At 36.4% G+C, this 144,179-nt stretch overlaps 8 protein-coding genes across 20 annotated transcripts in view; 4 read left to right on the forward strand and 4 right to left on the reverse strand.

Annotated features, from left to right (window-relative positions):
* The window catches only part of LOC18446231 (protein COBRA), a 9,329-nt gene extending 4,865 nt beyond the window's left edge, over positions 1–4,464 (forward strand). The window contains exons 2-6 of the mRNA XM_006856353.4: positions 523–602; positions 991–1,444; positions 2,089–2,248; positions 2,735–2,994; positions 4,172–4,464. Of these exons, the coding sequence (XP_006856415.2) occupies positions 523–602; positions 991–1,444; positions 2,089–2,248; positions 2,735–2,994; positions 4,172–4,395 (1,178 nt within the window). The 3' untranslated portion in view covers positions 4,396–4,464. The remainder of the gene's footprint in view (positions 1–522; positions 603–990; positions 1,445–2,088; positions 2,249–2,734; positions 2,995–4,171) is intronic.
* Positions 4,465–13,321: 8,857 nt separating this feature from the next.
* On the forward strand, positions 13,322–19,420 carry LOC18446230 (COBRA-like protein 1). Its single transcript, XM_011629516.3, has 6 exons — positions 13,322–13,580; positions 15,370–15,449; positions 16,362–16,818; positions 17,351–17,510; positions 17,705–17,985; positions 18,702–19,420. The coding sequence occupies exons 1-6, from the start codon at positions 13,472–13,474 to the stop codon at positions 18,989–18,991; spliced, it is 1,377 nt and encodes a 458-aa protein (XP_011627818.2). The 5' UTR covers positions 13,322–13,471; the 3' UTR covers positions 18,992–19,420.
* Positions 19,421–20,127: 707 nt separating this feature from the next.
* On the reverse strand, positions 20,128–25,090 carry LOC18446229 (COBRA-like protein 4). Its single transcript, XM_011629514.3, has 6 exons — positions 24,631–25,090; positions 24,448–24,527; positions 23,388–23,844; positions 22,234–22,381; positions 21,427–21,704; positions 20,128–20,725 (listed from the first exon to the last, which is right to left on the reverse strand). Exons 1-6 carry the CDS (start codon positions 24,680–24,682, stop codon positions 20,430–20,432), a joined length of 1,311 nt encoding a protein of 436 aa, XP_011627816.1. The 5' UTR covers positions 24,683–25,090; the 3' UTR covers positions 20,128–20,429.
* Positions 25,091–30,811: 5,721 nt separating this feature from the next.
* LOC18446227 (Ssu72-like family protein) lies at positions 30,812–69,710 on the reverse strand. 10 transcript variants are annotated; one of them, XM_088848612.1, is made up of 7 exons: positions 69,594–69,710; positions 53,332–54,121; positions 53,052–53,113; positions 42,635–42,709; positions 32,975–33,127; positions 31,194–31,312; positions 30,812–31,095 (listed from the first exon to the last, which is right to left on the reverse strand). In XM_088848612.1, the coding sequence occupies exons 5-7, from the start codon at positions 33,093–33,095 to the stop codon at positions 30,994–30,996; spliced, it is 342 nt and encodes a 113-aa protein (XP_088704738.1). In that variant the 5' UTR covers positions 33,096–33,127; positions 42,635–42,709; positions 53,052–53,113; positions 53,332–54,121; positions 69,594–69,710; the 3' UTR covers positions 30,812–30,993. The 10 variants fall into 10 exon arrangements, with proteins under 10 accessions (XP_088704738.1, XP_088704736.1, XP_088704737.1 ...); XM_088848610.1 differs by having other exon boundaries at positions 53,052–53,127; XM_088848611.1 differs by lacking the exon at positions 53,052–53,113.
* A 5,966-nt stretch (positions 69,711–75,676) lies between these two features.
* LOC18446226 (6-phosphogluconate dehydrogenase, decarboxylating 1, chloroplastic) lies at positions 75,677–77,816 on the forward strand. Its single transcript, XM_006856348.4, has one exon. It carries the CDS (start codon positions 76,067–76,069, stop codon positions 77,543–77,545), a length of 1,479 nt encoding a protein of 492 aa, XP_006856410.1. The 5' UTR covers positions 75,677–76,066; the 3' UTR covers positions 77,546–77,816.
* A 21,567-nt stretch (positions 77,817–99,383) lies between these two features.
* ATE1 (ATPase E1) lies at positions 99,384–112,620 on the reverse strand. Of its 4 annotated transcripts, none has more exons than XM_088848617.1 (4): positions 112,428–112,620; positions 110,843–111,106; positions 101,180–101,624; positions 99,384–99,847 (listed from the first exon to the last, which is right to left on the reverse strand). In XM_088848617.1, exons 2-4 carry the CDS (start codon positions 110,946–110,948, stop codon positions 99,838–99,840), a joined length of 561 nt encoding a protein of 186 aa, XP_088704743.1. In that variant the 5' UTR covers positions 110,949–111,106; positions 112,428–112,620; the 3' UTR covers positions 99,384–99,837. The 4 variants fall into 4 exon arrangements, with proteins under 4 accessions (XP_088704743.1, XP_088704742.1, XP_088704744.1 ...); XM_088848616.1 differs by having other exon boundaries at positions 112,424–112,620; XM_088848618.1 differs by lacking the exon at positions 101,180–101,624.
* Positions 112,621–127,472: 14,852 nt separating this feature from the next.
* Positions 127,473–128,885, forward strand: LOC18446223 (B12D protein). The gene is made up of 3 exons (XM_088848619.1): positions 127,473–127,609; positions 128,327–128,415; positions 128,579–128,885. Exons 1-3 carry the CDS (start codon positions 127,586–127,588, stop codon positions 128,727–128,729), a joined length of 264 nt encoding a protein of 87 aa, XP_088704745.1. The 5' UTR covers positions 127,473–127,585; the 3' UTR covers positions 128,730–128,885.
* Positions 128,886–129,085: 200 nt separating this feature from the next.
* On the reverse strand, positions 129,086–141,822 carry LOC18446222 (cytochrome b5). Its single transcript, XM_006856344.4, has 3 exons — positions 141,690–141,822; positions 139,554–139,620; positions 129,086–129,510 (listed from the first exon to the last, which is right to left on the reverse strand). The coding sequence occupies exons 1-3, from the start codon at positions 141,774–141,776 to the stop codon at positions 129,260–129,262; spliced, it is 405 nt and encodes a 134-aa protein (XP_006856406.3). The 5' UTR covers positions 141,777–141,822; the 3' UTR covers positions 129,086–129,259.
* Between the last annotated feature and the right edge of the window lie 2,357 nt (positions 141,823–144,179).

Genomic DNA, 144,179 nt, shown 5'->3' on the forward strand with positions numbered 1-144,179 from the left:
GACCCAAAGTCGCGTCTACCCGTCAGGTCTCTGGTCTGTTCGGATCCAAAATTTGGACCCATACCCGGACCCAAAGTCGGGTCTACCCGTCAGGTCTCTGGTTTGGTCGGGTCCATGGCCACCCCTACAACACATTCAACACTCTATGTTTGGGATTATTCATCTATTATTATAATTTCTTGAAAACATTGGGAAATTCTGTTTCAGGCCTTTTGGCCTATTTTTTTTTTTTGGTGACATGGGGACAAGAATTATGATTTGTCAGTGAATATCATCAAGTTGTCACTTCAATAAAAGGAGAATCTCAATTGGGTTTTCTTTTTTTTTCTACATAGAAGAAAATATTACAAAAATTTATTTCCAGCTCTTTTGCTCTGTCCCACTGGAACTTTAGAGAAGGAATTATACTGAAAATAGAATAGATGTTCCATGTACTGTTTTCTTTTTTGTTGTTCTTTTATGCATTTCTTGTTTGTTTCATCAACAATTTATTCATTATTTTCTGTTTGTTTGATTTTTCAGAAGCCTATGACGCACTTGACCCAAATGGAAATATCACCATCAAATGGGATGTTATGTCTTGGACCCCAGATGGCTATGTTGTAAGTAATATTATGACAAGGGAATTAACAGTATACTTCTGAAGTTCTTATGAAATCAATAAAATGCATATGGTACTCATCTGAGGATTTTTTATTTATTTCTTATGAGTGAAGCTTGTAGCTATTCAGAAACTCTGTTTGAAGTGAATCATCATATATCACTAGTTTATAAGATCTTGGTATTGCTATTCAACTCATTTGCAACTTGTATGAGAGAGAGAGAGTATGCCGATTTTCTTCCTCTCCCTGTCTGTAGTGGTATCAATATGTGCATTGGACCATCATGGAGTCCAAAGAACTATGTTTCTATTGCCACAACTCTTCTTCAATTTCAAATTTCATCGAAGAGTAAAACTTGGGTTTTGTTAAAACCATAAATATTGCGCAGGCGGTTGTTTCGATCTACAATCTTCAACAATTTCGCCACATTGGAGCACCAGGGTGGACTCTAGGATGGACATGGTCTGAAAAGGAGGTCATATGGAGCATGGTTGGAGCTCAAACCACTAAACAAGGAGACTGTTCTAGATTCAAGGGGAACATTCCTCATAGTTGTGAGAAAGGTCCAGAAGTTGTTGATTTGCTACCTGGTACTCCTTTTAACCAGCAAATTGCAAATTGTTGCAAAGGGGGTGTGCTCAGTTCAATGGTTGACCCTGAAAATACACTTAGTGCCTTTCAGTTAAGTGTTGGAGCAGCTGGGACTAGCAAAAGAACCGTTCTTTTGCCCAAAAACTTCACACTTATAGCACCAGGGCCAGGATATACTTGCGGACCTGCTAAAGCAGTGACACCCACCAGGTTCATAACACCAGATGGAAGAAGAGTTACACAAGCTTTGAGTGAGTCAAGATTCGGATTCTAGTCTCTATTTTGCAGTAAAAATGCGATCTATATTGTCATGGTAACAATTCAGTTGTGAGGGGTCGCCCCTGTCCCACCAAGAGGTTGAACAGCAAGGGAATGTGGGTCACATGAGCCACTCTTCCTCCATGGTCGTTAAACCTATTGATGAGATGGTGATAAAGCTTCCATGACTACACGATTACCAGTGTGATATCGGTCATAGCATTCTTTCCCTTTGTTATTTGGGATAAGTATATTTTTCTATCTAGTTAAGTACAATCCAATGCACCATAGAGAAACCTATGCCACTGATTCCATGAACAGTTAATGGCATGATGGAAGCTAATGGAAAGATAGAGGGATCCACCATCAGGCTTAAGTTCCGTTCTGGTGGCTGCCACTCTCTCTCCATCACTCTACAATTCATTGGATGGTAGTGAGCCTAATCGCATATAACTATCCTGAGTCAGTTGGATTATAGTATACTTTCCCTTTTACAGAGTACATGGAAAAGAGTTCGCGATCAGAAAAAAGTGGAAGAGATATAATCCATAGACTGTGTTACAGCTTCATTCATTTGATTGAGTTTTGTAAATAAGTTTCATATAATTTGATAACCATTTCTTTTGGTTTCTTGCAGTGACATGGAATGTTACATGTACATATTCTCAGTTCCTGGCTCATAAGACACCTACATGTTGTGTATCACTTTCATCTTTCTACAATCACACAGTCACCCCTTGCCCGACCTGCTCTTGTAACTGTGGAAAGTACTCAACTCAACCTGGAAGATGTATAAAGTAAGAAACTTCATTCATATTTAAAGAATTACGTCATTTAATTTGAGAAGTAAGGAAGAAGGATGAAATCTAGGACTCTGGCTCAACTTTGGCTAAATATGGATTTAAAACTAGAAAAAAGGAGGCCTGAATTTTTTGAAGTTATGCGTTATAAGATAATATAATATATACCTAATAATATTTAATTTTTGAAATCCACATTCATGTCTTTCTGTCTGAACTTCGCTCCAAGTTTTGCAAGTACTAATCTGTGTATTAGACTCTCTCACTCTTTTTGCTATGTCAACTATTTAAATGAATAATTGAAAAAGTGGGTCTTCATTTTTTTTTATTAGATTATAGAGGTGTATGGTTTTCAACTGAATAATTAAAGAGAGGTCTTTATTTTCTTCTTTTCTACTGGATTTATTGGCCCATGGTCTTCCCTTGAAATCTTGAACAATTAAGATCTGGGTTCCTTTTCTTTTTATGTATGGATTTTTACAGGGGGGGTTCATCGCATTCGACTCCTAAGGAGAACCAGTCACCTATGGTTCAGTGTACAAATCATATGTGTCCAGTCCAAGTTCATTGGCATCTGAAGCTCGATTTCAAAGATTATTGGTCTGTGATGATCACTATAACCAATTTCAATTACCATGTGAATTATACTGAATGGAACCTGGTTATTCAGAACCCCAATTTCAACAATCTCATACGGACTTTCAACTCCAATTACAAGTCCTTCACACCTTATGGAGGGATAAGTGAGTATCATTGCATTACTTCTATGCTATTTGGTTGTTGCTTGAAGTGATTATATATCAACACATACCCAGATTTCTTGTATAATAAACCGAGAATCTCACACTTTTTGTTTTTTTTTCTTCTCAATAGTGACTAAATAATGACTCATATTTGAAGTGATTATATATCAACACGCACCCCGTTATCTTGTCGAATAAACTGAGAATATCACCTTTGTTTTTCCCTTCAATAGTGTCTGAATAATGACTCATATTCCCTCTGATTCTTATCAACACATACCCTGTTTTCTTGTATAATAAACTGAGAATCTCACGTTTTTTTTTTCTCCTTCTCGATAGTGACTAAATAATGACTCATATTTGAAGTGATTATATATCAACACACACCCTGTTTCTTGTATAATAAACCGAGAATACCACTTTTTTTTTCTCCGTCTCAGTTGTGTCTAAATAATGACTCATATTCCCTCTGATTCTCCTATATTTTTAAACTGCTGTTCGTTGCTTGAAATTAGTTTTAAGATTTACTGCATTGATAGTTGTCATTCTTTTTTTTTTTTTAGGTAATTAATAGTTTTTATCAATCTTTCAAAGAATATCTGGTCTTTCTGACCTGGTATTTTCCTTCTAAGCTGCATCTTATTTATATTGTCAAGGGTTTCTTGTCATAGTTCCAATTTTTTCTCGTCTTCTGTGTTGACTTTGAACATTGTTGTATTCCAATTTTCTACAATGATATTGACTTGCTCCATTCATCTTTATTGCATTTTTATTTTTTTCAATCAACTGAGATCATCATCATCGATATCCTCTTTCTTATAAGAACTTACTGCCTTGCTCTCGTGGATCAACAACACCGTTAACTGTCACCATTTGGAAAAGGAACAAAAAAAAAAAAAAAACAGAATCTACTTGTGCTCATTGTTTTATTGTAGAATATTATTCACTTCTTTTTAACTTCCATTACTTCATATCATCATCATCATCATCATCATCATCATCATCATCATCATCATCATCATCATCATCATCATCATCATCATCATCATATTTGTGTCTGTATATGGCATATGGTATTACAATTTATAAATTTAATTCATCATGAAAATCACATAATCACGATTATCATCGTCATTATTACTCACTCAACAAATTGAGACTTTTATGTGTGTTGCAGATGACACTGCTGTACTATGGGGAGTTAAAAAACATAATGACATCCTATTGCAGGCGGGGCGCAAAGGATTCATACAATCTAAGCTTATATTTAAAAAGAACACTGGAAATTTCACCCCCGAGAAAGGCTGGGCATTCCCTCGTCGTGTGTATTTCAATGGAGATATTTGTGTCTTGCCCCGACCTGATGCGTATCCATGGCTTCCCCCATCATCTCATCCATAACATGTATGTAGTGTTTGTTGGGTTCAGCCATACTATTCAATAAATTTGAGTTTTTTTCCCTTCTGAATATTATTGGGCTTTGTAATTGTACTACTGCTGTTTTCATTGGCACATTCTTTTTTTTGGGCCAAGCAACAAAAGGACCAACAACATAATAGATTATAGAAAATTTTCAAAAAAAAAAAAAGAAGAAAAAGAATACATATTATATAGTAAAGGCCTTTTGGCATGAGTGCATTATGCAAGAATTGATTTTTGGGGTACACTCAGGGTCTGTTGGGTCTGGAAGTGGGGTTTTGATTTTAGGGTTTTTAAAGCCTTAGGGTTCGAGTGCTAGGCTTGACAAGGCTTCGCCTAAGTTTCCTAAAAGAGGTCCCCTAAACTCAAAGCTGGGGGTCCCTATTTATAGGCAAGGGACCTGGGCAATGTTTTAAAAAAGTGGCGGCAAAATCTGGACCGTTGATCATTTGTGAAATAATCTAACTCGCTTCTGCATAAGGTTTATTCTCTTACAAACTAGGTCAATTCGCAAAGCTCCACCTACGCTCTTAGGCCTTTCGGAGTGTTAGCTATTAAGATGGGAGCTTTGGGACATTTAAGAGGGGTAAATTGCTCTTAAAGTGGGATTAAATAAAATAAAAGTGGGTCAAAAACTGATTTAGGTGGGGTTGAAGTCTTGTTTTAGTTATTTGACTTAGGTTTAGGGTTCCTAATATTGCTTTAAACCTATTTTGGAAGGATTTAGGGTGAATCTAGGTTAATTTTGGTGGGTTAGATCTTAATATAGTAGGTTTAAGGGAGTTCAAAGCCTATTAAGGAAGGTCTAACAGGGTCTAGGTCTTGTTCAGGAAGGTTTTAAGGGTCAACTTGTGAACGTAAGAGTTCAACTAGTTTAGTTGTCTTAAATGAAGTGTTCTTTAATGCGTCATGGTGCTTGGAGAGAGGGTATGGTGCATAGGAGTGGGGTGTTCCATGGTGTACTGAGGTAGTAAAGTCCCTAGTGTAGTTTTGGGTTGGAAAATGGGTCTTTTTGTTTGGCAGATTTTATGGTTTTAGTGTAGAACACTCCTAAAGGTAGTCCGAGTCAGTTTATTATAATTTCCAGGATTTTGGTTCAATGGAATTCCTTCATTTCAGCCAGGAAAATATGTCTACAGTGCAGATGAAGTGCTACTCTCCATGGGTGGAGTGAAAGGTTTCACTACATGTTTTTGGGTAGGGCTGGAACTTGGCCCATGGGCTGGAACTTCAAACATCTGACAATTGAAGTTCCAGTCGGCAAATATGCCCAAAAAGTCGATACCTTAAAGGCACATATTGTCTAATGGACTATGGAGAAACTATAATCCATTGAGTCATAACTGAGGGAGATGAAAAGAGAGTGCGGCCTATTGTGCCATATATCAGTGGAGCCCACTGTCTTTCTACATCACCATATGCGGTTTTCATTGCAAGGGCGTGAACCTATTCGACTATGGTTTTCTATAGCACATGGATTGTTCTACAGTAGAATCCATTCCTTTATATCAGTTTGGACATATATATTAAGAGTAGTACTAAGTTTGCCTTAATTTAGAGCCTAAGTAAGTGGAGCACTAGCTTGGCAAACCTCAAAAAATAAATAATAGAACCCAACTTATCCTAAAAAAGTTAGTGGGTGTGGTTTCTATAAGGTTGCCACAATCCAATTAAGGCACACCTTCATATTTTATCATGACATATAATTTTGTTATAAAACATTCTTAAGATTATCTTAAAATCTATTTTCATATCTAATTAGAAAAATTTAAAACTCCAAAAATGGTTAAAATCAAGTAGATATCTATAAACATATGAAAATCTTGAAAATATACGGTTTAGATAATGTGTTGCAAGATGCACTATTTTTTAGGACTCGAAAACTTTTTTTTTTCATATTCATACATCTTAATGTCGAGATGATCAATTAGAAGGTTTTCCAACATTAAAACAGCCTTTTCGATGGATTTTTTAGGTGCATCTGTAATTCTACATTTTAATGTTGCAACCTTATACAAACTTTTTCCAAGATTACCCACAAACGTATCCTAAAAACTTCCCCAATAGGCCTAAATAGATAAAACAGAAGGACCATCTTTTTGTCCTTATTAAGGATGCCAATGGGCTAGCTAGGGCCATCAAGGCCCAAAACTACCATGAGCATGCCTGAAACTGTTCATGAAAAAATCATGGCCCAGCCCGGTCTGAAAATACTCTATTGAGCTGGGGCCTAGGCTAGCCCATTAAGAAGCCTCCTCCCCTACAACATCAAACTTATATGCTTCCCCTTATCCAACCCTCCATTCTAAATTGAGGGCTAAGATTGCCCCAATTACAATGTCACGTCTCTACGCTATTTTTTTTTTTCATTTTTTTTGTATATAAAATATTTTGACATCAAATTTTGGGCATCCAATCCTATATTCAAATAGCACTTGAAAAAAAGATATAAAAAATATTATCACTAAAATAAAATGATCAAAATACTCCTGAAAGTTTCAAAGGTATTTTGGTGATTATATTTTATTGAAAAATTATTTTTATTATTTTTTATAGGTGCACCCCAATGAGAAGATGGTACTTACCAAATTTCATATTCATACAATTTGTATCAAAGAATTTAAAATAAAATACTTTTAGGCATCAGATCTAGAATCAAATGGTGAGTGGCTCACTTGATCAAAATTAGACTGGTAGATGGTCGGGGAAGCATAGATCTTCTATGTTGTAGAGGCAATATAGAAACCTTTCTTTTTTGTTTTTTTGTCACTCTTCAAACTTTTTTTTTATTTGTAGTAAGCCAAAGAGAAAAGCATATGCTAAAATAATTTAGAGAGAGAAAGAGATATTAGGTTTTCGAAGAGAGAGAGAGAAGGGGTTTTAGAGAGATATTCAATTTTTAGAGAGAGAGAGATTGGGTTTCAAAAAAGAGAGAATGAATTTTTAGAGAGAGAAAGAAATTGGGTTTGTATGTAGAGAAAGAAGGAGATATTGGATTTCTAGAGAGAGAGCATGAGTTTTTAAAGAGTAAAAGAGATCGAGTTTCAAGAGAGTGAGAGTGTAGTTTTAGAAAGAGAGATAAATTGGATTTTTAGAGAGAGAGAAGCAAATATTGGTTTTATCGAGAGAGTGCATGAGTTTTTGAGAGAGAGAGATTGGGTTTTTAGATAGAAAATGGGTTTTTAAGAGAAAGAGAGATTGGTTTTTTTTTAGAGAGGGGAAAAGTTTATATAGAGCCGAGGCTCTAAACAATCAAATTAGAGCCTATACTAGAAGAGGTTGTTTTGATGCCCAAATATCCTCAAATTGATTATCTCGACATCAAGATGCATGAACATGAAAAAAAAAAATGGATTTCAAGTTTTGGAAATAAGGTATTTTGAACGTATTTTTGGACCATTCATTTTCAAGATTTTCAAGTTTTCATAAATATGTTGATCTACACTCAGTTTTAGGCTTTAAACTTTATAAATAAAGATAGAAATATATTTTAAGCTATCACAAAGATTTCGGGTATTGAAAGCACATTTCTCAACACTATTTGAAGGTAGGCTTTAAGTTGATTGTTTAGAGCCTAGGCTCTATACAAACCGCACCCTTCATAGAGAGAATGAGATATTGGGTTTAGGGATTGGGTATTTAGAGAAAGAAAGAGAGATTGGTTTTTAGAGAGGAGTTATTGGATTTCTAGAGATAGAAAGATAGGCTAGGTTTTTAGAGATAGAAAGATATATTGGGTTTTTAGAGAGAGAGAGATAATAGGTTTTTAGAAAAAAAAATAGTGTTTCTAGAGAGAGAGAATGATGTTTTAGAGAGAGAAAAAGAGATTGGGTTTATAAAGAGAGAGTAGATTTTTAGAAAGATTAAGAGAGATTGGGTCTTTAAAGAGACAATGGGTTTTTAGAGAGAGCAAGAGAGATCGAGTTTCTAGAGAGGGAGAATGGGTTTTTTGGAGAGACAAAGAGGTTGGGTTTCTAGAGAGAGATGATGTGTTTTTAGATATAAAAAAAGAGATTGAGTTTTTAAAGAGAAAGAGATATTGGATTTCTAAAAAGAGAAATATGAGTTTTTAGATAAAGAGCATGAGTTTTTAAAGAGAGAAAAAGATATTAGATTTTTAGAGAGAATTGGTTTTTAAAGAAAAAAAATGAGATCAGGTTTCTAGAGAGAGAGAGACAAATTGAGTTTCTAGTGAGAAAGAGATTGAGGTTCTAGATAGATAAAGAGATTGAGTTTCTAGAGAGAGAATAGTTTTTTAGAGAGATAAATGGATTATTTTTTTAGATAGAGAATGGGTTTTTAGAGAGAGAAAGAGAGATTGGGTTTTTAGAGAGTGAAAATGAGTTTTTAAATAAAAAAGAGGGATTGGGTTGCTATAGAGAGAAAACGAGTTTTAAATTTTCCAAAAAATATTTTAGCATCGATCTATTTTAATTTTTTATGGCTTACTACAAGAAAAATTTGAAGAGTGAAGATTTATAATAAATAAAAATAAAACTAAAAATAAAAGGCATTGTAAATGAGTCAGGCAATGCTTTTATTTGTGCCGGGTCACTATATTTTCAGGCTTACTGGGCACGCCTCGCTTGGGCAAATTTTTTGGCGTTTTGTGATGGCCCGGCAAGGGGCAGCCCGATCAGATAAATAGTGTTGTCATCAATGACCCAGCCTGGCTCGAAGCCCAAAATATGCCTGATAGGGGCCAGAATTCCGGCCTGGCCCGGTCCATTGGCAGCCCTAGACTCACTACCGGTATAAGTGTGGATATTGTTCTTATTTTCTTGATTGCCAGGAAAAACAATTAAAGATGAGAGTCATCTAAACAAGACCTTAAAGCGTCAAATGATCATCCTAAGATCATTCCTCCCTAAACCCTAACTCTCAAGTCACCAGATGAATAACTCGGACCTCTCAAGCCAATTAACACCTGGCACGTGGTGATTTTATGCCAGCTGGTGATACACCAATAATCATGTGACACGTGGCAGCCTGAGGGGATGAATTATTAGGAGTTTTACAAGTATTCGAAAGTGAGCTGTTATTAGAGTGGATAAACAAAAATTAAGGGATTAGGTGGGACTTTAACATCAAACCAATGAGACATTTCATTAGCATCTCAATTGCTGCAAAATCATATGGTTATGGTAAACCAAAAGGAAGGGATATAAAATAGGGGAGGTTTTGCAAAGGGCCCACCTTATACTATACAAGTAACTCGTTTCTCTAAAATTTAAAATTCTAGAAAGGTTTAAATCCAATAGATATATAAATATTTAAAAAATAAACAATTTATATAACTTCTTTCAAGATGCATTGTTTTTAAGATTTTAATTTTTTTTTCTTTATATACAAATATTTCGAGATCAAGATAGTCAATCGAAAGGTTTTCCAACTTTAGTACTCCTTTCTTCTTAATTTTAGGTACAACCTATTTCTTTTATAAGGCCGTTGCAACCCTATATAAACTCTTTTTTATAGAATATTGTCTCATTGTTTTATGGAGAGAGAATCAAATGGATGTCATTTGGACACCACTACCTGTCAATACATACAAATTGAATTTTGATGGAAAGTCTTTTGAAAACCCAAACACCCAAACACAACTGGTTTTGATAGATTGATAAGGGACTATACAAGGCATGCTATTTGCTTATATTCTGGCCCTTGTGGTGGTTTTATGATGAAAGCTGCTATAATTTCTCATAAGATATGAGATATTCTTAAAACTATAAAAATTAAAATATGCTATTGCTATTGGGAGGCTAATGCTGAAAGACTTTGTCTATATCTTGTATTTTTTTTTTTTTAATGAAATGTTTTTGGTAATATTAAAAGAAAAAAAGAGAGAATAATTATGTGCTGGTTCATCGAGAGAGCGTACTAATTCAATAATACTGTATTCTGGACTTGTTATTGGTTAGGACGGCGCACATGTAGACCCCCGTATACACATTGCCAGGGAAGAGAGAGAAGGGGATTAGGTTTTTTTAGAGAGAGAAAATACGTGTTTTGTCCACCGACACAGGAGATGCAAGGCATGAAAACAAAGCCACAATCAAAACGCAATAGGTGTCGGCAGCATTTTTATATTTATATTGTCATTACTTGATATGCTCTTTATTTGCTTCTATTATTGTCCTGTTCTTCTACGTAAATGACAACATGCTCCTGCTGGCCGACGCTCCGAAATATTAAGAAAGTGGTCTTAAAATAAAAAAAAATTTACTTAACACGCTGCAATTTAAAATGTAGAATTACATACGTACTTAAAAAATCCAACGATGTTGTTTTAATATCGAAAAATCTTTTAATCGATCATCGGGGGTATTTTGATCATTTTATTTTTTTACAGATAATTTAATTAGGTGTGTCTTGATGAGAAGAACACACATTTAAAATTTCAAGTGATTTGGATATGAAGAAACAAAACTAAAATTTAAATACCACTGGATATCCATGATCATCAGATCGGCCAAGATTCAATATGGGCCGTTGGGCTCATATGTTTATATGAGCTAGTGGGCCAATCTTATCTTTTCCCATATATATATATATATATATATATATATATATATATATATATATATATATATATATATATATATATATATATATAAAGGATTTTGAGTCCTAAAAATAGTGCATCTTGCAACACATTATCTACATCGTCTATTTTCAAGATTTATATATATATATAGATGTACTTGATTTTGACCAAATTAGATATGAAAATAGATTTTGAGATAACCCTAAGAGTTTTTTACACCAAAATTACATGTTACGATAAAATTTGAAGGTGGGCCTGAATCGGATTGTTTAAGGTCGCAACCTTATAGAAACCGTACCCATTAAAATATGGAAGACACAGTTGCATGAAGGGCATTATTGTCAATTTTATAGATAATTATGTTAGTTCTTCCAACTAGTGTTTTAAAGCCCGGAGATTTTTGTCAGGACCTAATATGATTCTAAGAGATTATGGGTGGTTCCCTCTTAAAAACCCTAATATTTTTTTTAAAAGTTTATATTATAATTTTTTAAGTTCTTTTTAAATCATCACTTTATAAACTTTGTTTTAATAATTAATTTATTTTATATATTTTAAAATTGTTTTTGTATAACCAGGACCGATCCAGACCTGATTCAAATCGTCAATCCAGCAACGTGATAAATATATGTAGGTGCATAATCCACCCCACCAATGTAGGTTTTGGAACATTGCTTAAAATAAATTACAATATTTTAGACATTGTAGAGTAACAATATTTTTTGGTTTAAGAAGAGTGATGATATTAAACTTTCCTTTAACCCATCCTATACCCGAGTAAAAAGGCATGGTTGTGATAAGTAGGCAGCCAACATAAAATTTTGTCAAAACTCATCATGAATCCTGATAGAATTAGGATTCATGTAATCCAACCCAATTAATTGAAAAAATGCTAAAATGATGATGATGATAGAGTAACAATGTTTTTAATGGAAAAGAATTAGGTAAATGGTCTAAAACATGATTGATTATTTTCAAATGAAATTATGACCTACAGTGAGATTCCATTTCAGCTTTAGATTTATGAACTTGGATCTCTATATCTGGCCATCCATGAAGTATCGAATGAATAGTTGAAAACGGCCAAAAAAGCGTATGTATATACAAAAATTTAATTGACTCCAATTAGTTGAAAAAATGCTTTGATAATAATGAATATTAAACAATTTTATCAACTTTTTTTCGATTGTGTTTTTTTTATTCAGAACAATAATCATGGTATTCAAGATGTTAAAAATGTGAAATTTTGGACTCAAAATCTAACTCTAACATAAATTTTGAAAAGGATAGAATCACACCAACAGGAGCTCATTGAATGACCCTAGACCATACCCATATTTTATTTCCAAACAATCTTTGATAAACGTATGGGATTGTGGTGCACTAGCTTACGTTCTTTTTCAAACATCTATCTTAGAGATGAAATTTTTATTTAAAATTTTGTAATTAAAAAATTTTTACCACCACAATTATGAATTTCAAAAATATAAATGTTGAGCTTTTAGAGCAGACTATATTAAACTCTACTTTGAATCGTAAACCACTGTTAATTATAGTTTTTTTCTTTGTTGATCATCAAAATTACATTATCGTTTGAGGTGCGACAAATCTAAAGCGGAAATGTTATTTAAAGCATGTTTTAGGTCCTAAATTTATCTCTAAAATAGGATTTTGAAAAGTGTAGGCATCGAACAAAAACTCATTTTTAAACATTTGTCTATGCTAATTTTATTTTTTATAATTTCCCATAGTCCAAGATCTAGTGACATTTTTGTCATATGATAAAATCAGAAGCCCATCTTCAGTGAGCAACCTACTAAATTGACTTTTAATCAAAAGCAAGAGAGAGGAGAGAGAGAGAGATGAGAGAGAAAAAGAGGGAGGAGAATTTAGTGCAAGTGAGAGGAGAGAGAGAGATTTACTGGAGACTAGAGAGAGAGAGAGGGGGAAACCACCCAGAAGTTTTAGAGAGAGAAAACAAAAAGACAGGTAGAGAGAGAAGATTTATAACCAGTGCGAGAATCTAATGGAAAGTTAGAAGCTAATTTTATTTTTTATAATTTCCCATAGTCCAAGATCTAGTGACATTTTTGTCATTTGATAAAATCAGAAGCCCATCTTTAGTGAGCAACCTACTAAATTGACTTTTAATCACAACCAAGAGAGAGGAGAGAGAGAGAGAGAGAGAGAGGAGAGAGAAAAAGAGGGAGGAGACTTTAGTGCAAGTGAGAGGAGAGAGAGCGATTTACTGGAGTCTAGAGAGAGAGAGGGGGAAACCAGTCAGGAGTTTTAGAGAGAGAAAACAAAAAGACAGGTAGAGAGAGAAGATTTATAACCAGTGCGAGAATCTAATGGAAAGTTAGAAGGCAGTAAGAGGGAGTGGTTGAGTCTTTTACACTTAGATCTGCAAGAGCAAGTAGCTTCATGTGGAGAAGCAGGCTTTGGGGAAAGCCACTCTCTTCCGATCTGAGGAAGACTTTCTTTCTCTAAAAACTCTCTCTCTACACTGAAATGGTGTTCTCTCACTCTTTTTTCACCAGCAGATCTACAATGGGCTACTCAAGCTCCGTCACTGCAGTGTTTGCAGTGCTACTTTTTGGCACCAGTTTCACTTCAACAGGTCAGTGTCCTTCATGTTGCAAATTGTCTCTTTTTTTTTTCCTTTCATGTGCACTTGTTTGGATTCAAGCTTTAGATCTATCTCTTTTCGGATGGATTTAGGATGTTGGTTTCGTTAGATGATGGAATAGAGAGAGAATTTGTATGCTTGAAAGATTTGGCTTTTGAAATTTCACTAGAAGGAGAAGAATTAATGGGGTTATCACCATTCGGGCTCATATGAAGATTGGAGATTTGTTTTTGACAATTGCGATAATGTTTCTTTAGGATTTGAGTTTTTGAAGGTTCGGCATTTTGGGATTTCTTCTCTCATTATTTGTCAAATAAAAAATAAAAATTCTTCTCTCTCTACCTCTATACTTTTATATTTGTTGGGCGGTCTCAAAAATGTGAAAGGGGTAGATAAATAACATGGAATTCTTATGTTTTACTATTTTAAAGATCTGGCATTTGCATTTTCATCAGAAAGAAGAAATCTTGCAGTGTATTATGGGTAATTTTCCATATGGATTACAGGAACTGCTGAAAGGGCTTGATTTTTAATGCTTTTTTTTTTGGTTTTTCCTATTGATATTTCCGGAAATTTAGCAGAATGCCTTTCAAAAATGTAAATTTGGAATGTGATCTTCAGGGGGTTTTGAATTTTGATAGAAATTTAGTTAGGCTCTGTTTGTATGAGAGAAATTCAGCATTTGGGTCTCTAAATTGTGGGTTTTATTTGAATGGGCCAGACCATGTTTTCCTCTTTCAGATCAGGCATTTAGGATAAAGGTTTCAGATAAATTGGTGAAAGAATTTCAGTTTTTTATTTTCTATTTCTTTTTTCTATTTCGTTTTTAAATTTTTGAAATTTTACAATGTGGATTTCGCAAATGGTTCAAAGGGACACTAATACTATCGTCTCAGAATTTGAGTATGTGGGTTTGGAACTTGGAAGAGGGAGGGTTTTTTGTGCTTGTGTGGTTTAGGATTTGGATTTCTTTTACAGTTACCGAATCATTTGGTGAGTTCAGTAGGAGAGATCATATTGTTGCCTCTCGGGTCTGAGATGTAGGGATGAGAAAAAGAGAGAGGAGAGGGGGTGTTGTTGGGGGGGGGTTTAGTAAAAACTTTGTATTTGTGTTGTAGACTTCGTGTTAACATCTGTTTATTCCTTTTCGCTTTGTTTAACTTTGCCTTTGAGATTTAGCAGTTTGGTTTCTAGATATTTCGAAATGCAATAAAAAATTTGGTATCATGTTTTCACGGATTGTTGCCTTCTTTGGAATAATTTTCTCAGAGGGTTAACTTGTCTCCAAAATATTGTATCAGTTGATCATGCACGAATAGAGAATTACATAATTTGTAATCATAGACAGAATGATTGTTCCATGTTTGTATTTTTCCATTTCAAACATTTAGAAGATTAGAAACTATATTTTAATCTTCTGATAAATAATGACACTCTATTTAGCAGAAAAATTTGATCGTTTCTATCCGGGAAATGGAAGTTGCCATTTAAAAATAATTTGTAAACGGGGCCAGTCATACCCCACCACCCCCTTCCTCCTGCCTCTCTCTTCGCGTTTTGTACGTTTGATATGAGATTCCTCGATAAAACTTGCTTAATCGTACACTTGGTTTATTAGAATTTCAGTAAATGAAATGAATGATGATTGGGGTTTTTTGAAGTGAAAGATTTTTGACCTAATTTTTTTCCTCCCTCCAGCCCTTTGTTCATTCTTCTATTGTATTATTTTAGTTATTCCTTACATATTCGTTTTTCAAATTTCTCATCTTTTATGTTGCAGATGCCTATGATGCACTGGATCCTAATGGGAATATCACAATCAAGTGGGATGTCATACAATGGGCCCCAGATGGCTATGTTGTAAGTGTGTTATTTCAAAGGCAAAATTGCTAACTTGTATTTTTCTTTTTTATTTTGTAATTTTTAATATTTAATCCTTGTTTCATAAGACTCAAAATATAAAAATAAAAAGGGAAAATTTGCTATAATCATATGGACTATAAGCACCAAGCACCATTAGCAATATGGTTCATCACCTTCTAAGAAAATGATTGATGATGATGGACAAAGTGGGACCCTTTGGGTCATCTCCTTTACAAGTGAGCCCTCACTCTTTTCCCATGGAATGTGAACCTTCCCATTGATGAAAGTACACTGAAAGTTTGTTATATGTTCTAAATATGCTGAAAAAACAGAAATTTGTTTCTGATACATCATTAAAATTTGAATACTGTCTGCTCTGTAACCGATTAATTGGGAAAAGGCTATGATGATGATGATGGTCTGCTCTGTAATTTCTGGTTAAATTATGAAAAGAAGACAAGCCTTTGATCACTGTCAACAGGAACAATTTAATACAAATAATCTCTGTGACCAGTCAAAAAAGTTTTATTCATCTTTGTGATCTGGTTCTTCTTTGGATATGTAATTCATTTCATAACATGGTGGCAAATCTTTTCAATTTCCTGGTGAGACAAATTCTAGGGAGCTTTAGGAATTCTGATTTCTGGATGAAAACACTGTAGAAAATGTTAGAAAATGGCAGATATATTTTTATAACCTATGTTTTCCCAACTGTATGACTTTTATTTTCCTTACAAACTTATATTTACCTTTTTATCATAAAAAGGAAAATTCTAGAGAAAAGAGAAAATGCTCAAGAACCTCTCAATACGAAGAAAAACCCACTTTCCAAAAGCCTTGCTCTAGTTTTGCATATTTTCAGTGGATTATATATATGGGTTTCTGCTCATTCTCTGGAAAATTAAACAGGCAGTCGTCACAATGTACAATTTCCAACAATATCGCCATATTCAAGCACCAGGATGGACTCTAGGATGGACATGGGCGAAGAGTGAGGTTATATGGTCCATGGTTGGAGCTCAAGCCACTGAACAAGGAGATTGCTCTAAATTCAAGGGCAACATTCCTCATTGCTGTAAAAAGGACCCCACAGTTGTTGATTTATTGCCTGGTACTCCATATAACCAGCAAATTGCTAATTGTTGTAAAGGTGGGGTTATTAATTCATGGGTTCAAGACCCTGCTGGTGCACTGAGTTCCTTTCAAATAAGTGTTGGAAAATCTGGTAGCACCAACAGAACTGTCAGAGTGCCGAAGAACTTCACTCTCAAAGCTCCAGGCCCTGGTTATACATGTGGACCTGCTAAAGTAGTGAAATCGAGTCGGTTTTTAACGGGTGATGGAAGAAGAACGACCCAAGCTTTGAGTGAGTTATATTTTCAATTTGACTTTTATTAAGAGTTTAGATTTGAATATTGGCTTTCATTTTGGGTGTAGGTTGGTTTGGTTTGTAGAGAGCGGTTCAAACGGAATACATATTGGGTGTCTCAGTAATAAACCAGAGTGTCGTTTGGCTTGAATCTTTACTTTTTTTATTTGGTTGTATCTTGCTTCTTTTCCCTTTTTTTGCCTGAAGATATTAGGTGGGTAAGGCTTATAGTTGGTCTCCTTTTGCTACTTCTTATAAATATGCAGTTAGCACATTTCACTTCGGATTTTCCATGTTGGCATTTTTTTTTTCTAGAAAAATGGGATTAAGTCTCTAATTTTGAATGTTATGTTTCTTCTAATGGGGTGGTCATATTTAATTGAACATTGCCAGGTTTCTTTTTCCTGAAGATATTGGTTGGATAGAGTTTAGATATTGATTTATTTTTGTTCTATTGATTTCTTTTTGTTCTTTTCATATGCTTTTTGGATTTTAATTCTTGATTCTGAATGCTTTTTACTCATTGCAGTGACATGGAATGTGACCTGTACATATTCTCAATTTTTGTCTCAGAAGACCCCCACCTGCTGTGTTTCTCTATCAGCTTTCTACAATGAGACAATTGTCCCATGTCCCACTTGCACCTGTGGCTGCCAAAATAATATAACTCAACCAGGAAGTTGTGTAGAGTGAGTATTTTTAACAATTGCTCTTTCTTTCAAGTTTTTTTTAATGAAGTGACAACCATGGATTCTTAAGGGGTGAACTTGAATGATGGTTCTCTTTGTTTCTCTCTCCAGTGTTTTAATAAAATAAAAATCACTTTCAGAAAATGGGCTCTTTCCTTTTCACTTGTTAATAATACTGTGGCCTCTTTTTACAGGGGGGATTCGCCTTATCTACAACAAGCCATTACAAACACAGGAAAGAACAACTACGCACCTTTAGTTCAGTGCACAAATCATATGTGCCCGGTTCGGATTCATTGGCATGTGAAGCTAAATTATAAAGAATACTGGCGTGTGAAGATCACTATAACAAATTTCAATTATCGAATGAATTATACTCAATGGAATTTGGTTGTTCAGCACCCTAACTTCGACAATCTCACACAGATCTTCAGTTTCAATTACAAGTCCTTGACACCTTATGGACCAGCGATAAGTAAGCTGAAATCATTAAATGGGATCAAATCCTCTGTCGTTTATTGGTATTATTAGGGATAATCCACATATCTATATCTCTTTTCCTTTTTCTATTTCCTTTTGAAATTTTGAAGTACTTTTATTTAGTACCTAGTTTACTATGGTATCTCTTTTAGGTTTTTTTTTATTTGATGGAATAAGATTCAGATGGGATACTCTTATTCTGATGTCAAAACTACTTGTGAATATTCTGAAGAGTAGATTGTTGGATCATGTATTAAAGCTATTTGACTATTCTTATTATCTAATGGTTGAAAGATTTGGAAAATCAGATTTTACAAGCCCATACCTGACATCCTTCAAGGTTGCAATTTTCCTAAATTCTTGTAAGCGGTCATTAGGTCAAAATCAATGGCTTTTTTTTACATCAAGGACTATTACTCTTTCTTCTCCCTGTTCTACTGATATAGTTCCATGTACCATACATTTTCCTTTTTATGATTTCTTTTCTAGTGATGAATCCTTATTTGGTTTCTTTTATCATTGTTGCTATCATGGTGCTCTTTGTGTTTGTATTTGTGTATGTATCTGTTTGTATGTGTATATAAAATTCTAGCAGAGTTACATCTCTCTTTCTCTCTCTCTCTCTCTCTCTCTCTCTCTATATATATATATATATATATATATATCTCTTTCTGCAAAGTTTCTGATCTATTTTCTAATCTGTGTTGCTAGATGACACTGCCATGCTCTGGGGGGTCAAATTCTACAATGATTTGCTTATGGAAGCGGGCCCCTTTGGCAACGTGCAATCCGAGCTTCTTTTCAAGAAGGACGCATCGTTCACCTTTAAGCAAGGCTGGGGGTTACCCCGACGTGTATATTTCAATGGAGATAACTGTGTCATGCCCCCCCCTGATTCATATCCATGGCTCCCCAACTCTTCTCCTCATCTGAAAATGACAAAATTACCCCTTGCCATGTTTTGTCTAACGACCATTGCACTCTTGCTGTCTTTGTTCTGATAACAATGGGAGAAACTAATGCTTTTTGGTAAATTATGAGGGTTTCTCAAATGGGATATTGATGGAATTTCCAGCAGATAATTGGATACCAATAGTGGCCTCGGGGACCCGGATGAAGGAATGGATTAGTGGCTCATTTATCTCTTGGTTGAAACTTATTTGTTCTCTATGAAGGAAAAAGTGGAAAAACATAAGGATCAGTTATTCTTGGTTCTTTAATTAGGTTGAAGTGTAAGATCTGGTTATACGTGTTTTGTACCTTGTGTGGGGGTTCCTATGCTCTGGTGTTATTTGATAGTTCTTCGATGTCCATATTGTGTTTTATTTGGATAAACAATGGACACATGCTCCTGTTCCACGAATGTATTGACTCTTGGAACATTTATTTGTTTAACAAAGGCATTGGAGATTGCAGTTTATATATGCAAACATGGAATTGTGTACTGTTACTATTTTAAGTAAAATATTCTATGCTAGCACCTTGGGCTTACCTACAATGTGCTAAAACCTCACGAGCAATCCAATGTCAATAGTGAAGGTCTGATGGGACTTTGAGTGGAGGGGCAACACATTTGACTGTCCATTGGCAACACTGGGCCATCCGATGACAACAGTGGATGGTCGGTCTGATGGACTTTTAAGTGGACTATCATCATGCTCTGGTGTCCATTATTGACACTGGGCAGCTGATGAGGTGCTAGCCAACTGTAGGAAGCATCAGTCCTAGATATACAGACCTGTTATTCTGTTCATTGACGGTGTTTTGCTTCTTTCATTTCTTTTTAGAACTGATAGTTATAAAAGAAAAATAATTTGAACCTGGTTCACCTTTGACAGCATCCAATGTATTGGAGAGAATGCTATTGATGTGTACATTATTTGTCTTGAAAAACATTTTGTGCGCTTTCTTCACTTGGTACTTTTGAAACCGGCACTGCTTTTCTAGTTGAATTATAGTTAAGGATGTGTGTTCACCCACATGTGAGCATGTGTGTGTGTGAGAGAGCCTTATACACACCTCTTTTTTTTTTTTTTTTTTTTTTTTTTTGAGTCTTATGCACTAGCTTTTTTTTTATTTTTTATTTTTCTTTTTTTTTGGTGAAACTCAGTCTTATACACATGCTATAATCACAATATTGTGGAACCAACTTGCATTCACTTGAATTATATTTTTGAGAGAACAACACTCTTACTGTTAAGCTAGGGCTTAAATGAATGTTTGTGTGGACAATTTGGAGTAAGCATTTTACCACCCCACGATTGCAGATTCAAGACATTTGTAATATGATGTTTTAGAAAAACTAGCACTCCACTAGTTGAGATCTAGCCTAGAATCTCTGTCTCTCTCGCTCGCTCTCAAAAGTTTGTACATGAATTCAGTCCCGAACAGTTGTGACAATCCCAAATTCTATACCCCACCAAAGCTACAAATAAATAATCAAAACAGGTATCCAAAAATCAGTGATAAGCAAATCATGGAAGAAAGAGATCTCCAAAAGTTCATAACCTTCGTCAGGTAGCCAGAATTTGGAAGGAAGGGATATGTATCAGGTGGCGGCAGCATACACTCATCGCCATTGAAGTAAATCTTTCGTGGGAACGCCCAACCTTGTTTGAAAGTGAAGGTTTGTGCATCCTTTTGCAACAGAATCTCTGATTGCACATTCCCAAATGGCCCCGCTTCCATGAGTAGATCATTGTAGAATTTCATCCCATAGAACATTCCAGTATCATCTGCAAAACTTTTCTATTAGATATTCTTTCACTTGAATGTGTCTGTGTTCATATGAATAGAAGCTAAACAACTATCTTAGAGTTAGCCTCCATAAAAATATTAGAAGGTCAACCGCCCTTAACATGGATGTGCTTTTTAATTTGGGAAATTTTGGTTCTCAGAAAGGAGACTTGAAGTTAATGAAAAGGGACCTGGAAATTTGTTAGGTGAAGTCATGTCAAAGTTTCTCAAAACAAGGCATTGCTTGTATGGTATCACCGAATAATGTTCCTTGTCACTTTGTAGGTCTTTCTATTTTACCCATGCAATGATGTGCTAGTATGGTTAGATATATGCTTTATGTGATCTTTTGAAAAGACATATCTATTAGAAGGTGAGGTTAATTTTGGTCTTTTTTATCTCAAGTTATATCGTATTTTGCTAATGTTAAATTTTGATAACATGATCTTAAACCATGACCATGGGCTATGGTATGATGTACATGCCTTGCAATGGTCTCCATGGTGATGACTATGATCACATCTGATTGCAACCATAATCAGAAATGAACATCGTAGTCACCATGATTCACGATCATCATATCCATGCTTATATGGTCATGGTCATGCTAAACTGGCAACAACCATGAAGTGGTGTGGTGGTCATGGTGGCCAGTTGGATATGCGAATCAGATGATAATAATATGGGCTTGTGCTCATACTTATCGATCCATAGGGGAGGAGCGGCTTGTAATCGAAACTGAAGACTTGGGTGACATTGTTGAGGTTTGGGTGCTGAACTACAAGGGTCCACTGTGTGTAGTTCAACCTGTAATTGAAGTTGGTGATAGCTATTTTCACTCGCCAGTACTCCTTGTAGTTCACCTTAACATGCCAGTGCACACGTATGGGGCACATATGTTTTGTACACTGCAACAATGGTGCATTGTCCTTTCTCGGTGTGTTTACTCCTGGCTTTAGTAGCAACTTTGAGTCACTCCTGACAATTTTGCATGAAAACTAAGTTAGGTTGTGTCTAGATCTTGGTATCAAGGAAAAACAAATATTGATGTATTGTGAACCGATATGTCAGATTCTAGAACCCTAGAACATACCCCAATATGCATATACTTATGCTTATTTGCACGTATGTATGTTATGTCAAACTCAGATGGAAATTCAGTATTCACCATATCCAATATGAGAACATTTATGTGCATGTATATACGTATATTTCACCAAACATGGGTTCTCAAGGAAACATTAACCAATATATTAATGTCAGAGCATCTATGTATGTCTGTTGAACCCAAATTTTGGATCTTATAGGGTCAGCGAAATGAACATTCATTCATTTATGTACAATTTGTCTATCTACATATGGATGCATGTCAAAACCGACCATAGATTTCCAAGGTTAACCCAATGTTTATGTATATATGTGGCTACATGCATACATGCATATTGGTTTCCATAGTTCAATACTACCAATAGAGAAGTCCTTTTACATGTGTGTTTAGAAGACTTACTGGATGCAAGTATTATTGTTCTGGCAGCCACAAGCACAATTGGGGCAAGGGATGATGGTCTCGTTGTAGAAGGAAGAGAATGATACACAGCAACTGGGGCTTTTCCTCGCTAAGAACTGCGAGTATGTGCACGTCACATTCCATGTCACTACGGTTGAAGAAGAAAAGCAAAACATCAATCTGAGTTCATGGACTTAACGTTGAACAGCCCCTAAGCTGGTGCATGGTGCTCTCTAGTTCAACCTTAAGATTTAGGTCCAAATCATACAGTTCACAATTGAGAAGGTAAAACATAATAAAGAAAAAGAAGAAGAAGAAGAAGAAGAGACGACCATTTAAGGGAATGATTGATAGGGGTGCTCTGTTCATTTCTTTCTTGAGAAAACTCTTACAGCCAAGGCAGTTCCAGTATTTTGGTTTTTGGCCCCTGGCCAGTTTCTTAATGAACATAGGGTATTGTAAACCTCTGATCATGGGAGAGTTTACCGTGATCCTTGTGACTACTACGGAAAATCCAGTCATGAAGGTCGTCAATTTTCAACCAATGGTTGGATATTGATAGAGACAGAGGGGTTCCCCTGCTGAAGTCATGTCGTGCTCATGCCAGCACCATTTTTTATCCATCACCAACCAACCAACCAACCACTGTTTCACCATTACCTCATGACTACGGATATGCCATAATCCTCAGGATTATACCTTGTCTAATATGTTAAGGGAAAAAAGAAGTCTTGGAATAAAAACATATGGGACAGATTTAGCCCAAGAACCACGTGGTTCGTTCCGATCTCAAAACTTCTTAGATCATCTTTCATAGTGTTATGGTCATTTTTTTCTTCTATGGGTCGTTCAGTGGCAGTAATCGAACTTGAGATATCATGTTGCAATTGTCAACACCTTAAACATAAAAGCACTAAGCCTGAATCAATGGTAAAATTCGAACTTGGGACATCATGCTACAATTATCAACGCCTTAACTAATGAAGCCCTGAGCCTGAATCCCAATGTTCATGCTTTCATGAAAAACAATCGATATTTGGAGTTTTATCATCTTTAGTTCCAAAGAGCTAGAATGAGACAATGTCCATCATTTTGTTCATGCATATAACAGATTTGTCATTTTAAGACACAGAGAGACAGAGACAGAGACTCACTCAAAGCCTGCGTCTTGCGCCGGCCATCAGTTGTAAGGAACGTTGTTGCTGGTACTGTCTTAGCTGGGCCACATGTGTAGCCAGGCCCTGGTGTAAGGAGAGTGAAATTCTTGGGGAGTGTCACTGTCTTGTTCGAGGTCCCCGCCAAGCCCACGCTCACTTGAAAGGCAGATATTGAAGCCAACGGGTCCTGACCCCACGCAGCCACGACCCCTCCCTTACAACAATTTGTGTATTGTTGATTGTAGGGAACTCCGGGTAACAAGTCAACGACTGAAGGGGTCTTTTTGCAGCAATGGGGTATGCTGCCTTTGAATTTCGAGCAGTCTCCTTGTTCGGTGGTTTGGGCACCCACCATGGACCATATGACCTCTTTCTTGGCCCAGGTCCACCCCAAGGTCCACCCTGGGCTCATGATATGCCGGTACATCTGGAAGTTGTGCATATTCACCACCGCCTGTAATCGAGAATAGTAGAGTGAGAGGACAATGATGTGTGGCGCTTTGGTCATTTGACCAAGGACGATGTTTACATTTCAACTATTTAACATTTTGCTCTCTTTCAACTATTTCAGCTCATGATTGTGTGCCTTTTGGTGAACTTTTTACAATTAAATCAAAAGAAACTAATAAAATGCTGAATAACTGATGCTTTGGTGTAATTTGATAAATTTTCTCTACTTTTATGAAATTAAGGAGACAGCAGTTTTTTATCCTTCCAGCTCTTATCAAGTAGCCTCAACCGCATTTTTACAGATGCAGGGGTACAAATAAGCTGCAATAGTATTCCCACACAAGTGGAGGAAGAAGATACTACAATTTCTATTTAGTAGTCCAACAAACAGCCTCTAAGGGAGTAGAAGCTACCTGATACTAGTACAAGGTTCACATGTTATCTATGCTACTCTGCTTAAACAAATTATTAAGAACTAGTGTTATTGTAAGGAAACCTGAGGAAATAAGCATCTCTCTCTCACGCCCGCGGGCACACACACACACAAATTTTTGTAGAGTTAGAGAGGGATAGTAACATTGAAAGAACAAGGATGGGTTCTACATACCACATAACCGTCCGGTGTCCACGATATCACGTCCCATTTGATCGTAATATTACCATTAGGATCCAACGGATCATATGCAACTAATTCAATTACAAAACCAAAAACCGGATTAAAACCCCAACAACGAAAATGCAAAAAATTAGTATAAGCAAATACCCAATTTTGGAGCAGCAGATTCCTTACCAGCACAAGAAAAAAAGGCGGCCATAAGAATTGCACTGACTGTAATTTTCATCTTTCGACGTATGTGTCTTCGAAAATCACCAAAAATTGTGAATTTCTTTTTATGTTTTTATACTTTTTCTTTAAGGTTTACAAACAAAGGAATGGCCAAAAAAGATGGTAAAAATTACTTTCACGGAAGGAGGAGAAGAAGAAGATGACGATGATCGGCATTCTGACATAGGCTTGTGCCAGAGAGTGGTGAGTGAGGAGGAGGAGAGGGACTTAAGGGGTAGAGAGAGAATCTGAAATAAATATATTGAAATTGAGATTTGCTTTTTTTTTCTATTTCCTTTGATATGGTGTACCAACTGGTTGGTGCTTATTGTTGAAGCCATTTTCAATCAATTGTCACACCTCTCTCTCTCTCTCTCTCTCTCTCTCTCTGTATATTACCATGCGTTGAAGCAAAGCATATGGTGGCAGAAGAAATCGCGGCAAATTTGCATTTATGGGTGAGATATACGCTCCAACGGTCGTCAGATCATTGATAGAGACGTTGGGTTAGTTGGATTTTGAAATGAAAAAACTTTATATAAGGTGTCAACCTTATAATGTACAAGTATGGTGCACCCAACAATCGACTGGATAAGGTTTTTTTTATGCTGTAAAACTCTTAAATCGATCATCTCAACCTCGATTCATAGATATAAAAAAGGGAAGAAAATGATTTTTAGCCCTTCACCTTCTAACATATTATCTGAACCGTCTATTTTCAAAATTTTCAATTGTTCATAGATCTGCTTGATCGTCGCCATTTCTAGAACTTTAAATTTCATAATTCGAGGCAGCAACAAATTTCCATATTATAGCAAGACTTTGCAGCACCGGGATTTTAGTTTCAGCTTAGTTTTGAGGTACACCCTACTTTAATAGTATACGAGGTCTATGACCGTTAAAAATATTTCTCTTTGAGGTTGTTTGTGACGTTATAAAGGTTACATCCCCAAAATTAGGGGTCCAAAAAATATTCTAACCTTGGGTTTTTACCCGTGGGAGTATATGTGCAATAAACTCCAGCAAGAGCAGAAAATCTTTTGGCTTGTATTCTCTCTCTTTTGTCATTTCTATGCATTTTAAACGTTTCCAGGGCAGTTTTTTATAGCAAATATTACGGAGTCAAAGTCAAATACCCCTTCTCGAAGGTGGTTTTTATTTCGAAAAAATGCCACATACACCACTGGTGTATGACATGTGGTGCATTAAGATGCCATTCACCGTACCTTTTCTGATAGTTGTCGGTGATCTCTATCAACAAGAGCTATGATGGATGTGTGCCGTCCAAATGATGCTTTTAATGGAAAAATTTAAGTTATAAAATAATTTATTTTTTGGTACAAGAAGATCACAATCATTTTAATCTATTATACGAGAAATCCAATAGATAAAAGTGTCACAACATTAAAAAAATTTAACTTAAATTTCATACTCAAATAATGACACATCCTCTATTCCCCGATTTCAAATCTAACAGTAATGATGGTGATCAATATACATTTCCTAAAAATAATATGATGGAATGGGTTTGCTCTAGGGGCATTAGGGGACCCAATTGGGCTAGTTGGATAGTGTCCCCTATCATCCACACCATTTAGTTTTAAGAAACAACGCAGTTTGTAGGGCTAGCAACGGGCCCTAGCTCTAGCCTGGCCCAGTCCCATTCAGTTTGGCCAAGGCCCGGCCCGGGCCATCCCAGCCCAGCCCTAAGTTGTACTAGACTATTTCTCAAGGATTAATAACGTTCTTTCTAAAAAGAAAATGTTTGGGCAGCTCTCCTATTCATGGGGAAGGTCATTTCTTCTTCCCCAGTCACTTATGTGACCCATGCTCTCAGTCATATGATCTGAGTACCCTTGCCTTTAGTGTTATAATTTGATCTGAAGTTCAAAGTGTTGTGTTTTTAATTTTTATTTCTATAAATTATATAATAGTGAAATTTTGGGCCATGCATTCATCTAACTGAGCTAAACATGAATAAATATTAAGAATATTTCGGGTGATAGAAAATCATCCAAAGACCTTGAAACTTGTTGGGGCTTTTTGGTTATTTATTTTTTTAAGAAATATTTTACGTTTTATTTTTGCTAGATGTGCCCAATAAAAAGAAGGGATGTCCCAAATTTCAATAAGATATATTTTGTGAAAAAATTGAAAACCAAACAGTATTTTGACGTTGAACAATTAAGAAGTGGGGTTTTATATATGGAAAAAGAACCCCATGTGAGAAAAGTTTATGTATAGGTATATATATAGAAAATGATCAGTAATTTCACTTACTCTCATCACCGTTCAAAGTTCATCGTACCGTTATAATTGTCCGGTAGTATTTTATTTTTCATTTTTTAATTTTTTTCTACAAATTGGAATAATCAGAAATTTGGAACGTGTCTTCATAAAAAATAGAAGAATCTTAGAAAAGTATAAAAAAAATATTTACTTGAAAAATTGATCAAAATAACCCCAAAACTTTTTAGGGGGGAATTTTAATCATTTTTTATGAATAATTTTTTTTATATTTTTATTAGATGTACCTCAGTAAGATGTACATACCCTCTAAATTTCAGGTCATTTTGATTTATAGAAAAAAAAATGAAAAATAAAATACTACTAGACAATCGTGACGGCGTGATGAAACTTGGACGGTGATGAGGGTAGGCGAAATTACTATTCATTTTCGCCTATGGGCTTTAAGAAGACTTTTCCATATATATATATATATATATATATATATATATATAAATGATCATGTGAGCCAGTGAGTTCACAAGTAAAAATGAGCCAGATCGACCAAGATTCAATCTGGGCCGTTGGGCTCATTTTTCTTGTGAGCCCACTGGCTCACATGATCATTTTTCATATATATATATAGCAATGATCCAATGCAACGATTGTATCATAGTATAATGCAATGACACTTTCAGAAAACCATGTTTGTAGTAATTGTATGACCTCAAATTTTGTACACTCTCTTTATCTCAATAATCAATCCCCAAGAAAAAAAAGTTCAATTTGAACTCTAGATATAGTCGAAATGAGTCCCCTCCATAAACGGATTTAGACCATTCATTTTGTGAATTTCAAGATCTTAGCCTCTATAAACTTAAAATCATTTATTTCTTTTTTAACATTGTTTATCTAATGGTAATAAAGACATCCAAAAAAATTGAAAATGAAAAAAATCCTTCAAAAGGCTTAGTTCTAAGCATCTTACCAAAATGAACGGCCTATGTTACTTGGGCTAAGAAAATACTTTCTAGGTTGTGTTTTCAATTTTTTCTTTTTTTTGTGATTGTTCATTAGATTGAAAAAAGTGTATATGTTAAAATTTGGATCAAACAAATGGCCAGAAGATGGTTTTTTAATGTTATTGCATCATATTACTATACAACGATGGCATGAATCATTGCTTATATATATATATATATATATATATATATATATATATATATATATATATATATATGTATGACCTTGAAAACCTACTCATAATCCGTCCAAACGCGTTGCTGCCTCTCGCAATCGTCTTATTGTGTTGTCCAAAATAGTTAGGCAATAGATCTATAAATTTCGTTTGTTGTATACCAAAATTTGTAATCTTTCATGGACATACCCTAAAAGAAAAGATTTTTTTAACAAAATTTTTCATCTCAACTTGCTCTTCGTTGGTCATTTGATGCTTTCACTCTCTCTCACTCATTATCATATTAGTCTGGAGCAGTTTTGTATGTAGCGAAGATGACAATTAGAATAGCCAACAACAACATGTTGGGGTTTAAGTTCCATTTCAAGCTTGGACCTGGTCAAATAATCAATTTCATTATTTATTACAAAATTTTTCCCTTAGAAAATGATAGTTTTCCTCTCTCTTGCACAAATATACAAATATATATATCAAAGGTAAATGGTCACATTCTATAATTTTTAATATATATAAAATGAAAACGAGAGAGAAAGGGAGACCGTGTAATGGAATTGTTGACCTTGTAATATGCAAGTAGTATTTCCCTTAACAGTGAACAGTGTTCATAAGATCGACTCGGATAGAATAACTCACCCGATTGCAATGCCTTTTTTTTTTTTTTAAAGAAATACAAAATAAATACAATAACCTGCTTGACTTTTTAACATAAGATGTTAAATGTCGTGCCGATTCATCATCTGCCTTTGTATGTTTCGTTTTAACAATTCATACGTTCGACTGCCACAAGTGTTGTTTTTTGTTTTTTTGTTTTTTTTTTCTTTCATTCAGCTCTCATTTCTTAACCCTAACAAAAAAAAAAAAAAAAAAGAAAAGAGAAGGAAAAAAGAAAGAGGTCTACAAGAGTAGGGAAGTGTTACTTGGGGGAATCGCACCCCAGCCACGTCGAAAAGCATGCATATACACTATCCAAAAGGCCATTCAAGCATCTATAATGTATCGTTACCATAATGATATGTATTTACTATTTACAAATTGGTACGACCTATTTAGATAAAACTCACTTCGCCCATAGGACGAGTCCGAGCGGAGTCTCGAACTCTAAATACACTGATAATAGAATAGTGACTAAAAAATTGTGTAGTTTAAAAAGCAAAACTAGTATTTCTCTGCATAATGGAGTAGTGACTGAAAAATTGTGTAGTTTGAAAAATAAACGTCTTACATGGTTTATTCTTTGAATATTTTGAGACCTTTCTAATAGATTGGGGATATAGAAACTTTGTAAAATTGCTAAATAAAGATAATATTGGAAAGAAAAATACAAATAAGTGTTAAATTAAAGTCAAGAAACAACATCAAATATTCGAATAAAAATGGGAAGCTTGTTGCTTAATATAAAAAATAAATGAAGTAAACATATTAAAAAAAGAAGAAGCTAGCATTGAATTTGTGGGAGTCACGTCTCCCAAGGAATGTAAACATGAACATGCATCTTCTAGGTTTCTTACTAGATACTATCCAAACAATTAGACCCCTATATCTCAAGAATAGCTGATTCCAGGAGAAGCGAATTCCAAGAGAGACCTATCTCTGGGACAGGCATCTCGAGGTACCCAACCAGTCCCTTAGAAAAGATGATGGTCTTGGTTCCAAAACCCCAAAATCCAAAATAAGGGAAACGGAAAGATAAGTGCTAAAAGATTGTTAGTGAAAAAAAACATAATTTTTTTTATGGGATTGCATACTATGAAACCATTTATCTTCATAAAAAGATGTAAGAATTACTGCTATCAATTAGATGTCAAATTGGATGGCTTGAAGTGTTTCGAGAAATGTTTTTTTGAAGTCCAATCAATAATATGCTCACAACAATCCAATTTAAAATATGAATGACAAAAGCCATCGTGACCACCTTGTCTTAAAAGTAAGTTGTCCCTTTATACACTTTTATTTATTTATTTCATTAAACAACGGAAATTAAATTTCAAATTTCAAGTGAAGCAAATAAAAATACTAGTTCACAAACTCGTGTTGAGTGCCATAAAAAGAACCTCCAAAGCACCTGATCGTGCTCCTGTTTCTATGGAGCAACATAAGCTCCAAATGGAATCACCACCCATGCAAACGACAGGCCCAAATCCGTATTTGGAGAGGACCAGACTTCGAAGGTTTTCTGCCCCCTCCAAATCACAGTTGCAAGAGTATTTTGAGAGGAAATCTGTGGCTGAAGCACCCTTCCAACAAGATATGAGTAGGGCCACATCTAACGGCCACAAAACAATTTTGTTTTTATTTTTTATTTTTATTCAAAATTATGCTTACCTAAAATTTGGGTTTTTTTATATGTTGTACCAACGTGAAATAATAAATAAAATATTTTGAATAAAACTCAACCGTAACGCCTCTAATGTTTGAAGGGCATGATTTATTTCGTGTGCCATAAAAATGTAGCTACGATAAATATAATTTCTAAATAAAATTAAAATAAAAAATAGAATTATTTTCTCATTGGATGCCACTAAATTCAATCTGAACTGTTGAAGGCTAAATGTGCTCCCTTCAAGCGTCCGCATCATAAGGAAACTTGAAGCATTTTTTAATCCGTATAGTGTACATTTTCTAATGCTCCTGCAGGAGCAGCAATGTTTTTTTTTATCCTTTTAAAAAAAAGCTTTGAGAATATTTTCCTTTCCTAGTAATCAATCATGGTCTATGTGGAAGTTTTATCTTCTTTTCAAAACAATGCCATAGAACTTAAATAATTATAATGATAACATCAGCCTTCTTGAGGCTGTACCAAAATAACATCACACAAAATTTTACATAGAAATTAGTAAAGAACAATATACCCAGTAAATATAGGTGAGTTAGCAGTGTAACTTCCTTGTGCTTAGGTGCAGATCTCAGTAGAAGGAAATACTGTACAAGAGCTTCCTCCTGTGCTGCCTCTCAAAGGCTGGTACAATTTCATCGATTGTATCATCCCAAGACTCCGCTGCTTCAAGCTATAACAATAACACATCAGCACCGATATCAAATCAAAGTAGACATAGATTGCCTTTTCCACTCGTAAAGGAGCAACAAGAACTTGATCACTTCTCACCTCCTTACATAAATCCAAAGCAAGCCTGGCTCCCACAGCTGCTTCTTCATGGTTGTCTTTTACATCCAAATTGATCACCAAAACGGTCTTCATCAGTGCATGTTCCCGGTTATGAAGGTCTGTGTAACAATGCAGTCAGAATAGAAGGGGTTATGTTCTACCACTTAAATGCTCGAAATATCCATTGCTCTTCAAGAATCATTCTTGCCTCTGGAAAATATTTTATAATGTTTTAAAGTAATTCCCATGTCATATGATAAAAAGATGGTACAATTCAACAGAAATCGATTTCAAACAGATGACTTAATTCATCAATAGTTGATTTCTTCCTATTGCCTGAACCAATACAAAAAAAAGATATATTATTAAAAAAAACAATACAAAAGACACGATATCTAAGGGGACTACAGCCAAAAGTGAACTGAACTATCAAAAGACATCTAAAAGTTAGAAAGTCAATTAGCTACTCAAAAACCAATTTGTTATTCAGTAAGCAGTATATTTATTTTTGGGCAAATAGTAACCAGTATATGATTATTCCTAAGAATATGTGGAGTCTAGAAGAATGTCCTGTAGGGTAGCTATAACATCGATGAGTCAATATTAATTAATTGGGATTTTGGTCAATTGATGAAACCGATTGTTGCCCTATGACACTAGCACATTGACTCAAGTTTTGATGTCTGCCTAGGACAGGATGCCTTTCATATGGCTCACTAAATATGGCATTTCAGGCACAATGCATTCACACATTGCTGAAGTGTCAGCATATGCACTGGTGCATACTTTTTTTTAAGTGAAGTTGACTGTATATTCTCGGAAAAAAAAACTCTTGCATACATATATATTTGTAAATTTAGAAAAACTGGAATATTACTTGACGCACACATACAATCACTCAATTTTGTAATAATCCACCCAAAATTTTAGATGCTAAAACCAATTTCCAAGTTCGCATTTCCAACCATGTTCCAGATAGCACAATCAAAACAGTGACTGGATAACTAAAATTTGAGCAGCAGAATGTGCTCCCAGATCCCAATGAATAAATAAGAAAACAACTAGAATTAGAGATTTTTTTTTTTTTTTGGTGTATTAGTGGCCATCTACCTTTTGGTGAGAATGGAGTCCGAGACTTCATTCATGAGACTAGATAGTAATACCACTAAGGCCCCAGCCCATTCTCAAACTCATTTGAGATGAATTATTTAACATTCTGCCCATGTCTTTTGATTTCATTTCAAAATTACCATAAAAAAGCACATCATCATGCGTTGGAATCGTTGCAAATGGGTAGAATGTAAAATAATTCATATCTGGTGGTTATATTGATTAATTTTCCTTAAATTTAAAAATAAATAAGCATGTTCAATGTATGGGCATCCAGACACATTCAGAACTATGGACAACTGTGTTAATGCCCACAACATAAAGTCTGTCTGACAAAAAATCGTGACATTCTTGATGGATAGAAGTATCGGCAGTGTACAAGATACTCGGTGTCAGAAATGCCAAAATGTGTCAGATGCTTGCACTTGTTACATGGATTCATGTGAATCATATGAACACGTGAGTAAAGGAGCAATTAGAAATCTTGCTAATATTCAACGGATACAGCAAAAAAGAGCATGTCCAACTCAGAATCCTAGTATTGCCATGGCTAATAACATATGTAAACATCAAAAAATGACCTCATGGGGAATAATTAACCACAAAAAAAAAAATCTATGAGAACTATGTAAAATATAAAATCTTAGAAAAGCCTAGAGCAAAATAAAAACCTTCAACAACCATATCAAAAACCCTTTCTTCAAACGAAAATACCACATCAAAAGACCCATCAGCAGCATTTTCTTGCCAACGTTGAGGTGCCAGTTTGACACTTGAATTCCTTTTTAGCATTGGTAGAAGACCATTCCGCTTGTATCTTACAACTAGTTTAGAAAGTACATAGCTTTAAGAATAGAAAGAAAATGAGAATTACAGTATTCTATTATTCATGAGCAATATAAAGGGAGCTGAAACATAAAGAGAAAAGCCATGACATCCAAAATATATGGAATGCACAAAAGCATGCATACATGCACAAGAAAAACACAACAACAATTAAATCAATCAATTGTTTCAGCCTCTCAACCGCTGCAGGGTTGAACAGAATTATGACGCAGAAAAATAGGAAGAGTGAATCACAAAAGGGAATAATTACCACAATGGTGGTAGTAAAATTAAAGGCAAATCACACACAATTGGACCTGGTTCAAGATATTCATGGCCAAAAAGACTCACAGGGACGAGAAGATGAGAGATGAGCCCCTGCATGCGAGGGGTTGGAGAAGAGATCAGAGAGGTGAAGGAACTTCTATGGTCACCCATCTATTGTGAGAAGAAGAAAAGAGATAATGCTCTACAAGGTCTACAAGAGCAGATATTCCAAGCTTGATCTGACTTGGACATACTCCTATGCACAGCATTTAGGGTTCTTAATTATGAGGTGTAGTGTTATTAATACATGCACAATATATCATGTATTTTATTAATGTTTTCATGGGGTAAAATAAGGCCATTTGAACAACTACTCACGACCTATTTATTTGTCACAATAATTAAATAAAAGTGAATTAAATCTATTTATGACAGAGTTTTCCCAGTTCTGACGTGGGAGCATAGTTATGAGTATATCTAGGACTTTGGACTTCCAGTTACATTTACAAAGAATGGTTAATGATCTGCATTGACATAAAGACTTATTGGTAACTTATTCTTGTATTTATAGTTTATGTTCATGGTAAAGCAAAAATCTGCTATTTCTGGATTTATTTGCACAATTATCTAACTCTCAATTAATTAGGGTTAGAAACAATATAAATATAATATTTGCTGCAGCCCTCACTCTTGAAGGAGTAAGGCATCACATCACTCTTCTTTTGGCTTTCACTTCATCCATTTCTACCTACACCACAACTTGTTCTTCTCTCTCAAATATTCAAGGTGATAATTAACACGGTGTTAGAACAAGGTTCAACCACTAACGTGACCCATTGCTCAAAGGCATCAAAACAGCTAATTTATTTATTTTCTTTGTCATCATTGTTTAGATCCATTGCGTTATTGTCAATATTGACAAGAAAGCTAAATCTGTACCCTTTAAATTTTTAGATCTCCTTAAACCCAAAATCTATTCTTCTCTGAATATCTCTTTACCCTAAATCCTTTACCTTAAATCTCTTCTATTCCATTGGCATCAAATCCTAGGCATAAAACCCTAGATCTCTCTTAATCCTAAATCTCTTCTCCACTCTAAATTATGTATTTTGACATGAACATGTGTACAATAAATCTTTGTTATTGTTCACATTTGAATGGTACATCTCTTTTCTTATGAAAAACAAAAAACTACTTCCATTACTTCTGCTCGTTCGATCCCATGGAATCTTCAAGTCTCCCCAATATTCAACTCCCAAAAGTTACCATCGAACTTTTTCCTTCCAATTTCATTGGATGGAAACGAGTTATGATTCGTCGCATCAGAAGCTTATGATTGTTGGGTACATCGATGGATTGTGCAAGGGACCACCACAGCTAATCACCAAAGAGGAAGTAAGTACCGAAGGACAGAGAGAAAAGTTGTAAGCCTTAATCATGAATATGATGATTGGTTTTTCAAGGATCAAGGATTAGTGTGACGGATTAATTCTACCTCGTCAAAAGAATATACTGGCAGAAGCGCTCGATATAGATCCTGCGGAAAAATTATGGAAGGCCTTACAAAAATCATACACCCAACAGCCTCAGATAGGTCTAATGCACTTGAGACAAACTTTTGAGTTGCAAAAAAGTAAGATAAACCTATATATGAATAAAAATGGCCAAAATGAAAGGATTAGGTGACCAACTTACCATGATTCAGCATTCTGTCAATGATACTGACAAAGTGCATATTGCCTTGAAGGGTCTTAGAGACCAATATGAGACTTTTGGTACTAGTGTTAACTCTAGACCACCATATTCCACGTTTGTAAAATCAGGTCCCCTATTTCTTAAGCATGAAACTGTGTTCAATAATAAAGGGACAACATAACAACGAATGAAATTCAAAACTCTGGTTGTCTTGTTGTGTTAGTAAGGATGCCAATATGCAACATCACAGATTGGGTCATTGTAGTATGAAGTCTTTAAAGAGCATGTATACTATACTCCCGGTTGAGCATAGTTTGCATTTACTCCCTCGAATGGAAGACCTACTTGGGTGTAGTTTTTCAATTTGAAATTTTGGGAAACACCTTAGAATCACTAGATGATTATTCTCAAAAGAAAAAAATTAGCAATTTGAGTTTTCTAAATCTCAACCTCTAAAAAATTGAACAGCCTCTATTCAATCTTGAGACATTATTTTTTCAAGTGTGTAGAGGGTGTAATTAGGAAATTTATTTTTATTGAGATTAATCTATTGGACTGGAGAGGTTATATCCCCAAAATTTGGGGTCCTAAAATTAATCCTAGGTAGGATATTACCCGTGGGACAAAATGGACAATATACACCTTAGGGAGTATAATATCTTTTGAGGTCTTTAAATATGTTGTGTAAACCAGGACTTTTTTCATGTAATATTGGTCGTCCTAGTGAGTTTATTTGTCAAGTTGTCAATTGGGAAAACATATCAAATTTCCATATGTTTCTATTAATAAAAAAGCTTCTTCTTCATGAGATAGTGCATTTTGATGTATGGGCTCTAGCGTCAACTGCATCTCCTTCCAATTCCCAATATTATGTGATATTTGTTAATGAGTTCTCAAGCTCTAAATGGATTTTCTTTCATACCAAAATATCTCATGTGTTTGAGATGTTTGAAATTGTATGTTAAAACATACTTCTATAAGAAAATTTTATACTTTTGTAGTGATGGAGGGGAGAGTGCTCGTCTCAAAACTTTTAAAATTACGTGAGGACAATAGGATAGAGCAACAAGTTTCTTGTCCTTATACTTCACAACAAATGTGGAGAAAGGAAATATAGACATATAAATGAGATTGGATTATCTCTTATATTTTCTAGTGGAATTCCAAAGTTTTTGTGGACTGAAGCTTTCCATATAGTTATCTTCTTGATAATAGACTTCCAACTGATGTATTGGATCGAAAATCTCCATGCCATACATTACTTGGAAGAAATCCTGACTACTCTATCTTGAGGAGTTATGGATGTTGGTGTATGTCCACATTGAAGATAGCCTTCGGAAAAAACTTGATCCTAAAGCCAAAACATGTATTTTTGTGGGACTCTCAGATGATCATAAAGGCTAGAGATGTTATTGTCCCCAAACAAAAAGAATTTTTATTTCTACGCACAACATATTTATAGACTTGAAACAATTTGCTCCTCCAAAGACTGATAAGCAAGATGGAAGTGTATGTCCAGAAAACATGAGAATGACAGTGAACCATTCTTCATGTTAACCATGGGTTTCCTTCATAGCCTTAGGGGCAATTTTGAAATAAAGATAATTATTTTATTAATCACCAAAATACCCATTTTTTACTTGGCCCATATTCGTTCCACTTTTCCAAAGGCTCCTCTACCTTTTCCCTTTTTCTAACTGTTGAAGCAAGGGGGCCATATACACTGAGGAAGGGTTTGAGAAGAGTGGAATGATGCACTTTTCATTCTCTCTCAACATCTTTGTTCCCCCTCACTAAGCATTTAGAGGTGCCTTGAGCCCAAGGGTGCATCTATAGCCTTTCAAGGGATACCCTAATCATCTATTATGAAGTCATCTTGCTCCATCACCTCTCTATTGCGTTTCTCTCTCTACAAAGCTATTAATATCTTCTTGATCCAGACTTTCAACAAGGTTAGGGTTGCTTGTAATGCTCTAAAATATGGATATACTTGTTCTCTACAAGTCCTAATTTGAGCACTCTGGTGAGTTGATTCCATAGTTTATATTTGCTCATCTTGTTATGATTCTTGACTAAAATAGAGTATGAAATTGATGATAACAAATTGAGGATTCAAGTTGATTTGAGGAACTCTTATTGTAGATACATGCTTATGGTTATTATGTGATTGAAGACATATGCATGTGAAATATTTGACTATATATTAAAGTGAGGTTTAAAATATGACTTTGATCTTAATCTAATTGTATATTAATCCATATTAGTAGCCCACTTTAATATATAGTCAAACACTTCACATGCATATATTTTCAATCACATAATAACTATAAGCAGTTATCTATAATAAGAATTGCTCAAATAATCAACTTGAATACTCTATTTTAGTCAATGAGTAAATATAAAGCATGAAACAAACTCACTAAAGTGCTCAAGTTAAGGCTTGTAGAGAATAAGTATACCCACATTTTAGAGCATCACAAACAACCCTAACCTTGTTGAAAATCTAGATCAAGAAGATATTAGTAGCTTTGTAAGGAGAGAAAAGCAATAGAGAGGTGATGGAGCAAGATGGCTTTATAATAGATGATTAGGGTATCCCTTAAAAGGCTATAGATGCACCCTTGGGCTCAAGGCACCTCTAAATACTTAGTGAGAGAGAGGGAACAAGGATGTTGGGAGAGAATGAGAAGTACATCACTCCACTCTCCCCAAACCCTTCCTCAATGTATATGGCCCCCTTGCCTCAATGGTTAGAAAAAGGAAATGAGTAGAGGAGACTTTGAAAATGTGGAACAAATATGGGCACCTAAAATAATGGGTATTTTGGTGATTAATAAAAATAAATACAACACTTATTTTTATTTCAAAACCATCCCTGAGGGCATGGAGAAAACCCATGGTTAACATTCCCCATTGTTTTCGATACAGTTTTGGCTTAATAAAACATCCATCCATTGAAGCAAGAAAGTCCATCATGATCACTTGAGCGGTACATCCTCAAGCGATCGATCTATCCACATATACAATCCACTCACTCAAAGGCATCAACCACACACTTTCGCAATCTCATCATAGTCGTTAGGTAGTGCGTGATCATCTACCATGAACTTCATGCATATGCTTCTAGATCTACATAATCTCTCCACCAGGTATCAAGAAACAAGTAGTAGTGGATATCTTCTACTGTTATGCTATACATGCACCCATCACATGTGGTGCCATTTCATCGATGCAGTGAGTCACCACAAAATCTCACAAAAAGATGCATCTCACTAAGAGATTCTCAACTGCCCGGATAACCACTAACACATCACTTCCCTCTGACTACGGATAGTGGCAAAACGTGTGCAAATGCACACTAGCTAGCAATGGTTCGTGGCTACATCCCTCCGAGGGATTTTCATCACATAATGAACCATTAAAGGTCAAATGACCTAACCTTTCTACCCTTGGAGGCTCAAACATCTGCCACAAAGGTAGATAATATCACAAAAGCCATAATCAGCACAGTGCCACAGAGGCTACTCATGAAATCTCATAGTCATAAAGACTTATCAACTGGCCCACAAATGTTTTAACATGCCACTCAGGTATCAATTATGACGATCTATCAATTCGTCTAAGTCCCATGGCAGCCACTCCTTGCAAATGGGTCAATGTTAATACCCTTGGTTAATGGATCAGTGACCATCAATTGTGTAGGAAGATAGCTAACTTCTACCTTCTTATTTGCCACAACTTCTCTTACGAAGTGATAGTTCTTCTTAACATGCTTTGATTTGCCATGATACATTGGGTATTTTGAGATGGCTATTGTCGCTTGATTATCACATTATATCATTATAGCTGGCTAGTGGCATTTCACTAAGAAATTGCCTTAAGAATATTGCCTCTCTTGAAGCATGATACAATGCTATATACTCTGCTTCCATAGTAGAGTGTGAGATACATTTTTGCTTCTTGCTACCCCAAGGGACACATGTCCCACCAAAAGTAAACAACGAATTAGATGTTGATCTATATTCATCAGCATCTCCTCCTAAATTAGCATCACTATATCCCTCAAGGATTAGATCCTTAGTACCATAACATAAGTCATAATCATGTGTCCCTTTTAAATATCAAAATATTCTCTTAACTAGTTTCCAATGCTCAATACCAGGATTGATCATATATGTACTAACAACCCCCCCACTGCATCAGCTATACGAGTCTAACACTATTCATTAAATAATTAAGTGACCCTACAACCTGTGCATAAGGACAATCCTGCATGATTTCCTTCTCTTTATTAGTCATAAGACACATTTCCTTTGCCAATTTACAATTTTTGTCAATTGGGGTAGCCAAAGGTTTAGAATTCTCCATTCTAAATTTTTTTAGTACTTTAAGAGTATATTGCTCTTGGTCAAGATATATCGATCTTTTATTTCTATTTCTAGAAACTTTAATTCCTAGAATATAGTCAACATGTCCCTTATCTTTCATCTCAAATTTAGAGGACAACCACATCTTACATTCCTCTATGGCTTTTCCATCATTTCCTATTATCATTATATCATCTACATACAGGGCCAAAATTAAATGAATACCGCCACTGTCTTTGGTGTATACACAATAATCTGCAATAATATTATTAAATCTATATTCTCCAAGTGTATGTGAGAATATCAAATACCATTGTCTTGAGGATACTTTATTTTCTTGACCTTCACATTCAAAACCTTTAAGTTGAGACATGTAAATTTCTTCTTCTAATTCTGAATTTAAAAAGATAGTTTTAACATCCATTTGATGAATCTCAAAATCATAATGATTAGTTATGACTAACATTATTCTAATGGAAGATTTCCTAACTACAAGTGAAAAAGTCTCTTTGTAGTCAATGCCTTCTTTTTTACTAAATCCCTTAGCCACCAATCTTGCTTTATATCTATTAACACTTCCATCAGAATTAAGTTTCTTTGAATATATTCATTTACAACCAATTGCCTTTCTATTTGTAGGTAATTCTACTAATACCCATGTTTTATTATTTATCAAAGACTCATATTTAGTCCTCATAGCTTCCATCCAACTCATTGCTTCAGGTGAACAAATAACCTCCTTAAAATTACATGGTGCTTCATTAACTTCATTATAGTATACATAATCATCTAAATAACTAGGTCCCTTAATCTCCCTAGTACTTCTTCTTGGCTTAAATAATTTAGTGCCATCAATTTGAGAAGAACTTCCTACATTAATTATGTTAGGGTTTGAGGTTCTTCTTCCCCACTTTGTTCTAAAATTCTAGTTTCTTTTACCTTTGATGTTTCAACATCTTCAAAGAAGTAAGCATCTCTACAATTTCTTCAGATTCTTCATTGTAAAATCTATATCCCTTTAAGTCACTGGAGTATCTCACAAAAATGCATTTTATAGTCTTGGGTCCAAGGTTATACCTCTTCTCACGGGGAATATGAACATGTGCCATAGAGCCCTATACCGTGATATGGTCCAGATTGGGTTCCTACCAAACCATCGCTCATAGGGTATTACATTAGTTAATTTGGAAGGCACTCTATTTAATATATATGTTGCCGCCATGATAGCTTCTCCCCAAAATTGATATTCTACATGGGCTTCTTGAATCATACAATTAACCATATCAATTAAAGTTCTATTCTTTCTCTCGGCCATTCCATTTTGTTGAAGGATGTAAGGCAAAGAGGTTTGCCTAACTATTCCATTGTTATTACAAAAATCACTAAATTCATCAGTTCTATATACTCCTCTGTCACTTCTAAAAATCTTGATTTTTCTAGTTAATTGGTTTTCAACTTCTAATTTAATACCTTCTAAATTTGTCTAGTGCTTCATCTTTATGAGAAATTAAGTAAGTTAAGAGTATCTTGAATAATCATTTATAAAAGCAATGAAATACTCACTTCCACCTATACTTTTGGGTTTTAATTTTCCACATATATCGGTATGAACAATTTCAAGTTTTTTAGCTCTTTTACCTTTAGAAAAAGGTTTTCCATGCATTTTTTCTTTTAAGCAAGTTTCACACTTGAAATTTTCTTTTTCTAGATAAGGGATAATATTTTCTTTCATTAATCTACTTAATTTCTCATAACCAATATGACCAAGCCTTCTATGCCAAATATTAAAACACTCATCATAAGCAAACGGCCTTTTCATTCCATTATCAAGATCAAGTTTGCACATATTGCCAACCATTGTGGCATTTACAACAAAAACATCATTTTCTTGATAATCATCTTTCCATCCCTTACATATTTACCCCCACCCCTATCTAGAGAGAGAAACTAAATTCTCTCATATCTAGAGCACACAAAACATCATTAAGAGTCAAATTGCCACCGGATGGGAGTGGAAGCTTAATTTTCCCTTATCCAAGAATGTTAATGCTAGACGAGTTGCCCACAAAAAGCTTCTCAGCGCCATCACCCTTTTCTTTGAACTCCACCATATTGTTCTTGGTGTTAGTGATGTGCCTAGTAGCTCTGGAGTCCAGCCACCATTTATTGCGGGAGCTCACCATCAATAACTCTTCTACTACAAAGGAGAAGTCCTTGGAGCCACTACTTTGTCCAACATTCTTCTTCTTGGGTTCCCTACAAAATTTAGCAATATGACCAAACTTGCTATAATTAGAGCACTTCTTGAACTTGTAGGAATTTTTAGGATGGAAAGGCTTCTTAGCATTCTTATTAGGAACTCTGTTATCATTTTTCTTAGACATTGCTAGGTAGGCTTGGTTTTTAGCTCTTTCATCCTTCTCTTTAACTCTATCATTCTCTTCTATCCTCAAATATCATTTAAGGTCATCTAAGGTATGGATTGTACCATTATGATGCAAGTTCTTTTTCCAAGTTTTCCAAGAATTTGGAAGGCTTTCAATATTTTTCATGATTTGTTGGTGCTCACTTATGGGTTCACCATAACCGGCAAGTTGATTAGCCATAATGTTCATATCATCAAAATACTCTAGCACCAATTGATCATCTTTCATCTTACACATATCTTTCATAAAGCTCACATTTACCAACATAATTATCATTAGTAAGCCTCTTCTCGATAGCAGCCCATAAGTCCTTAGCATTAGCATACTTTTCAAATACTTTGTGCAACCTAACACTCAATTTAGGATAGCACCTCTAAATGAAAAATCATCATTTTTTCACTTCAAATATTTTTTAGTCTCTAAGAGTGGAGTCATCACCGAGTTCACTAGGTTTCTCTTCATTAATCATATACAACAATTTCATATGTTAGGATCAATTAAAGTGGGCCACTAATATGGATTAAGATGCAGTCAGATTTAGATCACGATCACATTTTAAACCTCACTTTAGTAGATGGTCAAACACTTCACATGCATATATCTTCAAGCACATAATAACCATAAGCATGTATCTACAATAACAGTTACTCAAATCAACTCGAATCATCAATCTGTTATCATCAATTTCATACTCTATTTTATTCAAGAATCATAGCAAGATGAGCAAATACAAAACATGGAACTAACTCACCAAAGTACTCAAGTTAGGGCTTGTAGAGAAGAAGTATATCCACCTTTTAGAGCATCACAAGCAACCCTAAACTTGCTGGAAATCAAGATCAAGAAAATATTAGTAGCTTTGTAGAGAGAAAAAAGCAATTGAGAGGTGGAGTAAGATGGCTTCACAATAGATGATTAGGGTGTTCCTTGCAAGGCCCAAGATGCACCATTGGGCTCAAGGCACCTCTAAATGCTTAGTGTGAGAGAGAGGGAACAAGGATGTAGAGAGAGAATGAGAAGTGCATCATACTACTGTCCCCAAACCCTTCCTCAATGTATATAGCCCATTTGCTTCAACGTTTAGAAAAAGGGAAAGAGTTGAGGAGCCTTTGGAAATGTCGAAGAAATTATCGATCCTACTTCATAAGTCAAACATCAGATGGAGAAATTTGTTGAAGATGATATTGAGAATAGTGGAGATGATGAAGAGATTGTTCCTTGAAATCCAGGAGAAGACTTTATGCCGTCCTTCGAGGATGACCAGCAAACATGCGAAAGTAGGGGATCAATACAAAATGGTCTATGTCATAGCGTACAAAAGAAAAGCTAAGATGCGGCAGCAAACGAGCACATCAGAAAGATCAGCAAATGAACACATAGACCAGACCAGCCAATAGAGCATCGGAATCAAACTATGTTAAGCACTCCAATTGAAGCATGATGTTGAGGCCACTTCGTTGAGGAGGTCGACTCGCATTAAACATCCCACTGAAAAATGGCTACACTATGAGGTTTCACTCATGAACATCAAGTATTATTGAGTGAGATCCTTAAGATCAGAGAGCCATCAACATAGTTAGAGGCAACAAAGGATACGAGGTGGATTGAAGCTATGGACGCAGATTAAGGCCATGCAGTCAGTAGCACATGGGAGATTGTTAAAAGACTATATGATAAAAATGTCGTAGGTTGCAAATGGGCATATAAGAAATATATATCAGATGGAAGTATAGAGAGATTCAAGCAAAGTTAGTACCAAAATGATTAAATCAACAACACACTCAATTATGAAGAAACCTTCAGTCCATTGGTTAAGATTATGACCAGTGTAATCAGGATTGGGCGAGCCACCAAACCAATGAGGCGTTTGGTCCAATCAAAATTGGCCCAACCACTGATCGAACAAGTTGGATCAGAATTTAAGGGGCAAAAAGAAAGCAAAATTGAAATAATAGTTTAAAAATATAAACTATAGTACAAAATTTGTCAAACTTCATTGAACTAGTTGAAATAGTTCAACCGACTGGTTCGACTGGCCAAATCTGGTCATACATTGGTTTTGACCAATTTTCAAAAAATCCTAGTTTTTACTTTAAACCAGACCATAGTTGTTGGAAACACCTGGGAACCCGAATCGATTTAGGAACCGGAATCACGACCGATAAAAAGATTCTTGTCATAGGAATCGTTGTCCGTAAAATAGTTGTCCGTACAATAGGAATCGTTAGGAACGAGATTCCTAGTTTTTGAGAATCGTGTTTCGACCGAAATAGATCTAAGTTTCATCCACATATGGAATCGAGATTCCAGCATCCTTGGAGTCAAGATTCCCATCCCCTTGAATTGACACTTAAAAAGTCAAGATTCATTAATATGCAGAATCGAGTTTCCAACATCTATGGAATCGAGTTTTTGGCATATGTGGAACATAGATATGTTGTTGTTTCGAATCGTGATTCTAACATATTTGGAATCAAGTTTCTAAAGTATATGGACCAGAGATCCATGCCAGTTTGAGATCAAGATTTACAATAATATGAATTATGGAATGCGTTTGAAGACCCCTACTAGGAATCGAGATTTCATTTTTTATGGAGAAGGACGCCACAAGCACATCTTGAGCCTTATCAACTTTAGAATCTATATTGGATGCCTCTTATTAGAAGGTTTCCCAAATTTTAAAGTGACTCGTATTGACTGTTGAACTTATGATCATTATATGCAAACGAGAAGTATTTCTAAATTGTGATTTTGACTTCATTATTATAAAGACAAAATAGAATTATGTCTACACCATAGTTTTACTTTTAATTGTATGTGTTGTATTTACCAATTACATTTTAAATTTAAAGTAAAGGTCGTCTAGGGTAGCACAAATAAAATAATGAAACCATGCAACCACTAGAAGCATTCGAAGGAAGATTTCTACTCGAATTGATGTGGAATCAAGATTTAATCCTTGCTGGAATCCAGATTCGATATATTTGGGAACGTCTACCCAAAATTAATGGGTGCAAGTTACTAAAGATGTGTTGAATCGAGATTCCAAAATTAAGGAATCGAGTTTCCTTGGTTCTAATAAATGGTTTCTAAAGATGTGTTGAATTGAGATTCTGAAATTAAGGAATCGAGTTTCCTTGGTTCCGAAAAATGATTTCTAAAGATGTGTTGAATCGAGATTTTAAAATTAAGGAATCGAGTTTCCTTGGTTCTGAAAAATGGTTTCCTAGGAGATTCCTTAACGGAAACGCGAAATCGGGTTTCGGAACCCGAAACGCGAGGTCGGTTGAGAGATTCCGATAACTACAGACCAAACAGGCCAAGTCACCAGTCAGTTGTCCGACCAATGGAAGCACCGATTCGGTCAACGCATTATTATATCATTAGGCTTGGCTTATGATTGGCCATTCTACCAGCTAGATGTAAAGAATGCATTTCTTCATGGGGGAGTTAAGAGAGGAGGTTTATATGGAGCAACCACCAGGATTAATGAAGCAGATTCAGCGAGTAAGTATGCAAATTGAATCACTCAATTTATGGATTAAAGCAACCATCAAGAATGTGGTTTCACAGTTTTCATAATGCATTAAAGGAGCGAGGATTTATGAGAGCAGCAATTGACCACTCCCCGTTCATCCACAGAAGTGACACAAGTATTATAGTTGTTCTTTAGTATGTTGATGATATTATAATTTCATGTAGTTCATATCTGTTCATTGTTGATATGAAAAGATTTGATAATAATAAATTCCAAATAAAAGATTTGGGATGGCATTTTCTAGGGGATGGAGGTAGATTGAGATTCCAATGAAATTAAGCTATCTCAACAAAAGTATGCCTTAGATTTGTTATAAAAAAAATAAAAATAATATGGTGAATTGTAAGCCTCCAGGAACATGTATTGCCATGAAAAGACTGAGCAACGATGAAGGGAAATGTTAAGAGAACTAGAGAAGTACCGGAGTATTGCAAGGCCTCTATATCTTATACTAACATGACGAGATATATCATATGCAGTGAATCAGGTATGTCAATTTATGCATATGCCCATTCCATCTCATATAGAAGCCTTAAAGAGAATAATCAAATACATTAAAGAAACAGTGAGCCATGACATAGCATACCATAAAAATGATGTGAAGAATATGCAAATCGAATTAGTAATGGAATATTCTGATGCTGATTGGATTGTTGACCCAGATTCAAGGCCGGTATTTATTCATTCCACGAAATAGAAGGATGTTTGTGAATGGAGATAATAAGAATTATGATTTGTTTGTTCTTGAAAATATTTCTGCTTTGAGATGGAATAGAGAATTGAGAATTCTAAGTCGTCTTAAATTTTGTGTGTTTATCTTGCAAAAAACTTGATATCATAGAGCAGTAAGAAATATAAGACTATAGCCAAATCAAGAATGAAGTTGAATATCGGGCATTAAGAAGTATTATCTCAGAGATGTTATGGATCTAAGGTTTGATGACCACATTGAGAATGAAAATTCAAAGATCCACAATGTTTCGTGATAACAAGGGTGCCTTAGCTTTGGCAGAAAATTCAGAATTTCATGATAGATCTAAACATATTTTGATTGATTATCATTTGGTATAGGAAAGGATTGAAGCTAAAGAAATCAAAGCGAGGGGTTCTTAGGCGCAGAAGATCAAATAGTAGATATATTTACAAAAGGTTATTATAAAAAGAACAACATCAATATTTGAAGGACAAGTTGCACATGTTAAAAGATATAGAACTTAAGGGGGAGTGTTAGTCATAATTAGTCAAAAGTATATTGGTAATATCTATACTTTTGTAGCTTATTCCTGTATTTATAGTTTATATTCATTGTAAAGGACAAATATATAATTTCTGGATTTTTTTTGTACCATTATCTAACTCTCAATTAATCAGGATGTTCATTAAATTACAAACAATAGCTAATACTGTGTTGTGATAACTAAAGCTATCAATCATCATCACCATTATCATCATCTAAGCCTTATCCCAACTATTTGGGGTCGGTTAAATGAATCTTGTTCCTCCATCCAGGTTCAGGACTCATAGTATTATGTAGCAAAGTTTTATGCTAGCTGCCTACCTAACGCAACCCACCTCCTTTACCAGGGCTTGGAATAGGTTAAGAGAGAGTTGAAGGTCCTTACCTTTATAAGACCATGAATCATACACCTCCTTTATCCATGACTGCCTGTACAGTGCAGTCCATAAATCAACTCACAACTTTAAGGATCTCATGCTTTAGCCTAAAACATCCATTTTCGATTTAGCAACTTTTGATTCTAGCATCTCATGAAATTGCAAAGAGCAAATTATATAATTTAATTGTATTAGTTGTTTTTCTATAGACTATACCCTGGAAAGTTTAATTCCACCAAGTCAAACATTCAAGATTGTTAAGCGTACTAGAATGGGTGACCTCCTAGGAAGTCCTTGTGTCGCACCCCTAAAGGTTTGGGGCCATAGATATTGCCAATGGGTAGCTCTCCCTGACAATGGGTCATCAGGGGGCATTTGGGTTATCTGGGACCGTCTTTATTCACCTTAATCCAATCCCACATATGTTCCTTCTCAACTTCAGTTGTTCTTTCCAAGAACTCTGATGTTGTTCAGTGGAAGTTTTCGGCAATCTGTGGTCCCATACTGATAGCCTCAGAGAGCAACTGCGGGAGGAACTCGAAGTTGGGGCCTCCCTAACCCCTCCCATCCATTGTTTGGGGGTGACTTCAATGTAACCAGGTTCTCTTTTGAAAAGAAATTCAAAGGCAAGAGAAACTGCAGCCATGATGAGGTTCTCGGATTTTATTTCTCGCAACCAACTAATTGAGCAAGGAGCCCAATACACTTGGTCAAATCATGGGTCCAACCCAACCTTATCCAAGCTTGATCGCTTTTTGCTCAACCTTGAATGGGATGCATTATTTTAGTCTCCTTCGGTTTGACTCTTCCCAAGCCCACCTCTGACCACAGCTCAATTATTCTTGACAACCAGCCGGCCATTAGAGGTCCCAAACCTTTCAGATTCGAGCTGGGCTTGAGGAAGCCAAATTCATGCAGCTCATCCCAGCTTGGTGGAACTCATTCTCCCCTCTAGTCTCGTGTAGAGCTCGGGTACAGCAGGCTTTCAACTCTAGAGAAAGCTCCAACTACTCGGAGCCTCTATAAAAGCATGGAGGAATAACTCTCTAAGCAGTTTTAGGTCATGGAAAGCTTTTTCCCTAGAGGCCCTACAACATTGGGACCAACTCGAGCAATCCAGGACCCTTTCGGAAGCCGAGAGACTCAAGAGGTCGAACCTAAAATTGGAATATTTCTCTATCCTCAAGGAGGAGAAAATTTACTGGTATCAAACGTCACGCATCAAATGTCTCAAATTCAGCGACCTCAATGCTGCCTTCTTCCACAAGATAGCCAACTGCAGATGAAGAGATAACACAATTTACCGCATCAAGGTGGAAGAAACCATCTTAAAGAATCCAATTGAGGTTCAAAAGGCTATCACCAACTATTTTCATAATCTATTCTCTGCCCCTCTCGGGCCTAAACCCTCTTTGGGTAACCTCTCATTCCTTTCTCTCCCCCTTGAGAAGGCTAGGACAACCTTTTTTCTGAAGAGGAAATCCTCAAGGCCATCCATGATGTTGGCCAAGAAAAGCCCCACGCCCTGATGGATTCTCGATCACCATTTTCAGCACATTTTGGAATGTCCTTCGCCAAGACACCATTGCATTCTTCCATGAGTTCCATGCTAGGGGCATTGTTCACAAAGCTCTCAATGCTACCTTCATTACCCTTATCCCCAAGATAGAAGGGCCCGAGAAACTCAAGGATTTTCGACCAATAAGCCTCCTAAACAACTCTTTATAAGATTTTGGCCAAAGTATTGTGATCTCGCTTAAGAGAAGTCCACAACCTAGTTATTTCCCCTCAACACGGTGCTTTCGTGAAAGACCGCCAGATTTTCGATGGTGGCCTAGTAGCCCACGAGTGCTTCCATTCTAAGCACCTTGCCAAGTCCCTGGGTCTCATTGTGAAACTCTTCTCCATATGGGTTTTGGACTCAAATGTAGGATGTGGATTAGATCCATCTCGAGTCCCCATTTTTCAGTGTTAGTCAATGGCTCACCCAGGGGTTTCTTCCCCTCTTCAAGGGGACTGAGCTAGGGTGACCCTCTCTCCCCCTTTATTTTCACAATCATCGCGAAAGTTTTCAGTTAATCTATCTCTCAGCTCCCTAGTATCGGCGGCATCCTCCATGGCTTTAAGTGCGAGCCCGATGGTCCTTCCATCTTGCACCTGCAATACGCCGACGACACATTGGTGTTTTGCAGCATCTCTCACCATGAAACCACCGTCCTCACTGGTTCCTTAAGATCTTTGAGTGGGCCACTGCTCACAAGATCAACTTGGGAAAGTCGAAAATGATTGGGATAGCTCTTGATCACCCATCACTCAAGCCTTGGCCGAAATTTGGGGATGTGCAACCGAGACACTTCATATATAGGGCTCCCCCTTTGCATTGGTAGACTGAAGCCTAGTGCCTGGGCACATATCATCGATAAATTCGAGCGTAGGCTCACGTTGTGGAAAGTTCGCTTCCTCTCTTTGGCTGGTAGAATGATCGTCATTAAAGCAACCCTTTCATGCATTCCAATTTTTCAAATGTCTCTTTTTAGAATGCCAGCAGCAATCCTCAATCAAGTTAACTTCCTCATGAAGAAGTTCCTTTAGGAAGGTGATAGTGACAAACACAAGTTTTATCTGTTATCAAGGGAAACAATGTGCTCTCCTCTTGGTATCCACAACCTTAAGCTTGCTGACACTACCCTTCTGGGCAAATGGTGGTGGCGCTGTGCCACTCAATCCAACCACTCTGCCACCCTCTTCTTAGTTGCCTCCACCTAGGACCTACAGCAGGGCTCTAGCGATATGGTCCACTATACAAATCATTCTCATGATCTTCATTCTCAATACTCTTATGCTTGCGCACGAAGGGCTGCGAACTAAATTTTGGTGCAACTGGTGGTTAGGACCCTCTCCGTTATCGAACCTCTTCCCTTCCCTCCTTCAGCTTACTCTCAATAAGCAGGAGCTAGTGGCTGATGTATTCCAAACTCTTGGACAAAGGCGAGAGTGGATTCCTATCTTAAGAAGGCGCCTGACTCTACAAAGCATCCTCAAGATCTTCAATCTCCATACTCGTGTGCTTGCGAGCGAAGAAGTGCGAACTAAATTTTGGTGCGACCGGTGGTTAGGACCCTCTCCACTATCAAACCTCTTCCCTTCCCTCTTTCGGCTTACTCTCAACAAGCAGGAGCTAGTGGCTGATGTATTCCAAACTCTCGGACAAAGGCGAGAGTGGATTCGTATCTTAAGAAGGCCGCCCTTGGAGTCTGAAAAGCAAGAATTTCTCGACCTTTCAGCTATCCTAGACTCGACTTTCTTGCCTAGTCAGGGTCGCGATATGCTCATTTGGTGCCCCTTCCCCTCAGGGATCTTCTCGGTATCGTCTTTCCATCTCATGCTCCCTCATCCTCCCACAGTTCCTTTAAATCCCTCATTCGTTTCAGCCATGGCTTGGTTTGCCCTTGTGCCTCCCAAAATTCAGTTTTCCAACTGGTTGGCCCTTCATCAAAGAGCACTCACGGTCGACCAACTCCTGAGAAGAGGGATCCCGATGCCTACTCATTGTACGATGTGCTTCGAGGATGAGGAAACTAACGCCCACTTGTTTATTCATTGCCCCCTAGCCGCTTCTCTTTGGGGCCTTCTCCTCAATCTCTTCCATTGGCAGTGGGTGACGGCCTAATCTATCCCTCTCATGTTCTCCTCTCTTCACCCCTATCCCTGGTCGAAGTCTAGCACGCTCCAAAGGAAAGCCTCCATCTTTGCACTACTTTGGACAGTCTGGATAGAGCGCAGTAACTGGATATTCCACGGCCAATTCATGTCCACCGACATTCTCTTCGACAAAATCAAATCCCTCGTCTCCTTTTCGGCAGCCAATCACAAATACTTCAAAGAGATACAGTTGTCAGTCTTCCAATGCAATTGGCAGCCCCTCTTCCACCTCTCGCAGCATTAGGTCTCTCAATCCTCTTTCTGGACCCCTCCTAGCCCGAGGACTATCACGTTCAACTTTGACAACCCTGGACCATCTGGCAATGGTGGTCTCTTTCGAAACAATGAGGGCCAGATCTTGGGTTCCTTCTCCAAACCAATCCACCATAGCGATGATGCGCAAGCAGTGGAAACTCTCGCCCTCCTAGAAGGAATTCGTCTATTTACCCACAGTTGGTCCCTTCCTTTGAAGCTGAAGGAGACTTACACAATGTCATTTGGTGGGCCTCCTCTGCTGCTGCCTACCCATGGACCCTCGCTCATATTTTTGAAGAAATTGCCCATCTTTGCTCAGGTATCTCAGTTTCTTGGAATCACGTGTGGCGCGAGAGCAATTCTCTTGCGGATTCGTTGGCCAAAGAGGGAGCCTCGATCCCTTGATCCGAGTAGTTTTGGAAAGTCTTAAGCTCCCCTTTGGATGGGAGCAGTCTGTTCCAGTTTTATCTTACTCCTTTTCTCTTGATTGTACAATGGCCCTTTTTCAGGGACCAAACTTTGTAACAAACAATTTTTAGTAATACAATTGTTAACATTCTCAGAAAAAAAATTCAAGATTGTAAATATGATAAACTATCAACCAAACAAAACTTCAAATCCTTGATGGTATCTTTCACCCCCTTCCTAGACAAATGGATGGTAGGTTCGTCATTAGCAACCACCAACACCTATCTGACCCCTTCTTACTTCATCTCTTTTGCCACCATGCGCAAACAACCAGGGTTTTCAAAGAGGGGGCCTCAAGCACCAGTGCTTCATATTGATTTGAATTGCAAAATTCATATCTTTCCTTCAAAATTGCCATGAAAACCCGGTACCCCCATAGTTCATAAGAGAACCGGCACCCTCACAATCCAGGTGCAGAGCTCATTCATTGGTGTCTACTCTCCGTTTAGAAGTGGCCACCACCGTAACAACCGGCAATAAAACACCACTCGCCTATGTGGACATTATAACACCAGAAGCTACAACTCTATTCCGGCGCAGATTTTACCCAAGATAAGTTTTTTTATGTACTTTAATAGGAAGTTTAAAAAAGGTCAAAATAAAAAAAAAAGTTGAGTTTTGCCTTGCTGGTTTAAGAAATTAGGGTATTATAGACCTATTTTTTTCAAATGTTGCTTCAGTATTAGGTTACAATTTTGCATTATTTTGAAGGGCTTTTACAATTTGTAAAATCCCCTCCAAAGTTAAACAAAAGCTGCAAAAAATAAAATAAAAGGAAAAAGCATAATAATTTTGCACCTTTTTTTATTACATTTTTTGTTATAAATTTGTCGGGTTTTTACATTTACAATTTGTAGAGGCCCTTAAACTGGAAAATCGAAAATTCCCCTAAAAAAAAGAAAGATATTTCTTTGGTGCTCTTTTTTTGGCATTTTATGTTTTGAAATTGCAAGGACTTTTACATTTTTGTAAATGCCTTAAAACGTTGAACTGGAAAATTAAAAAAAACAAAAAAGAAATATATTTGGGCACTTGTTAATTTCTTGCATTATTTTTTGCTTGCTTATTTTTCTGAATTTCTATAATTTTTTAAATTTATCTTGTTTATCCATATTTTTTATTTTTTAAAAGTTCGAGCAACGGTATGATTAGTGAACTGGTGTGGTCCAACCGATCTGACCAGACTGTTGCCCTCATTGGTTCGATCATCAGCCTGGTCATGACCACATTGTTTGGCTTCTTTTTGCATAGAGATTAAGGTGAAAAGATCAATTGGTGCAATCCAAGATACAACAACATTGTTCAGATGGTGGTGTCTAGGAAATGGAATAAAAGCACTGGAGAAAATGAGGCCAAGCACATCATAAGATATCAAGCAAATGTATAGAATGGGTAAGAAAGGTATTCCTCTCAATAACAACTAACCATTTCAACTCAAATTTGGTATTTTGATAAAAAATATGAGTGGCTAAAAGCGCAAATGGGAATTTGAAAGGTGTTACAACCCTGGACCCAGTGTGAGCTTAAAGCTACCGTCAAAAGAATAGAGGTGACGGTGAAAAGGGAAAGTGTCATGGAGAAGATTAAGCACCTCTTGGGTTTTGATGATTTGGTTAGTGAAGTGTATTCCAAGGACCCTGGCGACAATGACTCCTGCACAAATGGAACTAGGGAGAAGAAGTTGGATCAACTGGTCACTCCCAAAGATCAAACTGCAGCTGCATTCAGTGTCTATTTTGCACTTTATGCTCACAAAAGGCACCCGCATTGAACAGATGAGAATGCATAGTGAGCTAATATATCCCCAGTTACTCAGGATTAGTTAATTGCGGGAGATTTTAAATAAATGCCAAGTAAACTAGAGTCCTTACCAGTTGGCCGCAGAGAATTCCCTGGGATACCATAAACAGCCACCAATTAGCAGATGCTGGTTATTGAGATGACCTCAGGCAGAACAAGCTTTAAATCAGACAATGGTGGCCATAAACCAGCAATAGATATGCAAGTTCTGAAATCATGACACTGAACACCTAGCCTTTTTAGCATCCACATTGTTCTGTTACTTGTGATGATAAACTATTAGAGAGATCCATGTCCAAGGAACTCATTTTGTACATTCTCTAAATTTAAAGAGACCAAAATGTGTAAAGCTTTTCAAGTTTATAATGAAATGCACACTAAAGCTACAATAACCAAACAGAAACTAGAAATAGAGCATGAAGAAATAGGGGGCTGAGTTGATAATTTCCAGCATGTCATTTGCTGTTCATACTGATTCATGTGATGATTTGTGGGATTCTATTCTAGAGATTGTTGTCGACTAAAACAATCATATTTTTTAAATTACATGACAAAAAGAAATGTATAAAATATGCGTCGTGTGCAATATCATCTAAAGCTGGCATTATTCAACCAGAATGAAAAGGATACAGCTCAGGATCTTTGCGCCTCAAATCATCAAACATTTGCTTATAAGGAGTTCCAAACTCATACACATTGGGTTCTCTTAGCGAGGGGCCAGGAAGCTTCACATGGGCTCCTGTGCCATATGAGGATACATCAAAACCTTCTCTTCTGAGAAGTGCATGAGCTTCCATACTACGGTTCTGGTTTGAAGCACACACCATAGCATGCCGCAGTTTCATTTTGCTTTGCCTCAACCTGAGACAATATAAAGGCTGCTACACGTCAACACATAAATAAGAGCAACATAAAAAATAGAAACAACATATCCTTGTGAGATTTATAGAACACAACAAATCAAAGATATCTACAATGTTCCTAACCAACCCACATGTTATAGAATGTTCCCTTTTAAAACATTTTGATAACATCATCAACAAAAGAATGCAACAAACAAGAGTGTCCAAAGACTCTTTTGTCCAAGGCAAAGTTCTAACACTCTAAATCCCTAACAGAATGAGAATAGCACAATCCCACCACAAATTAAATGGCAACTCCCTCAAACATTAGGCTGCCATTCTATTAGGAAATTAAAGTTCCCTCTATTAGACACTAAAACGAGCTTTAGTTTGATTGTTTAGAGCCTCGGCTCTATACAAACCGCACCCTTACATAAATAAGAAACAAAATTGATTTGCTTAATATCAAAAATTCACTCAATGCACAGGCAGCCTTCAAGAGCAAACATATGCCAATAATTAACTATCAAAAGATATAGTATATCTACTTGTGAAAATGGCTTCTTCAACACAAATTTATAGGATATTAAAAGAGGACATGAGATTACGAAATACAAATAAAACAATATGAATAGCATTTGGAGCCCACACCATTTTCATTCCTAAATCTATGTTGGCTCACTTACCCATAAACAAAGAAACAATACGAACAAACTCATTCTTCATAAACTAAATGCAACAGAAGCATGTCAACCCATAGTATTGTTGTAACATACCACTGACTTATAACATGACCAAATGACATGATCTGAATAAGTCTAGCCATACTATCGGATACACTCGAAGCTTCTAAGCTCTCATGGATCAAATGAACATAAGTCAAGCAACAACCATATGCTGGGTGAACTCCAGGCAAACAAAGGGGTTTCAAGTTGATTTGAAGAAAGCTTTCTAGCAATTTCAGCCATTCAAACAATGGGCTTTCAAGTTGATTTGAAGCAAGCTTTCTAGCAATTTCAGCCATTCAAACCCAACTTCAAACAAAATATTGATCCAATATCATAAAAGAAATCAAATAACAGTATGGATTCATCGAAGCAGTGATGAACATAAAAACACACAATACAATAACATTCTCTAAACTTTTTTGGAGAGGGAAGTTGTTCAAAGTGAGAGAGACATCCTCATTTAGTGAGCAAGAAGAGAGGCCGATTCTTTACCTCTTAACATTTTCACTCACTTTTTTTTTTTTTTGACAACCTTACAAGGAGAAAAACAATTTTTAAGCTCTCAACTTCAAATTAGCAACCCTATCATAGTCTTTCTAAAATCCAATATTCTTCTCTTCAATCATCTATGTAAAAGGTACTGATTTCTATCTAACCCTCCCCTACAACAACGGTTCTCTTCAATTGTCAAAGTAAACAAGTAGTTGAATTTCTCTCTCTACTGCAACAAAATCACACATCAATCTGCAATTAACTAAGTCCTAGAGAAAGAAAAGCATATCACTGCCACACAAGATCTATTGATACGCAAGGTCTTTCTCACTGTAACCAACTCTTCAATCAATCTAAAAAACCCATAAAATCAAAATCAATCGGATCCCAATTCTTTCTCTCTATGAAAAGTTCAAACAACGGGCCTCTCTCTACAATTTCTCTTCTTTCAGACTTTGCCCTTGCTTAGCTTATCCTCTCATTATCTCTCGTTGCAAATGAAGAAGGTTTGAGAGAACTGGAGATAAGGAAGATGTTGGAGTAGGTGCGAGTAGATACAAAATAGAAGATGGAAGAAAAAGCACAGAGGAGAGAGAAAGGGAAATAAAATTTTCATCCAATCCTTGAAAGGCCCTTTATTCACATCTCTCAAATCATTAGGCCCAACATTGTAGTAAACAACTGGGCCATTTTGTACAATTTCTCATAAGGATTGACAATCCATTTGCAAGCCTCATAAAAGCTACCTCATCTTCTGCAAGTGAGGATCCATTTGCAAACTTTCATCTTCTTCAACAAGATAACCTCAGAACAAAGTTCAAGGACAAAGTAAAGTAGCCTTCAAGAAAAAGCGAGTGTTACGTTGCATTGGTTGATGAGAGTGAACTTTCACTCTTGATGGGCATGGATGATGAATTAGGGGGCTCGTTGCCTTCTGGCCCGGATGCGAAAAAAAGGAAGCTTTCTTACTTTTATGACTCGAAAATTGGTAAATACTAAAAAATGAAAAGCATGAGAAGACGTGGAAAACTACCCTGCAGAGCGCCAAAGATTAGCATTCCAAGATCTGCATCATCATCCTGAGAGATCAAGATACAGTCACCAAGCATTCAAGCCACACCCACTAGAGTATTCAAGACCCTCTCAACGGCACCAGACTGCTCAGGATCACTCTAAGAGTTCAAGATACACCTACCCAGCATTTAAGCCTCACTTACCAGAGCACTCAAGAGCTTCTTACCCAAACCAGTTTCCTAGCCGGAACTTACCAGATTACTCTTCAGAGTACTCTAGACCCTCCTAAACACAAATAACCTAGCCACTCCAACAACTTCCACCAACTTCTGAAAGCCCAACCCCTTGACTATAGATCTATCCAATACTCTAAGCCACCTGCTCCCCCTAGTTATCTAAAGAACCTTGACACTTCTCCGTTGGACCCCAGGCATAGAAACCGTCAATCTTATTTTGCCCCATCCATAACCGGTGTTCTAGCGAAACATGCCTCAGCAAAAGGTCAGTACAAGCCCCTACCCCCTCTCTCTAAGCCTCATTCCATTCCAATACAGGGTCCTCCTCTATTTTCACAGAAGCCACTGCCATTCCCTAACCCCCTTCTCCTCCCACTCCCGATACTTCGTAAGCCTTGTCAAAATGAATACCAACCCCTTTTTGCAACCTAGCACTACCCACCTTCACACCCATCTCTAGCTGGCCTTGCTATATCTTATTCCCCAACTGCTCCTAACAAGAGTTACGCTCAAGTGGCTGCCAGCCTGCCACCAAACATACTACACCAATCCAGTAACTGGACTCTTCCCAACCCCCTTTGGGCTTGCATTCCGACCATCACGTTACATTCCTTAACTCTGCTGCCCATATTTGGTTCCCTCCTTCAGCAAAGATTGCCGAGCGAGTTGCATGCTTAGAGAATTCCTTGGTAGGACATTTCCAACCCCAGCAAAATGATATCCCAAGTATCACTCTTTGGCTGCAAAACACTTTCAAAAACCCCCATGTAGTATGCAGGAGCCTACACTGACAAATATCTCATGTCTTTTCCTGATAAATTTTTACCTTCTTCCATACCCAATAACCTTAGATTCAAAGGAGCATTATTGTCCTTACAGAAGTGGAACCAATTCTTGGACACCCAACAGAATAGAAAATTTTGAGTTACCTTTCAAGGTATTCCATTACATCTATGGACAAATCAAATCTTTAAATCTGTAGGTGATTGTTGTGGCCAATTCCTCTTGGTCCACTGGAAGTCTTTTGGTTCTCTCCCTCTTGGTAAGATAGTACTCCTTATCTCTTCAGTTTTGGCTGAACTCATTCCAACCTCTATACATCTCCATTGTAACGGACTCTCCTGCCAAATCTCTATCTCGATTCAAGATCCTGACTGCCATGTTCGCACCAGTCCAGACCTTGGTGGATGGACTAAGGTGCACTAAAAAAACCGTGCTCCGCAGCATACTCCAGGACCTTCGTCCTCTGGTCCCCAGGATCATGGTCCACAACAATCCACTGCCGTCCATCTTTCAGACCAGCCTTCTCAAGATCTTCAAAAATCTCGTGCCAAGGGAAAAAGCCCTGTCGCAAACCCACCCCATCCTAGTCAGCATCCTACTAACCTACCCTCCTCATCCAATCCTCGCCCACCACACCCTGATGATTACTTCGATATCTGCTACCCTGAGACAGAGCCTTTAAATGCAGGGAGCCTTCCACTGTCACCTGGCACACAATGCATACTCCAAAAGTCACCTACTGACACCTGCCTGCCAACTCATTAAGTGATGGTTGCTTCCCAAGGTCATCTGTCATCCATTCTCCAAATCAAGCGCCGCCTCACTTTGTCTTTCCTCCACATTAATGGTGATCCTCTCTCAAGAAAAGAAGCCTTATTTCCGATACACGGCAACCGTCTCCAGGTGCCACCTCTAAGGTTCCAATTAATGCTGGTCAACCAACCTCTCCACCTTTTTCTTTCATGCACTTAGACCCATGCCCTGTACAGCCCTCTCAACCACACTCTTTTCAGTCTCCATTAAATGAGGTGGCAAACCCCTTTAGCCAGATGGGGCCTCTCCCCCCCTCTCAACCTCTGGTTCAGACACCTGCCACTTCCCATGCCGCTCTAGCTGAAAACTTACCCATTCAAACCCCCAACCTATTACCCCTTCACCCATACTACTCATCCTCCCCCTTAGACACCTCAACTCCTCATCCTTCCTTTGAATCCCCGCCAAATTCAAATGGCGACATCCAATATTCACCTTCTATTCCTCTTACTCTAGTACCTTACTCACTTTTCCCCGCAGCCCCTTTCTCTTTTACCTCCAACCTCAAGCCTTCCGGCTCTACCTACAGAAAACCACACCCCGCTTTCTCCCTTTAAACCTCACGACCAACCCTCCAACTCCAACATGCCTCGTCGACGTAAGCAAAAGCCTGCTTATCCAGGTTAATGTAAGCAAACCTCACAAAGACCACCAAGTACCATGCCCACGTTTCTGCCTCTGGATCATAATCATATACAACCATTTCAAATGCTTCCCACTCCAAGACCGTCTTACGCATATTGTCAAGGCTTCCCAACCCCTTTGCCTGGATCCTCTCTCACCCCTCCTATCTTTGTTTCCTCTGAGCAGTCCTCAGAGAAGCCCACATCCTCAAACCCTTTGTCTTCCACTCATCCTGACCCTCCGGGTACCAGTCTCCAATTCTCAGACTTGAATGAGCTTATGCCCATACCACTTGAAATGAGATTTCCGTTGAACGCTGCCCAAGAATCAAGAGGTTGTCTGCCTCCATGCATCCCTCTAAATTATTTCTTCAATTTGCCCTTAACGATATTACATACCTAGAATATTTGTTAACTGATATGTACGTAATTTGCCCTTAAATTTACAATAAATTTTTATTTTTATACACCATATTCTATTGGAAATACCAATTCCGCTAGAAATCTAATTCCAGGATACAGTTTTCCACTTGATGAAAGATCCATGGAACGGAAGGGGACCTTAAGAAACTGCCTGCGCATGGGTGGGGTCTTCTAGAGTTTTTACTGAGAGCTTGCTTTCTATTTTCACCCGTCAAAAACCCTGCGCTCTTCTTTCACTTCTCCGTAATCTCCATCTTCTTGGAGTATCCCTTCCCTCCGTTCTCTCTCTCACAGTCTGCGTGCAAGAGAGGAACCTATGCATGCAAGAGAGCAAGAGCAACCGAGCTAGAGGAACCTATGCGTGCAAGAGAGCAAGAGCAACCGAGCTAGAGGAACCTGTGCGTCCAAGAGAGCAAGAGCAACAAGTGAGTTATATGCAGATTTTCCATGTTTTTTCTTACTAATTTACGTTTTCGAATCCTCTCAAGGTTGTTTTAGGTATTTCCTTTTTACTCTCTCTTGTAAGTCTGCTGCAAAAAAATTTGGGGCTTTCCCAATATTTCTCTGTTATAAATCTCCTGGATTCTATCCTGTTTTTTGGTTTCTTGCTCCATTTCTTTTCATACTACAAGTGAACAAGATAATCTGATTTATTTCATTGATTCATAATATTTGATACCCCAAATGCATGTAAAAAATCAGCAACCTTGATTCATATATTTTTGTATTGGTGATTCTAGTTTACTGATTCTAGAGAGCTACATTAGTTCTTTCTTTTGTGGCTTGAAATGGGAGTCACGAAATTTCAGCAGTATGGAACTTTCATCTCTTGCTATTTTCCCTCCATAAAGATTTTATTCTATTTTCCCGCTATTGGGGGTCGGATTTCCTATGTTTATTTCGTGATTTTAGGTGTTCTGTCCATAACAAAGCTGAGAATGTTCCTGTATAATCTGATTTACTTCCTTGATTCATAATGAAATGGATGAATTTTTTTTTTCAGAAATGTTAACTTTATATAAAAGGTAAATATTACAAAATGTATACAAAAAATGGCATCCCACAGGTTGGGTGCTCCATAAATATCAAAAAAGGCAGCCCACAGGTTGGGTGCTCCAAAAGCAACCAAAAAAGCGAGAGCTAATCTAGAAGAAAAAGTGGGAGGGGAGGTAGAGGGAGGATAGAGAGGTACAAATGAGATCGAGAGGAAGAGAGAAAAGAATAACATGCTAATATCATTAAGATTCTAGGAGGAAACGATCCAGAAATCCTTTGCTGTCTTCATCCTGAGCTCATCAACAACTGAAATCATCTTGTGACTCCTTTGCTCCGTATACAACCAAAAAAGCGTGAGCTGACTAGAAGAAAAAGTGAAAGTGGAGGTAGAGGGAGAATAGAGAGATACAAATGAGATCGAGAGGTAAGAGAGAAATGAGAAATAACATGCTAATATCATAAAGATTCTAAAAAGAAGAGATCCAGAAATCCTTTGCTATCTTCAACCTGAGCGCATCAACATCTGAAATCTTCTTGTGACTCCTTTACTTCACACTACAGAGTGTGAGGTGTACCATGCTGGTGTAGCCTTTATACCGCATTGCAGAAATATGTGGTGTACCATGCGGGGTAACAGTTGGGGCTGCTGAATCTTAAAGTCAGGGTCTTTGAGTTTGTAACTTTATCCACTGAATTTGTCTTGGAGTGCTGTTGAGACCCAAAGAGTAGAAATGCCTTGCTTTTGAGAAGAGAGATCGAAGGAGAGCGCGATTTTCGTGGAATCAAAAAGTGGTGCTTCTTCGAAACGGTACCAAAGGTGGCTTCTTCTAAATAAAATCAGCTGTGGCAGCTACAGGGTTTTGTCCATCATGGGGTCTGGCTACATGGCTTTGTCTGGCTATAAAGACAGGGTGCAGAGTGGGGTCTGAAAAGGCCTAAAAGAGAGGCCTAAGAGAGGTGGTAATGCATTATGGGAAGAGAGATAAGTATGGGTTGAGGAGGCTTATAGAGGGGTGCAGAAGAGAGCATAAAAGAAGCTCCTATTTGCCCAAAAATGGATACTTTCTTTTCTTTTTTCTTTTTTTTTCCAGGGGCTATGCTATAGATGAATCAGATGTTTAGGGGAAAATTGGGATAGCAAATAATGGGAACGAGAAAGGAATATTCTAGATTTTGAGGGGGGGAGGTGAGGTGGTAGAGGTAGAAGGTCGAGAAGAACATTCCAAACAATGAACTGAAACTTTGCTTAGATGGCTGACAGGGATCTAGGAATGAAGTAGAGGGAACAGGGATCCAGAAGTGGAGTAGATGGATGAAAAAAAAAGAGATTTTTTTTTTTTTTTGGTAAATGGAGAGACAAAAGAGAGTTTTTGGCCTATCTTTGGCAATATGAAAGTAAACAAACATTCCTTTTTCTTATTTTTTTCCTTTTTTTTCCTCTTTTTTTTTCCTCTTTTTTTTTCCCTTTTTTTTCTTTTCCTTTTTTTTTTTTTTTTGAGGGGAAGTAAGAGGGGGAGAGAAAGACTTAGACTGGGGAGGTAGACAGAGAGAGAGGGTAGGGTGGAACTATTGACAAGCAATTTGTTGGGCTCCCACGCCTAAAGATGCTCCCTGTTTTGCCAGTCAATCAGCCTAAGAGTTGGCTGCTCTGTGAATATGAATGTAGGTGATATGAGGGAGAAGGCTGCACAGGAAATGAATATGATCAGAAGTAGAAGCTAGCCTCCAGGTGGGCTGTTGTTGACGAGTGGCCCATAAAAGGGTGTTAGTGGAGTCAACTTCTACAAGGATGCCTTGAGAGTTAATTCCCATCTGGGCGACCCTCTTTAATCCTTCAAGGGAGGCCATAGCCTCTGCAAAAGTGGAGTCCTGTTTCCCAATGTAATCTGAGAAACTGAATATAACAGTTGTGCTATTTGCAAGCGAGCCACCTATGCCCGAGGGTCCTGGGTTTCCTAATGAAGACCCATCGGTGTTCAACTTTAGGAATCCCAAAGGTGGGGGGGTCCAAAGAGGTCTAGGTTGGTCTGATTGGGTTGATAGGTTTAGGAGGCATGCCCAGTTATTAAGAAACTGTTGTATAGGTATTGTAGAGTAAATGGGGATGTTTTTGGCCCAAAGAAAAATGAGAGCAGAAGAGGAGTCGAATATGGATTCTATGTTTTTCAGGGTTCCTCTGAAAGTTCGAGAATTCCTTTCTAGCCAAAGACTCTAGATTAAGGCAGATACAGAGAGGTGCCAAAGCTTTTTCCCATTTTTTAAGAAAAGGGGGAGAGAAAGGACTCAAAAAGACTTTTCAGGTCATGAGGTGTGAGCCACTTCAGACAAAACAGTTGGAGGAGGGATGACCAGAGGGTGAGAGAGACTTTGCAATGGATAAAGAGGTGTGGAAGGGATTCTTCTTCCTCAAGACACATGATGCACTGGTTAGGGAGAGAGACACCTCTCCTCTGGAGTTGATCTAGGGTAAGAGTCTCTTCTTGAAGAAGGACCCAAATGAAGGCCTGGACTTTGTGGGGAATAGGGAGAGACCTAGTAAAATTGAAAAGTGGCTTAAGGTTCTAGTTAGGGAGAAGAGAGGAGTTAAAGGAGACGTAGAAAGTTCCCGAAGAGGCCACAGACCAAATTAAAGAATCCTGTCGGGGGTAGAGAAGATGCGTTCCAAGGATTTGGAGCATACGTAGCAAGAGAGCAGATTCCTGATCCGTGAGGTTTCTTCTAAAGATTGGTGTCCAAACCAGATTGGAGCCATTGAATTCTACATAGTCTGCTATGAATGCTTTAGGGTCCCTTGCTACTAGGAAGAGAGCAGGGAAAGCCACTGAAAGAGGAGAGTTTCCAACCAGCAAAGAATGCGAGAGCCATATCCTAACCTATATCGAGTGCGCTGTAAGAAGGCATTTCTGATTGTGGATATGCATTTCCACACTCCCGAAGATCTATGAGGTGGGGCTCTAGGGATCCATTCCCCATTGGTAGGACCATATTTCTCTTGTATGACCTGTTTCCAAAGAAGTGGGTGGGGAGACGAAAATCTCCACCACCATTTACCAAGAAGGGCAAGATTCATGGTTCTAAGATTTTTAATTCCAAGACCCCAAAATTTTTTTGGGGAGCACACAATGTCCCAAGCCACTATATGTATTTTCTTTGATCCCTCCTCTCTAGACCAAAGAAAATCCCTCATTAATTTCTCTAAATGCTGGATGACTGAGATAGGTATCTGAAAAAGGGACATGTAATACACTGGGATGCTGGCCAAGGTGGCACGAATGAGAGTAATTCTGCGCCCTAAAGATAGAAACCTTCCCTTCCAGGAGAACTTCCATGTGAATCTTTGAATGAGGTCATCCCACAGTTCCTTTCTAGGTTTTCCTAGACACAAAGGTAGACCTAGGTACGAGGAAGGGAGAGTTTCCGTCGCATATCCCAAGCGTTGTGCTAGGCTTCTCAATTCGGTATCTCCTATATGGACTCCTAACATTTTTGTCTTCTTGAGGTTGACCTTCATCCCTGTGAGGAGTTCAAAGGTACGCAGAAAAGGCCATAGGCAGTCAACTTGGGTTGGGTCAGCTTCACAGAAAAGAAGAGTATCATCTGTGTAGAGCAGATGGGTAACAATTGGGTCTGATGGAGAAGTACTGAAACCCGAGAGAAGACCTGTATTATAGAGTATGTAGATTGTTTGGGAAAAGAGTTCCCCAATGAGTGTAAAGAGAAAGGGTGAGAAGGAATCCCCCTGCCTAAGTCCTCTCTGGGCCTGAAAGAATCCATTTGGGGATCCATTAATGAGTATGGAAAAAGATGGGTTGGAGATGCATGCCTGAATCATGTTTCTCCTAAGTGAACTGAAACCCAAACGGGCCTAGATCAAATCATGTAGATCTCAATCGACCCTATCATAGGCTTTTTCCCAATCTAGTTTGATGATGAGACCTTTCTGACTAGACAAGGACATGGAATGTGTTGCTTCATTGGCCGTCAGGGCACCATTTAGAATTTGTCTATTTGCAACAAAATCAGATTGGGTTGGGGAGATGATTGTGGTGAGGGCCGCTTGCAGACGGGAGGCAAGTACCTTTGCCAAGATTTTGTAGGATGAATTGAGGAGGCAGATAGGGCGGAAATCTGACATTTTATGAGCTCCTTCTACTTTGGGGACCAAGGCTATGAAGGTGCAATTGAGAGCTGAGTTAAAGTCTGCTTCTACGAAAGAATTCTTCGAAGAGAGCATGGATGTTTGGGGCTGTGGTCTCCCATTAGGTTTGGAACAAAGCTAAAGGGAAGCCGTCTGGGCCAGGGGCCTTATCCTTGGGAAGATCGAATGCAGCTTTCCTGATTCTTCTAAAGTGAAAGGGCGTTCAAGTGAAGTAGCCATCGCGGGGGAGATGGTTTGGAATGCTATATCGCCTAGAATTGGACAAGGGTGGACTGGTTTAGAAAACAAATTTTTTAAAAATCTAATAAGAAGACAACTTATGTGAGAGGGTTGGGTAAAGGAGAGAGCCCCTACTGAAATTTGAGTGATAGCATTTCCCCTGCGTCTTGAGCTGGCAGTTTTATGGAAGAAACCTGTATTCCTATCCTCTTCTATAAGCGACTTATCCTAGACCTTTGATACTAATAAGTTTCTTCCTGCTCAAGGGTCTAAGAAAGGGTGACCTTTGCTTGGATCCTTTGTTCCCTTTCCTGAGGGGTAACAGTTCGGGATTACTCAAGGAGATCTAAATCTTAGATTAAGGAATTTAGGTTTCTAATTGGGACTCTAAAGTTGGAAGGAAGCTGACGACTCCATTGTTTTCGAGCGGCTTTGAGAATTTGGAGCTTTCTGGACAATCTAATACCTTGCCCACCTAGAGATAATAGTAGATGTCCAGATAGAACGGAAGAGGGGGAAAAAGGATGGATCAACCATCCAAAAAACTTCGAACCTAAAAGGTTTATTAAAACATTGTGTGGGGGTCGTATCTAAAATAATGGGCTTGTGATCAGAGGTGGTCTTAGGAAGGGCTTTAGAGCAAGTACCTGGGAAGGAATCTTCCCAAAGGTGGTTCACCAGGAAGCGATCAATCTTAGTTATAATTGGATTTTCTGCATAGTTAGACCATGTGAAAGAATCCCCTGATAAAGGGATATCAATGAGCGGGATGCTCTCAATGAAATCCGAAAAGCCACTCATGGATGCATTGAGAGGACCACCCGTCGACTTTTCTGAAGGCCACCTAACTGTGTTGAAATCTCCTCCCAACAACCAGGGTAGGGTAGGGGAAGGGCCTGGGATGAGAGCTCCTGCCAAAATGAAGGTCTAAGAGAGGGTTGTTGGGGCCATATACAAAAATAGACACAAAGGTAAAACCATCCGAGATTCGACTGAAAGAAAGAGAGACTGAGTGATCCTTGATTTGTGGCAATGAACCCTGAAGAATGGTTTGGTTCCAGATTACCCAGATTCCCCCCGAGGCTTCCTGAGATTCTTTAGCTACCCAGAGCAAGGGAGATGTCCCCATATTTCTCTTATTAAAGGGAGGTCAAGGGAAGGGAGTTTAGTCTCAAACAAAGCTACAATGGTGGGGAAGTGGGAGTAAACTAGCGATCGGACAACACATCTCTTGGCGTGGCTGTCGAGCCCTCTGATATTCCAGCAGAGGATCCTCATCTAGGGGAGTTGGGGTGGAGAGAGTGTCTCCTTGCGGATCTCCTCTTAGTAGGGCTGACCAGAAGGATGGCGGATAAGGAAATCAGTCGCGTTGATGTCATAGGGGTGTCATAGTTCACCTCTGAATGAAGCTTGACCAGCATGTGTGAACCTCTTAAATTTTTTGGTGAAGAATTTAACTGGCATGTGGCTGCTTGTCCCCTAAGATGGTCCGACAACTGAGCTACATCTCCTGGGAAAGCCAGTCCAAAATTTTAAATTTTCAGTTATTCAAAAGCCGAAATTGGCCCCGGTTGTTGAACAACCGAAAACACTTTGAATTCGGTTGTTCAACAACCGAAAAAGTGTAAAGTCGTATGTTTTTAAAATTTACGTTTTGACATGAAAAAAACGAACACGGTGGTAATAATGGAAACTATTCGGTAGAGCCATAATAATGGAAACTAAAATTTGCATGCGATAGAAACCTGGAATATCGTTTTCTTGAAAATATAAATTTTAGATATTTTCCCTCTCTGAAAATTTTAGGTACTCTCTCCCTAAAATTTGATATAGTTTTTCGCTCAAATTTTGGGATACTCTCTCTCAAACTTAAAATCCGATATAGTTTTTCTTTATAAAAATTTTGAGATAGTTTCCCTCTAAAAAATTTTTGGTAGTTTCTCTCTAAAATATAATTTAGTTTCTCTATCTAAAATTTTAAAGTATTTTCTACATCTAAACCTTTAAATTTGAGATAGTTTTTTAAAAAAATTTGAGATAGTTTCTCTCTTTTAAGAAATTTTAGGTACTTTCTCACTCTAAAATTTGATATAGTTGCTCTCTCTAAAATTTTAAGATTTTTTTCTCTCTAAAACTTAAATTTGGAAATAGTTTCTCTCTAAAATTTTCGGGTGGTTTCTTTCTTCAAAGTTTTAATATACTTTCTCTCTCTAAAACTTAAAATTTGAGATAGTTTATCTATAGAAAATATTGAAATAGTTTCTCTCTCTAAAAATTTCAAGTACTTTTTCTATCTAAAATTTGATATAGTTTCTCGTTCTAAAGTTTTAAGATATTTTCTCTCTCTAAAGCTTAAAATTGGAGATAGTTTCTCTATCTAAAAATTTTTAGGTAATTTCTCTATCTAAAATTTGATATAGTTTCTATCTCTAAAATTTTAATAAATTCTATTTTAAAACTTAAAATTTGAGATAGTTTCTCTCTTTAAAAATTTTGAGATATTAATCTCTTAAAAAATTTAAGTAGTTCTTCTCGCTAAATTTTAATGTAATTTCTCTCTTTCAAATTTTAAGATATTTTCTCTCTCTAAAACTCACAAATTTATATAGTTCTTCTCTCTAAAAGTTTTAAGATATTTCTCTCTAAAAATATTTTAAGTAATCCCTCTCTCTAAAATTTAGGGCCTGTTTGATAACTAGAAGTAAGTTCATGAACTGTAAATTGGAAGTTCTTAAGTTCATGAACTTAAGAAGTTCCTAGTTTCTGTGTTTGATAACCTCTCTGGAAAGTTAAGAAGTTTCTGGTTTCTGGTTTCTTTGTTTAATCACCTCTTGGGAAGTTAAGAAGTCCCTGGTTTCTGTGTTTGATAACCTCCTGGGAAGTTAAAGAAGAACTGAGTATCTGTATTGGATTAGAGGAAAGACTAATTTTCATCCCATTGGCAAGAGTTACATTTTTCATATGCCCGCCACTAACACCACATGATAAAAATGCATTTTGGTTTCCAAACCGGCCTATAGTCCTTACCAAAAGAAACATCATGGGGGCAGATATCATCTTGAAGTTTTCCAAAAGCAGTGGCAGTCATGTAATTTTTATAAAGTGTATATCATCTTGAAGTTTCCTAAATCAGTGGCAGTCATGTAAATTATATAAAATAGGTTTTATTTTCTGTTTCTTTTTTTGCAAAGAACAGATGCACATAGTTTCCATCTATAGACTTCCACAGGAATAACAAGTCATAACCTGTAATAACTTGAGCACTACTTAAATTAGTCTAGATCTTCATGAACCTACCTAAGTGTGACTCGATAGTGGCAAAATGACAATTTGAAATTTCAAAGGGTTCAAGACACAGTGGTCACGCATTAACATTCGGATTCAAGTAACTTATGCAGAAAAATAATAAAAATTCAATCAATTGCAAAATACTTGTTATCACAAAGAATCATATTTGGTTCTGAAAGGTCAAATTTTGCCGGATCACAACCACTATTATAAAACCCTCAGTCCGGATTCAAATGTAGCAACATCACACATTCTTGTATTTGGAACTCAAATATCAACACTTGAATAAGATTCCATAACATTCAATGATTTACAACTATCCAATTACTCAATTCATAATTCTTCCAACTTACTAAATCAGCAGCGAAGGTGACAACCAAAAATTGAAGAATTTTCATCCAAATGAGACCATCTGTTAGTAGATATTGATTCACTAGTCTTCTAGGCTACTAAAAGTGTTACTAGTCCAAATAACTGTAAATTGGTATCGTGGATGATGGATGCTAAGGTTGAGCAAAAAAGCTTACAAATTTTGCAGAGCCTTTTGTTCCTTGGTCCAAAATTGGAATGAAATTTACAATAGTAGATCAACATTTTTATTTTTTGCTTCTAGACGAGTTTTTAACATAGTGTCGAAACAATCAACAGTCTTTAGTCATATTACAATTCAAGTATTTATCCAATCTTGAAACCAAAATCACAGGCTAAATATTATGTTAATTTTATGTGTAAGACAGTCTAAAGAATTAGCCAACCCCAAATACTTGGGAAAAGGCTCTCACGATGATGTTGAGTACAGTCTCACGAGTAACGACTAAAAAGAGTTCAAGATGAAATTTCAGAATTTTTTTCCATAGTTCTGGCAAGTCTAGAATTCAATATGTTACATAAATTATGACTGAAATTGAATCAAATTCCTTTTGAGATAAACAAAACACTCAATTTCAGTATGAGAAATTATAATGCAATAATGAAGAATCAGTGTAAAACCACTAGAATCATGGATTAAACATGAGTACATGAAACTAAGAACTAATATCACAACAAGGAGAGCTATTCCACCACAAATAGAGAAAAAAAAAAAAAGCAGAGATATAGCATAAGCTGAGAAACAAGCCTAAATTTCGCGTAATGACTCGAACAAACCCATATAAAACCCTAGAGATTTCCAATGTTTAAGCTCAGATAAAAGCTTGAAAATCAATTACTTGATCAGAGAGAATCTCAGAAAGCCCTAGAAATGGTTAGGGAGAAGCCCTAGAAATGGTTAGGGAGAAGCCCTAGAAATAGTTTTGGTTTTCATGTTAAGGTTTAGGAGATCCAAGCGCAATCCAAGTTTTCGAGAGACGAAATTTACAGGAGTAGGCTCTTTGGTACCGGTTAAAATTATGATTTTGTAAAAAAACCCACTCCATTTTAGCCTCTTTTTTTTTTTTTTTTTGTTAAAAAGGAAAGGAGAAGGGAGCTGTAAAAATAGTTCTCAACTTCTCATTCTCACAAATTCAAAAGAAATAGGTATGTGTGTGTGATCAGAGCTCAATGAAGTTTTTGATGCACTTTCGTACTCTGATCAGAGCTCTGAGATTCAAACAAAAAAACGAAAATCAGAGTTCCTAGATCTGAACATAAAAATCAGAGCTCAAAGATCAAGCAACCCTAAACTCGAAGAAGAGATAAAGAGAAAAAGATTACGAAAATCTCAGAGTCAATAGCATACCTCAGTGGCTAAACTCGTAGAACAGAGGGACGTGGTGCAAAGAGGATGCTCGACGATGGGCGCTCGCGAAGGGGTACTGCGGCTGGGTTATCGAAGTAGGACTTCCTTGTTTGAGTTCCGACCCAAAGGTCGGAACTGTTTTTAAACGGGAGATGGGAAGATGGAAACTTCTTACATGAAGTTCTTTTATTTTATCAAACAAGGAAGTCTGTACTGATAACTTCTCTCTCTAAAATTCTAATATACATTATCCCTCTAAAAACTTAAATATTTGAGAGAGTATGACGCTAAAATTTGATATAGTTTCTCTCATTAAAATTTGATATAGTTTTTTTCTCTAAAATTTTGATATTGATATATGAAAAAATAGGTCGTTTTTTTGAAATGTCAATTCCACATTTTGAAAATGAGATTTCCAAAATTTAGACTTCAAATAACCATTTAAGAATCCTACAAAAATCTCAATTCTAATGGAAATGTCAACTTTAAGCGAACAAAACACGATTGCTCAGGCCTTTGTCAAGAAAAGTGACTTCCAAAAATTTAAATCTAACGGCCCTAAAGGAAACCTTTTCCAAAGGGGTGACATGTATACCAAGGGCGAAAGTTGGGCACTTTCACCCTACACACTGTTAACAAATGCCACCTTATGGTTGGTAATCTACTTCAGTTTGACTTTTAAAAAAGGGTGCAATTTGTACGAAGGCGAGGCTCCTAACAATTATAGTAAAGCACACCTTTAAATACTATCAAGATATGTGGTTTTAATACTTGAAATCTTTGTGATAGCCTTAAAATATATTTTCATCTTTAATTATGAAATTTAAAGCTTGAAAACTTTGATATAGTTTTACTCTCTAAATAGTATCAAGAAATATGGTTTCAATACTTGAACTCTTTGTGATAACCTTAAAATATATTTTCATCTTTAATTATGAAATTCAAAGCTTGAAAAATTTCTGACTCTAAAATTTGATATAGTTTCCTTCTCTAAAATTTTAATATTGGTTCCGAAAAAAATAGGTGTTTTCATGAAATGTTAATTCCACCTATTTTACTGAAAAGAGATTTCCAAAATTTAGGCATAAAATAATCATTCAGAAATCCTACGAAAATCTTAAAATAGTCATTCTAATGAAAATGTCAACTTTAAGTGAACCAAACACGATTGCCCAGGCCTTTTCCCAGAAAAGTGACTCCTAGAAATTTAAATCTAAAAAAACCAAACCGGCCTAAGGGAAACCTTTTTTAAAGGGGTGAAATGTATACCAAGCCTATACACCGTTAACAAATGCCATCTTATGGTTGGTAATCTACTTCGGTTTGGCTTGTAAAAAAGGGTGCAGTTTGCATAAAGGTGAGGCTCGTGACAGTCATAGTAAGGCACACTTTTAAATAATATCGAGAAATATGATTTCAATACTCGAATTCTTTGTGATAGCCTTAAAATATATTTTCATCTTTAATTATGAAATTTAAAGTTTGAAAAATACTATAGATCTAGCAGATCTATGAAAACTTGAAAATCTTGAAAACTGACGATTCAAAAATACAGTACAAGATGCACTATTTCCAAAACTTGAAATTCTTTTTTTTCCCATATCTATGTATCTTGATGTTGAGATGATCAATTTGAAGATATTTGGACATCAAAACAACCTCTTTAGTGAAAATTTTTAGTGGGCAGCCTTACTCTATATAAACTTTGTCCTTAAAAAAAGACATAGGGCATAGGACACAAACTATGGCATGAGGGCCCCTTAGGGCTAGCACCAATTTGATGCGACATAGTATCAGTCTAATTCGGCCCTACTCAACTTTCTTTCTTTTGATTCATTTAGTTTTGGACCCGGTTTCTATGTGGGCAGGCCCGCATATGTAGAAATGCGGGCCTATTAATAAATCTATTTTTGAGATGGATGTTTTGACTTAATTTTTAAAGACATAATATCTAACATAGAGATCATGAATATGAAAAAATAAGTAATTTTTAAAGAGCAATGATCCAATGCAACGGTTGTATCATAGTATAATGCAAAACCATGTTTGTGGTATTTGTATGACCTCAAATTTTTCACGCACTCTCTCTTCGTCTCAATAATCATTCCCCCAAAAAGCAAAAGTTCAATTTGAACCCTAGATATAGTCAAAATGAGTCCCCTGCAAAAACTAATCTAGACCATTCATTTTGTGAATTTCAAGATCTTAGCCTTTAGATACTCAAAATCATTTTTTTTTCTTTTTTAACAGTTCATCTAATGATAATGAAGCCATCCAAAAAAATTGGAAATGAAAAAATCATTCTAAGGTTTAGATCTAAGCATCTCACCAAAATGAACGGATATGTTAATTGGACTAAAAAAATATTTTCTAGGTTGTGTTTTCAATTTTTTCTTTTTTGTGATTATTCATTAGAATGAAAAAGAGTGTATATTTCAAATTTTGGATCAAACAAATGCCCATAAGATGGTTTTTTAAGGTTATTGCATCATATTACTATACAACGGTTGCATAAAATCATACCTTAATTTCAAAAACTAGAAATAATAATTCTAATAAGAAAATATTTGGATTGCTAGTTTCTATTGTTTTTAGATGAAACATCATCTTTAAGATAGATGATTTACGCTATTTGAACCGCACATATTAAACATATATTTGTTATTTTTTGGGTGAGGTTTGTATAAGGTTGCCTCTTTATACCGCACAAGTAAGGCGCACCTACGGAGAGATGTTTTTTTGGCGTCAAAAACCTTTGATAGCTTCAAAATCTTTTTTTATCGTCAGTTATAAATTTTAAAACTTGAAAAATGGTACAGATCGAGTAGATCAATAAACACTTGAAAATTTTGAAAATAAACGGTCCAGATAACTTGTTATAAGATGCATTATATTTTGGACTTGAAATTTTTATTAATTTTTCATATCCATTTATGTCAAGGTCAAGATGATAAATTGGAGGGCTTTCTTATGCCAAAACACTCTCCACTACAGGATTTTTGATGTGTACCTTACTTCAACAGTATAAGGTTAAAACCAATGGTTTAAAAACTGGATCGGTGACCCAGATCGGGCTTTTCAAAAACCGATCCGGATCGGCGAATCGGCGATCCGGATCGGCGAATCGGCGATCCGGATCGGCGAATCGGCGATCCCGATCGGAATCGGGTGAATCGGTCAGAATAAAGCTTCAAAAAAATCCGAAAAAATTATTAAAATTCATTATAAATATTGTTTTTTAGGAATTCAATAAAAAATGAGGGTACTCCATTAAGAATTTTCATGTTTTTGAATGAATATGCGAATATTGATATGTTCTTCCCTGCATGAACCGCCATTCAACATTTAATTTACATCACACAAAAGGATAAACATAGAATTATCATGGAATAAGTATATCAACATACATGGACTACAATAAAGCATAAAATTAGTAACATACGATTTAAATTTAGATGTAAAAAGTTTAAATTAACCTGATAGTTCAAAAAGAAAAATAATCACCATATGTAATCATAATATGTTGCGGTAGTTCATGTAGTCATATTCGTTGTTATTTGTTATTGCAAAAGGACAATAATATTTTCGTACATATCAATTACAAACATTTAAAATAATACAAAATGCAAGCTCCAAACATGGCTACAACTCAATTATCAAGAACATACATTTTTTGCATTAAAAAATTAATAATAAAAACAATTCTTCAAAGAGCCGGCTAACATCAGTCATTCCAACTAAAAAATCCATGAACAACAGATAAAAAAAATACAGTTTTGTATTGAAAATATAATAACATGTATTTTTTTGCATAAATAATCCATAAACATACAATTTTTTCAACAAAAACTTTAACAATAAAAATTTAAAATATGGTTTAATACCTCATGATAATTAAAACCTTGTCACGATTTTCACATCTTTTCGGAAAATCATCATTTTTCAAAAAATTCGATCATGGAAAAAAAAAAAAAAAATTTACAGCAAACTCAAACAATAAAAATTAAAAATTGGGTTTAAATGTTTAATACATCATGATAATCAAAACTTTATCACGATTTTCACATCTTTTCAAAAAATCATCATTTTTCAAAAAATTCGATCATGGATAAAAAGAAGAAAAAAAAAAAAGTACAGCAAATTTTCAAAAAATTCGATCATAGATTAAAAAAAAAAATTAACAAATTTTCAAAAAGTTCGATCATGGATTAAAAAAAAAAAATCATAAATTTTCTAAAAATTCGATCTTGGATTACAAAAAATTCGATCATGGATTACAAAAAATTTGCTCATGGATTACATAAAATTCGATCATGGATTACATAAAATTCGATCATGGATTACAAAAAAAAAAAAAAACATAAAAAAACAAAAAATTCGATCGTGGATTACAAGAACAGAAAAAAACAATTCGATCATGGATTACAAAAAATTCAATCATGGGTTACAAAAAAAAAAAAAACACAAAAAATTCGATCATGGATTACAAGTAAAAAAAACAAACATTTCGATCATGGATTACAAAAAAGTCGATCATGGATTACAGAAAATTCTATCATGGATTACAAAAAATTCGATCATGGATTATATAAAATTCGATCATGGATTACAAAAAAGTCGATCATGGATTACAGAAAATTCTATCATGGATTACAAAAAATTCGTTCATGGATTACATAAAATTCGATCATGCATTACAAAAAAAAAAAACAAAAAATTCGATCGTGGATTACAAAAAAAGAAAAAAACAATTACATCATGGATAACAAAAAATTCAATCATTGATTACAAAAAACTCTATCATGGGTTACATAAAAAACAAAAAACAAAAAATTCGATCATGGATTACAAAAAAAAACAAACATTTCGATCATGGATTACAAAACATTCGATCATGGATTACAAAAAATTCTATCATGGGTTACAAAAATAAAAAATAAAAAATAAAATTCGATCATGGATTACAAGAAAAAAAAACAAACATTTTGATCATGGATTACAAAAAATTCGATCATATATTACAAAAAATTCTATCATGGGCTACACAAAAAAAAAAAAAAAAAAAAAAAAAAAAAAATTGTTCTTCACAGAGTCGTTTTACATAAGCGATTTTAACTCAAAAATTCACCTCCAAGTGAATAAATTACATCCAATTGACTATATTTTCTGATAAACAACAATATAAGGAATCAAAAACCTAAAATTTTAACACATTATTTCAAATATATCATGAAAACAAAATCAAAAGGCGGAAAAAAAAAAAAAAAAAGCAGAATTTGGTTCCGCAGGCATCTCACTGTTCATATCAAATTTCTTGCTGTAATTGATCAGATTACGTAAAATTGAAAATTTTAAATCATACTAGACACAATAAAGATTAAAAACCCTAATTATTGAACTCATTTTATTCAAAATATGCCGTGAAATAAATCAAATGGCAGAAAAAAAAAAAAACCCAAAGTTCTTACCTGTTTTTGTGAACCGAAGCCTTCAATCTCCAAAAAACTATGTTTTTCTCAACGATTATCACAAATTAGTAACAAAAGCTTTTGATTCACAGCTTTAAGATCAATATGCCTACAAATTTTGAAAGATTCATGCCCTATTTGGCATGAAATTTCAGAAATGGCGGAAACCCTAAACCCCGAATTTTTCTTGATCCAAAAACAACCAATTTTTCCACCATTTAATCCTTGAAAAATCTGAATAAAGCTGTTTACAGCCTGCAAAACAGATCACATGCCGAAAAAAACAAAAAAAATGATCAAAAAATGACAAATTTGAAAGAATCCGTGAAGAACAGTGTGCAACTCGTGTTCTTCACGGACTCGCCGATTCCGTACAGTGAATCGGCGAGTCACTGTGCGGAATCGTCCGGTTCTCTCTAGAACCGGACGATTCCCGGTTTTTTAACCGATCCGGTACCTTTTTCGTGAATTTCGAGTCGAACCGGGCGAGTCCGGTTCGACTCGGCGATTTTTTAAACGCTGGTTAAAACCTTATATAAACATTTTTCTTGATTATTACCGGGCCCAGCGAGAAGCCTGCGTTAAATTAGTGTGGCGAATCTGAGGTCTGAAGCCAATGGACAAGTCGGACCTCCTGGAGACAATAAAAATAAAAATAAAAATAGAAATTGAAATAGAGGTGCATTTGTAATTTCAATTTTGGAAATACAAAATCTATGCTCCGTAGAGGCATCGTACCAACCTACGTTTTGCCATGCCCTTTCGCTCCCTCCCTCCCTCCCTCCCTCTCACTAAAAATGGCCGTTTCTCTCTCTGCAACTTAAAAACCTCTTCCCCCTCCCTCCCAACTTTCTCTCTCTAAGTTTACCTCTCCTCTCTCCTTCAATCTCGTTTCTCTCTCATCTCATCTCTCTTGCTCCCCCCTTCCTTGGAGGCTCGTCTCTCACTCTCTACAATCAAAATCTCCAGAAATCTGAACCCCCACAATCCCCATTGGAATAGGTAATGGAGGTCGCCACGCTCTCGCGCATCGGCCTTGCAGGCCTTGCGGTCATGGGCCAGAACCTCGCCCTCAACATCGCCGAGAAGGGATTCCCCATCTCCGTCTACAACCGAACCACTTCAAAGGTCGACGACACCGTCCATCGCGCCGATGCCGAGGGGGGCCTCCCCCTCTTAGGCCACCGCTCCCCACAGGACTTCATCCTCTCCATCCAGCGGCCCCGCTCTGTTGTCATCCTCGTCAAGGCCGGGAGACCTGTCGACCAGACCATCGCGACCCTCTCGGCCTTCATGGAGCCTGGGGACTGTTTGATTGATGGGGGAAACGAATGGTATGAGAACACTGAGCGGCGCATTGAGGAGGCGTCTGCCCGTGGCCTCTTGTATCTCGGCATGGGCGTGTCGGGCGGCGAGGAGGGTGCTCGCAACGGCCCCTCGCTGATGCCTGGCGGATCGTTTGATGCGTATCAGAATATCAGAGATATTCTCGAGAAGGTGGCGGCCCAGGTGTCTGATGGTCCTTGTGTTACTTATATAGGACCCGGGGGTTCAGGCAATTTCGTGAAGATGGTGCACAATGGCATTGAGTATGGTGATATGCAGTTAATCTCTGAGGCCTATGATGTTTTGAAGCATGTTGGTGGGTTGAGTAACCAGGAATTGGTTGAGATTTTTGAAGGGTGGAATAGGGGGGAGCTTGAGAGTTTCTTGATTGAGATCACCTCTGATATATTTAGGGTCAAGGATGAGTTTGGAGAGGGGGAACTGGTTGATAAGATCTTGGATAAAACTGGGATGAAGGGGACTGGGAAATGGACGGTTCAGCAAGCGGCCGAGCTCTCTGTGGCGGCACCCACAATCGCAGCTTCGCTTGATTGCAGGTATCTCAGTGGGTTAAAAGAAGAGAGAGAGGCGGCATCAAAGGCTTTTTCGGAGTTTGGGCTGAGTGAGGTTTTGGCGAGGCCGGCAGTCGATAAGAAGAAGCTCATTGAAGATGTGAGGCAGGCTTTGTACGCCTCGAAAATTTGCAGTTACGCTCAAGGGATGAACTTGCTTCGAGCAAAGAGCGTCGAGAAAGGGTGGGGGTTGAACCTTGGCGAATTGGCAAGGATATGGAAGGGTGGGTGCATTATAAGGGCTGTGTTTTTGGATAGGATCAAGAAGGCATATGAGAGGAATCGCGAGCTCCCAAATCTTATGGTGGACCCGGAATTCGCTAGAGAGATGGTGCAAAGGCAAGCAGCCTGGAGGAGAGTGGTGGGTTTGGCAATTGAGGCCGGAATCAGTACACCTGGTATGAATGCGAGCTTGGCTTATTTCGATAGTTATAGGCGAGCGAGGCTCCCAGCAAATCTTGTGCAGGCACAGAGGGACTTGTTTGGGGCTCACACTTATGAGAGGATCGATAGGCCAGGCTCGTACCATACTGAGTGGACCAAGCTCGCCAGGCAGAACAAGGCAGGTGTCAGTGCTCTTAACTGAAGTAGTTGGTAAGAGAGAAAAATTAATTTTTTGTCTGTCATCTGCTTCATCATGCCTTAGTCTTGAATGTGGCTGCAATTCCGTCTTTCTTTTTTCTTTTTAATGTTATGGGACTCTGCATGGGTGTTTGAATCTCGATTTTGCCTGGAGGGTTCGGAACAATGTGCTTGATTTGGTGGTTTGAATAATGAGCATAGTATATGGTTTCTGGGTTTCTTCTGGAGCTGTAGTTTATGTATTTTAATGAATTGCTCTAGAATTTTAGAGGAGATAAGAAGGATGTTTTTGCTGTTTTTTTTCCTACATCTGTGAATCGTGTTGCTATTCAATTGAAATCATGAGCTGTCTATAGATATTTGTGAAACTTCCCTTGCCAAGCCTTATGATACGGTACATCTAACCCGTAGTTTCTTAGATGGAAGCTATGCCGATTTGATAATCTACTTGATACCATTCAACAAGGATTGTGCCGACCATTAGGTATTTATGCTAAAACATGCCCCACGCCAAGGTTATACCCTCAAGGCTTCAACCAAGATGACGATGGATTGTACTTATTAACGGTTATAACGAACAAAATGGAACAATGCCGCAGCAGCATGGTGTGATTGATTTTGAACCTAAACCATGCACACTGTGATATGTCGACTATGTCACAATGCTATAGAATGAGCAAGGAGACGATGCAGCTAACACAAACACTTAAGTGAATGCACAATATTCTAAATACAGTTAGAGACTATTATCAAACACATAGTTGTTGGAGGCGGGAGCGGGATTGGTTTGGGATTCGCCGAAGCTTCTTGGTGTTAGGATCGGCATCCGTACAATGAACAAGACAAGGAACGAGTTCCTTAGGTTTTTGGGAGTGAGATCCAATGCCAGTGGGTTTGATGTTTTGACCAGCAGGAATCTAAGCTCCACTATACAAAAAAAATGAGGTTGTAAGTAGAGCTAGTACGAGTCCCTTGGTTAAGGAATCGAGGTTTAAGTATGTTATATAACGGGGTTCCTCCTATTCTAATATCGAGATTCTTAAAGTATATGAATCAAGTTCCTCAACTGATTGGTCCCGAGGTCCCCAAGTGCCATTTACAAGGGATCCCTTATCAAGTGCCCCTGCCCTTAACAATGAATTTATTTATTTTTGTGTGAATAACAATGGATTAATTATGTAGCTCTATAAGTCGGTCTTTCTTATGACCACTACATCTTCGGGCCATGACACAAGTTTGGCATGCACTATTCCTAGTTCCCTGACAACCCAAAATCCTACCACTCTAACCGTCATCTTCTTCTAATGTAGTCTCCTTTGCCTCCATTGTTTCTCAAACGCTGGCTCTCCAAAGGGGCAAGAGGACAAGATGAACTACTCTCTCTCTCTCTCAGAGGGGCAAGAGGACAAGATGAACTATTCTCTCTCTCTCTCTCTCTCACTGATGTAAAATAAGCTTTCTAAAGCTTGAAATGAATGCATATATTCTCATCTCACAGCTATAATCAGATTTAAGACTCTAAAACAATAAGACATCATAAATATAAAATTTTAAATGAAATATATATTCTTACAACTAAGGGGATGGCTTACACAATAATATTTAATAAAACCATGGGTCACTTTAGACTGTGCCTAGTTCAAATTAAGAATCTAAAATAATGGAGCTTCGTGATATGCGAAAAAGGGACTGGATTTTAACATCATGGAACTTATGATTCCTAAATAATAAGAACTTCGGACAATGTCAATATCCAACTTGGTATCATCCGTTAATGAAAGTAGAATCCACATACATGGAACTCAAGATTTTAATTTATCAAAACCTTGGACCATGGTTGATGAGAGCGAGGATCTATTTCAAAATAGAACAAGATTCCACTGATGGGTGAAACATGGTCTCCTTTTTTTGGGAGCGAGATCCCAAAATCGAAAAAAGGGGTCTCCCTACAAAATCCCTTGCACAAACCGTGGGATCGCGGTTTTGGAGTGGGATCGTCACGCTACCCACAAGGTTCCCTTAACTATGCTTAAACAAAGTCTAGAGATGCTCCTATCAAAAGAAAATGCAGCAGCAAACAAACTGAACTCTCAAGCACATGAACATACACGATCTTGACAAATGTGAGCGTATGGTCATCCAACGCAAGCTTTATCATGTGCATGAAGTTTCACATTATGTAATCATCATAAGAGGACCATTAGCTCACTGTTATGACTGCAACTATAACTGAAAGTTGCAAAGCAAAAGTGCTTGGACAGAAAAGTGCTTGGACAGTTTTAGCAATGCACGTCACATCAATGCGGTTTGTGCTCTATATGCACCGACCGACAACCACTAAGGTTGGTTCTTCATAAAAGAACAAATGAGACCATAAATCAACTGTTATGAGTGGAATGACAGTTGTGGAAATGTAGCAGCGGAAGAATGCTTAAAAAAGCTTGTGGAATGCAAAACCTACAAACTCGACTTATGCGCAATTCACATTGAGTCGATGGGCACCAAACTTCGAGGTTTAAAAACAATAATACTATCAAGAACCTACTGTTATATGGACTGTAACAATGACAAAACCAGCAGGGTGTGCGTACTTAGAAAACTTGCACCGCGCACAAACCAAGAGTATGAGCTCTGCCCTACACACACCAACCAACATAACCAGCAAGGTGGGCGCTTTCAAACGTTCGAAACATAATCATGAACCCATTTTGATGGGAATGAAGACAACCACAGTATGCAGCAAACAGAGCCGCTTGAACTCTCAATGATGCACGAACTATAATAACTATTACTGCTACAAAACACATACCAAGTGAATGAACAACCAACTTGTGTAAGATATGACAGGACTAAAGGAATAACAGAAACAAAATTACTTTTGCTCAAGATTTTCAGCAATGAAACTTATGTGAATACCACAAGGTTTACTACATGGAGATATGGTTGGGTGTGCATGAGCAATTCCCATCACTAGAAGGTAGACAAAAGGCCAAGTCTCATCAAGCTTCAAAAGGAAAGAGAGAGGTTGGTGCGTGGGGCACTAGGTAGGCTCAAGTGGCTGATCTTTCTCTCATTAGAATAGGCTCAATCAAGGTTGTGTGGGCCCTAGCCCTCAACCCAGTATTCATAAATCAGTTTATGATCCACTGCCTCTTCTAGACTGGGTCTACAGAAAAAAGTCTGACCACCTGCTGATAGTTATGTATGATTCCAAAGTCACTTTTGCGCATCTGAATTGCAGAAAAGACATTCATGATTGATGATTGCCAGAAGCAAAACAAAACCAAATGAATAGAACTGAATATGGGATCCTTTGCGAACCTAGTATGTACAGTACATGGTTGTTTTTTCCCAACACAAAATTCTAAAAAATTTAAAGTTATTTGGAACTTTTAAATTTGTGGGGCACAAAACTATATCAGAAGAAGAAAACTTTTCAATAGTATATAGGACAAAAATCAGTAAAAAATAATATGTTCCATGGCAACTCATGATCCAAGAAGATGAACATGCAGATATGAGAAACACAACATTGAAGGAGAATTAAAAAATAACAAATAAACAATAACCCAATAACAAAGTAAGGATATGTCCGACAAAGATGCTATGCTGAAAAGGAGACTCGATAATGTAGGCCCCAAGGAATAATGCTGAAAAGCCATGTTATGCTATAGAGATTAGGGAAACATGTGTGACAGACAAGTAGAGTCCATGATGAGGCTAGCATCCCATACAAGCATCCAATGAACTGTGAACATAAAATGTCGCCACAGTGTATAAAATATCATCCTGCATGCTAGAAGATAGAAAACAAAAATAAAGATAGGTGCAAAACATAATACAGAATGTAATATATCTATACTGTAGATTAAAAATATTTGGATTTGAGAAAAATAAGGAAATGAAAAACAAATGGTCTGCATATTAGGATTGGATGCATACGAGGACCAAGTGGGACTATTTCAGTAATCAAGAATGTGTTTAGCTCAAAATTAAAAAGAAAAGGCGATGTTAGTGGCTTAGTGCCGATCAGATGATCCAGCAGTAGATTGTATATGAAGCAAATATCATGAATATACCTCTGCTTTTGTAAGTTTGAAAGTTGGCTCAAAATGCTTTCACAAAATGCTCAAGCACTTCAAAACCATATGTAAGGTTCTGCTCTTTTATATGTATCTCAACCTGTATGAAATTAAAACCAAGTGAGACTTAGATTGCTTTACATGATAGAAAGATCCTATGTTCAAACTCAAGATAAAGCAACAATAAACAGTGTCGGTCACAGGGTCATTGATGAAATGATAATCATCATTTTTAATCATACAGAACATAATCTGATAGCTTGTGTATATCAATTGTAAGATATCCTCAGTCTCAAAAATTTGTAATGCCGTAAGAAACAAGATGCAGAAAGGACAATAAGATGCAATAGACTTAGGGCTTCTTTACAGGGTTGTTTGATTTTTTTGCATTATGTCCACCCAAGCTAGGTCATCTGATCCACCAATTACAAGAACTATTACAGGAATTCAACAAAAGAAAACAGCCTACTTTTTAAGCCTTACTTCATGTTGTTTGTTCTTTCTGTAGAGTTTACCAATGTTAGGATTATCCAATTCACCAAATACAAAATTCATTTCACGAATTCCGGCACACAAAACAACCACAATATCAAAAACTTTATGCTTGTAAACTTGTTACTGGAAATGAAACCACAATTTAGCACAATCTACAAAAAGGAAAGAAAGAAAAAGCTAAATTCATAGAAATTCTAAAAAAAAAGAAGCATAGATCTTCAAACAATAAAGATTGAAGGTTGAAAAGATTAATCTTTTTATCATGAACTGTACTTTCATTAGTAAAAGGGAAAAAAGAAAAGAAAAGAAGATCTTTACATGTATAGTTTCCTTACAAATTGGGTTCTCCATAAATGAACCTTAACATTTAAGTGTGCAACTACAAAATTTGAATTGGAAACTCCCTTTCTAACCAAACAGTCAGCTTAATTTGCCTCCCTTTCATATGGGTGAATGAGGTCCTGAAATTTTAATTTCAAAAACATCTGCAAGACGTCATGGGTAATCCATCCTTGTGCTACCCCATGGATTGCATTTCAGTTCTCCTACATTGGAAAAGTGAATTTGGACAGCATAATCGAGAACTAACTTCATGTCAAAAGGAGCTCATAAAAGAACATGTTCCAAGAGAAAGTTCATTACCTGAAAAATAGAGATAACCATCACAGAAAAGAAAAGGTACCTATCTGGTGTTCTCAATGGGGTCCACAAAGTGACAGATTTCCCTCTTGAGAACTGAAATGTCATGAAGGAAATTTATTTTCAGATAGGTGAAGGGTTATCAATAGCACATTATGAATATGTTTAACACAGGTCCCTTATGAAGATGGGATAGGAGGAGGCTCTCTTTTAATAAGAAATTGTCTCTCGACATTGTCTTCATAATTTGTATGCGTTTTCCTTTGTTTTTGACCCTTACGTTTTTATGCCCCTTTTGTTTTAATGCAACTTGATGAAATAATCAAATAAAAATAGCAACAAAAAAGATTTCCACTGGACATATATTACAGATATTGATGAGGGAAATGCATAGTCGGTGGAAGGACTGATTGGGAAAAGCTTTCAAGGAAATTGCAATCAATAAAATTCCCAAAATGACACAGGGTCACTAATTGTAGAACCTTGCTTCTTTTGTGGGTTTTAACTCAGATAATTTTCAGGTAAAGAAAAAGCCCTAAGCTCTGAAAAGAAGTGATACATTTGCAATACTGTAAAAATTATAATTGCCACTTGTAAAGCACAATCGAAATTTATGTGCATAAGTTTAATCTTGTCTAAAGTCATGTCCTGCATTTTCATTAAAGCATCTCATATATACTTTTCTGAATAATAAAAAAGCAGATTAAATCTAAATAAAACTAACCACGAAAAAAAAAAAAATGTCACCTATGCTTGTATTCATTATAGATGTTTTAGATTCATAAATGAAAGAATTAGGGAAAAGGATCAATGACTAACCTCTACAAAAGTGATGTTACAGTAAATGCAAGGATGTTACAGTTGGATTAGGGCAAAGGATCAATGACTAGCTTATGCAAAAGTGATGTTACAATAAATGCAGGGACACAATTAGGATAGAGAATATTAGAAAAAGGAATAGATAAGAGGAATGCAGCTAATATTTTTGGCCTGATTGTTGGGTGAGTGTGGCCATTATAGGCCTTATGAGTGTTTGTAATAAATATTTTGATATAATGGAACATGAACTCAATAGAAGTGTGATCCTTCGTGGACTATACTAAGCAAATAACATTTGTTGATACCGAACTGAGCTTTACGAATTAGACCAGTCGGTTGGGAAAAACCGACTGGTCTGATTGTTGGGTGAGTATGGCCATTATAGGCCTTACGAGTGTTTGAAATAAATATTTTGATATAATGGAACATGAATTCAATGGAAGTGTGATCCTTCGTGGACTATACTAAGCAAATAACATTTGTTGATACCAAACTGAGCTTTACGAATTAGACCAGTCGGTTGGGAAAAACCGACTGGTCTGATTGTTGGGTGAGTGTGGCCATTTTAGGCCTTATGAGTGCTTGTAATAAATATTTTGATATAATGGAACATGAACTCAATGGAAGTGTGATCCTTCGTGGACTATACTAAGCAAATAACATTTGTTGATACCGAACTGAGCTTTACGAATTAGACCAGTCGGTTGGGAAAAACCGACTGGTCTGATTGTTGGGTGAGTGTGGCCATTATAGGCCTTATGAGTGCTTGTAATAAATATTTTGATATAATGGAACATGAACTCAATGGAAGTGTGATCCTTCGTGGACTATACTAAGCAAATAACATTTATTGATACCGAACTGAGCTTTACGAATTAGACCAATCGGTCGGGAAAAACCTATGTTACCTGGGCATAAAAAACTATTCGATAATAGTTTTAATAAGTATCCCTTTATGAGGTTGGAGTATGCTCGGATGAGTGAGCCAAAAGATTGTGTGGCTCTAGTGTGTGATGGTGGCCTTCAGAGACGAGGGCCAAAGCCTCATCCGCATGTCATCACATGACATGCATATATGATAGTCATTTCAGGAAAGCGAACCACGTTTCAGGTTAAAGCTTATGCATGTGCTAGAAATACCCCTATGCGTCATATGAGTTGTGATTGAATCAGGCCTAGATGACATTGGTACGTCTTTATGAGAGAACCTGAAATCCACAAATTGAGATTACGATCCCTTGCCCATTGGCTATACTTAGGTGACTCAGTAATAAGTCCTTGTATGGACTGTAGGTTATGGGCAACATTGGGTTGGTTTGAGAAAGCAAGTATAGACCGTAGTTTATAGTTGAAGGTGAAATGCCCCAGTGTTTATTTATTTAATTCTTAGACCATATGGATCATTTTCCCACCTAATGAATTTAATTATGCTTGTATTAATATTATATGATTTTTAAAATTGTTATTTGATTTCTTCTAGACCTCTGAATATTTTATTTATCAAATTTGGATTTATAAAAATAGAGATATTGATTTTAGATTGATTTAATTATTTTAATTGAATTTTTATGAATTTTTAAATGTCATATAATGTTTTAATTAATTTGATTATTGCATGGGAAGCCCACGATTGCAATGTGAGTGGTGCCCATGAGTACCACTTAGGGTGGCACGCCCCACTCCAAGGATCTTTCCAATTCTTTTGGATCGAGCTTTGGCTTGAAGAAAAAGTTATGTGATGTTTTAAAAAGCCTTTTCCTTGAGGAAGCTTTGAACAGATTTTTGAAAAGCATGAGGAGGCTAGTGCATATTTTTTAGTAAGCACAATATTATGGTTGAATTAATTTATTTAATTTCTATTGATGGGAAAATTGTTTAAGAAATGGGGGATAAAGGTTGTTAGGTTTACGTGTCCGTTAAAGGCCAGTACTTGTAAATAAAATAACATAGTGGAACATGAACTCAATAGGAGTGTGATCCCTTGTAGACCATACTATGCAAACGATGTTTACAGATACCAGACTGTATTTGGCGATCTAGGCCAGTCGGTTGGAAAAACCTCATGTTACTTGGGCATAGACAACAAACCGAGAAAGGTTTTCATGGGTCATCCCTTGATGAGGTCGGAGCATATGCTTGGATGAGTGAGCTAAGGGACTGTGTGACCATTGTATGTGATGATGACCTACAGAGACATGGGTCAAAGCTTCATCCATGTGCCATCACACGACATGCATATCGATAGATCGTTTGGAAAAGCCAGAAATCCACCTTTTAGGGTGAAACATATACGTGTGCGAGATACCCTTATGCGCCATAGAGCTGTAGTCGCATTAGGCCTTAGTGACCTTGACTCGTCTCTAGAGGAGGACCTGTAATCCACAAACTGGGATTGCAACCCCTTAGCTCATCGGTTAGACTTTTGTGACCTGCTAATGAGCCATTGCTTGGACTGTGGGTCATGGGAAACACTGGGTCGATATGATAAAACAAGTGTGGTCCGTAGTCCACAGTTGAAGGTAGAGTGCCTTATGATTGTTGATTCAATTCCTAAACCATATGGATCATTTTCCCATCAAATTAATTTAATTTTGTTTGTTTTATGATAGAAATTATTCTAGAATTAATATTTGAAATTTTATGAACCACTGGATATTTTATTTATAATTTTTGGATTTATAAAATTAAAGATATTGATTTTACAATGGTTTAAATATTCAAATAATATTCTAAAATTCTTTTATTAATTTTAAAATTATAAAATTACCATGGGGGCCCATTGTACACATGGGCTTACCATATTTCTAAAAGGTGGGGCCCATGGGTGCCTCCCTTGGGTGGCAAGCCGCACCCTTATTCTCTTTCATATTTTTTGGTGATATAGCATATGGCCATATGGTTGAAAGATATTGACTTAGTATATCTTTAAAAGATTTTGTGGAAAGATTGAGTAGACTTGTACTATTTTATGGTATGCACAATATTTTGATTAGATTTAATTTATTTAATTTCTATTGATGGGAAGATGGTTTAGGAAAAGGGAATAATGGTTCATGCACCTTCCATAATGTTGATGGCTCATCTATGGAATAGATGACTCAAATCTCTCACCCCACAAGTCACCCAAGATCAATGATTCATATTCAATTTCACAAGAAGAGGCAAGCCAAGGAACACCTTAAGAAAACCTAATCTTGTTCAAAGCCTATAAAAATGGATTGTCTCTACCCCAAAATCTCTATACTTTATCTATTATACCTAATTCCATATTTCTCTCTCATATCCCATAAAGGGGCATGCCCCACTTAGAATTTTTCTCTCTCTGTTTCTTAAGAAAAGTTTTTTTCTCATGGAAGCCAAAGGGAGCACACCCTTCTCTTTCATTTTTTATATCTCTCTTCCACATTGTGAAAGAACCTAAGGGTTTAGGTTAAAGAGTTCTTCTCTCTCCTAAAGGGTTTAAATTAAAGAGTTCTTCTCTCTCCTAAAGAGTTCTTCTCTTTCCTAAAGAGTTATTCTCTCCTAAGGAGTTCTTCTCTCTCCTAAAGAGTTCTTCTCTCTCCTAAAGGGTTTAGGTTAAAGAGTTCTTCTCTCTCCTAAAGGGTTTAAGTTAAAGAGTTCTTCTCTCTCCTAAAGGGTTTAGGCTAAGAGTTTTAGGGTTTAACAAATAAAGAATCCATCTCTCTTAAACTAGGTTGCTATGGGAATTCACTTAGGATTTGAGTTTGTGATCAAAGGGGTTCATGTTCAATTGGTGTGGCTTGGCCTAAACTTTCTTTCCCGGTTGAGATTGAAGGTTCAACATTGATCTCGTGCCATCGGATGGTGGTGACTCGGTGTGGGGTATAATAAGCTCGGTTGAGTTAATCTCCGACAATATCTTTTTGTTTCTTGTCATATTTAATTATATTGTCTTTATATTCTCAATCATAAGAATTGTAGATATTTCATTGTTTAAAGAAAATTGGCTTAATGGCATCAAGGTTTTTAAGATATTGGATTTATTAGTTTTATTTTCTTTGAAGAAAAAATTATTGTAATAAGACTACTTCTAAGTGAACTAACCAAAAGAAAGGAAAAAAAAAAAAAAAAAGGGCGAAAAATAAAAAATATATATTCCCCGGCAAGATGACATTAGTCTTTCTTTCAAAGGTTCTAATACCTTTCATATGATATTAATGACCCATCTATGGAATTAGCTCAAATCTCTCACCCCGCAAGTTACCCAAGATCAATGGTGCATATTCATTCTCACAAGAAGAGGCAAGTTATGGAAAACCCTAAAAAACTCTAATCCTATTTTTGCATTATAAATAGAGGGCCCATGTCCATAAACCTCTACACCAAAAATATCTCTCGTCTCTCACTAAATATTATCTCTCTCTCTCTCTCTCTCTCTCTCTCTCTCTCTCTCTTTAGTAAGCCTAAAGGGGTACACCCCAACCTAGAAGGTTTCTCTCTCTAGAAATTTGGTAAGGAGCACACCCCGCCTAGATGGTATTATCCATATCTTATGGTATGATATATTGATCCTAAGGGTTAAGTAGAAATAAGTAGATGTTTTCTCTTTTAAACTAGGGTTTATGGGTTATACTTAAGTTTGAGATTTATGATCAAGAAGAGTTCAAAGTTCCATTGGAGGGTTTGACCTAAACTTGCTTTCCTTATATTGAGATTGAAGGTTGATCCCGCGTAATCAGATGGTGATGATTCGGTGTGGGGTGTAATAAACCCGGCTGAAGTAATCTCCGGCACGCTTTTTGTTTCTTGTCATATTTAATTATATTATCTTTATATTCTCAAGCATAAAAATTGTGGTTATTTTCTTTGTTTAAAGAACTTTAGCTTAATGGCATCCAGGTTTTAAGATCTTAGATTTGCTAGTTTTATTTTCTTTGAAGCAAGAGTTTATTGTAATAAAACTACTCGTAAATGATCTTTGTCAAAAGAAAAAGAAAAAAAAAAAAAAAAAAAAAGGGGTGAAAAAGAAGAAGAAAAAATCCCGACAAGATCACATTAGTCTTTCTTTCACTGATTAGAGGCCATTTTATAAGCATGATGTATTCTTAAGCCACAACATTAAGTATATTCATATTTAAGCAACAAATTGGATTGCGTTTTCAGTAAAATCCCATGAACCTGCATTCACATGTTCTCTGCATTAAATAGTTTCAAGAAATTTTATTTATAAAAATAACATAGCAGAGGAGCCACAGAACGACACATTCATCTATATGTACCCACACCAACTAGCACGCACATGCACACAACACATACAAACACTTAAGAGTTAAGACTATAAGCGCGTTTCTCAGTTAGGTACAAATAGCAACATTGACCTTTAAATATGTCCAGCAAACAAATTAACCCAACCCCATCTTTCTCCATGTTCCTATATCCTCTCAAATATATCTCACATCCTCTTAGATCCAGAAACTAATGCATTCTTCTATTTAAAAATTAAAAATGTTTGAAATATTACATCTCACATCCTCTTAGATCCAGAAACTAATGCATTATTCTATTTAGGAATTAAAATTGCTTGAGGCACATAACAATACCAGTACTAGCGTGGATTTCTGTAATTGTTTACCGGTTAGATTATTAATAGATTGAGGCCCACAAGTAACAATCAACTTATGTTGTACAAAGTTAATGAGACATAAGATTATGTGATTAATATAAAAAAGAAAATATCCTATACAAACATAAACAAGAATACATTCACATAGAACTCTAGTTTTCACAAGGTGGTGGTGGGATACTATTTGATGGATGAAACAAAAACAATGCTGCACTTCATCGCTCACAGTTTCAATAGTTGAAATCAATGATTTTGAAAAATGGATCGGTGGCCTTGATTGGGCACCCAAAAAATCCATCCGGATCGGTGAATCGACAATTCGGATCGAGAATCGACCGAATCGGTTGGATTAAGCTTTAAAAAAATTATTAAAATTCATTATAAATATTGTTTTTTAGGAATCCAATAAGAAATCGGGGTACCACATTATTAATTTTCATTTTTTCATCAATATGTGAATATTGAGATGTTTTTTCTCTATATGAACTTATTTTTGACTATTAAATTTATATCACACAAAAGAAAAATCATAGAATTATTATGGATGAAATATATACTCATAGATAGACTATAATAAAGAATGGTTTTAATCGATAAAAAATGGCCACCAAAATATTGAATTGGTGGAGAACATTATATACTGAAATTGAACTTGTTGGTTTACATTTTATAATTATTTTATTATATAAATAATAACAAATCCAACCTCTTATTTTTTTACAATAAATATTTGTTGTATTACCTTTGATCTTTTTATTTTGACAAAAACCTTTTATTTTTTATGACAATAACTTTTTATTTATTTTTTTTTACAAGAAATGCTTGTCGTAGTATTTTATTTTTTTATTTTTTTTAACAAAAACCTTTTTTTTTTACAAGGAATAATTGTTGTATGACCTTTTTTTTTTTTTTCTTTACAAGAACCTTATATTTTTTTACAATAAACTTTTATTTTTTGACAAGAAAGAGAAATTTTGTTGTATTACCTTTTTTTTTTTTATACAAGAACTTTATATTTTTTTTACAATAAGCTTTTATTTTTTGACAAGAAATTTTTTTTTTTGTCGTATTGCCTTTTTTTTTTTTTTGACAAGAATCTTATATTTTTTTTTAATAAAAAATATATTTTTTTATAAAATTTTTTTATTTTTTTTGTAAAAAAAATTTATTTTGTAAAAAAGAAAAAATTAATTTGTTTGTGAAGGAATGATGGCATCTGGGCAGGAATCAGTGCACTAAAACAACGCTCTAACCACTACGTCAAATGTTAAGTTGTGATACAAAGATGTCATTCAATACTTATATCATATTTTTTTCTGAGCTATCACCTTGGCGCAATTATCCCACATCGAACCCACAGAACAAATTTGGTAAGGATAAATAGTCTTCTGCTGCTAAAGCTAGTCGCGCGCGAAATGCATGTAGCAGTGTGGGTTTGTGACGGATTCCCGATTTTACAAAATAATCGACACGGGATGACCGATTCCCTGTTTGAATCGGCCGATTCCGTGCCAACTCGACAATTTTTAAACCACCGGTCGAAATCACAATTATGAGGTTTCTCCCCCTCCTGGGTTTTATCTATTAAGTCATTATGAGGTTTCTCCCCCTCCTGGGTTTTATCTATTAAGTCATTATGAGGTCTCTCCCCCTCGTGGGTTTTATCAATTAAGTCATTTTTCTGTTTTTGAATTTCCATCAATCCAATCACTCTATTAAGTCATTTTTCTGTTTCTGAATTTTCATCATTCTAATCACTCCTCGCACTGCCGTACCCGACAACAGGTACTTTTCTTTGGCATGTTTTGATTGCAGCAACCATTTGGACCCTTTAGACTGAAATGAACACAAGGACGTTCGAGGGCAAGAAGCTAATCCCCATGCTCTCGGCGAACGGATCAAAACCATGGTCGTTCTTTGGGTTCAGAACCACAAGATTCTAAAAAAACTCTCCACATCCGATTTCCTCAACAGTAATATCCATGGTTGCTCTTTCGGCAACCTAGAGCCAGCTGGGTTTGGGGCCAGGCCCTCTTCAGAGGTCACAATGCTCTCATTTTCTGCCCATCCTGGCTTCACTTACTCGACCCTCCCTGAACTGGTAGCACTCCTAGAAGGGATGAAGAGATCCAACCAGGAATGGTGGGAATCATTGATTGTAGAAGGTGATCATTCATTGTAGAAGGTGATTCAGAAAACGGCATTGCATGGGCCTTAGGTGCTTCCACCTACCCGTGACATGTCCATTACATTTTTTTCGCATATTTCATTCTTTGTAAGCATACTCATGTCTCATTTTGGCGGGGGACCAACTCTAGAGCAGATGCACTGGCAAAGGAGGGAGCTGGTGCTAAAGCACCAGTGAAACTTAACCAATTGTTTTTGAGCTTGGGTCCACAATTTAGGTTTTTTATCATTTCCTTTATGTTTTAATCTCTCTCTAGCACTATTTTTTTTTTTTTTTTTTTTTTGTATATTGTGTGCTTTCTCAAGCACCATTTTTTGTACTTCATCTCCAAAGATCGCCCAAACGAGTGGGCCTTTATCACGAATGTGATTTTTGAATATTGTAATATACAAAATTCTCATCATCAAAAAAATAAAATAAAATCATGCACTGATACTAGGTGTCTGGGACTCAATTGCTCGTGTGACCCTTCCACAAATATCTTTTAAACTGAGAAGTATGGGTGCGGTTTGTATAGAGCCGAGGCTCTAAACAATCAAATTAGAGCCCACCTTCAAATAGTGTCAAGAAATATAGTTTCAATACTAGAAAGTTTTGTGATAGCCTTAAATTATATTTTTATCTTTAGTTATAAAATTTAAAGCTTCATAAATATTGTAGATCGAGCAGATCTATGGAAACTTGAAAATCTTGAAAATTGACGGTCCAAAAATACGTTACAAGATGCACTATTTCCAAAACTTGAAATCCATTTTTTTCTCATGTCCATGCATCTTGATGTTGAGATGATCAATTTGATGATATTTGGGCATCAAAACAACCTCTTCTAGTGAACATTTTGATGTAGGCTCTAATTTGATTGTTTAGAGCCTAGGCTCTATATAAACTTTTCCCTTATTTTAATCTACCAAAAAGGACAGTGGCCAATGCTAACGTGGGCGGCTGCTTCCGCTTGTGTATATTGTTTTAAGGACACGGTTTCTATGTGTCCATGTAGAAATGAGTCACCTCTTAAAAATCTATTTTTGAAATGGATTTTTGGACTTAATTTTCAAGGATACGTAATTTTTAACATGGAGATCATGAATATAAATAATAAATAAGTTTTAAAAATTAAAAATAATAGTTTAATTAAGAAAACATTTTGACCGCTAATTTCAATTGTTTTTAGATGGGCCACTTATTTCCATCCATCTTTAAGATGGATGTTTTATAGCCTGGAGACTGCAAATGAAAAAATGCAGTCTCACGGCATGAAATAATTTTCCTTATTTTAACGTATCTAAAAAGAAATTGGCCAATGCTAACGTGGGTGGCTGCTTCCTATATTGTTTTAAAGAAAAATCTTATATGGAGCCGAGGCTCTAAACAATCAAATTAGAGCCCACCTCAAAAATTTCACTAAAGGAGGTTGTTTTGATGCTCAGATATTGTCAAATCGATCATCTCAACATCAAGATGCATGGACATGAGAAAAAAATAGATTTCAAGTTTTGGAAATAGTACTTCTTGGAACACATTTTTGGACCGTCAATTTTCAAGATTTTAAAGTTTTCATAGATCTATTCTTATTTTTGAAGTCTTAAATTTTATAATTAAAGATGAAAATATATTTAAGACTATCACAGAGATTTTCAGTATTGAAACCACATTTTTCGATACGATTGAAAAGCACTTTACTTTCATTGTTTAGATCCTCGGCTCAATACAAACCACACTGATTCTCTTTCTCAAGGTGGCGCTATCTCCCACGTTTCAATGACATAATAAATTAGAAATGGCTGATAAAAAAGAGGAAAAATTGTAACAATTTTGAATAAGTAAATGGAGACCAGTAATCCAAAAGAAGTGAGACATAGAGATGTGGAATGGAGCGAGTGAATGGAGAAAATGTTTCTGAGGGAACATGAAATCTTTTTACATTACACACACTTGAAGATTAGAAAGGAGGCTGCATGATCAAGAGTTCGTGGAGCATGGTGAGAGTTTCCATGGTTTAAGATATTTATCAAGGCTGGATTGGTCTGATCTGATTGGTTGGATTGTCAACAACTTTGTTTTCAGAAATACTCTGTGTTATTTTAAAATAATATCTCATTTGTTCCATAGTATCTTGTAAGGTTTGCTTTTGTAGCGAAAAGTAACAGGTTATTTATATATAGATGAGGAAGCTTTGCATAAATATGATTTATATATATCTTCTGTACTGGTGGTCTAAGAACCAAATAGAGAGAAGGCTTAGGAGGAATATGAACAACGTGTACATGCAAGGGTGTGGGGAACACTATAGTGCACTTTTTAAGCTGGCATCGGTGCATGAGGAACCCGATTGCATGCATGGGTCGAGCTCGAGACTCATCCTTTTCTTTTCTTTTTTTTTTCTTTTTTTTTTTTTTTTTTTTTTAACTGCAGTACGCTATTTTCTACAGTAGATTGTTCTCTCTAGTGGATTGATGGTCGATATGCGTCTTGGCAATTTGGGTTTGGTGTATCTGCGTGCTCCGTTGAAATGTGCCCTACCAAATGTAAAGACTCTTGGATCATTTGCTAAAAGTGTGGCAACTGCTTTTTGGGAACCCGAGAAGGTACTGTCCAGTTGTAGCACATGGCCCACACTGATGGTTGAGATTTTTGAGAGACTTGATTCTTGATTTGATGCAGTCACAGGAAGTATCTAAAGACCACATCTCTCTATAAAAATGGACTACTTTCCTCATTTTTGTATACAAGTTTAAACATACGAAGTTTCTTTACTTTTCAAAATGTTTTACAACTTTCTCACATACCAAGTTTTCTTACATTCCAAAATGTTTTACAACTCTCTCTATCTAGAAGGAACAATTCTGATACTATAGATCTTGTAGCACTTTTATATTTGTATTGATGAGATAATTTCACAATCTTTTGCTCCTACATATTCGAATGACAAATTTTCCTCTTAAAAACTTTTTAGTTTCACAATCTTTTGCTCCGATGCGTTCGGATGATAAATTTGCGTGTTAGAAAAGTATAGTTTATTACCTTTCTTCTCCTATCTATTTGGATGACAAATTTACCTCGTAGAAATTTAAATACATACTGATTCTCATTAGTAATGAGCAAATATTATCTTGAGAAAGAGATACATCGCACCCGTAATAACATATATTGAAACATGCTTAATTTCATTAACCTTTCATTTTGCCCCATTTCACCTTTTATTTCCGATATCAGTTTTGGTTCAAAACAAAAATTGAATTTGCCCCCAATCAAGCAAAACCACTATTTGCCTAGTTGGATTTGTTGGTGTTATTTTTATAGTGTCTTTTTGTACTTTTTATGTAACCCCACCCACATATATAATATATGTGACCCTTAATCTCAACCGTCAGATTTGAGTAGATGGCATAAATGGCTTGAGTTACAATATCACAAGTTGGCTCTTAACCATCATATCTTGGTCAGACAACTCATAATTTTTTTATTTTTAATTTTTATTCTACCAATAATTTTGAAGCAGAATTGGGAGCATTCATAGATCTGACAAGAGCGCACATGATCAAAATAATAAAAAATATTTTCGGATGCATAGATCTAACAAAGGTGCACATGATAAAAATAATTAAAAATATTTCCGATGATAAAATTACCAAAATACCCTTAAAATTTTCAGGAGCATTTTGGTTATTTAATTTTACAGAAAATACTTTTTTTTATATACCAATATCACTCTAATTATATGATGGGAAGCCCAAAACTTCATCCAAAAATATTTTGTAAAAAAAGAAAGAAAAATAAAACAATATTTGGGGTAATATTGTGGCATGAAAGTCACAAATTATATGTTGTTGGGGGCTACACAACAACATTTCCCTCTAATGTTTGGTGATGTCTATGAGATCCTCTGATGATTAATAAACTGCAATAACGTTTTATCAGAAAGAACATTTGCACTAAGCATTAAGAATTCCTTGTTTTCCTTTTTCTCGTTTGTGTGAGTGAAAAAAAAATCACCCGAAACAGAAAAATGGTTCAAATCGATAATGGATTTGAGGCGCCAGGCCAAATGAGCTGATAGCAACGCAGGTGTCTTTCAAACTTAATAATTGAACCTCAAACTTAATAATAAGGTGGAGCCAGATAAGCTGAAAGCAACACATAAAACATTATTATTATCAAGGTTTTGGAACACAGTGGATTTAGCTTTGACCCAAGCCGAGTTACTTGGGGGAGTCCAAGTGGATTCACCCAGGTTATGCCGCGCCCAAAAATGATATGTTTTGGTCGAAAAATCCCAATTTTCACCTTCGATCAAAAGAGAGTATAGGGCTATTGCCGAGGGTTAAATCACAGTTTCAACAGATTTGGAGCTAACTATGAGAGGGTGGACTGGTTAGGGTTTGAAAAAAAAAGTTTTTTTTCTTACACAAACTGAGTATTTTCTGTACAGATCTTCTAGCTTTTGATCCAGCAAATAAGTATGAGGATCTTACAGGGTTGAGTCAAGAACAAACAGAACCAGGTTTCAATCAAATTGAACTAAAAAAGAGAAAAAAATGTTGAGTCAGATTGACTACATAAACAGGTTTGCTTCACACAAAAAAACAATGAAAAAAATTACTTAATCAAAACTATTGATCCAAATCGATCGAAAATTTCTTGACTCGGATGAAGAATAGAGAATATTATAGCATATAATAATTCTCTTGATCAATTCTCGATCAAAACATCCAAATTTGGGAAGGGTGACACACCTGCCGTTTGTCTACACCCCAACTCGCCGCGGCCAAGTAATGCAGCCGTGTCTCTGAACACTTTATTATTATTCATTTTTACCTTAGCCAAACAAGTTAATGACTGTATTATTATTATTCATTTTTATCTCCTTGTGGGCTATAACCTTCTTTATAAACCTTGGGACATTGAGCAAGCCATCCTTGGCTATCTCTAAAATCCTTTCTCAGCCCCACCTGGCCCCCGACCATGGGAGACCTTAACTTCCTGGTCTTACCTAAGGACAAGGCCTGGTGGTTAGGGAGACCAAGAAATCTTAGCTGCCATCTCCAACCTAGACTCAGACAGAGCCCCTGGACCTGACGGATTCCCCATTGCACCTTTTAAACTGTTTTGGGACTCCTTCAAAGCAGATTTCCTTGACCTCTTTAACAAGTTCTACTCTAGGGGGTTCTTTGTGGGGCTTTGAATGCCACTTTCATAGCACTAATTCCCAAGATTGAAGGGGCATCACAACTCAAAGACTTCCACCCTATTAGATTGGTCAACTCCACCTACAAGATCCTAGCTAAAGTTTTGGCCTCTCGCCTGAAAGAGGTCCTCCCTTTAGTCATTTCCCCTCCTCAAAGCGCCTTCATAAAAGACCGCTAGATCTTGGATGGGGCCCTCGTGGCCCAGGAATGTATCCATTCCAGACACCTAGCTGGATTGTCGCTAAGGTTGATTGGGAAAGGGCTTACAACCACGTGGATTGGGACATCATGGAAGAAACCCATACAAGGATGAGCTTCGGAATAAGATGGAGAACCTAGATGAGAGTGTGCTTCTCGTATCCCTTCTTCTCCAGTATCATTAACGGTACCCCAAAAGGGTATTTCCCATCTACCAGAGGCCTATGACAGGGAGATCCTTTATCTCCCTTCCTCTTCACCATAGCAGCTGAGATTTTCAGCCGCTCCCTTTCCAGATTGTATTCGGCTGGCCTCCTACATGGTTTCTCAGTCTGCCCTCGAGCACCAATGGTCTCCCCTCCAGTACACTGACGGCACACTGGTGTTTTGCAATGCCTCCCCCGCTGAAATTCGTTACCTCTTCCTCTTCTTGAGGTGCTTTGACTTTGCAACAGGCTTCGAAGTCAATTTTCAGAAAACAAAAATGATGGGAGTAAATTCAGACCTTACTACTCTCTCAAACTTTGCAAACACTTGGGGATGTGGGTTTGAAGCCTTGCCCTCCAAATACCTAGGGCTTCCTCTTGGCAAACCCAATCATAGACATTGGTCCCATATTTTAGACAAAGTTGACCGCAGATTTGCTGGATGGAAAGGCCGCTTCCTCTCCCCGGGAGTAAGGCTGACCCTTATAAAGGCAGCCCTTGCAAATATTCCACTTTATCAAATGTCCATCTTCCACATGCCAATAGCCGTAAGTTCCAGAATAGAACAGCAGAAGAGAAGATTATTTTGGTTTGGAGATGACTCCAACAAATTCCATCTGATAGCCTGGGATAAAGTCCACCAGACCAAAACAAGGGGCGGCTTAGGAATCAAAAACCTTCAAACCCAAAACAAAGTGCTCCTGGACAAATGGTGATGGAGTCTCTCGACTCTAAGAAACCAACTGGGGATCGACATCCTCAAACATAAGTACCACTTGCCGAACTCTCCCTGGTTACCTAACTACAGGGCTAGCCAGAGGTCCTCTGGCATCTGGAGGTCAATTTGCGCAGTCTTCCATGCCTTCAAATCTCGCATAAGATTCCATCCAAGGTTGGGTAACCGCAACCTTTTCTCGCTAGAGCCCTGGTTAGGGCACACCCCTCTTAAGGACAAATTTCCAGACCTCTCCTCCCTAGCTAGAGACCAAGGAGCCACTGTGGCAGAGGAAATGCTCCCAGCAGGTTCCCTCCGCTCTTGGAACCCACATTTTAAAAGGGCTCTAACTAATCAGGAATCCGCAAACTTTGCCGCCCTCGCTGCCAAACTTCAAGCTTGCTTCCTGGCCCCTTCAAGATCAGATCGAATCATTTGGACTCCGGCTCCTTCGGGGGAATTCACAGTCTCCTCCTTTTTCCGGAGTCTATCTTTCCCTCTTACCTTACCTCTTGCTCCTACCGCAAAAGCTGCCCAGGCTTGGACTTCTTTTGCCCCACCTAAAATCAATATTTTCTCCTGGCTGACCCTTTCCCAGAGAGTCTTGACGGTAGATCGGTTACAAAGAAGAGGTATCCCAATTCCTAAACAATGCGTTATGTGTCTCCCGGCTGAAAAGACCAACAACCATCTCCTGCTGCACTGTCCATATGCTCACAATCTTTGGGGAGCAATTCTAAGACACTTCAATGTACAGTGGGTGTTCCGGCAGAGGTGACATCCTTTCTTTCTTTGGTACAACCTTTCCCCTGGCATAAAGAGGGAATCCTCCTTTGGAAATCAGCGGTGGCTGCTGCTTTGTGGGCACTTTGGATCGAGCGTAATAACAGAATCTTTCGGGGGGATTTCTCACTGTGGCCCAAGGTGCTCAACAAGCTTAAGTCAACCATTATCTTTTGGGCCACCAACCACCATTACTTCAAAGGAGTCTCCTCTTCGGCTTTCAGCCAGGATTGGAGCTCAGTCCTTCAATTCCATCGCACACGCCTGCCGCGTGCCTCAAGATGGAACCTCCACCCTAGGGACAGCTTAAACTTAACTTCGACGGCTGCTCTCTAGGAAATCCCGGCCCCTCAGGAATAGGAGCAATCCTCAGAGACCACCTCGGTTCTACTGTGGCAACTGCTTCCAAACACATTGGCCATGCAAACTCTGTGGAGGCTGAAGCGACGACACTCTTGGAAGGCCTCAAACTTGCAATCCCACTCCAACTGCACTCCCCCATCATCGAGGGAGACTCCAAGAATACTCTTTCTTGGGCACAGAATCCCCCCTCCTCCTCTTCTCCTTGGCAGTTAGCACACTTGGTTGACGAGATTGAATTCCTTTGCAAGAAAATGTCCTTCATGTTGATGCATACTTGGAGAGAAGGAAACCAAGAAGCTGACATTTTAGCCAAAGAAGCAGCAGCAATGGAGATCAATTAGCATTTAGCACTTGTCTTGGAGTTTTGGTTTATAGTTTTTGGGTTTTTTGTCGGATCGACCTGTTTTTCTAGGTTACTGTGACTCACTGTAACCTCTTAAAAGAGGATTTTGATTCCATTTGTTGGCTCTATCCTTGAGCATCCTTCTTTTGTGGATTGCCAAGGTCTCGTACTTATCTCCTCTTCAATTAACACATTAAAAAAAAAAAAAAAAAAACTTGTTTGGCTAAGACAGTGCAAATTCTTTATGATGCCAGAATGAACTTTCATGACAAAAGCCTGCTATATGTGTATGCTACATATGATACAAAATAAGCTCTTCCCTACCAATAACATGAGACTAATTTCTTTAGCATCTTATCTCATGACCCAAATTATAAGTCAAATTCAGGAAGCTAGAATCTATCAAAGAAATGTGATTAATTGGGTAAGACTCAAATATACCTGGATCTAATGGACCTGGTAGTAAAAAGACTTTCCATCGACTATAAAAAAACTAGTTGCGATTTGCTAAAGCCTCTGCTTCAGCCAAGGCCATGGGATCGTCCTTCACCTCTGGTTCGTCCTTCTCTCCTTCACGCTCCTCAGCAAGTCTTCTTCTCGCTTCAACTTCCAATGCCTTGGCAGCAGCTCTTTGTTCTTCCTCTAGCTTGCGTATTTCCTCCTCTTGTTGTTGTCTCTCGAACCAAGTGTCCGCATCAGCCCAAACTACGAAGAAAGAAAGTATTTTATCAAAGCATACCAACTTAGGACATTAGTAATCCAACAAAAAACAAAAAAAAGACTTTCAACAAATTTAAGAAGCCTTTTAGTTACTAAGTAGAGGAATGAATCCAACAGAAGTTCAGGAAACTTTGTGAACAGAAAGGTCTCTGATCTCATTTTGGCATAGGTATCTGTTTTCAGACTCTTAGTTTGGGAAACTAAAAGCACTTCAAGAATCTCTCAAAATGTAATATGGCTAAATGAACTCCCCAGATCTCCAGTGGCAAGAGATTTCATCAATTGCTATGGTGGAATCCGACCCTTATCTTGAAGTACCAATAATAGAAAAGAATACAGAAAGGAATGAAAAGAGCGACTTACTTGTTCTAAGGGCAACATGCTATTTCGCCCTCTTGGTTAGTTAGTAAGGCATCAGAGTTTCAACAGAACGGTCTTGGGTATGGACCCAGTTCAACCAATAAAAGAAACTAGTAAAAAGGATCATAACCTAATAATGTCAAGAGTAGACATTCTCCCTCCAAGCACAGATAAAAAAAAAAGCAATACAACAAGGCACTAAATCACATGCAAACTGAAAGAAACATTATTAACAGGAAAAATAAAAAAATAAAAAACTCATATTCCAAGCAATTAGGAATATAATAACAAAATCACGTTATACAACAATCCTGTTTGAAAAAATCAGATCAATCCTATTCTCCTATAAAACCAATGGGCTGTGGACGTAGCCCTAGAAAGCTAAGATGCCTAGATGAGAATATGGATATGGACATGGATAAGGAAAGTGGATATATGACTAGGCATTTCTTGAACTCTAGGACCCAGTTGTTTATACGAGTATCTATTTGACATGCACATGTACATGCACAAGCACGTGTACAAGCATGCGAACAAACACAAGCCACCAACACATGATACAAATATATGCCACATCATTATGCATATTTTTATTTTATTCATAATATACTTTTAAGGGAAAATATCTCCGTAGCCCTTATTTTTGGTTTCCATTTATCAAGAGACCCAAGGATTTAAACTATTTCTCGCATCATAAAGTCTCTATCTTTTCTATCTTCCTACTGCCTAGACCCCTTTGACCATACATTATTGGCCTAAACATTTTGTAAAATGACTCCATCTCTATCTCTCTCAAAACTCCGTATGCCTCTCCCCTCTCTCTCTCTCACTCTCTCTCTCTCAAAACCGCGTGCTTTTATTTGGGCTTTGTAGTGAGAATTCAGAGAAAGAAAAGGAAGCACTCGAAGTTCTCCCGCCATTGACGACCTCACTGTTATCCAGTCCTTGCGTTCCCACCTCTCTTGGTTGAAACCTCTGCATCTTGTTAGGGTTTTGATCATCTTCTTTGCTTTTGAAGCTCTGTGACTTTCTAGGGTGTCAATTGTCTGTTCTTCATCAAAGTCACTGCAACTTGTTAGGATTTTGTTTCTCTCATTTTTGTCAAAACCACTGCAACTTGTCAGGGTTTCAGTCCACTGCTTTTCGTTGAGGCCTCGGCAAATTGAGAAGGTTGTAATCCTCTGATTTGGGTTGAGAATGACAGAATCATGCTTAAGGTCGCCTGAAAAAAGGGTTTGTTGGAGGATGCAAACGCCAAAAAGGGTGGTGAAGCAACTGAGAAGCCGTTGACCTTTGTGATGGCTCTCGCCTGAAACACTTCTCAAGAAATCAAGGCCGGGATCTGAAATTCCAGTGAATTTTTCCTGTAATTCTGGCACCTTCCCTATGGCCATCTCCACGACTGTAAAACCAAGAGACCATACATCAGAGGTCGCGATCTGTTCCCTCCTTTTAAAACTTTCAGGCGTCATCCACCTCAAAGTGGGCTTATGGATGTTGCAGAGAAAGAGAGAGACAAAAAAGTAGTCGGTCAAGAGAGAGAGAATGGATTGAAAAGATTACTTGCTCCTCTTGCCCAAATAACAGAGAGAAAGAGAGGATGAGAGAGGTGAGAGATGAAGTTTTCAGAGAGAGAGAGAGGAGAGATACGGAGTTTTGAGAGAGATAGAGATGGAGTCATTTTACAAAATGTTTAGGTCAATAATGAATAGTCAAAGGGGTCTAGGGGGTAGGAAGATAGAAAAGATAGAGACTTTATGCTGCAAGAAATAGTTTAAATTCTTGGGTCTCTTGAGAAATGGAAGTAAAAAATGGGGGGTACGGAGATATTTTCCCTACTTTTAAATGATATGTATCAATATTCTAGGAGTATCAATATCCTATATAAGCATCAGTCTCCTCATGCATCGATCCAGTATATTAAGCATATACATGTATTGCACATAGTAGGCAGTGATAACAAACAATATTCAGTAAAAAGGGTAAAACGGGACATGAAAATTGGGCAAATCTGAGAACATGTAACATGATTAATAACCAATTTGACTCACAGGACAAATCAAAAGAAACCGAATTGTACGCGCTAGAATCAGGCTAGAGCTTCATTGGTTAGATGTTAACAATTGCAACGCTACAGTCCAAGTTTAATTCCTACCACCGACAGTGCTAAAAAAATTGGCCGACTGGCTTCCTAGGCCATGTCGAACCAAATTGTCCTAGGAAGGCTGCCTAGGTCTTGAGGTGCCCAAGCGCCCACGTCCGCCTAGGCAATCGGTTGGCGCCTCAAGCCCTTGGCGAGAGGGCGGAGAAATGCACTCGGACAAGGGTGTTTTAGATCATTTTCCCCTGTCTTAACAGGCGAAAAGGGTTTTGGGGTGTATTGCAAACCCCCAAAACCATTTTTTCTTGCTTTCAAAGAGAGAAAGACTCAAAAAAAATTAAGATCTTTGAGATTTTTTTAAGATTAAAGTTTTTTAAAATTTTTCAATTTCTTGCGAAATTGAAAAGACCTCTATACTTTTTGTGGGTTGAAGTGGTAATGAAAGGATATTTTTGGCAACCAACGGTCACCAATTTGAGCCAAGATCTATTGCACCTTGAAAGGTTAGTAAACTTAAAATCTTTTGTTTAGAGTTTGTTGATTTATATGAAGTCAAAAGATATTATACTCCCGCAAGAGTGTACGATCTATTTACTCCCTCGGGTAAAATCCATCTAGGATTAATATTGGGAACCAAAATTTGGGGATGTAACCTCTTCAACCCCATAGATTTAACTTCAATAAAAACTATTTCGTAATTGCAGCTTTTATGCACTTCAAAAATTAATGTCTCAAGATTGAATAGAGACAATCCAATTTCTAGAGGGTCAGATTTAAGTGTTAGAAAACTCAAATTTTAAATTTCTTTTCTTTTCTTTTGAAAATAATCATTTAATGATTCTTAGGTGGTTCCCAAATTTTTAGATTTGGAAAAAAATCCTCCCAAGTAGGTCTTCTAATAAAGAGAATAGACATACATTATGATCCTGCAGGATATAGTATATGCGCTCCTTTATGAATGTTGGGTTTACCTTTTTTCTTTTTCCTTTGTATTTTGTTTTGCTTGTTTGGTTTTTGTTCTTATAATTTTTTCCATGTTTATGTTTGGATGTGGCCTATATTCAAGAGTGAGCTGGGGTAAACCAATCTTAATATAATGTCATGAAACTTAATCCAAATGGATTTTTCTAGTTTACGAGTCTTATATTTATCTCCTAATTCAAAAAGGGCCAATAATGTAGATTTTTTCTTTATTCTTGTATTTTTTTAAGTTTATGTTTCGATTTGTGGCTCATATTCAAGGGTAGGTTTTTGTTTGTATTTAATGGCATTTTACTAATATTGTGCTAGTAAAGTGCCATTAAAATTAATCCAATTCTTCAAGTTCATTGGTCTTAAATTTGCTTCTTGATTGAGAAGGGAATCTTAAAATTTTGTGGATTATTAATTATTTCTAGGTTTGGTAACTTTTGCGTTTCAAATTTCAATGGTTAATTTAGTATTCTATCCTAAAGTAATTGATTGATGTTTGCATATCATTGAATACTTCAAATCATAAAATATAAAGTATTTCTTATTGTCTTCATGATATTCAGCACTTCTATTTTTAATGAAGTTTCATTTTGTTTTTTAGGATTTGATTAGGTGAAATTGCCTTCTTCTAGTTCTAACAGAAAATCTAATCCAGGGTGGAAGTATGGCTCGTGCCCAAATCACAATGATAAGAATTGCATTGAGTGCAAATTTTGTAAAACGAAATACCATTTCAGCATTAATAGATTGAAGAAACATTTGGCCAGTATAAGAGTGGATGTAGCATGAAATCAAGTCCCTACAGATGTCAGGAAGGAGATGTTAGACCATTTGCAGGGAATCAAAAACAAGAAAGAAGTGGCAACGAACAACTTGAGAATATCATTAGATTAGTTGATATTTGGGGAGAATGAGAAGATGAGGTACATGCTCAAGAAAGGGGTATATGCGATTGAAGATTGTAAAGAAGGCCTCAAGCAAGGGGGCCCATGGATTCTTACTTCCCATACTCTGATCCTGAGATTGCGAATCGAGAGAAGGACCAAACAACTATAGACAATCGCTTCAAGAGAAAATAGAAAGAAAAGGTTGATCAATATGTTGCAAGATGGATCTATCAAGGTGGCATCCCATTCAATGCCACTGGCTTGAAGCAGTGGGGCGAAATGGGCCAAGATTTTCCTTTGGACAATATGTACTCAAAGAGCCTACTTTAAAAGACGTGCATCTCACCCATGACTATTTTAAGACGCATATGGGGTCACTATAACGACTGACACATGGACTGTGAAGAGGCATATTATGAACTTGATGGTTAATTGTCCAATGGATACAATCTAAGGTCCATTGATGCATCAGACCAGATGCCTGATGTGGCTTTCATTCTTGATTTGGTAGAAAAACGCATTGAGGAGGTGGGAAAGAGCCACATAGTTAGGTGATTACATACATGGCTGCATCCAACATGGCAGCTAGTAGAATGTCAGACAGCACGAAGCCAAACATTCTGTTTGGACACCAAGCGCAACTAACTGCATTGACCTCATGCTTGACGCAATATGCAAGATGACAATCATGGCCTCAAATCTAAAGAATGCAAGATTCTCGCCATATTCATATACAACCACTATGTGTTGGCCATGATGAGGAAGTTCACTGATAAAAGGGGCTTGGTGAGGCCAGGAGTGACGAGATTAGCCACCTCTTTTTTGTGTATGCACTCTGCAATTCATTTTTGGCCCAAAAAGACAAGCTCTGGGCGATCTTTGTATCTAAAGAGTGGGTTCAAAGAAAGTGAGCCAAGACAAGAAGTGAGCAAATGGTGGCTGATCTAGTCTTAGCACCAAAGTTTTGGAATGGGGTTGTTCACGCCCTCCTGACTTTTGAAACTTTAGGTTTTGCGCCTTGCTGACACTGAGAGGAAGCTGGCTATGGGTCATATTTACTAGGCAATGATGGTTGCCAAGGAGGAGATTATGATGAATTTTTGGATACAAGGAAAAGCACCATTCGCCTATTTTAAAGAAATTTGATGAAAAATATATCTTCTAGTTATAGAGGCCACTTCACATAGAAAGGAATTATCTTAATCTTGCTTATTTCTATGATCATCCCCAGATTGATACTAGGGGATGCTTTATGTCTATAATCAGTAAGAGTTTAGTGAGACAATGCTAACGTAGAATAACAAGCCCGAGTGTCAAGGAATCTAGACAAGTATATATTATCAATTGGACACTTGGCACTGAATTGGCAATTTAGGCAAAGGAAGACACTCTTTCCCCTTAAGTTTAAATTTTGTTTTTTCATTGCGAACTTGTCATTTGAGTACTTTGTTCTAGCCTTCTAGGTCCAACTTCTAGCATCAAATTTGATGCCTAAATATAATTACACAAAATTCTACTCTTTTTATCTTTACATACTATTATAACATAGGTTCATTAACATAGGTTCATGATGGGCCTACATTACAATAGTAGGTTCATGATGGACCTACATTGTAATGTAGGTTCATGATGGACGATTCACGGACAAAGTGCTAGTCACTAACAGAAGATGGCTACACACATTTTGAGCTTGACAAGCAGCTCATCTGGTTGTAAGAGCAATTTTAGTTCCCTAGGATGGTAATTTCTTAGCATATTTAATTTGTTGTCCACTAAACTCATAGTTGTATTGTACTTTTTAAATTTCTTTAGGACCAATTCATGCATTATTTTTTATCTAACAGATACACAAGGAAAAAGAGAACAGGGAACATTATCTGGATAAGGATACCATCAACCCCATCACTGCTAGACAGATGGATGATACATGCTAGTGGTTGGTCGACATTCGGGATGGTCCTGTACTCGATGGAGAGGACCTGACTTGGAGCCATGTTCGTGAGGTAACTGGAAGCCAATTAAGCCTTGAGAGAGCCACAAAATCTCAATCTCAAGGGAAGGGATAGAGAAGAGTGACAGAGGATAATGATGAGGAGGCAGATTCAGAAGAGACCGGTGAAGAGGAAGAATATGTGGAGGAGGGAGATGACTTTGATCGTAATGGCATGGCATCCTCATCATCATCAAATGCATCTAGTGGCGTTGTTGGAGATGCAGATGTTGTTCCTAGTGATGATGAAACTCAATTATCAATTTGAGCTCATCATATTGATGTAATGTTAGAGTATGGAGTTGGACTTGATGAGTTTTATTGGTTTATGTAAGATTTGTAACTTATGAGTTATGGTTCATGACTTTCTACTTGTTGGAGATGATGAACTGATAATGAAGAATGTTGATTTTTGGAAATGGGCATCTTTTGATCTTTTATAGTTTTCGATTCTTAGTAACTAAATTTCAAATTTAAAACTGATATATGTATGATGTATCAGAGACTTAAATAGACTTAGATAATGTTTTTTATTTGTATTTCTGAAAAAAATGGTTCCAAAGATCAATTTGTGAGATTTCGTTTCCACCCCAACCCCTCAAACACCATCCTTGGGTCCTAGAAATCCCAACATGCTAGACAGGCTGCCTAGGGAACTAAGCGCCTGCCCAGGTCGCCTAGGTGGCCAAATCTGTTTTTGTCAACATTGGACTCCAGTCATGAAAATCCTTCATATGGATAGGATGGTAGGGTTAAACAAAGAATGACATGCCTCCAACATTACAAAAAACATTGAAAAATGGGAGATTGGGCATGGAAAAAAATAGCCCAAACTTTCACATTTGATTTTGTCGATTTGGAGCCCCCCCCCGCCGCCAACCTACTATACAGACCCAAAAGAGGAGACCAAGCAAAGTAAACCCCTCGAAGTTCACTTAGAACCATTAAGAAATGGGCTGAAAAAAATTGAAAAATACGAATGGGGGTGTTTTTTTATCTTATAAAATGCCAAGTCACCGATTTCGAGAGGTTGTCCCTGACTGATTCCGATGCAGATCGGTGATTCCCAATCTGGATAGGCATTTTTTAAAACACTGCTTTAACTATGTCTTTACCTAAGATGTTTCATGGACTCCCCGCAGGCAGTGCTTCTACTTCTTCATGAGGTCTCCTCCATGAGTGAACAAAAGTCACCCTCAGGCCTCAGCTTAGCAAATCTCCAACAAATTTCTTTCAAACTACTTTGTGAGTGCCAGGGACAGGCCTCTTTTCCATAACCTAACATTAGTGGCATCCCCCTCTATGATGAGTCAATTCCACTCCTAAGCCGGTAAACAGTGACAAAGCGTCTGTGTCATTGGAGTCATAACTGTGAAGGGTCAAGAGTAAGTCATTAGGTTCTTCCCATCATGATTCCTAAAAAATTCCCCAACTCCAGCAGGCCCTAGATTTCCTTTTGAGAATCCATCGCAAATTAATTTTGACCTTCACTAGAAGGGACCCATTTCTTTGTTCTTCCTTCTCTCAATAGCTTTGGTCCACAAATCTATTTATAATGAGTCTCAAAGTCATTCACTGTGAATCCCCTAAAGAGTTCCTTCCTTGACCAAGCTCAAGAGATCATAATGACTCAAATGTGCTCCTTCAAACTCTCTAATTCCCTACTTGTATCCCATCTATTATTCCGCTTTTGCCATGTGAGCCCAGTACTGTCAACAGAGTTAGCCTCCACAAAATGAGGCCCTTTTTCGGCAGTTGTGGACAGAAAGCCATTCATGTTGAACAATTCTAGAATAACGAACTAAATGTTCCAGAAAAAGGAACAATGCAAAAACAGATGATTCGCATTCTCAGCACCTCTTTTTTTCCTTTCTTTTTTTTTTCTTGCAGAATTGTGATGTGGGGTATGGGCATACTTATGTTTGTCAAGCAGTTGGCTGCCAGCACCTTCTGTAAGGTAGCCAACCGCATAAGGGCCACAGTTTTGGAGGGCCTGAAATAGACCAATTTCTGTGGGCAGTAAAGTTTGCTGCATAATCCCAATTATTTTTTTGTACCAATGTGTGATATTTTAGTGCTCTACAGAAGTAACCAAGCAAATGAAATGGATACATGCACACACACTTAAACAAAAATAACACAAAACTAGATCTTTACAATCACCCAGAATGAAGGAAACACTATTCAATCAACTATATATACATACAACCATTGGAATGAAATTGGTAATGCGAATATGTTACTGTTAAAAAAAAAAAAAGCAAAAATTTTTGGTGCGTCAGGGTCTGCATCTTTTATCATGCGGGACTAAAATCTACAACATCCACATAATTGAACAGTTCACATTTGTGGTTAAATATCTAGAGAGGGATGCTGATGGCTGCAGTACCGCTTTAACCTCTCCCAGTTAATTGAAGATACGAAACCTCTCACCTTATTATTTTTCTCTCTAAAACACCCAAAGCTTCTCCCCCTGCAACACTTTGGGCAACTGTCCCATGGCCACCACTAACCTAAATGTTTAAGGACAAGGTCCTCGACCTTGCGCTTCTCATCACATAGCTTGCTTAAGCTGCTGATTGTTTTTAATAAAGTGGTCCTCTGCTGTGGCTGGATAAAGGCCAGGTCCAACCGGATAGACGAACTGCACTCCTCAAGATTGAAATTGAATTCCTTGAACTCATCATCAAATCCATCTCCATCTTGTTTTGTTTTGATCACTATGGGTTTCTTTTCAGAACAATGTGATGGGGAAGAATATGCTGAGTCCAAACAATGTGAAGACGATGGAGAGGAGAATGCTAACCTATCTTTTTCTCTCTCTAAAGACCCACCTTGAACTTATCTTTTCCTGTCATCAAATAGTCTCACGTGCAGAACAGATGAGTAAGCCAACACCAATCTTTCTTACATTCTCTGACTCTTGCCTCTCTCTCTTGCATCTGCAGTACCTGAGGTCCGGCTTCTGTTTCACTTTCTCTCACGAGAGCAGCAGACGCGAAGAGAGGCAGTAGCCCCATTTACTTTCTCTCACTAGAACAGAGGAGCAGAGATGAGAAAGAAATGCATATGGGTGAAGGGCGTAGTTTTGTGTAATGAGAGAGGGAATCACATCGGAGGTGGTGCACAAGCATCCAAAGGCCACCTAAGAAGGTTGCACCAGATTGGGCACGAGTCTTGCTGTAGGTCGACTGTGGGTTTCTTTTCACTGTGCAATTATATGTTTTAATAGAAATGCTTAAGCTCTTTAAAATCAGACATGTTTGTATGAGAACTGGAGTTCTATCATATACATGATAAGTTTTAATGGAAACTGTTGGATCTTTGAAGTTAGACATCTTTGCATGAGAATAGTATGTTGAAGCATTTTTTTGAGATCAATGGTTTCTCTTTTTGCAAGTATATCAGACTGTTTTGTTCTGGTTCACTGCTATTCAGGGAAAAGAAAAGAAGGCTCTTCAAATAAGAGAGAGAATGGAGACGAGCCTCATAGCAAAAATCTCTACCTCTTGAATCTAGTATTGGACTTTCGAGAGAGGTTGGCAAAGAGATTATTGCACTTCTTCCTTTGCCATGGTGTTTACTTTGTCTGCTTCATTTAGCACACCACCCAACACAATTTTTGTTTAATTGGAGGCTCCCATATCCCCTCTGCAGAGTACTTATTCACCATGGGTTTCTATGATTTTTAGTTGTCTTTAACCTGGCGCTCTCTGGTTGCGCAGTTGCCCATCTTGAAATTCGGGCACCACCTACTATTCATTTATATGAATGCCCTAGATGAGGGCACGCAACATAGTAGGTGCGAGCTCGGACGCACCAAATCCGGATCCCAGAAAAAGATACTTGATGCAATAAAGACTAGTCAACTATTCCAAACAATCAATTCTCAAACAAAAGAACAGATAACAAATGGCCCAATTCATAATCTGTCCAATTAATGAAATGAGTAGTGTCCAAAGTGGGTAGTAAAGTTACAATAAGAGGGTTATAATTTCACAGAGTTGTTTGTCTAAGGGCTTGATCAAGCTTAATTCTGATGAAAGCTTTTCTGGGAGCCCAAGACCAGTGGTAATGGAATAAATAACTAGGAATCAGAAAGGTAAATTGAGGAAGGCACTTGTAGGTTCTATCGGATTCAATCACTGGCTTGTTTTATTTATTTGTAAGATCATTAAAGAAGGTCCAATCTTATCAAGTGTGACTGGTTTATGTAAAAGAGGAAATTGGACATTTTACAAGTACAGTAAGGATTGATCTCCTCTAGAATGTTCAGGTGTAGAGGAGGATATCCAAGGCAAAGTAGGAGTCACTAGATATGGTTTGGATGTTCAAGACTGCCTCTTGTCCTATACTTCTACCCATGACTACTACTTAAAATAAAAATTACACTATCACAAACAACTATATGATTGATATAAGGAAAGAAGTTATTTTTTCTCTTTCGGTTTTTCCATTGCTGATTAAATAAGACATTTTTCTTCAGAAATGAAACCTAATTCAGCAACTCATACAAGTGAAATGATATGGGTTAATGTAAAAATACACACCGACAAAGTAAAAGCATTATATTGTGGGGAACCCATGATTGAATCAACAAAAAGCTTTCAAATACCTAAGCAAATAATCCAATTCAAGAACCAACCCAACGTAGAGTGTACTGGACTTACTTGGCTGGGAAGCCCAACCCTGTTCACCCCCCTTAATCCGGATTGGCTGAGCATAATTGACAGTCAAGACCCTTCCATAAAGCTCTGCATTGTTCATGTTATCCATGGCTGCTGCTGCATCCTCCTTCTCAAGGAATGTAACAAAGCCAAAAGACCTGTGCTTTTGTGTTGCCTGGTCTAGTGGTGTGGTCACATCCTTTATGTCCCCAAATGGAATAAAAGCAGAATGTAGAATTGCCTCATTCACCTCCTCTGCAAGACCACCTGCACATACACACATGTATGTATGTAAGTATATATGTATCTGTGAATGCGTAATGAATGCATGTATATATGTATGCACTGCATATGGGTATGTATTTGTACGAGTGTATCTCATTATATACGTATGTGTGTATGTTGGGTTGCATGTATTTAGAATGCTCAGGAGCATCAGCACAATTATCTCCAATAAATTGAATTTTTTATCTTATCATTATAAGTTCTTTTGCTGAAAATAACTCCATAATATTGTGATAAAATGAATTTATCGGGCTCCCCATTATTATCGCGATAGAAAAGTTTCCTGATAATAGCATGCACATAATCAGAAAGAAAAACTTGAACTTGAACAAGACGTGTCTCATCTAACAAAAAATAAATCCAAAATCTCAAAAACAAAATTGGGGAACAGTTAGCAAGGAACTTATAACCGATGTGTAAGTTAAAAGCTATTAAGTTGGATAATGATTTTTTGACATTTTTCAATTTCAATGGATATTAGAAACTATTGTCAACTTTGTCATTTGTAAAGTTTTGAACATATTTTTCTGTGCAAGTTGAATACTAATTTCAATAAAAATTCATTCCATGATAAATAATATACCAATTTAATATTAAAAGTCTCGGTAATAATCTCATAAACTCCCGATCAAAACGACAAACAAAATAATATCCCGATAAAACTTCCGAACCATAAACTTCCAACAAGAACGATTGTCACTAAGGTGAGGAGAAGCAACATCCATCAAAAATTTAATGACAATCACAAATTCATGTATGTATAAGCACCATGAATACAAAAATAAGTGGCCATCGCTACGTCATGTATGTATGAATGTAGAAAACCCATAGCCAGAAAACCCAAGTAACTCAAATCCAAGTAAGATTGTATGCATGTCTACATACATGTGGGAACATATGTATGAATGGATGTCCATATATTTATGTATTCTATGCAGAAGACCCATAAAGAAAAACCTAAAGCTTCATGAACACAGGTAATTCGAATCCATTTTTACCCAGGAAGAAAAAAAGAATAGCATAAACTGCATTGGATGGATGGATTATTGCACATGACAAAAAACTAGAAAAAACCAATTTTTTGGACATAAATGAATGACCTAGTTCAATATAAGCGCTCCTCATATATTATGCACCCTGCGGGCATTAGAGACAGAACCAAGTATATATGAGAAACTTAAAAGCCATTAGAAAACCAATGCCTAAAGCTCAGATTCAAGAAACGCAAATGGATATGCAGTATGTGTATGAATGAATATGAAAAGAGTATTAGAAAGAGGAAGAAAATGGTGTATATACCTACATAAAGAGTGTTTTTCTGGGGCGGAAGCGCATTATTAGCCATCAACTCTGCAGAGAGAGAGAGCCCAAAAGCTCGTTACTTCGGACTTTAGAGAGAGAGGCCCCAAAAGCTGGTTCGTTTGGACCTTAGAGAGAGAGGGAGGAGAGAGAGACCACAAGCAGGCTTGTTAAGGGCGGAGGTGAAATTTGAGAACAAAACCTTAGTTGCAGACTTGCAGGTAAATCATGTTATAAAAATATCGTTTTCACATGAATAGTACTATCATGTCTCTCATCACCGTCAATCATTAGGTTGAGCGGTGTGAAATAGATTAGGGAGGTGGGTCTGCGATGCCTTAGCACGTTTCTTATTAATTGATTCAACGGTACTTGCATCATGGTCATCTTGCTATGACACCGAGTCATACTCCATTGCATTCACCGTCGTATTATTTATTTTAAGAAAAATTACGTATGTATCTGTTATATTTTTTGTTATTACTAAAATACTAAATATTTTTCGTTATTTTTAGAATATCTATTTTTTTCACTTCATAACGGAAAAAAAATTATTTTACCTTTTTTCGCTTTTTGAACAACTGAATTTGATTTTCGGTTGTTTAAAAATAAAATATTCTAAATTTTCGGTTTTTGAATAACCGAAAATTTTATCAGAAAAACACTAAACATATGAGCATAAAGGAGCCTTTTTATATATATTTTAGGGTTATAAAAAAATAATGTCCCCCAATACCATATCCTACGCATTTTTCTGTGCCCCAATATAGTATCCCACAAAGTTGAAGGGATTGGCTCTCTGTTTGGTTGTGATTGGTACCTTTCATACTATTGCCTTATACTGTTAATTAATTTTGTGATAATTAATACAATATTATATTTTTGTATTATTATTTTTTGTATATTGTTGATTAATAAATAATATTTGAAAAATATTGTTGAATTTATTTATTTGTATAATTATTTGTTGTTGGTATTAATATTTGTTGTTTGTATGAATATTTGTTGTTTTGGGTAGTTTATTGAACAATCGATTTATTTAGTAGTACACTATATTGTATTTGTTATTTTAGCTAAATATTGTTCAATTTGTTTGTTTGTATTAATATTTGTTGCATATTTTGTGTTTGTTTTAATATTTATTGTTTTTTGTTGTTTATTGAATAATTGACTTTTTTTAGTATTTTTATCAATTATCTAAAACTCACATTTTATGAACCTTAAATTAGTTAGATATATCCAAAAATTTGGTATTCCTTATTATATTTATATTTTGTAATATGAATTTTGGTATTCATTTAATACAGTAACATTGACGATGGTTACCGAAGGAGTGCAACTCGTAATTCGATATGGGGGGTCATTTGAGACAAATCCAACTAACATACGTGTTGTTTATAAAAGGAGAAATTGAAGGTTACGAAGTATAATAGAAATAGTTCTTTGGAGAAACTAAAAAATCATTTTGGAAATTTAAACATCGTGTGTTCCAAACAAATCGGCTATGATGTAGCACAACACAAGTCTATCTAGTGAGCTTGAATTGATAGAAGTGATGATATCGATGTAGTCGGAATGGAGATCTATGGAATTTCGAACGGCAGAACCTGTTGGTGATGGCCCATCTATAAGTAATAGGTACATCTACCATTTACTTTTTCATCTTTAATTTGCTTTATTTTAATATTTTATGTACACAAATTGTTGCTTCATCTTACACTCTATCTTTTGTCAACTGTTGGCGTAACGCTCATTTACCTAATCAACATGAGAACATTCAAGTGGTGCCCGAGCCTGAGATTGTACCAGAGCGTGATATGAAGGATATTGAACCATTTGAGAACCTATGTAGAGGAGTTGGGAACGAGGTTCAATTGAAAATTGGGCAATTTTTTGAAAAGGGAAAGGTTTGTATGCTTCCCTTACAACATAGAAGTTCTATCCTCCCCCTACCATCCAGCCGTCCAATTTTGATCAAGAGAGCCATTCACCGCTTGATCATAGATCCAATGTCTCGAAGTATTTTATTTTTAGTTTTTTTTTATACAAATTGTATGAATATAAAATTTGGTACGTGTCATCTTCTCATTGGGGCGCACCTATAAAATTATTAAAAATAATTTTTCGATAAAATATAATGACCAAAAGATCCCTTGAAGGTTTCAAAGGTATTTTGGTCATTTTATTTTATTGAAAATATTTTTTTTATATTTTTCGTTAGTGCGAGTTTAATAGAAGAATGGACGTCCAAAATTTGGTGTCAAAATAGTTTATAGAAAAAAATTAAAAATAAAATAGTGTAAAGACGTGCCATTGTGATTGGGACAATTTTAGCCCTCCATTCAGAAAGGACGATTGGATAAGACGGAGGATAGAACTTCTATGTTATAGGGCAAGCATAGAAAGCTTGCCCTTTTGAAAATGTCAATGAATGTCGTAATCATCTGGTTGATTTTGCTATCCACAATAATTTTGTATGAAGTTTGACAAAAGCGAAGGAGGGCGGGTGTGGACAAGTTGTAAGTCAAAGGGATGCACATTGCAAGTATGATGCTTACGCTTTGACAGCACGATATACTTCAAAGTGAAGTCCATGGTTAAGGAGCACACATGTAGTGGTCCAATTGGGAGGGTCCATCAAGCACTAGCTCGTAATGATTAAGTGACAACCGCATTATTGACCAGCCAAAAATTAAAGCCAAAGACATCATAAAGGATGTCTAACACGATCACAGTGTCAGACTTTCTTACATGCAAGCTTGGCAGGGAAAAGAGGTTGCTAGAGAGATGATAGATGGATCATATGAACAATAATATCATGACCTCCCCTTATATATGGAGAACTCTGAAAAACCAACCCTAGAGCCGAAGTTCACATCCACACAAATGAAGACAGGTTCAAACGTTGTTTATTGCTTTTCGTCCGTACGTCATGAGTTTTTTTAATGGATGCAGGCCACTAATGGGTATTAATGTGACATTCTTAAAAGGAAAATATCAAGGCATATTATTGTGCGTCATTGCCGTAGATGCAAATAATAAACTCTTTCCAATGACATTTGTAGTGGTTGAGAAAGAGAACTACCAGAATTAGTATTGATTCTTTAACTATACTGAATGAGCTATTGAATGAGTTTCCTAATTTATCTGCCTTAACAATTGTATCATATTGAAAGAAAATCCTGTCAGAAGCAATAGAAAAATGTTGTCCCACATGTTTTTCAATATTCAGCACGCGGCATATAAGAGAAAACTTCAAGGGCTTTATAAAGAAGTAAGCAAATATTGAAGTATTGTTGATGCTGTTTTGGAAGGCTGCCCGTAAAGCGACTATTGGTGGGTTTGAAAAAATAATGTTTGATATATAGTGTGCCGACCCAGAAGCAATGTACATTATATCAGAATTTAATAAGATATATTACAATGTAAAAAAGACCATTACATTGCCAAAATAAGCATTACATTGCGAAAAATACCATTACATTGGCCGGCTTCTGGCCTGATACTGCTTCTTTTACATTGCTTGGGAGTTTATTATAATAAGATATATTACAATGTAAAAAAGACCATTACATTGCCAAAATAAGCATTACATTGCGAAAAATACCATTACATTGGCCGGCTTCTGGCCTGATACTGCTTCTTTCACATATTATACCATATGGGCTCCTCAACCGTAGGTTGTGTAGATGGATTCAAGTCTTCGGCAGCCCGACTACTTTTATCGACTATATCTTGTCTGGGCTCGTCATGTATAGCTTCATCATTAACTTGCATTGTAAATTTTTCATTCGGGCTTCTATATCATCCATGTCCACATGCACAAACTTAGACAACATTTCAAACGCGTTGTTAACGCGATTATAAACTTCAGGATACCACTTTTGTCTAAATGTAAGTGCTTCTGCTAACATGACTATACTGGCTTGAACTGCACAAACTTGCAAAATTGCTAACATGACTATACTAGCCTGAACTGCACTAACTTGCAAAATTGCTAACATGACTATACTAACTTGCAAAAACAAGATAAGTAATTATAATATTTAAACAATTTCATGGAACCAATAGGTAAGTTACAAAATTAAAACAATTTGTAGGTCATATAAACATGCCAATTGGTCCTCATAACCTCGAGGTATATTGTGGTTCATGCACATGAACCACCTGCAATATATCTTTTGGTGGGTAAGCAACATTATGGATTATAGGATGGGACACTCGGCTGTATCAAACCTTGTACTCTTCTGAGGGCAACCCATTGGCAGTATCCACTTCAATGTCTGATATCATGCGCTCATATCGAGTCAACCAATGATGTATTTTATCAGAATTTATATTTCTCCAATCTTGTTGCCCACCTTGTCTACTAAACCTCTTACCAATATATATGAGATTTATTGGAATGCCCTGTTTAGCTCCAAACTGCTAGCACACACGATCTGGCATATATGACTTGACAATATCGTCAAATATCAGGGTCGTTAAGCACATTGCTGTTTCGAATGCCTGCCACCTATCATCTGAAACGGCATCATCAAGCTTGAAATAGAGATTCCATATTACCTGTTATATGATATGAAATCAAACATACGACAATCAGTCAATAAATAACTACAAATACTTAAATACAATTAAAATTAATCAATAATAAATCTTGTAATATCAAAGTACATACTAACCTCACTAGGTGGGAGGTTATTGAATTCTTGTCTAATGGGAGGCATCAGGTTATATGGATTTCCATAATAATTCTTTTGTGGCTCCCATCTTTTGCCCGAGGCATATTTGGAGAGATAATATGTGGTATGGGCCTCATATGCATAATATGCTCATAAGACCAGCACTGCATTATATCAACATATGATAAATAATATTTTTTTTTGGAAAGTAGTCTAAACTATTATGCTTATGTCAGAAACAAAAATAGAATTATAAGAGTGGTTGAACCACTAAACTATCTTCGCTTGAAAGTACAAGATTTTCCAAGGGAAAGATAAAGATATGCGAAGGTTGCAGCACCCCAAGTTTATCTGTCAGCTTCCTCAATATCCTCAAAGAATGGTAAGTACCTCGTTGGCACTATTTCAAGTAATGAATCTACAAAAATGGTGATGTTGATGAGGTAGAGCAGGTAAGCTCGGGTATATCTAACAACTTCAGGTGGCAATTTGTGAAAGTTGGCCTTCAACCATGCATGCTTGATGATTGTCAAGTTGCCTCCAATTGGGACTATACTCAAATTGTTTTCTATGAACTCTCGGAGGTCACTAATAAGATGACATGTAACAATGTCGCCATCCACAGCTAGTCCCAATATCTCATAAACATCAAATGATGTAGTTGTCATCTCATCAATTTGAATGGTAATGAAATGAATTGGTTTTAGAACACCTCCTCTCTGTATTGGCTGTGACCAAAGGATGATCAATTCGATCTAGCCGGATAATAGATCGAGCACTCAACCCAGATGCGTTCACTAATTGAACTTGCTCATGGGTTAGATGTCAATCATTTAATTGAAAAGTCTTTTCATCGATTCTAATTTCTTGTTTTTTCTGGAATACAACAAATAGACAACATATGAGTCACAATAGTATAAACATACTACAATTTATTGAAAAATAACAAACTAATGGAAAGAGCAGATGGATATATGCATATACTTGTCCTTCCCATATGAAATAGGATGAATGTTTTGGATGAAGCTGCAGCAAACTAGAGTCATGAGGACCTCCTGGGTATCCCCCATCTGGATGGACACGATTCATATTCACTGAAACCCCATATGGTCACCATGTTAATCATAAGGTTACATATACAAAATTTAACTGAATAACAAAAAAACAATAATGACATGCTATTATTAAACGGAAAAGATGGTCAATTTTGGACCATAACCTAGTGTTATGGAACTCTTCAACTCAACTTATAGGTTCAAATACAAGTACTACTCTATCAAAAGAACATCATAATACAAAGGAATGAATACAGAGATAGCAATAACTCATAATGCATTTGTATATAGAATCAATGAAACACTACTAAGTCACAGATTAAACCTCCAAATAAGTGATCACAAATTTACATGTCGAATGAGCTCTCAAATAAATCTAGTCTCGAATTATACTATCCAAAATATTGAAGCCTGCATGCATAAAGTAATTTATTTCCTACGTACTCCTAAAACTACAAGAATTTACAAAATGTTCAAAGTAAATCTGTACTTGAATCATAAATCACATACAAATATTCATTTTTAAGCTACTCAATCTATCAATAAGAAAAATCAACTCTTTCCTAAGATATCACTAAATCTATCACAAATCTGTACTTAAAACTATCTAAGAGTATCAAAGTTAACACACAATACAATATAATGTAAAATCTGCCCAACATTCAAAACAAAACAGCACATCAAATTTCGAGTTCTAAAAACAAAGCAATCAAAACAAATCATTCAATCATAGTTCTGTGAATTTCCTGACAGACACTAAAACAAGTAATAAACTCAATACAATATCTTGTAAAAATTTCGAGTTCTACAAAAACCCCAAAATTCCTAGTTATCAAAACCCCCAAATTTTAAAAATCTTATACAATCAAAATCGACCCACAAATTAATTGAAATTAAATCAATTTCAAGAGAAAGAACTAGTGCGCTTGAGTATAAACCCTAAATCAAAATATTATACAATCTAAATTTCTAAAATTAACCCACATACCTTCACTCTGTGGAATGCCTTCAAAATCCGAAAAACGCTATCAAAATCCAAAATAATTCTTGAGCTTCATGGAGCATATGTTTAGCACTCACAGAGCATATGTTTAGCACTCATAGAGCATAGATGTACAGATCAGAGAAGACAAACTGTTAAAACTATCGGGGTCATTTTCGGTTATTGAAAAACCGAAATCATAACCATTTCTGTTGTTCAAAAACTGATAATGGATAAAACTGTCCTTTGTAGTATTCATAGAGCATAGACGTAGAGAGCAGAGAAGATGAATCGTTAAACTATCGGGGCCATTTTCGGTATTTGAACAATCGAAAATCCACTGAATTCGGTTGTTCAAAACCGAAAAAGGGTAAAATAATATGTTTTTTTTTTTAAAATTTGTTATGAAGTGAAAAAAAATAGAAATTCCAGTAATAACGGAATGTAATTGATATTTTGGTAATAACGGATATATACGTAATTTTTCCTTTGTTTTATATACAAGGAGATGTTAATTATTTATAACTATCTGATGTGAAATCTGATAATTTGGGGTCTCTCGCAAAGTTTTATTTATTTATTTTTTAAATAATTTCAGTTTGAGCTTAATCGATAGAATAAATCCAGTTGTCTAATTTTACATCCAATGGTGAAGATTAATTGTGACCATCTCATACGAAAGGTAAATGGTCTCATTGTACACTTTTCTATTAATACTAATGGATCACAAAATATGTAATTTTTGTCAATTTCTTCTTTTTAGAAACTTTAATTACAAAATTGGATAAAATAAATAATCATGTTGATGCAATGAGAAAATAACAACCAGAATAATAATAATAATAATAAATAAATAAATAACGGTTGAGAGAATAAACATCTTTCAAGGTCTGCAACAGAATCCACCCAAACAATAATGTCTGCAAGGGAATCCACCTAAAAAACAAAGTTTGCATGGGAATCCACACCAAAAAGATCTTATCACAATATCAACTTTATTCAGCTCTCCCTTTGATCATTCTCTGATCTGTTTATAATGAGGCACATCTTCTCTTTAAATAACTTCAAATAAAATAAATAAATAAATTACTAAAACAACCCCAAATAAATTAAAGCATCTCTCTAAAAAATATGTACTTCCCCTATCTTCTCTCTTTTAACCTCATGTGCCACGTCTCTCTCCCTATTTTCTCTGTCCCCTATTTTCTCTCTCCTCCCTATTTTCCTAAATCCTCACGCACCAAAATTTTTTATTTTTTATCTTCCCCATAAATTCATCTCTATCTAATCTCCTATACATCTTTAGGTAAATCTCCCAAATCCATCAAAATAGGAGACCTAAATCCCTTTGCCCAATATTAAAATCAATCATATCCCCACTCATACTAAAACTTACGCCCCACCTTATCTATGCAAACTTTCTAAATTTTTATTTGCATCATTCTCCCCAGCTTGGGAGAAGCTCGACTTTGAACTTATCGAACTTAAATGTTTTACGACCCTTATTAAAAGTTGGTGATATAGTCCCACCATGCGTCTCAACACCTTTTCTTCAATTTTTTCATTAAGTTGATTCATCGAATGCTTCATGCTTATCTCAAGATAGAACAAAGTGATTTTGGACTCCATCTTGATTTCTCCATCAAACTCACTTGATTGAATTTCGAATATTGTATCACAAATATCTTCTTCTTCATAATTGATTTTCAAAATTTCTTGCATATTGGAGTTATCGACGTTGTTTTTTGTATCGAGATCTACCTCTCCATATTCTTGTTGTACATTGGGGTTATCAACGTCGTTTGTTGTATCGAGAGTTGCCTCTTCATATTCTTATTCCTCTTGTTCTGATTGTAATATATGAAATACATCTCGTAGACAATTTTCTACTACTTTGTTAATACTCTCTATTAGCTCTTCTTTGATTCTATCAAATCTGTGATCCAATCGCTGGAACCGTTGATTCATGTCACGAACTTCACTTCGAACAACTTCTAAGATCTCAAGGCACTCTATATCAGCATGAGCACATATCTTAAAGCTCTGATACCAACTGTTGCAGGGAGAAAATAACAATATTGATAATGATAATGATAATGATAATGATAATAATAATAATAATAATAATAATAATAATAACAACAACAACAACAATTGAGAGAATAAACATCTCCCAATACCTGCAAGGGAATTCACTCTAAAAACAAGGTTTGCAAGGGAATTTACCCAAAAAGCAAAGTTTTCAAGAGAATCTACCTCAAAAGATCTTATCTCAAGATTAACTTTGTTCAACTCTCTCTCTCTAATCATTCTCTGATCGGTTTACAATGAGGGACATCTTCCCTTTAAATAGACTTCAAATAAAATAAATAAAAAAACCTTAAATAAAATAAAGATTAGAGGAACCTCTTCCCTTTAAATACACTTCAAATAAAATAAACAAATAACTAAAAAAATCTAAATAAAATAAAGATTTTCTCTAAAAAATACGTACTTCCCCTATATTCTCTCTTTTAACCTGATGTGCCACCTCTATCTCTATTTTCTCTCTCCTCTAGTTTTTCTTTCCTCCCTATTTTCTTAAATCCTTACGTACTAAAATTTATTGGTATTTATCTTCCCCATAAATCCATCTCTCTCTAAATCTCCTATAAATCTCAAGGTAAATCTCCCAAATCCATCAAAATATGAGATCTAAATCCCTTTGCCCAATATTAAAATCAACCATATACCCAATCCTACTAAAACTCCCACCTCACCTTATTTATGCGCACTTTCAAAATTTTTGTCTGCATCATTCTCCCCGGGTTGGGAGAAGCTCGACCTCGAGCTTATCAAACTCAAATCTTTTACGGCCCTTTTCAAAAGTTGGTGATGTAGTTACACCATGCGCGTCGACACCTTTTATTCAATTGCTTTATTAAGTCGATTAATGGAATGCTTCTTGCTTATCTCAAGATAGAACACAATGCTTTTGGATTCAACCTTGATTTCTCCATCAAACTCACTTGGTTGGATTTCGAATACTGCATCATGCATATCTTCTTCTTTATAATTGATTTTCAAAATTTCTTGCACATTGGGGTTATCGTTGTCGTCTTTTGTATCGAGATCTACCTCTCTATATTCTTGTTGCACTCCAGGGTTATCAGCATTGTTTGTTGTATCAAGAGCCGCCTCTTCATATTCTTCTTCCTCTTGTTTTGATTATAATATACGAAATACATCTCGTAGATCTTTTTCTACTACTTTGCTAATACTCTCTACTAGCTCTTTTTTTATTCTATCAAATCTTTGATCCAATCGTTGGAACTGTTGATTCATGTCATGAACTTCGCTTCGAACAACTTCTAAGATCTCAAGGCTCTCCATATCACCACGAGCACGGATCTTAAAGCGTTGATACCAATTGTTATAGGGAGAAAATAACAACTAGAATAATAAAAATAAAAAAAGAAAAAATAGTTGAGAGAATAAACATTTCTCAAGGTATGCAAGGGAATCCACCCAAAAAACAAGATCTACAAAAGAATCTACCCCAAAAACAAAATCTGTAAGGGAATCCATCCCGAAAAGATCTTATCACAATATCAACTTTATTCAACTCTCTCTCTGATCATTTTCTAATCTGTTTACAATGAGAGACCTCTTCCCTTTAAATGCACTTCAAATAAAATAAATAAATAACTAAAAAACCCCAAATAAAATAAAGCTTCTCTAAAAAAAAATATGTACTTTCATTTTTTAACCTCGCGGGTTGCCTCTCTCTCCCTATTTTCTCTCCCTCCTATTTTCTCTCTCCTCTCTATTTTCCTAAATCTCGACCCACCAAAATTTCCCAATCTGTATCTTTCTCATAAATCCATCTCTATCTAAATCTCTTATGAATCTCTAGGTAAATTTCCCAAATCCATTAAAATAGGAGACCTAAATCTTTTTGCCCAATATTAAAATCAACCTTATCCCCAATCCTACTAAAACTCTTGTCCCACCTTATCTATGTGCACTTTCTAATTTTCATCTACCTTTTGGTAGAGTTACAATTTAGTCATTGGGTGTGAAATCCAATAGATTGAGGTATGTCACAACATTTGAGAAATTTTACTTTGGACATTGTACCCAATCAATGACACATCCTCAATCGTCCAATTTCATATCCAACTTTTAATAATAATTGTGACCCCCAAATTATCATTAACTTAATCAACAAATTATTTGATAATTAAAATAAATATAATTAGTTATATAACTCCAAATCTAAAGGAGTTTCAAGCACCGGGTTAATCAAACAATATCGTTGTAATCCATTGGGACATTTAAGAAGGATGTGGAACCTTATCGTGGGCTCAAAAGGTCTCCATTTTAATTTTCACTTACTGATTGCCTAAGTAAGAGTATGAGTTGCTTATACATCCAACAAGTGTTTTAAAACCCGAATTGGTGGGGCGGATTGTTCACCCACATATCCGTATGAGATCGTTGGATCAATGATTTTGATTGAGTTTGGATCAATCTCAATTGGTGATATATAAAAATTAAAAACTGAATAAAATAAAATGAAAACTAAAATTACGGTTTATGGTGTAGGGATTTAGAGGGGATCAAAGAAAATAGATAAGTATAAAAAAAAAGGAAAAACTATATAAGAGGGGTTCTACAATGGAACTCGGTCGGGACCTATACTCTCCTGGAACTGTTTCGGTCTTAGTCGATTCCCACCCGAATCGGCAATCACCCGAGTTTTAAAGCACTTCATCCAACACTGCTCTGAAACAGTTGGTAATGAGGGTTTGAATTTGATATTCAAGAACTTGCTCATGACATTCTAATCCTCCCATGTGACATTTTATGTTGAGACTCAACGAACAACTTGTATCTTGTAAAAAATAAGAAATATTTTCTATAGTTAAGTTTTTATGATAAGAGTGACTTTGGATATTTAAATTTTAGGCAGTTTAGTGTTAATTATTTTCATTAGTTAAGTACTTGAACTAATTTACACTTCCTAACATGTTATACTTGGTTTGCGCTGCAAGCCTACAACATAACCATCACACCTAAGTCTACTTTATCTCATCTTATCGCCTATTGGTGTCACAATTAAATTATCCCACATGCATTCATTTCGAATTCTAAGCATCCATTTCGAATTCTACTCTGTCTTGTCTTGCCATTCATCAATATCGACATCATTATCTCAACTACACTCATTCTATGGGTATGTTATTTCTTGACTACTCAACATTCCAACCTTATAAAGCAAAACTAGTGCCACAATTGTCCTCCAGAACTTGCCCTTCACCTCAATTAATATACAATAATCACATAAAATTTCGGTTGCATATATTTACTTCGCCCATCAAGTTCTAATTCTATGTGCGACATTTTCATCAATCTTTTCATTTTTTTAGATTAGCAACCCAATATATTGAACTTGCACTTTTTTTGGTATTTCTTGGCCGTCAATCTTAACATGAAAATATCGAATGAGACCATTTACCGTTGGTACAAGGTGGTCACATTAATCTTGACCATTAGATGTGAAATTGGGTGGTTGCAATTATTCTATTGGCCAAGGTCAAACTTCAAAAGAAATTTTCTCGGACTTTGTGATATATCTAAGCTATCAAATTTCACATCAAATGGTTATAAGTAATTGTGACACCTTGTATCAAAAGTAAATGGTTTGATTGTATACAATCCCCAATCTTTACTACTTCCTTGTCTCTACTCCTATCATTACTTGCATTTAATATACTTTGTCTTAGTTCGGCTAATTCTAAAACAGTTAGATTCTGGAGTATCTCTCTAAAGTTCTAACTAATGGTTTAAAAAACGGATCGGTGACCCGGATCGGGCTTCCAAAAAACCGATCCAGATCGGCGAATCGACGATCTGGATAGGGAATGGAGTGAATAGGTCAGAATAAAGCTTAAAAAAAATCCGAAAAAATTATTAAAATTCATTATAAATATTGATTTTTAGGAATTCAATAAGAAATGAGGGTACTCCATTAAGAATTTTCATGTTTTTGAATGAATATGCGAATATTGATATGTTCTTTCCCTGCATGAACCGCCATTCAGCATTTAATTTACATCACACAAAAGGATAAACATATAATATCATGGAATAAGTATATCAACACACATGGACTATAATAAAGCATAAAATTAGTAACATATGATCTAAAAATAAAATGATAGACGACGTTATTGTTCTTCTTGGTCACGCTGGTGCCATTGATTGAATTCGTTTAACAATTCATTGATTCGATCTAAAAACGAATCACCGATATTAGCAGGTGTCTGACTATTCCCAAATCCCTGAGTGTTAGTATTTTATTGTGTTTCCAATCTAAAATCATCCTTCATGCTCACCTGCACTGTCGTGCTCATCCCTACACTGTTGCTGTTGGGACTCGATATGTGAATAATATGGCTGGGATAGGGTGGCCTCAGAATCATCATCTCTCTCATTTTTTCTTTGAATAATATGGATTAAAAAAAAAAAAACAAATTTTCAAAAAAATCGATCATGGATTAAAAAAAAAAAATCACAAATTTTCAAAAAATTCTATCATGGATTACAAAAAAAAATTCGATCATGGATTAAAAAAAAAAAATCACAAATTTTCAAAAAATTCTATCATGGATTACAAAAAAAATTCGATCATGGATTAAAAAAAAAAATCACAAATTTTCAAAAAATTCAATCATGGATTACAAAAAATTCGATCATGGATTACATAAAATTCGATCATGGATTACATAAAATTTGATCATGGATTACAAAAAAAAACAAACAAAAAAAAACAAAAAATTCAATCGTGGATTACAAAAAAAGAAAAAAACAATTCGATCATGGATTACAAAAAATTCAATCATGGATTACAAAAAACTCTATCATGGGTTACAAAAAAAGCAAAAAACAAAAAATTCTATCATGGATTACAAAAAAAAAAAACAAACATTTCAATCATGGATTACAAAAAAAAAAAAAAAACATTTCGATCATGTATTACAAAACATTCGATCATGGATGACAAAAAATTCTATCATGGGTTACAAAAAAAAAAAAAAAAAACAAAAAAACAAAAAATTCGATCATGGATTACAAGAAAAAAAAACAAACATTTCAATCATGGATTACAAAAAATTCGATCATGGATTACAAAAAATTCTATCATGGGATACAAAAAAAAAAAAAAAACAAAAAATTCGATCATGGATTACAAAAAAAAAAAAACAATTCGATCATGGATTACAAAAAAATCGATCAAGTATTACAAAAAAATCTATCATGGATTACAAAAAAAAAAAAAAAAAAAAAAAATCGTACGGGACTCGCCGATTCCGTACAGTGAATCGGCGAGTCACTGTACAAAATCGTCCGGTTCTCTCTAGAACAGGACGATTCCCGTTTTTTTTGCCAATTCGATCCGTCCATGGCGATTGCTGAGTCGAACCGGGCGAGTCCGGTTCGACTCGAATTTTTTTTAAACACTGGTTCTAACCAAAAACAAAAAAAATTAAAGAAAAAAAAGGTCAGGCTAAGCCAACTTGGGCTGGCCCTACTTTGGAGAGCTGAAAGGCTAATTTTCCAAGGCTGGGTGATCGGGCCAGGCCATCTGGCCCATTGCCAGCCCTAAGGGACGGAGAGCATGTGTTTTGACCTTTGATGGTTCTCAAGCTCAAGAAATAGTCAATGGAAAAAACCCTTAAACGACTCTCTAAAACAATGGGACTCGTAGCCCCTGGTATTTTTAGGTTAAAGTTTTTCTTGCGGCCCACAATATTCACCAAGGAATTCCTCGTCAAAAATCACTAAATGCCACTGGTTATTTTTAGCTTCTACTTCCTCTTATTAAAGTTAATTTTAGGACTGTTGGATTTGATGAAATGACACAATTATCCTTCGTATCCAACGAAATAGGAAGAACTGAGTTTCAATTCTCGGCTGGGTCTCTCTTTTTTCTTCTTTTTTTGTGTCTTTTTTTAATCCGTCTATCCATATTATCCAACTTTATAAACCGGTAATAAGCTTCAAAAAAAAAAAAAAAAAAAAAAAAAAGAAAAGAAAAGCTATTGAACAACTGCCCTATCACTAAACCTAGAGAGAGAGAGAGATGACATTACTATGAAAGATAAGGGTCTTTTAGGAAAATTGGATAGCACAATGTGTGTTTGAAAGATGCTTTGGAAAACCTGTTGGCTTGTGATAAACCATGGGCTTTTGCCCAAAAAGTACCAAAGTCAAGACCTACGACTTGTTTATCCTCGACGCGCTGCTCCAAATATAACCGAAACTTGATTGTAGGAAGGTCCCTATCTTCATCTCTTTATATAAAAGGAGAGAGATATTAACTAAATCATATATTGAGAGAAAGAAGTACATTTTCACTAACGAATTTAAAAGAAAGGAAATTGTTGGATTGTCAGAAATGGGAAGGTGGATTAAGCCTGAGGTAAGTTTTCCCATGCTCTCAATTTTCTGTTATTTTCTTGACAAGAATTTCAGAAAGAGAGATCCTAGCATTGGTCCCAACTCGGATGTACCTTGTTCTCTACCCTCTCTCTCTCTCTCTCTAAAATGAACCTGGCTTTACCAAGCATTCTCTCTCTCTCTCACTCTTTCTCTCTCTTGCATGGACTAATTCACATAACACAATACATTGGCCTCGCTTTCTTTCTTTTGCATGCAGAGTTTAACTACTCCCCCGAGTAAATACCCGAGCTTGGCGTTCAATTTGGGAAACTTAAAAAAAAAAACAAAAGATGAAGAAATCTGAGTTGGGTGTAGGATCTTAAAAAAATTAAAATTTAGAAATCTATTTGTAACATATTTTGTTTATGCGTTCTATCATTTTGACAAAGGTTGGAAAGTATTTTGGCCATGAATACTTATTTTTACATTTTTCTTTCTTTTTGGATTATTTAAAAAATACCCCCGATTACAAATTGATTTTTTCAAAATCTATTTTGTACTACTTTTTTAACCTCAATTAGATTTTTTTTTTAAAAAATTTACTTTAAACATATATTTCTCATATATATTTTATTATTTTTTAACATTTTTTTATACATTACTCGGCCAGAGTACTCAGCTTGGGCACGAGTACGGCCCGAGTCGTTCCATCGAACACTGGTTGCATGGACTAATTCACATACACGATGCATTTCAGGTGTACCCTCTGATGGCCGCCATGGGCTTTGTCACGAGTTTGTGCATCTTTCAGCTCACCCGGAACCTACTCCTCAACCCGGACGTTAGGTCTCTCTCTCAATTTTATTTTTCAACTCTAAATCCGGCTACCCTTTTTCTCAAAAAGTAGCAAAACCAATCGGTGAGGAGGAAAAAGAGAAGAAAAACCATGCATTTTTTCTTTCTTGGTTATACTAATCTTCCATGGACCACCACTGTCATGTTTTTGCAGAATCAACAAAGCTCATCGCACTTCGGCTGTCCTTGACAATGAAGAAGAAGGCCAAAAATACGCTGAACATAGCCTCCGCAACTTCCTCCGAACCCGCCCACCTGAAATCATGCCCGCCATTAACAAAATCTTCTCTGAAAGCAAGAATTAATCCAAATGTATATCCTCTTACAGATGAACCCCAGAGAGAGAGAGAGAGAGAGAGAGAGAGAGAGAGGGATTTTACTTCTGATTCTTCAGCATGTAATAGATACTTGATTTGAGAAAAAGAACATATTAATTTCATGGAATGTATTGCACCAGCAATTGAAAATTCGTTAATTCCTGTGATTTTTTCCTCAAATAAAGCAGGCCTTTTCCTTACATGTAAACAGAGAGAGAGAGTGGGGGATTACTGGGAATGGGCTTGGGGCATCATTGGTTAGGGGGCAGATGCCTCAACATAACGTCCTGCCTTCCATTCCCGCCATTAACATATAAAAAAAAAAGTTAGGGGGTGCGGCAGGGTTGAAGAGAAGGTTGGATAGGGGGGTATATTACTTCAAAATGTTAAGTGAACAAAAAACATGCTGAAAAAAAAAATTTCAGCATGTAATGGGTACTCAATTTCAAAATAAAAATATGTATATGAATGTGCCTTGTACTGCAACATATCAGTGAACAAAAAACATTGGTGAATCACTATGATTTTTTCCTCAAATGAAGTAGGCCTACAGTTACTGCAACTCCAGCGACCACCACAGGGAGGAACCAGTACTGAGAGGCCTTGTTCATGAACTCCTGAGCCAAATTTGAAGGCTCTAATTTCACAGTGGGGTTGAGATCAGCTAGAGTTTCAGAGAGGTCTACTTCTCCAATGAAGTACTCATCCATGAGCTTTCGGGCGTCTGCACTGTGACCAGCATCTTCAAACTCCTCCTTCGCATCTTTTCCTGACGCTCAAAAGTTAGTTTCAAAGTTTCTTTTTTAACTGTTAACGGTTGGTTACTTTCAAATTTAACAAAATAAGAAGTCAAATCAGATATTAATCACATGAATATCTCATTACAAAACATTAACAATGTCCTATGACGTTCAAACATGGACAAGATGAAAGCTCAGCAGACTACTTCCCACCTTTATGGAGAGAATTCGTCTAGACGTTATCATTATCATTTAGTACTGATGTTCAGATCCCACATAAAAATAACATAATAAACAAGTGTCAACCTTCTTGTCCCTTAGGGTTCGGCCTAGTGGTAGACATCTAAATTTGGGTGAGGGTAAGGGAGGTCAAGAGCTCAAACCATTGAATTTTGTCGGGAAACAGGCCGTCCTACCACTTTCAGGAATCTGAGATGCAGAGGGACATCAAATGCGCATACAAGCTGACATAACCTGTTCTTAGCTTGGGCTTGACTGATTATTTATTGATGATTGCAGCAATATGTCCCAACTCCGATTCTTACCTCCTCCGAACAACCAAAAAAAACAAAGAATAATAATAAACAAGAAGGCTTATTATTCCACTTCAAGCATGGTGGGTTCAATGACTACAAGGTCCTCAACATAGAGATTCCACAATGATAGCAAAGAAGAAACAGAATATCTTCCTGATACACCTCTTGAGCTTCTGAGGTCACCTATTCATAGATTACTTCGCATGGTTTGAAAAGAGAGGGAAACCAGGCCTCACTTTCGAGTTCATCTCACTGAATTCTATCTCACTGAATTCTAAAGCATATACTTTGAAAATTTTCAATATATATCAACTTTATATAAGTCATCTTGGCTCTCTACCTAGACTATACTGACTCATAAGCCAACAGCACCCGATACAAGATTTGTTCGTCCTCCAAAATGCCCTCTTCCTTGACAATTACAGATATAGAGGGTACTGCCTTTATATTCACATGAGACATGAGATACAATTTCATGCTACAAATAATACATTCCTGAAAATGGAGCTTGTGGGAGACGAATTCTTCCCCACCATCCTCTCTCCTCTTCCCACACCCTCCCCCTCCCATCCCCCTCTTAGCACCTCCACGGCCTTCTTGCCCTTCTTAATCAGCATTCTCACACTAGCAGTGCTCAACACACTTTATCACCCAACACAGCAGACGACAGCCATGTTTCAAAACTTTCAATGAGTCTTCACCCCAAACCTCCATATTTACCATGGGAACAGAGGCGACCATTCTCTGAGGTAGCTGGCACACACACCGCCCCCTACACTTCAATGAGGACTTTCCATCCCGTAAAGCTAATGGACGACAGGCTAGTTATTACACCCAACAAAGACAAAGTGCATGAACTGCCTCGGAGTTTCTTTGCTGGTTCAAGACCAGAAGAGGCAATTCCAAGAATCGGAGAAATATGGAAGATTTGAGGGGAATTAACAAATCATTCCCAAATGCAACAGGCATATAAACTTCAGATTTCAGCTCGAAGAGGATAAGGGGAAGATCCTAAGAGGAGGACTCGAAGCAAACATATGATTGTCGAAGCCTGGTCTGAGGTAACCTTCCTAAAACCCCACTTTCAAAGATACCAGTTTGCGTCAGATTTTAAAAAAAATTGGTCTACTACTGGCCAGAAAAATCCCTGGGGTAGATTGCCTCTTCCTTTGGAAAACCTGTGGCTATGGACAGCACCACAAAACTCAAGACTTCAGTAAGAACTAGCTCGAGTTTCAGATGCCAATTTGTTGAACGATCTGAAGTTAGACACAGGCCCTAGAGGAAATTTTTTATATGAAGAGTTGAATACAGGAAGAGTTTCAGGCCCTTGGTCCAGCGTGGAGATTCAGGTATGAGTTAGAAACGCATGAAAAGTCATAAGAGGAAAGAATAAACAGACCCCACAAGCTGTGGTGCAAAATCAGTAAGCCAGAGAAATAATGGAGGGTAATTCCCACATAATTCATGAAAAACCCAAAGCTCGGCCAACTCCTGATTCTTCCTCTACAGCCAAAGAAGAAAGCAAGTTCTGGTTTGCAACTTCAGATGTCACAGCAGGGAAGGAGGAAGAGGAAAAGCTAGAGGGTTAGCGAATTTGAAGGGGAGAGAAAATCATCACATTGAGATACATCTGAAGAAAAGGTGTAATGACCCTAAATTTTTGAAAAAAAAATATATATATATATATGAAATAAAATAACAATAGTGATTATAATAATAAAATACTAATAAATAAATCTATATAAAAGAATAAATGATGATCCATTGGGTTATAAAACACCTTGGGACCATCATTCTCATTTACACATCAAAAGATTTATAATTAAGGAAAAATATAAAATGAGGTGGCAATCATTAGAATGAGGTGTCTCATGATGGCATGAGGTGGCAATCATTAGAATGAGGTGTCTCATGATGGCATGAGGTGGCAATCATTAGAATGAGATGTTCCATGGTGGCATAAGGTAGCTCTTACTTAAATAAGAAAAATGACACATGGATGCCATGTGTCGAGTATAGATTGAATCCTACACCTATAAAAACCCCTTGGCCCATAAACTAAACCATCAATTGATGACTCTCTCATCTCAAATGGGAAATTCTCTCTCTACATAAGTTCTCTTCCCTCTCTCATTTTAATTATTCTCTCTCTCCCTCATCATACTCTCATGATGATAGGATGATGATGAGAAAATTACTAAAATCATCATATCATTATGAGAGTATGATAACGAGACTATTATTAATATTATAATATCATCATGAGAGTATGATGAGGGAGAGAGAAAATAATTGAAATGAGAATAATTAAAATTAAAATATCATCATGACAGTATGATGAGGGAGAGAGAATAATTGAAATGAGAATAATTAAAATTATAATATCATCATGAGAGTATGATGAGGGAGAGAGAATAATTAAAATTATAATCTTGAGAGTATGATGAGGGAGAGAGAATAATTGAAATGAGAATAATTAAAATTATAATATCATCATGAGAGTATAATGAGGGAGAGAGAGAATAATTAAAATGAGAGAGGGAAGAGAACTTATGTAGAGAGAGAATTTCCTATTTGAGAGGAGAGAGAGTCACCAATTAGTGGTTTAGTTTACGGGCCAATGGGGTATTTATATGTGTAGGATTCAATCTATACTTGCACATGGCATCCATGTGTCATTTTTCTTATTTAAATAAGAGCTACCTTATGCCACCATGGGATACCTCATTCTAATGATTGTCACCTCATGCTATCATGAGACACTTCATTCTAATGATTGCCACCTCATGCCATCATGAGACACCTCATTCTAATGATTGCCACGTCATTTTATATTTTTTCTTAATTATAAATCTTTTGATGAAAAAACATGTAAATGAGAATGATGGTCCCATGGTGTTTTATAACCCAATGGAGCATCATCTATTCTTTTATATAGATTTATTTATTTATTTATTAGTATTTTATTATTATTATTATAATCACTATTATTATTGTTATTATTATTATTTATTATTTTATTTTTACTTTTATATATATATATATATTATTATTTTTTTCAAAAATTTAGGGTCATTACAAAAGGATGGCAAAAGCCATCGCAGTGAGCAAAAGCTGATATCGCATCCTTGGTTAGAAACTATGAAGATATAAAACAAGGGTTCACGGACAATTCTCAGGAAGAAACCAGAAAGAACACGGGAAAAATATGCCAATACGAGTGAGGTTATCCTCGCTGGAAAAGGAGGCATCAGATTCTCCATAAAAATACAGAACAGGGAAGTGCAACACAAGAGCTAGCTCCCCCATTTGTTCCCTACTCAGTGCTCACATTTGGCACTCCTATTGATCCACAAAAAATCCAGCCAAGATCTCTCTTCTCGATTGGTAGAGCCAACCCATAAATTCGATAGTACGTTGATCCCTCAAGCCCATTGAATCATCCGAATTTAAACAGAAACTTAATCGCCATCGGCGGGAACTCAAATGACAAGTACTAAACCAGCCCTCAACAATTGTCCAATTCCAAAAGAGTGCTAATAGTAGCGCAGGAACAGTGTGTTGTACAAAGGAGCACAGATGTTGTTCCAGGTAATATAGAAGGTAAAGCTTCAGGACCAGACACTCCACACACCCCAACTGTCCTTGCTTGACATCTGAGGGCGGGCTGCTATGACAGTTCTGTAAGAAACTTCACTGTGCTCCTTGAATATGTTTCCTTTTGTATTACCCTTAAACAAGCTTATAGGCCTAAAATTATTCAGAGCCATCGATCTTATCCTCTTAGACATGATGGTGATGACATTCACCTGTACTTCAATTATCCTCCTACTCTTGACTATAGAATTCCTTAAGCATATCCATAGGGTCCTTTGTGAACTGGCCAAGGACCTTATCATTACCTATGACAAACACTGTTCAAACTCCACTACTTAGTGACAAGAACATGTACATCACATGTAGGTTGAAAAAATAGCAAAGATAGACGAGAATTCCAACTCTGATGCCTTTCCTACCAAGTTTCTCCGCAGGGAACCCAAGTGATACAATATCATGAACAAAGGAGCAATACTAAACAATCAACTATCGTATAATAATTAAGTTTAGAGTAATATCACTCAAAACATATTAAATCTAGGGTATATGTGGAATATAATGGTCATAAGAAAACAGAAATTAATGCATGGATAGAACAACCAACTCAGATAATAAAATCTTTGAACCAGTAGCAGTATATTGACCACCAATAGTGCCTAGGAATAGGAACGGATTAAAAAAGCTCAGTAAATCTAGAGTGCGAAATTTATAGAGAAATTTATCAAACCACACCTATGATTTGAACTATTTAACAGCTTACGCATATCTAATTTCAAATTACCCATCAATCTTTTATATCAAATTTCAAGTTGCCCATCAAATGACACATCAAAATGGTTTTCAAATTATTAAAATACACCTAGGGTAATATGTTAAATAGTTCACATGTTAGTTGTAATTTAATAACTTTCCCAAATTTATATACTTGACAAGGAAGATGAGGGAAAAAACAGAATAATGCTGACCTCCTCGGACAATGTTCCAGACAAAAATGACACTCCAGAAGGCAACAACAGGGGATACAAAACTAGCAGTAGCTTTCCAGATAAAAGCTAAGAACGGTTGTAATATTGTTAAATCAAGGTATCCCATAAAGGTCCAGGGAACCGTAAAGTAGAAATAGATAATAGCGCAGGAAAGAAATTTGCAAATACCAATCACACGAAATTGCGAACAAAAGCACCAGACCTTGGATTGTTAGATATGTTTGAAGTGCAAGACCTGTGTTCCATCATAGGCACATGCATCTACAGTATTTTATTTCCTAGGATAGAAAAACTTTATATGGCCAAAAGCATTACATAATGGCATTCAATTGCTCACTCCAAATTATTCCACGAAAATGTCAAACCAAATCCAGCAGGTATTTTGCCCTTTCTGAAGCATGAATAAGGACCTTGTCACTCCATAACGTCACAACCAGTAAAAAGCACTAGAAACCTTAAACTTGCAAGAAACAATTTCTAATGTCGTTTCAGCAAAGGGAAGTTTTGATTAACTGAAAATTCTTCTTAATGAAACTTCTTTGGAGCACTGATGTGGCCCATATGTTCAGTTGGGCATGATTTCAACCCTCTATAAGTGACCCACACATGCAAACATGCAAATTAAAGTATAAGGTCTGCCAAAACCCAAAAGTTTTCTGTACCTTCCTGGTCAAAAGTTCTGATACCAAGGTAATGTAATTAACAGATGGCAATGGGTTGATCCCCTTTTATACGTTTGCAAGTATATGAAGCATAAAATACTCATCTGAGTAATATATAACGACATAAAGATATGCAACCAAATTAACCAGAATATGTTCGTGAGAGTCTCAAAAGCAGGCATTAGAGACAAGATGCAACTAGACTAGGGTGCAAGATTCGAAAGCGTCAGGCTGTTACATAGTTTAGACAGATAAAAACTATCGTAGCTGTACATCACAGATAATTCAACAACAGCAATCACGGTTAGTCAAGAACAGACACCATATGAATGCGAAGACATAAGGCATGCTTGCTGGTCCCCAAACATTAGAATGCAAAATCATGGATAGAAGTCCTTTTTTTTTTGTCACTCTAGAATCATGGATGTAATTTTTATTATTAATAAATAGGTTTTCAAGATTTATTTCCTCTTCGCAAACAACATGCAAAGAATTCTATCTTTCTCTACAAAAAGCAGTAAAAAACAATAATTGCTATGAATCAAGTTTATTTAAAAAAATAAAATCAAATGATTAAGTTGATAATGCCAAATCATTGACAGCACTTTCTCCTCTCAACTACTCACAAGACTATTGAAACTAAGGGGGGTGGTCCTGCAACCAATAGATTTTTCCTCATAAAATTTAAAAAGAAAAATAAAAGAAAATCTGCTCTTGATTTTTGCGCGTTATAATATTGCAACCCATGTTTAGATCCCTTACATATGCAGCACTAAGAGTGCAGATTAGTAAGCAATCAAAATGATTTGTAAGGCACCTAATAAACAATTTCATGTGCAAAGAAAGCATACTAGTGCCACATCCTTGACCAAATTGATGTCTATGATCTTGGTCCTATCACACTGTCTTTGGAATTATCTAATCCCAAACAACTAAAACATAAAATGCATATCAGTTGGACCATGATAGATTACATTTTAATTTAATAGGAAAGTGATTTAACAAAATACAAAGTCAAGAAATTACTGAAGCACAGATGTTAAAAGCCAATAAACATAAAGAAATTCAACTTTGTCTGATATAGTTGTTTGCATGGCAGCAAATTAATCAACTCGAGCTTGATGTTTATGAGATAATTTCAGATAAACTGATCCCATGTCGAACATTCTTGAATTCCTTACAAATTTGCACAAGACGAGTCATAAATGTTTCTCCATCGAAAGTATGCCGAACGTGGGGTAATATAGGTTCGATCTGTTAAACAGATGTTGATCATGAATGTGCCAATCTCTAAGGTAGGATTCGACCTCAATTCAAAAGATAATTTGTCAGTAAAGTGGGATTCAGAGGATGGGGGAGAAGAGGTGTCCCAAGGCAGCTTTTTGTTCTGATATCATAAAAGAACGTGAGAAACTCAAGGAACATTTTTTGAGGTTTTATTAATCAATATTCACTATTGCATCAATAGGTTATTGACAGGATTAGCCCTAGTACATATAAATAGAAAGATTACCCTTACCATGATAAAATAGAGCGATTCGCAGTTTCGCACAAAGACAGAAACAATAATAAACAAAAAGATAAAGTGAAAGGAATATCACAGCAAAAGGAATCTGTAGGATCTGCCAGGCTAAAACCTAGTGAAAAATACCGCTGTTGGTGCAGCAGACACTAAGCATAGTAGCAAATGCTTCTTTCTAAAGCACTCTTTCACTTGACATCAGTGGGTAAAAGTGGTCAGATTCTTCTGAAAAATGAAATTCCTGTAGCATGAATACCCTGAGAGGTGGCTCCTTAACTCTTATGGCTGCACTAGCAAAGGGAAGCAAACCACGTCCTGGAGCCAGGTATGCAAGAGCCTCCTGCACTTTGGATTAGATTGGAGACTTTGGATTCAAGCTAGTGGAATTCCAATCCATGGCTAGATAACAGTCATGATCAAGGTATTGGTGAGGCCTGTTCAGGTGTAGTGGATGATCATCCAAGGAACATAGTACTAGGAGATTCCTTTTCATACAATTCTTTTTGCCTTTTCTGTTACCACTTTTACCCATTATTTGGGTTATTGTTCCTAATTTTTCTATAGAAAGGGTAATCTTTATATTTATTTGTATAGGAGCAACCTTGCTACCCATTTTCACCACAAGAAATAACAGTGAATGCATTCTTGCAATTGCATCACTCTTGCCCCATTTTTTTCACGCTAACAGAGCAATGAGCAAGAGAAAGGGGCTGGGGTTGTGATGGTAGCACCCCCACACCCTAGTCACCATGTTGTGGTTTCCATTCCCACATACACCACCCCACTAACACCCAAACAGAGCAACGAGCTTTCTTAGAACAGCTCATCACCCCCATCCTCGTGAATATGTTCACAAAATTCAAGTTCTTTACTCCCTCTGCCTTTCTTCAGCATGTGTGTATTCACCCTCATTTCACTCTATATCTCTTGAATCTTGATACACCTTCTTTTATCTTTCTACCTTTCTTTGTCTGTCATGTCCCCTTGCTTCAATCTCCTCCAATCTAGGTTATACCTTCTCCTCTGTTCTCTTTTTCTCTTAATGAACTTAATATTTCTAATTTTCTGTTTTCTTCTCTAGTTGTTTACCAGCTTTTCTTCATAATTGTCCCCTGCTTGCATAAAATGTCTTTGGACTTACACCAAAGATTGACGGGAAACTTGAAGGCATGCATAAATATAAGTAAATGACAAATTCTTCATCCCATTTACAACTTTAACTCCCTACGATTACACTGATGGCTCTCTTCCCAAGCCTCCTCATTCCATTCAATGGGAAGATCTAACTGTACTTAGAAACCATAAATATAAAATACTCAATACTAACGTTCATCCAGTTGAATGAAATCCAACTTTTTCCCAAAGATTTTTGCACAAGTATTAGATCTCTCTTCTTGAAAACGATAATCTCCATTAATCATGCCTTTTTAACTTCTAAAGCCTATCTTGTGGAAGATACAAATAGAACATTGCAAGGAAATCAACCAATATCATATAAAAAGAGGCTCCCTTTGACATGTTAGTAGCCACACAATGACTTCTCATGACACAAATCAAATCTCTAAAATTTTAATCAACCAATCTAACAACCACAAAATCTTTTTTGTTTTCATGGATTGATTAAAAGCTCTTAGCCACACCCCAGAATTGTTAAATCCCGCTTCTATCTTAGGGAATCTTAAACCATTCAGAACATAAACCTATTGTCATTAGACCCCTTCTCGTGAATCCAACAACATCCAGATCTTACACATAAGAAGTTCCAGTGACAGGGATTAGAGGATCAACAAATCAATATCAAGTATTATTCATTATAGTCATGAGCTATCTGTTGATTCTCCCACAGGCTCAATCGAAGATGTTGAACCGTATCACTGAACGACATGTATATCTAAACAATTTGTCTTCTTATATTGGACCATATACAGTGCTTATATATGATGCACGGCCCATCCTCCTACCCATACACAGCACCCTAGTTGCACATCACATGACACCAATTGATAACAAATTTTACCTCAATACCTTATTCAAATTACGGGAAATATGTTATCCGTAGTCAGGATAGAGATGATTTGGATTGTCCATTCCACTCCAAAATTTGTGTGTTTGTGTGCACAAAGATCTCAAGTTATGAGGCACTGTAACTCAAAAGGCATGAACAAGTGTGTTGATTGTAGGACAATAGCATCAAAACCTTAGTATCAATGGGTTTAAGTAAGTCAAGAAGTGATATAGTGTAATATTAAGTTGGCACAGACATGAGTCGGCAATAGGCGGCTCGGGGGTCCTAGGAGCCATGCACCTAGCCCTGCTGTTTAATGCACTAATTTGGCACCACCAACTTAGCCACATCTATGTCTTCTGGTCTGAATAAATATACCAGTGATCAGTGCACCAACATCTTGCAAATTTAGTAACTGATCTGTGTGCTGTGGCCTTGAGGACATGAACCCTGAAGTCTGAAGTCTGAACACCATTGTTTTTTTGATAAGTGACAATCAGTTGCAAGGATAAATGTATTGTATATTAAGTTGCTTAGAGGTAAAAAAGCAAGCACATGTAGTTTTTTATATCAAATTTTCCTTCAACATTCATTTTGCTTGCTTTTTGTTATTGTGTTTTGTATTGTGATATGTATCTATGTTTGCTTTTCCCTTCAAATTCTCCCAAATTTTTGTGCAACCCAAGCATAGGAAACTAATTATTTTATGCATTGACACGTGCTCAAAAGTAATAAAATGATGGAAGGGTAAATCAAACTACCAGTTACAGCAAGGAGCACATCATCTCCTCCTGGATGATCATCTAAATAACTTGTCACATCATACACCTGTTTCAAGATTTGCATGAAAACAATGTGAAAATTTATAAAAATCACAATCAAGATCATCTTTAACCAATTGTTTTAAAACTTGGGCTCAGCTCAGCCTGGTCCAGAACCGAGACAATATGGATGTACATGGTAATCGGAATTTTTTAATAAAAAAAAGATATACAAAAAAAGTATGACTCAATAAGAAGCTGCACAAAAACTTGGAATTGCCCAAGGAAACTTGGTGAGTGCCTTGAGATACTTAATTTAAAACAATCCATAGCACTTCAATTCCTATCCCAACATTTATTCAAGAACATAAAAAGTTCAACACTATAAAGTGTGGAGTTATTTATATTTTCTTCTTTAATAAGGGAAGCAATGCCCAGCTCCTACATACCAAAAGTCTTATAACTACCAATTACACCACATACACTACCTACTCTAATCCTAGGGGTGCTCTCTAGATGTCTAGAAGCTCTCTCACACCTTTATTGCAACATCAAGACCTTAAGGGGATTTTAACACTTATTACAACTTAGACGATAATAAGCAAGGAAAAATACTAAAAGAAGTGGCTATGCAGAATTCTAGGGAATAAAATAAAAAATTGTGCTTTTCTTTTATTAATATAAATGAATTCCATTTACAGGTTTCACAAACCAATACTGCAAATAAGAAAAACAACCCTAAATACAACCTAAGATCTTTCCTTTGACAGCCAAATAAAAATAACTCAATCCAAGGCCTGAATTTAAACTTTAACTTTGAAGTCTAATACAAATAATGTTCCTCGAAATTATTATAAACCAAGCAATAATGAATGAAAATAATCATAGAACAGCCAGGAAGACCTATTTGACTTTGCCTAAGGCAAACCCCTTAGGATCTGATCCACCCTATACCCGATTACCTGACCGCACACTCTGATCCTATTGGCCCTACTGAATTCTCGGAGTCGGGAAGCTCCATAGGAAATACCTTTTTAAGATCTGGACTTAAGAGAGTATAGGCTAGATTAAGGTTTTCTATAACCCTTTAGGACTCTTAGGGCATGCCACAAAATTTTGGCCAGGTCACTTTATTTGAATGTTTTATTTCAGTTCACAGTTCATACACAACTACAAGAGAGAGTTTGGGTACAGATTCTCATAGGCCACATAACCGATGATATACAGATTTTTGTGTCCGGTATTACCCATTTTCCAAATTGTTAATTAATAATTTAGTATATAGGTTGACCTTCGTCAAAAAAGGAAAAAAAAAAAAAAGGCATGAAGAAAACCTAGAATTCATTTTTAGTCATGATAAACAGAATATATCACGTATAAAACAGAACAGGGTGCTTAAAAGGTGAGGATGTAAAGAAGAAAAAGCAGCATTCACCACAGATACATCTCCAAAACTTACAATAAGCATGGATGAAAGAACATGTCAAAATGTATTAACACTCAAGCAAGGGAATAAATACAGAATCATGGAACATAATCCAGGTGAAGGAACATTAACATGAAATGCAGAAAAAACTACATAAAAATTTAATAAATATCGAAAGTGCATAACCTAAGTAACAGTAACATGCCATGAAATGATTAAAAAACAGATAAAAAAAAAGAGACACGCAGGGAAAGGCATTAGGCCCATTCAGCCAAAAATACCAAAGAAATAAAGCAAAATCTCGCATTTCATTAATTAATAACAAAATTGTCAACTTTCCACAGAAGGTTCAGACCCACAATAAAACTTATTGGCAAAGAGAGAGAGTGTGTGTGTTACAGAATGAACTCCATAATAGTACATCGATAAGGAAATAAAAGGAACCCATTAAATGAGTTTTTTGTTTTCAGAATTCAGACCATATGTTACTCATAAAGAATAAATAACTCCAAGGAAAAAGAATTGACTTTCAAAAGCCAATGCATTAGAGGATAGAAATAAGGAAATGAGAGCAACCCAATTCAGGAAAAGTTAGTCCAAAAAGAGGAACGGGGTTGAAGAAAATCATAAAGAATAGACTCCATGAATATGTATTAAAAAGGAAAAAATAAGTAATTTAAGTATATTGAAAAGGAAATGGATTTGCATACCTTGTTATCTATGATAACCCAACAGTCCTTGTTGTTATTATGGAGAGAAACTTCTTCCAAAGAGAAAAGCTTTGTGATTATGGGCATCTCAAATATTCAGAAAACAAATATATATTATTGCAAAAATGATAAATAAATAACCATAAATCAAAGTAAAATCACCAAAGTGGCTGGTATCCCAACTCCCACTATATGTATTTCTCTCTCGAATGCTAGTGGACCACTTAATTCTCTCTCCTGGTGTGGGTTATAAATGGGTCGTGAATAGGGTTTTGCTCTCTCGAATATTTTAGTCCCCAAGAGTTCGTAAGTGGATCTCCTATTTAAAATGAAACTTTCACTAGTGGGAAAAAATATAGAGCCGAGGCTCTAAACGATCAAATTGGAACTTACCATAAAACTTTGAAGAGGTTGTTTTGATGTCCAATATTCTCAAATTATGCATCTCGACATTAAGATACATAGATATGAGAAACAAATGGATTTCAAGTTTTGAAAATAGTGCATTTTGTAACACATTTTTGGACTGTCAATTTTCAAGATTTTCAAGTTTTTATAGATTTGTCGATCTACACTATTTTTTAAGCTTTAAACTTTATAAATAAAAATAAAAATATATTTTAAGGCGATAACAATGATTTTTAGTATTGAAACCATATTTCTTAACATTTAATTTGATTATTTAGAGCCTAGGCTCTATACAAAATGCACTGTTGGAATATTTTCCCAATAAGGTTCTCCAATATTAAAATATTTTCAAATTTATTTTCTAACAAGTGCTAAATTTTTAGGAAAATTGGAGATACCCATCTTGGACTTTCTAAACAGCGTCCCCTTGGCCAAACTTCTTTTTAGCAACTTTCATCTCAAAACATGTTTTTCTAGCAAATACCTCAAAAAAAACCAAAATACCCTACCTTTAGCCCTTTATTTAAAACGTCTCTCTCTCTCTAGTAAAAAAAGCTAGAAAAAAAAAAGAAGAGTCTTGGCACTTAATAAAGGCGGTACGACACTAATTGTTTATAAAAAACTAAGGGGTCCAACAATTCTTAAAGACGGTCCGACGATAGGGGTTCTAGAAAAATATTGGGTTTGGCATATTATACATGCAGTCCGGCACATTTTGATTCTTGCATATTTCGGGTCCGACAAATGTTAAAGGTGCGTCGGATTGTATTATATCGGTTTGACATGTTCTTTTCTCAATCTGATAGGTCGACGTGATTTGCCTGTTGTCCAGCACATGGACCACAAGATTTGACAACATGTTCACGCAGTCCAACATAACCATGTCCCGGTCCGACAATATTGGCCTAAGGTTGTCTTCACATAGGTCCAACACTTTTTTCTCTCAGTCCAGCACTATGTTCTTGAGTCCACACCATGTTTAGCCCAACTTAATTTCTTCTGTATGGGAAATGGTATTTTCGTAAAAAAATATGCCTTTTTTACTTGGGGGTATTTACTACAAAAATTCATTTTAGGATAAAAATTGTGAAAAAAACAAAAAACTTAAACGTGATTGGAGGGTTGTCTAAAAAGTCTACTTTTTATGAGTTTTGGTAAATTTCCCTTTTTAAAATTCTTTTTATATTTTATTTTAGGAAAAATTATGTATATATATGTTATATGTACTATTATTACAAAAATACTTTTTAGTTTTTGTTATTACAGATATATCCGTTTTTTTTAACTTCATAACTTTTGTGGTAAACAATAGTCGTTGGGTTGTGAAGAATGGTGAAAGGATTAAGTTTTGGTCAAATAAATGGATTGGTGATAGGCCACTGAAAATTAGATTTCCTCAATTATTCTCTAAAATTTCAAATCCTGATATTAGGTGTGCAAGGTTTATGATAGAAAAGAGGCAAGCGTAGTTTGCAATTTAAGTTGTATTTATAGTAGAATTCTTGATTCCATAATTTTGCATCTGATAGAATTTTTAGAGGAACTCAACCACACTTACATTGCTAGAGAAGGTGAGGATGAGGTAATATGGGAAATCGAAAATGATGGGGTATTCTTTTTTAAAATCTGCATGTAGACTTTCTTTTCATATTCGTATTCATCAAACAATAAAAACCTCAGCAAGATTTGGAAATAACATATTCCTCAGAAGGTCAAAGACTTTGTGTGGATTATGTTGCAAGGTAGATGTCTAACTGTGGATAATCTTAAGAAGCAAGAGAAGATTTTGGTAAATATTTGTTTGTTATGCAAAAAGGATGAAGACTATGGTGACCACTTGTTTTTTCACTGTGAATTTACATGTTCCATTTGGAGGTGGGCTTTTCAAATATGTAGTGTTGCTATGCTTTTACCGCAATGCCAGATGAACCTTGTGGAACAACTAGCTTTTGCAGGTGTGCCAAAGAAAGGGAAGGTCTTATGGGATGTTATGAGAGCTGCATTGCTGGGGAAGTTTGGCTTGAGCGAAATAAGAGGACTTTTGAAGGTAGGATCGCAAATATACAACAAGTTAAGGATTAA

The sequence above is a fragment of the Amborella trichopoda genome, chromosome 10, assembly GCF_054954075.1.
Source record: "Amborella trichopoda isolate Santa Cruz 75 chromosome 10, AtrichopodaSantaCruz75HAP2 v2.0, whole genome shotgun sequence".
NCBI classification, from domain to species: Eukaryota; Viridiplantae; Streptophyta; class Magnoliopsida; order Amborellales; family Amborellaceae; genus Amborella; species Amborella trichopoda.

What these genes read in the sequence shown, in the direction of transcription:
- LOC18446230 (XM_011629516.3), top strand. Translation starts at nt 13,472, where the DNA reads ATGGTGTTCTCTCACTCTTTTTTCACCAGCAGATCTACAATGGGCTAC. An exon ending in GGGCCCCAGATGGCTATGTT is followed by an intron (nt 15,450 to 16,361) that starts GTAAGTGTGTTA and finishes AAAATTAAACAG; the next exon opens with GCAGTCGTCACAATGTACAA. An exon ending in AAGAACGACCCAAGCTTTGA is followed by an intron (nt 16,819 to 17,350) that starts GTGAGTTATATT and finishes TACTCATTGCAG; the next exon opens with TGACATGGAATGTGACCTGT.
- LOC18446229 (XM_011629514.3), bottom strand. Translation starts at nt 24,682, where the DNA reads ATGAAAATTACAGTCAGTGCAATTCTTATGGCCGCCTTTTTTTCTTGT. An exon ending in GGACACCGGACGGTTATGTG is followed by an intron (nt 23,845 to 24,447) that starts GTATGTAGAACC and finishes TCTCGATTACAG; the next exon opens with GCGGTGGTGAATATGCACAA. An exon ending in CCTCCCCTATGGATCGATAA is followed by an intron (nt 20,726 to 21,426) that starts GTATGAGCACAA and finishes AAAGTTTTGCAG; the next exon opens with ATGATACTGGAATGTTCTAT.
- LOC18446227 (XM_006856349.4), bottom strand. Translation starts at nt 54,105, where the DNA reads ATGAAACTGCGGCATGCTATGGTGTGTGCTTCAAACCAGAACCGTAGT. An exon ending in TTTTGATATGGTTGTTGAAG is followed by an intron (nt 31,313 to 32,974) that starts GTTTTTATTTTG and finishes ATTGTTACACAG; the next exon opens with ACCTTCATAACCGGGAACAT. An exon ending in CTTTGGATTTATGTAAGGAG is followed by an intron (nt 31,096 to 31,193) that starts GTGAGAAGTGAT and finishes TTATTGTTATAG; the next exon opens with CTTGAAGCAGCGGAGTCTTG.
- LOC18446226 (XM_006856348.4), top strand. Translation starts at nt 76,067, where the DNA reads ATGGAGGTCGCCACGCTCTCGCGCATCGGCCTTGCAGGCCTTGCGGTC.
- ATE1 (XM_088848616.1), bottom strand. Translation starts at nt 112,469, where the DNA reads ATGGCTAATAATGCGCTTCCGCCCCAGAAAAACACTCTTTATGTAG. An exon ending in GAAAAACACTCTTTATGTAG is followed by an intron (nt 111,107 to 112,423) that starts GTATATACACCA and finishes GTGTATGTGCAG; the next exon opens with GTGGTCTTGCAGAGGAGGTG. An exon ending in GGGTTGGGCTTCCCAGCCAA is followed by an intron (nt 101,625 to 110,842) that starts GTAAGTCCAGTA and finishes TTGGTTTTACAG; the next exon opens with TCGTGGAGATGGCCATAGGG.
- LOC18446223 (XM_088848619.1), top strand. Translation starts at nt 127,586, where the DNA reads ATGGGAAGGTGGATTAAGCCTGAG. An exon ending in GAAGGTGGATTAAGCCTGAG is followed by an intron (nt 127,610 to 128,326) that starts GTAAGTTTTCCC and finishes GATGCATTTCAG; the next exon opens with GTGTACCCTCTGATGGCCGC. An exon ending in CTCCTCAACCCGGACGTTAG is followed by an intron (nt 128,416 to 128,578) that starts GTCTCTCTCTCA and finishes ATGTTTTTGCAG; the next exon opens with AATCAACAAAGCTCATCGCA.
- LOC18446222 (XM_006856344.4), bottom strand. Translation starts at nt 141,776, where the DNA reads ATGCCCATAATCACAAAGCTTTTCTCTTTGGAAGAAGTTTCTCTCCAT. An exon ending in GGGTTATCATAGATAACAAG is followed by an intron (nt 139,621 to 141,689) that starts GTATGCAAATCC and finishes ATCTTGAAACAG; the next exon opens with GTGTATGATGTGACAAGTTA. An exon ending in TGTGCTCCTTGCTGTAACTG is followed by an intron (nt 129,511 to 139,553) that starts GTAGTTTGATTT and finishes TTTGAGCGTCAG; the next exon opens with GAAAAGATGCGAAGGAGGAG.